The following is a 138,475-nucleotide window of genomic DNA, read 5'->3' as shown; positions in this document are numbered from 1 at the left end:
GCGGGGTTTTGGCGCGGCGACCTCGGTGGCTCTCGCGCCTCCGGGGCTCCGGCCCGTTCCCTGGCTGCTGTGCCGTCCCCTGCCCCGCACGGCTCGTTGGCAGCGGCGCCCGGCCGCTCTCCGCGGGCCTTCGGTAGATGGCACCCGCGCTCCATCCTGGCGGGCCTGACTCGGGGCCCGGGCGGCGGGAGCCCAGGGCGAGGCCTGCGCGCCCGCATCCCGCTCTCCACGCCGCCTTCCGGACGAGTCCAGGACCCGCGGGCTCTAGGAGCGGGGACTTGACAGCCAGAGCAACTGGCCCCGCACCAAGTCCGGCCCCCCTGCCCTCCCGGTGCCTGCTTGAGAGCGGGGCTGTCTTTAGGATCCCGTTCTTCGGACTTGCTTGAGTCGTGCAAGTTGATAGTGGGACCGGCGCAGCTGGAGGAATCTGTGGGAGGGGTAGCCCTGCCTCAGGGTTCCAGGGCAGGAGTACGCGGGCTGGTATGGTCGTGGTGGGTGGGTGCCCGAGTACCCTGGGCACTCCCGGAAACTTCCTGGCTCGAAGGCCAGCTCTCCTGGAGGAGGGCTCCCCTGGTGCAGCGTGGGCTCAGCCTGGCTGGCCTTTCTGGAACAGCCGACCTAGGCACTCACGGCCCAGGCAACACCCACTGCCTGCCTGCAGCTAGCAGTGCCCTTGCCCGCAGGCACCTTGCCCCCAGCGCTGCCTGCTGTTGCCCCTGGCCATGAGGGAACACCGGCCGAGCTCAGAGCTGGTGTGGCCTGGAGTGTGGGCAGATCCTCATTAGCTCGTGGCTCTTTCAAAGGAAGGGTTGGCAACATTCAGCTGCTTCCCTGACTAGTTAACGAGCTGCCTCTGGTTTCCTGGGGAAGCAGGTAGGTGTAGGAAGCCAGCCTCGGTCCGTCACCTGCTCCGTTGGCGCGGTGTCCTTTTCCTTCCCTTGATTTTGAGTCCAGGCCCTGAATGGAGAGGGGACTGTCCCAGGGGCTGCTGCAGGCCTGGCCTGCCCTGAGAGGGCCTGGTGTTTCCGCTGAGCTGGAGGCCAGCCGTCCACCACCGACCGGCTTGCTGACTTGCTTCAGGAGAGGACGGTTCTGCTGGGGGTGGCTGGTCCCCTGGGGCTGGCAAGCCTCCTAAGGGCTGATCTTGGCTGTGTCCTCTGCCAAGTGGCCGGGGGTCCCTGCACAGCTGAGCCTTCTTGGGCCGCAGGCCCTCACCCTTCCCTCCCACTGATCTTTCCTCTCGGGGGGAATTCATTTTGAAAGGGGGAGTCCTCTGTTCACTGCTTCTGAGGTCGAAAGGGCCTGGCTCTGTGGGAGTTCCTGTGATGAGGGGCATCTTCCATGATTTTCAAGCTGCCTTAGCAAGGGAGTGAAGCTCTGCTAACCTGGGGCTGGACCGTTCCCTTCTGCTCGCCTGCTGGGAGCTGACCGGTCCTGCTGTCTTTACGGGCACTGCCGTCCTCCTGAGGCCCCGCGTCTTAAGGTCAAGACGTACGTTTTGGTGAAGAGAAAAGAGTGTTTATCTCTTGGATTTGAAGAATCTGTGTGTGGGGCAGGTCAGCGTATTAGAGACTAGGCTTGCTCTGCGAGTGTGGTGTTTTCCGTGGATGGGTTATTGGAGAGCCCTGCACAGGAACCTCAGCGTTTACTCTGGAGGGGCTAGAGGCTCCTCAGTGTCTCAGTGTTCTTGAAGACGGTGTGGAGACAGGAAGGTGGGACACGGGGCCAGGAGCAGGTACGCGTTCTGGCGGTGCTCAGGGGAAGTCTGAGTGTTTGCACAACCCTCTAGGATTCTTGGAAGTGCCGTTCGTCCACCCTGAAATGTCATGTCCTTGCTTCCCGGGATGGGGCCCACCCTGCAACGTCACGTACTTGCTTTCTGGGATGGAGTGCCCTTTGCTGCATGCCTCTGATGAAAGGCCAGACCTGGAGAGTATCCCTGTCCTCTCTGAGCTGCCCTTCCCGCCCTTTGGGGTCAGGAGCCCCGGGCAGGCGCTGGGAGGGTGGCGGGCCCACCCTGGATGCAGGGGAGACACAGGCCCTTCCCGGCTGGAGGCTGCAGGTTCCAGGCCACTTCCTTCCAGTGGTGTGCTGGCCAGCGGGAGGGAGGGAGGGAGGGAGGGAGGGAGCGAGGCGGGCTGACGGACAATTGTGACTTGTTGTCTGTGGACGAGTGGGAAAGGGCTGTTTAAATAGCCATTTCCTTGAATCAGGTTTTTTCAGAGGTGAAGAATGGGGGACCCAGGGAGCCGTTTTTCCACACTTTGCCTTTTGTGCGGAGATGCGGGTCACCCCGTGGCTAATCCGTCCCCCTCTGGCCAGGCTGTCTCCCACTGTTGGTGAAGATGAATAGGGCTGTGGATGAGAGAGAGGCGTATTGTGGTCCCTAGTTGCAGCCTTGGCTGGGCCGGTCTTTGTGAGAGCGTCCTGCCTGCCGCATCGGGCCTGGCCTGGGCGGCTGGAGGGCTGGTGAGAAAGGCCCCAGTCATGGCCACGGCCACGGCGTGGGGTGTGGGAGCTCAGGGACCAGGGTAGTTCCTTCTGCTGCTCTCCGCTCGGGACACCCTGACCCTCCTCTGGAAAGCCAGAGCCGTCCTTTGCGTTCGGATGCAGCCTGACATGCCCTGTGCTTGTGAACTACAGTCAAGGTGGGGCGGGAGGGGGCAGTCTGGGCAACCGGATTTCAAATACAGCCTCTTAATCGGGGTTGGGGGCAGAGCATCGGCATGGTGGTGCACTGGGAGAGGGCAGAGGAGAGACACCCTTTTCTCTCCCTCATTGCGCTTGGTCTCAGAACACAGCCTTAAGGAAACGGCCAGAATTAGAAAAAATATTTTCCATCTCCCTCTACCAAAGACTTTAAGATATTTTTCTCCAAGCCTTTCAGTTCCTGCACAGCTGACAGCTTTCACGTTGCTGCTGATGGAACAAGAGCAGTAACCACTCCACAGAGAGGCAGGGCGATGGGCCATTTGGCTTTTTCCTGGAGGTGAGGACCTGAGGTCTGTCTGTCTCCTTCACTCCTTTTGGGGGCAGGGGAGCCTGGGAGGTGGTGGGCGTGTTGTCCACAGCCTTCGCGTGTTCCTGTTGAGAACGTGTTTCGGGAGACGAGCGTGTGTGTCTGGCTGCCCTTGCAGTGGACCCGGCCTCGATTCCAGAGGTCCTTTCTGAATCGCCGCTGCTTTCTGAATTGGACAGCTGCTCTGAGGGCCAACCGTTGAGCAAACAGGATTCGACTTTTATTTATTTAGTTAGCTCTTCATTCTGGAAGTGAAGCGGAATTCTGGGACCCGGCGGCTGGGAAGGACCACGCTTAACCACGTACAGTCCCTTCACGGTCTTGTGTTAGCTGTCGTGGCTCTGCGCGCTGGCCGTTAATTGCTGTAGTCGTTACGAGATCAGTAGCTAGCACAGTGTAACTGTGTACTGTGCCTGTCACATCTGTGAGTTTAAGACGTGGACAGGGGTCTTAGGACTGACATAGCGGAGTTCCTGGCACCTTGGAGTCCATCGCAAATGTTTGCTGGATCCAAAGATCATCCCGGTTGTAACACGTATGGGGGTCCCAGGGGCACAAGGGGGCAGGTGTGTGCGGGTCGCCCACTGTGGGTTGGCAAGGGCTGTGGACCCCATGTCAAGCTTCTGAGAATGGGAGCAGTTTGGGGGCCCAGGCTACACCCAGATCATTCTCAGAGGCTGTGATAGCGGAGGAGAGTCGGGGACAGATGCTTGGGGCCTGCGTTCCAGATGCTTCCGGATCGTAGAAACTGTTGCTCTGGGTGATCTTGACATGGACAGACGGGCCACTCCACCCAGACTCGCTTAGCTGAGAAGGACGTTCGCTGATCTCGGGTGGAATCACCGCCAGGGGCTCGAGCCTCGGCCTGGGTCCACACCCCACTCCCTGCCCCTCGGAGATTCGTCCTCCAGCTGACTCAGCCTGGGAGGCCTCGGCTGTGGCCGCCAGCACTTTCTGGGACGCTGGGCCCTGGCTCCAGGGAGTCCTCGGGGAAGGGCAGGGCCCTCCGTCCGTCCCTCCCTACCGAGGGCTCTGACTGCCGGCCCAGCCTGTGCCCTCCCTCTGAGCAGAGTGGCAGGCTCTTCAGAACCATCTCCGCAGAGAGGGCCTCCCAAAAAGAAGGGGGAGCCCAGGACAGCTGGAGGGGTGGGGGACGAGCCCAGCCCCCGCAGGGCCCCTCTGGGACCCATCAGACTGAGGGTCTGGGCCGTGTTCCTGGGGGAGATGGCCCAGAAGAGAGCCAGAAGCGGGCCTGGGCCCTGAGAGCCCGGTGGGCGGGGGTGGCCGGGGCCCCGCCGGGGTTTGGAGTCCACTGACCAGGCTTGACTGAAGCCCTGCCCTCCCTGGCGGAGTTTCCGTCTCCGAGTGGCCCTGGAGAGTCAGGGGCAGGAAGGCTGGGACCTGCCCACTTCCTCTGCGTTACTTAGGCCTGACGGCGGGCTGACTTGTGCCGGTGGTGTGGGGCTGAGATGCTGTCCGCGCGGGTGGCCCTCAGCTGCGGGGAGCGGGGGCTCACCGGGCCTCTGCTGAGGTAGCAGCACAGGGGCTGGCGGTGGAGGGATGCTGCTCTCGGCCGACCCCGTTCCCCAGCCGTGACCCGGGTGGCAAGAAGGACCAGCCCCTTGCTTCCAGGCACTGGTGTGTCTTTGTGTGGGTGAAGGGCTGGGGGGCTGGGCACGGGACCACCCCTCTGGAGGGGGTTGGGCACAAGTTTGCAGGTGGGGAGCACCCCCAGAAAAGCCTGGCTTTGCTGGATCATCCTCTTCCTGCAGTCCACATGGCGGGCGGCTGCTTCTGCCACTGGCTGCCCATGATGCCCAAACGGCCCAGGGCGGAAGCCGGGCCACACGCTTGGTTCCACCATCCGGTGGTGTCTCCGAGGCCGCCCTGCGTGCACCCTGCCACGCCCAGCTGTGTGACCTTGATGGTGTCCACGGTGATTTCCATAAGGTCCTCGATGGGTCACGTCACCGCTTTGTCCAAACACAACTTTTCAGGGAGCGGGAGGGAGGCCTGCCCTGTGCCCCAGCCCCTCTGGCCGCCGGGGGAGCTCGGGGGCACTGCCCAGACCACCTCCATGTTCCCTTTCAGCATGAATGTCCTTGGAGAAAGCAGGTCACAGACTCGGATCACTGCTCTGGGGACCTGAGTGGGGCGTCGTGGCTGAGACCCCAGCCCCGTGGATGGAGTCACACGGCTGTGGCCAGACCAGGCCTTGGGGTGTGGGTGCACCTGGTGGTCCTCACGGCCCACCCTTGGGGGTGGGCAACCCCGGGTCCGGCCTTTCCCGTCCACAGGCCCATGCTTATTCGCTCCCCTTTCTTCCTCCCAGTGGCACGAGCTAGTCTAACTCTCCTGAGAAGGTGGAGCCTGCTCTGCCGGGTGAAAATCCTGCAGGTGTGATGCGACCTTTGGCGTCCAGGCCAAGATGCTCTCGGTGGCTGACACTGGGGCTGGGAGAACCTGGACAGTCTCGGGCCTTCCCAGGGGCGGGACAGGACGGTCAGGGTGGTGCCTCTCCAGCCGCGTGCTGGCCGCCTCGAAGGCACCTGTGACCCAGGGACACTCAAATGGCGCCTTGGGCAGGCTTTAGGGGAGCACAGCGGGTGCTGGAAGGGCCACTGTGGCCTTCACTGCACTGACCTCCGTGGACTTCTGGTCAGTGATGGCTCGGGCCTTGGAGGGCACGGGGTGATCACCCCGAGGGCAGCCCCGGAGGCCTCCATCCATCAGCTCACGGCCCTGGCGGGTACCTCGGGCACCAGCTCCCTAGCTTGGGGGCCATCCGAGGTCTCAGGCAGGGTGGGCGCCATCCTCAACATTGACCGTCAGCCTCTGTGTTCCCCACCCTGCATTGGACTTGGGGTGAGGCCGCAGGGATTGAGCTGTGGCCTCTGGGTGCCAGTGGCAGGTTCTGGGCCCTGGTCTCCTGGTGTGACAGCAGAGTCCCGCAGGGGCCTGAAGCTGGACTTGCCGAGGGCGGCCCCCTCTGCCGCTGGCCCGCAGCCTCCAGAGCCCCTGGTTTGGGCAGGAGGCTGTGTCCTGGAAGGCTCCGGGCTCGGGCAAGCATGCTGCCCTCTGGGACTCTCCCTGAGGACCCTGCCGAAGCCTTAGGCCTAACACACACGTCCGCCCTTGGCCCTGTGCTCTCCCCTGGGATTCTGGAGGAGGGTGTGCAGACTTTAAAACACACACTCTTTTCAAAGTCAGCCTGTGCCTAGAGTAGGTGGATTTTATTAGCCGATTACCTCTCTTCTTCTCTGATTACAGGAGCAGCCAAGCAGCCCCTCCGATGTGCTTCACTGACACAGCAGCCCAGGCCTCGCTGATAAATAGCCGTGCTTTGCAAACCCACACTCTCCTCCTGGGCCCTCCCTCCCCAGGGAGCGCCTGCGCAGCACCGCAGCTCCTGGGGCCGGTTGCCTGGGTGACGGCCTTGCTAGACACGCCCACACAGTGTGGAGCACGTATTGAGCGCCTGCTGTATGCCGGGCACGGGCCGTGCGCTGGGGCTGGCGGGTCCGGTGGGACCATATATGTGACGAGCGGAGCAGAAGCTCCAGTGTGTGCCCTTTGAGAAATGCACAGCTGAGGGGTCGAGTGGTGGCCCCCTCAGGACAGGTCCACCCAGAACCTGTGGACGTGGCCAGATTCAGAAGCAGGGTCTTTGCAGGTGTAGTGAAGGTCAGATTCTCCAGATGAGATTGTCCTGGATCCAGGTCTACCCTCTATCCAAGGACAAGTGTCCTTAGAAGAGATGCAGGGAAAGGCCACGTGAAGATGGAGGCAGAGACAGGTGATGTGGCCACAGGCCCAGGGAGGCTCGCAGCCTCCCAAGGCTGCAGGAAGTGGGCAGAGCCCTCCCCCACAGCCTCCAGAGAGAGCATGACCCTGCCCACACCGTGACCTTGAACCTATGGCTTCCAGGACTTGGGAGAATGAATTTCTGTGGTTTGCGATCATTTTTACGGTGACCACAGGAACCCGACAGGCCACACAGGGGTGATGGAGGGAGCACCGGCCAGGAGGAGCTGAATCACCTGTGCCACCTGTGCCAGGGGTGCGGGGGTCTCACCTCCACCTTGTGTCCCGAGGAGGCCTGGACGGTCAGGTGCTCCATCAGCGTTCTGGCAAAGATACGGTTTCCCACCTGGCACCCGAGCCCACGGGTGTGATGGCCACTGAGTTTCAGGTTGAAGCAGAAGCCGAGTCCCCCCGGCGGTGGGGCTGCGGGGGTGGCCCGGAAGTTCTCAATGCGCCTCCGTCCATAAATCAGCGTTTCCCAAAGCCAGGGCACGTACGTTGTGCATACGAGATGGCTTTATTTGGGCTTGGTGGGCATTTTTCATTTTAATGGTCGTGTGTATATTTTTATGGTTACCTTCTATTTACGGCCGTGGCTCTGCCTTCCCACGTACAGGAGAAGCACAGTTCCTTTCCAGCTGCATAGGGACTTTCTGTGTGGTGGGTCGCGGTGGAAATGCTGAGCTGCCGGGATGCGTGTTTATTAAGCACCTACTGAGTGTCTGCCCCGGTGAACAGGCTGAGGCAAGGAGTGGGGCGCGGGAGGCCGGCGGGCGCGGGTCTGAGGCTGTGCAGGCAGCGGGGCCTCCGGAAAGTTGTGCGGGCGCGTGGGGGTCATCGCAGGCCTGCGCTCCGGGAATTGTGGTCACTTCCTTGATGTCCAGGCCAGCTGAGGACGAAGGGGCCTCCCTCAGATGCGGGACGTGGACTCCACGCTGGACCCTGTAATGGAGAGGTGGGCGGTCAGCTTCCTGGGGCTGCCGTCACAAAGGACCATGACCGGAGGCGGGGTGGGGGGGCTTGAAGAAAGGACGTGTATTGTCTTCTCCTTCTGGAGGCCAGAAGTCCAGGTCAGGACGTTGCAGGGTGGGTTCCTTCCAGGCCTCTTTCCCACTTCTGGTGGCTCCAAACAACCCTGACTTTCCTGGGCTTGTGGCCCCATCACTCCAGTCCCTGCCTGCTGTCACGTGTCGTTCTCCCTGTGTCTCAGATCTTCGTCTCTCTTATCAGGACACTGGTCCTTGGATTTAGGCCCCACCCAGATCCAGATGATCGCATCCTGAGAGCCTTCACTGTATCCGCAAGGACATTTATTCCAGATAAAACCGCGTTCTGAGGTTCTGGGTAGACCCATCTCTGGGGTCCACTGTTCCGCTCACCCCATGGTGGGGTGGAAGAGGATGCGCCCCTGTGCCTGGGCACTAACACCGTCACCAGGGCCAGAGGTCTCGCAGATCTTAGAGCAACAAGCACCAGCTTCCTTCCAGTCTGGGTCTTGCCTGTGTTTGGGGTTCTCCCGGGGGCTGGGGGCCAGTACAGTTTGTAGGAGTGTGGAGTGGAGCAGGGCTTCCTCCCCTCCTGAACCCCGTTGCTCCCTGATGGAAGGGGCAGCCCTGGGAGACCCCTGCGTCCTGCATTTGGAGGTCCTGTTGTCCCACCCACGCTGTGCCTGCCGTCTGCAGGCTGAGCCACCCGCACGGGTCCAGGACGCTGCCTCTGCTCGTGGATGGCACGTGTCCATCTGAAAGTTATTTGTTTTTTTCTTTTCTTTCTCTCTTTTTTTAAAGAAATTTGTGAAAGCCGCTTTGGCATTGGTGCCTGGCCTCCCCCGGGGCACGTTGGCTTCCATTTGGAATAGTCTGTTGCCAACTTAACGGTCACCCAGCACGTTATTAAAAATGTGTTTGTCACGTTTATTCTTTTGATTCCCAAGTCACCCTGATGTGTTGACTCACGTTGGTTGAACCTCGCATATTTCTTTTTCATGAAGTGTGTGGCTTGGCGATGAGAGCGAAATGCAGGATTCTGGGTATTGAGTTAATTTCCCGCTGTGGCTGGGAAGGTGTAGGCAGGAAAGAGGGGGTGCTTTCCCTGAGGAATCTTCTGGAATGGAAGGTGGTTCCTCTTGGGTGGAAAGCACCACGAGAGCCAGAGATTCGGGGAGCAGGAGAGCAGCCCCCGGGCCCCACTGCAGGCTTCCCGTCGGGATCCTGCTTCCCCGGCCTGTCGTGGGAGGGCATCTGATGCGGCCAGCCACCTGGAGGGCGGCCTGTGATGCCTCGAGGTTTGACCGTGGGGGAGGGCGCAGAGGTGTTGGGAGGTCCTGAGGGCGGCCTCACTGTGGACAGAGGCCTCTTGCTGGTTTGGGGAGGAGACAGGGACACGAGAGGTGGCCATGGGGAGGTCCAGGTGAGGGAGGGCCAGCGTGTGCGCAGGCGGTGGAATCAGAAGGTGCGGGACAGACCAAGAGCGCCTGGAGGTGGCCTGCTGGGCCAGGGGCCTCCTTGTGCCCTTGGCGGGCATGGCAGCTCCCACGCCTGTGCTGCAAGGTGAGGGGTCGTCTCCCTGGGTGCTGGACACTTGTCCACTCACATGCGGTTCCCCAGAGGTCAGAGGTGAGGAGGGCGAGGTGGCTGAAGGGGGCGGGGGGCTTGATGAAGCCGTCAGTGGGCGTTGTCCTCCGCAGGCGTGTTTCTCGATGGCCCGGGACGTGCCACCCTCTGTCTCAAAAAGGACATCCTTCCCACGGGAGCGCAGCCGAGCCTCGTGGCCGGTGGCTCCCTTCAGCCGCTGGAGAAGTGACCGGGGGTGTGGTGCAGCACGTGGTCCAGGGATAGGTGGCGTCTGCCTGCACACGTGGCGGGGGGTCCCTGGGAGGTGGGAGTGCTGCCCCGGGAGTCTGTGGGTCTTGAGCCAACGTCCTTCCAGGGACCAGCTCATCCCGTCCCATCAGTCACTGACCCCCTCCCCCCATCCTAGGTGACAGTCCTGGGAGCCCGTGGTCTCTCGGTGCAGTCTGGGCTCACCGTCTGTGACCTTGAGGACTTGTATTCTTCGTGCCTGGACCAGAGGGCGGCGGGGGGCTGGGGACAGTGGTTAGGACAGTAAGACGCCGCTAGAGCATCCCTTGCCTTTCGGACAGCGTGTGTGGGTGAGGCTGCCCTTCCACCCTGCCCGGGCCCGGGGTCCGTGCCTCCCGCCTCCCAGCCGCTGACTTGGGCTGAAGGTTCTCGACACAGCCGTGGGCAGGCGGGCTGGTGTCTGCGCAGCTTCTTCCCGCCTTCCCGTCCTGTCCTCGTGTGGGTGCACTTTGCGTGCCGAACGGCTGGGCTTGGCCCCCCGGGGCTCTGGGGCGTGGGAGCGCCAGTGTCAACAGAATTTCCTGGAGAACTTAGCAGCCGACGCAGCGAAGGGAGCATTTGTGGTGCTCCCCCGACGCCCATATGTTTTCTGGGACTGAACTTGGGAGGTTCCAGAGGAGGCCGTGGGACTCGCTGGGCGGGGCGCCTGGGGCTGATCATGTGTGAAGCCTGGTCCATGTGATGGAGATCCAGCCCTTGACGTCCTGGGCACAGGGGCTTCCTTGGAGCTTGCTGAGTGAGGGAAGGGAGACAGGATGACCGAGTCGCCTGCAGCCGTGGGAGGGGGTGTCCACATGGACCCAGGTAGGAGCCATAGTGGGCCCAAGTGGCTGGTCCCCAGAGCGTTCAAAGCATCACCTGCCGAATTTCCCGGAGTGACTCCGTGTGCACAGGCCGGCCTGGGCCCACACTCGTGTCCCTGGCAGGCCTTGGGGTTTGTTTGTAAAAGGAGACTCAGACTCAGAACTGCTGGAGATGGAGGCGGTGAGAAAGCGTCTGGTGTGACCGCTTCCTTGTACGGGGGCACACTGAGGCCCGGTGGGAGAGGGACTTGCCCAAGGCCGCGTGGGGCTCAGCGAATGACATCGGCAGATGTCAGGAAAGTGGATTTTCGGGTGGGGAGATGGGTCTGGCCGAAGGCTTACAGGGGCCATCCCTCCACAGAGCAGGTGGGAGCTCGGAGCCGAGCAGGCTGGGGGCCTGCGCAGCTGGGCTGGTGGGGCTGATGGCGGGGCCTGGGGCCTGCAGGGCTGAGTCTGGCTAGTTATTTAGTCGAGAGAAACATTCCCTCTGACCCTCTTATCAGCATCTCAAGTGACCATGCGGGACCAACTGCTGGAAACGGCACTTTTATTCCCAGGCCTCCCCCTGCCCGCCGCCTGCACCATCTCCAGGGCGGTGTGCTCTGCGAGCTGGGGGTCTGACCACGGGGCACCGTGGAATCCTCGCCACCAGCCAGCCGGGGCACTGGCCAGCTGTGGCCGTGGCCTTGCCCTCCCGGGCCTCCCCTTCCCAGTCTGTAAAGTTGGGGTGCTCCCGGCCGCCCTGCCCCCGGCTGCGATACGGTGATGAAGGGCCCCCGAGATTGTGGGGAGGGGGCGTGGGCAGCTCATAGCGCGGTGCCCGCACCTCAGAAGCCCTCGGTCCACGAGGCTGTTACTTTTAGCTATTTTTGTTGCTTTTCTTGTTACTCAGGACGTAGCTCTCTTGAAGAGCCATGGTTTCCTAGGAGGCTGATCATGACAAATGCCAGAAAACAGAGGCATCTTACCAACCCCTGTGCGGGGGCCTGCAGACCCTCCAGGCCCTCGAAGCTGTGCTTTCTCCATCCATGGAGTGATGTCTGTATCTCTCGCGGACTCACAGGGACGACCCTGGGGGTCCGAGGGCTGCTTTTGGCCAGCAGAGCTGCCCCAGCCTCAGGGTGCAGCCAGGGCCCGGCCGGGCTTGGGGCCGTGGGTTGCCCAGGAGATGGCAGACGTCTGTGTGTCTGACCCCCTCAAGAGGGCCGCTGGGATGGGCCAGGAGCACCCGAGGGGGCCTTGCGGGCCGTACGCGTGCGGGGAACCTCTTGGTTTGCTGCCAGTGCCGAGCACGTGTCGATCTGAATACACGCCGGTGCCTGGGGTCACGTGGCTCCCTCACAGTAGTCAGGGGCTCCTGTGTGGGTCCCCCATTCCCCTCAGCCACCTGCTGGTGGACAGTGCAGCGTAGATGGCCAGGCAGATGGAACCCTCGGCGTGGAGCTCTGGCCACTGAGACCGTGGAAACGTGCACCAGCTTGTCACCGAGCCTCAGGGTGGAGCTGGCGTGTGGGCCGAGCCCCCTCCTGTGCGCATCTGTGTTCTGCGGAGCCCTTTGGACCCCAGCCTGAGGGCGATCCCTCGTCCATAGGAGAGTCTCGGCTGCAAGACTGTCCGGATTAGCTGCCCCCACGGCCCTGGGCACACAAAGCCACACGTCAGCGAGTCTGGAATTAAGTGTTCCTTGAGCCCCGTGATCCAGTGAGCGGTGAGCCCGAGTCACACTCGGAGTTGGCGCTCCGAGCGTATTTGCAGCTGTGCAACCACGTCTCCGGGCTTCACTGCCCCGACCACAGAGGGGTCCTCCTAACGCCTCCCTGTCTGGGGGGTGTGGTACAACCCTGGGGTCTTGCGAGGAGACTGGCTCCAACTCAGGGGTACTCCCTGTCCCCCAAGAGGTCGCCCCCAGGCTCCTCTGTTTCTCCAGCCCCCAGGGTAGCGGTGGTCACAGTCGTGCCATCAGCTCCATCTGGCATACGCCGGGAGCGAGGGCAGCTGATGGCACGGCGCTGACCGGCCGCACAGAGAAAGCTGGGGACGTGGATGCATTTTGTTCTGAGGATCAAGCGGTCCCCACTGGCAGGAATGAGGTCCTCCAGGGCAGGGGAGCTGGAAGCTGCTCTCCAGGCCAAATCCAGACAAGCAGGGGCCGCAGAGGCCGTGGCAGTGTGTCCTGGGCGAGAGGAGCTGGGCGGGGGGCTCCGCATCGCCGCCATGGACCCTTGGGAGCCCAGCGAGGTCCGCCCCACCCCTTGTTGGTTAATTATTGTCTGCAGGGCCCCTAACAGCGCCAGACACTAATCCTTTAAGAACAGAGACCATCTCCAACAACAGCTGAATTCCAAGCCGAATACATTAAAGCTTCTCCAGCACGCTATCTGTAGCCTTATTAAGTGGCAAGATTATGCCAAAAAAATCGTTAAGTTTGGTAATGCAACTTTCCATGAGGTTCCTACAGAACGTTCGTTATCTCCCATTGGGCTCTATTTAAGCTCGATTGCAGGGGAATTAGTGGTATTACTGTTTAAGTCTTAACTTTTCTGTTAAGAAAGCATCTTGCAAAGCTTTTGAAATGTATCTTGAAAGCAATGCCTAGTTTCCTGGGTTTAACAAGGGAGTGAGTGCAAGGGGTCTCAAAGCCCGCTAATCTGTAGGTATTTTGGTCATGTGCCAGTAGATTTTTTTTCATCTCATTTAAAAAAAAAAAAAAAAAAAAAAGTGTTGTTTTCCTGAAAGTTACTGAGATAAAGTTGTTTCAGAGGCCAGGGGATGTGGAGACGACATGGCCTCAGAGGGCCCAGGCCAGCCTTCCTAGCTGGTCACCGAGGGCCAGGTCTGGCACTGGGCTCTGGGGACATGGCCGGGGAGGAGGGGACAGCAGCCTCGCTGGCTCCCTTCAAAGGCATGTTCCAGATGTGCACGCACAGATGAATGGATAAACGAGGTCTCTAAACGAGGTCCAGCAAGCCTGGTGGCAGTCTTGTCCTTGGGCAGGTGTGCAGGATGCCCTCAGGGCAGGCTAGCAGGTGTCAGGGGTCAGCAGGTGTCAGGACCCAGCAGGGCTCATGGGTCAGCAGGTGTCAGGGGTCAGCAGGTGTCAGGGCCCAGCAGGTGTCAGGGCCCGGCAGGGCTCAGGGGTCAGGGGTCAGCAGGGGTCAGGGCCCGGCAGGGCTCAGGGACAGGTGATCTTGGGCTTCTGGGCACTGCTGAGGACACCCAGCCTGTGGACTGAGAGTTTGATGGCTGGGTGCCCCTTGAAAGCCCAGGAGAGGGGCGTGGTGTGGCGGGCAGCTCTAGACCCTACGCCTGCCAGGATGGCATGCTCAGCAGGTGGTCCCCAGAGGCGTCCGTCTTCCGGAGGAGGGAGCCCCCGCGGCTGCCTGGTGCAGATGCGCTGTGTCTCCTCCTGCTCGGGGCTGGTGTTCTTTCGGGGGCTGTCCTGTCATCGAGGCTGAAAGCCCTAGCCGCGACCCTCAGGGCTGGTGGCAGCCTCTCACCAATCTGCAGGCCTTGCCTGAGGCGCCCTGCTCGCCTCTCCGGGCTAAGAACCTCTGGCTGGGGGTGCGGGAGCCCACGGCCCAGAGCGCAGGTGGGCCGCTCGCCCGCTGGCCATCCAGGCCTTGCTGTCCTGCGGCCCGCGCCTGAGGCTCTCCCTCTGTCGCCTGACCTTCATTTTGGGGTGGCCCTGTTGTGCCCCATTTCTGCTAGAGCTCCAGACTCCAGCTAAGATAAAACAGCAGTGGACACGTGCCCCACCTTGGTAACTATGCGACACCCCTGGGGAATGGGCGGGGGGCCTGGCGAGGGCCGTGTTCGGACAGCCCAGAGCCGGGGGAGCCGGTGGGGTGTGTGTAGGGATGTGGGGCCCCCGGGGAGGTGGCAGCCCAGGGTGGGGTCCCGGCAGGACCAGCAAGTGGGGCCCCGGGCACCCACCACCGAGCTTCAGAGCAGAGGCCACTCGAAGGCTCTGGGAGGTGAAAGGGGCTGTTGGCAGCCGTGTGGCCACGTTTGTCCTGCCCAGCGAGGCACGTCCACTCTTGGTTTTTTAAAGTGCACGTGTGTGTGGGTGCGCGTGTGCATGCATCTCTTTATTATGGTGTGTGTGTGTGTGTGTGTGTGAGCAGGTGATTTACTGGCGTAGGTAGCACCTTTACGTCGCACAGGGTTCGGAGGAAGGGCTGCCAGCCTGTGCCCTCGAGGTGCAAGCGCCTGATGCAGGGTGCACCGCGACGGAAGGCACAGAGCTGACGCATACCAGCTCGCAGGCGTGCCGGCCTCTCTGTTCTCCTGGGTGGGAGGTTTCGTTTCCTAAAAAATAGCTTTTATCACAGTTTTCGTTCTTGGCTCCAGCCTCTCTCGCGGCTCTTCCTGTAGCCGGGCGGCCTGTCTGAGCAGCAGGCGGGACCCGAGGGGCTCGGGGCACGGAGGACCCCGGCTCCACGTCTGGCGTCTCAGGACATGGCGGGGCATGGGGGCGCCCAGGCAGATGGCCGCAGTCCCACCAGCTGTTGCCTCTTCCAACAAGCGATTTTTGCTGTAATGACTCAGCTTCCCAGACGGTCAGCGATGGGCTCGCCTGCCAGGAAGCGGAGCCCTCAGCCATAGTGATGGACGGCCTCCAGATGTCACTTTGGGAGAATGCGTTGTGGGGTGGGATATCTCAAGGCCAGGCCCCTCTGCCTCTGGGCTGCTGGGGTCACAGAAGTCAAGAGGTCACCCAGCTTTGGGGATCCTTGGCTTAGTAGGGGATCTGCTGTCAGTCAGGGTCGTGATACAGTTTGGATGTGCCCAAGGGCATGCCTGGGGTGCACAGGAAAGTCCCGGCACCTTCCATCTGTCTTCTCACTGAAGGCACCGGGACGCTGACCTGCCGTGGCACCTGGTCCCGTAGGTTGAGGCCCTGGGGACTGGGCACCCGTCTGGCACCAACAGCCGTCCACATCCATGTGGTGCCCGCTGGGCGTTCCTCAGTGGCAAGCTGCTCAGTGTTGTCATGGAGACTGCATCTGGAGCTGGAGGAGGATTTGGCTGTGGAGCCTTTGGGCCTGGGCTGGGTGGCTTCCAGGCAGAGGTCCCCTTCTTCTCCCCTCCTGCCCCCCTCTGTGCTGACAGCACCGTGAGCTGGGGCCTGTCCAGCGGAGACACCGTGAGCCCCTGCCCTAGGGTGGCACGTGAGTGAAGGGTGGAGGGAAGGCCGGGTGGGGAAGCGGTACACCTGTGAGGAAACAGGTGGGGCTACAGGCAAGGGTGGAGGTGGGCCATTTGGGGAAGAGAGGGGCGGGGAGCAGAGCCCTGAGGGAGGAGAGGCCGAGTCAGTAAGTGCATGTCTGTGGTGGTGGTGGTGGTGGTGGTGGTGGTGATGATGGCGGAGGTGGTCATTGTGATGACAGTGATGGTGGAGGTGATGGTTGTGGTGGTGATGGTGGTGGGAACCAATCTCTGTGTTTCGGTGTCTTACATCCACCACCTCCTGTAACCCTAACAGCCCTCGTAGGTTGAAGGCAGGTATTACCTCCATTTTACACGTGAGATTTTTGAGACTTTAGAGCTGACCCAACACGAGTGCCCTGGTCGACCTCAGGTGTAAACTCGAGACTGACTGATTCCAGAATCGGGCCCTGCCTTTGTCACTCCAAGGCACACAGTGGAAATAATTACGATCTGTTTGTTGCGTTGGCCTGAGTAGCAAGAGAGGCTGCCGGCGTCTGGAGCCCTGAGGGCTGAGGGGTCAGTATCCAGGCTATGGCTGTCCCGGCCCCTGCCCACAGCTGAAGGTACCCATGGGGTCAGGCCTAGGGAGCCCCGAGTCCCGTATGGCTCGGGTTCTGGGTTCACAGCCCCGGGCGGTGTGACAGGGCGGCCTCCCTCCAAAGGGGGATGCTGGGCTCTGCATATGGAGGACAGGACAAGGTGGTGATTGCGGGGGACTCAGCCCTGTGAGCCCAGCGAGTCTGCACAGGGTCAGACCTTAGGAGGCCTCAGAGCTCTTGTCCTGCTGGGTGACGTCTGGGCGGCCCCAGATCACCCTTTGCAGACTCAGCTGCTGATCCCCGAGCTCAGCTTCTGGGACATGTGTGCCCTCTGGTCTCAAGGGTACTTGCACCCAGAAATCCCACCTCGGGGAATTTGTCCTGGGACACACGGAGAGCTATCCTGGGATCTGACGAAATCGTGTGGGGAGGGACTGGGGAGCTTGTCCCGGGGCAGATGGAGAGGGTCTCCTGGCATCTCCAATGTGGGCAGTACCCCCAGCCACCGAGGTGGGAACATCAGTGATACTTTCAAAGATGAAGAAAAGCAGGCTTACGCTGTACGTAAAAAGCTCCCACGGTTACCCTGGAGTTCTGTGTGTGTGAGCACAGGTGTTTATGTGAGACACACAGAGAGGAAACACCGGGGTGCGCATGTGCTGGAGAGCTCACCTTGGCGGCTTCCCTGGGTGGTGCGATTTTCCGTGAGATGTGTTTTCTCTCTTCTCTGATACTCTTGTTTTTATGTAAAAATCACATTTACTTTTGTGTACAAAAGCACGTCATTACAAAGCACGTTGACTGCTGCTTCTGCTCTGGGGTTGGCCGTCGAGTTCCCAAGGGGAGGGTCACCCCTCCGCCCTGCCTCTTACCTGTGCACCTGAGCGGACGCAGACACGTGGGGGGGCGTGGCGATGGTTTACTGCTCTGGACCGATGCTGGGCTCGTGCATGAGCCCTGGCTGTGACCCAGGCGTCCCCGTGGCCCGAGGCACACACAGTCCCCGCTGGTGGCATCTCCCCAGGCAGAAAGAACCCAGGTCCCGCATCCCTTCTACTGAGGTTGTTTGATGCCACCCCTGTGCCCTGAGGGTGGCCTGATGCGGATGCAAGCTTGGGGAACCACACAGTGGCCCCTCACCCAGGCACGCTGGTCCAGGTGCCCACTGAGGTGGGATGTGGTGTCAGGCGCGGCGCAGGTGGCTATGTCATGGGGGCAGGTGTGCACACGGGGCCTTGGAGGCCAGACCACCTGTTCGGCTGCTGCACTCCATGTCGTGAGCGCCCCAGGGCCAGCTCGGCCCCCGTTGGACAGCTCTGCCTTCCACCCGCCTTCCCCACAGGCTGCCCGCTCCAGTGCCCCAGGCGGGCCGGCGCGTCCTTCCAGATCCCCTGCCGCCCTCCTCTCCTCCCCCTGACCTGGGCTCTGTCATCTCCCGCGGCAAGGACAGCCCCTCCCCAGCCCACCCTTCCTGGCCCTTTTAGATGGAAGGGTCCCTTGAGAGTCTGATGCAGGAGGGCCCCTTCTTCAACACAGTGTGGGCCATCTGTACAGCCCATCATTAGTGGGTCTTAAAACGGGGGGAAATTCTGACACGTGGTTGAGCCTCGAGGACAGCACACTCAGGGAATAAGCCAGACACAGAAGGACAGCCTCTGTGATTCCACTCGTATGAGGTCCCTGGAGCCCTCAGAGCCTCAGGCAGAGGAAGGAGATGGCGTCAGAAAGTAGAAGGGTGGTTGCCAGTGGCTGGCTGGAGGGAGGATGGGAGTCAGTGTTTTATGGGGACAGAGTTTCCGTTTGGGAAGATGAGAAAGTTCTGGTGGTGGTGGTCGCCCGAAAGTGTGAATGGACGCAGTGCTGCTGAGCTGTGCCCTTAAAATGGCTGAGAAAGTGAATTTTGGGCATTTTACCAGAACAAAAACTAACCAACTAGCTGGAGGAGGGGCCTCTTCCCAGAGAGGCACGTCTGTGTGCCCGCAGGGGTCCCCTCAGCCCCCCAAGCCTTTCTCCTGCTAGTGGGGTACAGCAGGCCCCTCTCAGCTTGGGGGGGGCCCTGGGTGGCTGTGGGGTGACCGTGGGTCCTCCCTGTCTGTGAACCCGGAGGCTCCCCGTGGGGTCCGCGTGCCCCTGTGACCCAGCCTCCCCGCACCTCGGTGGGCGCCACCGTGAGGCCCACTGGCCTGAGTCTTAGGTGCTGGCCTGAGATGATGCTGCCTGGACAGCAGGTGCCCTGGGCTGGGGTGAGGGGGCAGAGAGTCCCAGATGCACGCCCAGCCCCAGGGGGGCTGCGTCTCGGGGTCCCGGGGGCGTTAGTTAGTTGTGTTCTTCGCCAGGAGCAGATGCTGGGCAGGAACGTCGTGAGCCTTGTAGTCCGTCGTGATTCACCCGCACCCTGCAGAGAACGAGGCGCGTGCATTTCAGAGCAGAGCTCTCTGGGGGGCCTGTCCGGGGACGGGGGCCCTTTCCTGTGTGTGTGTGTGTGTGTGTGTGTGTGTGTGTGTGTGGAGGGGGCGGTGGCGCTGCTGTGAGTTGTGTGACAAAGCGCAGGGCAGGGCCCCGTCTCCGGAAGCCCTCCAGCCTTTCCATGCTCCTGTGACTCAAGGCGGGACCTCCCTCGGGCAGACGGAAGGCTCCCAGCGCCCAGGGCTCTGGGCCCGACGGCCCAGCTTCCCGCCGTCTGGGTGCGGGGGCCCCGAGCCACAGCTGCGTGAGTATCATGGCCTCTGAGCCTGGCCCTGGTTTCCACGCTCCTCGGAGCAGCGCTGGCAGGCACTTGTCGTCATGGGGAAAGTGGATTCGGATCCCGGGGGATGTTGGGGAGCAGTGGTAAGCCCCCAGCTGCTGTCAGGGTGTCAGTCCCTCTTCTCTTGAAGCAGCACCTACAGAAGCGCGGTGATGGGTACGGGGCTGCAGGCGGCTAATGCCTGCTGAGTGGGAGGTGCCTTCCCGTGCGGAGGCCAAGGCTGTGAGGGTGGACGCTCTGCCCCTCCGCCTCGCAGCACGGGCACCGTGGGAGGGCCCCCTGCAGGGCACGGGTGAATCAGGACGGACTCCAAGGCTCACGACGTTCCTGCCCGGAGCACCCAGGGAACCCAGCAGGGGTGGCCCAGGCCGGGGCATTTCCGGGCTGGACACGGAGGCCCCGCTGGGTCAAGGGAACATGGATACACGTCCTCCCTGGCCCCGCGGTGAGCACAGGTGCCCGCCGCCCATCCCCGCCCTTGGGTGGCAGCAGGTGCGGGTCAGGGCTCCCGGGTGCCTCCCGCCCTCCTGGACTTTGGAGGCCTCCTGGGGCAGCCCCGCATGCCGCTCACCACTGCAGTGGTCACTTCTCTGTCCAGTAAAAGTGCATCTTCTCCAGCAGAAGCCTGAGGTCTTCTTCTCAGACTCTGGGTTTGAGTCATAGATGGATGGCAGGTACCTCCTCCACGGAGACCCTCTCTCGCAGGGGGTGGACCTTTGCACATCTGGTTTCACAGATCGCTGAAGCAGGAACACAGGCGCTAGCAGCACAGAGCTGATCTGGGTTTGGGGCCGGGGTGGGGGGCTTCCTGGTGGAGGTGACGTCCAAGCTGATCCGGAAAGAGGAGCAGAGAACCAGGGGGCCCAGTGCAGTGAGGCCATGAGGCAGAGGGTCTAGCTGACCTCAGGGCAGCGTCACTCCCAAACAGGTGGGCACTGGAGACCTGCTGGGGTTGGGTAGCCCCTTGAGCAGCGAACTTGAGACCGCCCCCCTGCTGCCATCCTTCAGAAAAGAACAAGAAGGTGTCCGGCGGGGGTCCTGGAGGGAGGGGCACTTGTTGATGGCTCGTGTGTGACCCCCAGCACGGACAAGACTTCGAGTGCCGTTATCCGAAAATTATAAGCCCACCACCGGGAATGCGGAAGCGCCCTCAGTAAATCCTGCTGTGTTGAGGGGAGTCAGTTTGATGGGCGTTGGAGGCAAGGGCATCCCTGAAAGGGAGCAGAAGCTGCAGGCCCCCCGCCCGCCCCCCAGGAGCACGGCCGAGGCCGCGAGGGTGGACCCTCCGTGCGGGGCTCCTGAGATAAGAACTGTTGTTTACACCTTGAAATGTTTGAACACACTTAAAGAGAATAGCTCATGAAATTCAAATCACAGCTCGGGGGGCGGGGGGCGAGCACCCCACCTCTGTCTGTGATTTTCTGGGCCACACAGTCTGCCATGAGCGGCTGCCAGGGGGGCCCGTGGCTGCAGAGTCAAGGACCTTTGCCGTCTTTGCTCCAGGAAAGGCCTTCGGGTCCCCAAGCCAAAGTGGTGATGACTCAACGTGTGGAAAGGGCCGTCACTGATAGAAAGACGGCCTCAGCATCCTCACCCACCTCGGAGCTTGGGTTTGCGGAGTCTGGGGAAGGCCGAGTGGCATTCACTCTGTAATGCAGGCGGTCCGTCTGATACCCAAGAGCACAGCTGGCTGCAGCCATGACGAGGCCAGGGGGCCTGGCAGGGGGACGCGGAGCGAGACCAGCTCTGGTCCTGTGCTGATCCGTGACCTTGGCCAGCTGCTCCACCCCTGGGTCCTCCGTGTGGGTCCTTATAAGGGGCTCAGGGAGGTCAGAGAGAAAGTAGGAGGCGTGATGGCAGAGGCAGAGGTCTGAGTTTAGTGGAGAAGGGGGCGGGAGCCTCCGGAAGCCGGGAAGTCGGGCACGACCCCCGGAAGCTGCTCACCCTGGCCTGAGCCCCGCAGGCCCCCGTCAGTGTCTGGGGCTGGGCACTGCTCTCTGCGTTGCTGGAGACCAGCCCGTCGGAGGTGACGTCTGTTGCAGGAGCCACAGGCAGTTCGTAAGAGGCCTGCAGGTGCGCCCGACCTGGGCCCGCACCCGCCCTGCTGGCTCACTGCCATCGCCCCTCAGGCTGAGTGCCCGTTAGAGCAGCTGGGGGATGGCACTGTGCAGCATGGTGGCCCCCCCGACCTCAGAAGGGACGCTGGCGTTCAGGGAACACCCCCCAGGGCGGGCTGCGTGGTCAGAGTCTGCCCCATTCCCTGCTGAGTGTCTGCGGTGCGTGTCCATCGACACTGTAGCTGGGGTCATGCGGGCCTGTGGGAAGGGCACGTCCTGGGCCAGCCCACTCAAGGGGGCGTGCCCTGCCCTGAGCACCTGGTGAGTGAGCACCTCGGCCCAGGTCCCTGTGCAACATGGTCCAGAAAGTCCCAGTTCTTGCTAGGAGTGAGATCGCTGACTCAGGAGATACGGCCTCAGCACCAGCCCGGCTGCACACTGCCCGGGGGGAGCCCTTTGTCTCCTGGGCCCTTTGTCTCCAAGGTCAAAACCCACTTCCCGTGTCTCTGAGCTGCACATACCCAAGTTCCTGAGAGCCGCACCCCGTGGGTGCTATTTCTGCCCATTTCTCAGGTAGGGAAACCGAGGCAGAGCCAGGCTTGGAACCCAGGGAGTCTGGCCTGCGCGCGTAACCTCCAGGCTGCGTGGAAGCAGACGTGGCGGAGGGAGCCCCGGCGTTTCTGACAGGGGCTCAGAGTGGGAGTGGGCTTCCTCTGCCGGCCTCGGCTCTGCCCCCACCACGCGGGCCCAGAGCAGCTTTCCCAGGCCTGAGACGTGCTTTGCGAGCGGGCACCGTGTCCACGCGTGGCGTTCCGTGTCGCGTTCCCGTTCTCACGTCTTCATGTTTACTTCTGCTGCGTCGATTGAATTAGAAAAGGCCATCCGTGCACTTTTGAGACAAGAGGCCTCGTAAATACTTTATTGGAACAAGCTCGGGATTTACTCGCTCATAAAGATACCCTGGACGGCTCTGCCCGGTGCTGGGTAATTGATCGGCTGGCTTAATGATCGTCATTGGCAATCAGGCCGCTCGGGCGCATGGCAGTGTGGGGAGCTGGGCCACGTGGGCTCTGAGGCCCGTCCCCCTGGTTGGCGAGGGGGGCGTCCGGGCCCCTTTGCTCGCGAAGCTCCTTCACACCCGTCCTGTTCCCCTGCCCCTGCCCGTGAGGGCGGTGGGCTTGGAGTTGCCCGATGAGCGGCTCTTGCTGACCTTTGCAGGGCAGAGGAGTGGTGGATGGGATGGACGAACACGTGAGCTGCTTGACTTCCCGAGGCAGTGATCTGCCTTCAGCCTGAGTGTCCTCACTCCCAGTGAGAGCTGGGGCTTTCTGGCCCATGTTCTTCCTAGATCCAGCCCTGGCATAAGCCCTGGGAGCCCTGGACCCTGTGTTGGAGGCACCATCTCTCCCACAGTTGCTGGCCAGGTGCTCCCAGGGGTGCAGGAGCCCTGGACCCTGTGTTGGAGGCACCATCTCTCCCACAGTTGCTGGCCAGGTGCTCCCAGGGGTGCAGGAGCCCTGGACCCTGTGTTGGAGGCACCATCTCTCCCACAGTTGCTGGCCAGGTGCTCCCAGGGGTGCAGGAGCCCTGGACCCTGTGTTGGAGGCACCATCTCTCCCACAGTTGCTGGCCAGGTGCTCCCAGGGGTGCAGGACGCAGCTGGACCCCAGAGTCCTAGGCCCCCCATTCAAGGAGGACTTTGGTGACTTAGGCTGACCCTCACATTACAATTCAGGGACTGATGGTCGCACAGGGACCGGCAGCCCCAGCGTCCACCTGAGTGGTGGCATCAGGACGGAGACACGGCCTCAGCACCAGCCCGGCTGCACACTGCGGGTGGGGGAGCCCTTTGTCTCCGAGGTCAAAACCCACTTCCCGTGTCTCTGAGCTGCACACACCCAAGTCCCAGGCTCTGGGCACTACCACCTGCGTGTTTACGGGGTGCAGAGCTGCAGGCATCTTATTGAAATGCCAATGTCAAATCCAATAGGAAAGGAAGAAAGGAAAGGAAGGGGCGTGAGCCTGAGTTGGGGGTGGTCAGGCTGGAGGATGGAAGGAGAGAAGCTCCCGCCCGTCCCATCCCCGACCGCAGCATTGCTGCCTTGTGCCTGCACCCAGCCCTGGAGACTGGATCTTGTCCCATGACTGATGGCTCAGGCTACCCCAAGAGCCGGACATCTGGGGCCTGAGCCCAGCGCCCAGGTTCCAGAAGGTTCTGTCCAGTGGGTCCAGATCAGCCTCCCGGGCCCTGTCGCAAACTCCCACCCTTGCTTTTCTGAAGTGCCGTCCGGGCCCTGCTGCAGGGAGTCCTCGGCCACCGATGCTGCCCCGGGAGGGGCTGCCCCTCACCCGGCACTGCAGGTGGTCAGTGCACGTAGGTTGGCGGCTCCTCTGACGAGTGCCCACCGTGGACCTTGGGCCCCCTAGGGTGTGGGAGTCGAGGGTGCCAGAAGAAGCACTAGAAAAGATCTGGACCATGGCACCTTCATGCAGTCATTCAACAAACCCTCACCGGCCCTGTGTCCGGAGCTGGGGTGGAGAATCATGGCCTCTGCTGAGGGCAGGGCCTTCCGGGAGGACCTCCCAACCTGCCCATATTGCTTAGCACGTGGAACCCCGCAGCAGGAGCCTGGGTGAGCGGGGTGGGCCTTCTTCTGATTGACTGACGAGCTGTCCAGGGGTCCTGCCTGTGCAGGGCAGGGCTGCGGCCCCCTGGCCACCTGAGCTATGACCGCTGATGGCCACATGGTCCTGGCAGCCTGTAGGTCTTCTCTGAGGAGCAGAGCTGGGTAGTGGGGATGGGGGGCACCCCTGCCCCACGTCCCCCCTTTACTCCCAGACCCCCTGGGCCAAATGCGCCCCCCACCCTTGGTGGCCTCGCAGGGAGCCGGCCCATCCTCTGCCCATACGGCCCCAGGACTCCAGCCCATGACGCTCGTGGGCCCTTGTTATAAAGGGCGAGGAAGTCTTTATTCGGGGTTGTTGTAACAGGTTAGCATGAACTCAGCTCCTGTGCAGTGAGGAGGGAGTGGGAGGGAGTGGGTGGAAACTTACTAAGAGGAACAGTTAGGTACCAGGTGTGGGGAGGAGTCCAGATAAACTGGCTTAGGGGGATTCTTTGCCCAAACTGGGCTCAGCAGGCCAAGACCAAGGTCTGGAGCAGAAGAGGTCTCAGCGGAACCTGACCTAAGTTTGGGCAAGGAAGGAGTCATCGTGTGCTGTGGTGCCTGCAAGGCTGTGGATGCTTGGGGAAGGGTGCAGTCATGGGAGGCTTCCTGGAGGAGGTGGTATGAATGCAGGACAGCTGCTACAAGATGGCTGGGGGTGGGGGGCTCCCACTAGAGCTGTCCCCTTTGACCTTGGCAGAAGCCCTGATGGAGGTGGGCAGGATCTGCACGCTGTTCACTTGCTCCCTCGGGACCTGTCACTCTCACTCAGTCGTGGCGTGTATCTCATGGGTGCCATGCTTTGACCAGAAGGTGCACGAGTCACGTCCCCGGGTAAAGAGAACAAGGTCGTTCTCGCTGAGCGAAAGGCCGACCTCCGAATCCCAGGACTCAGCGTAGTCCTCAGGAAGCCTGGAGACAGGTGTGTGTGTCGGGGGTGGGGACAGAACGGCGAGGCCGGCATGACCCACTTCCCACATCAGATGCTGGCCCGGCCTCGGAGAGCGTCTGAGGGCTCCTCAGCATCCGTGCCACAGGGGCTTCATTTCCCTCGTCATTTCCATAGGTATTTTCATAGACCTCGTTTTTTAAGTATTAGATTTACGGAAGAGTCGTGAAGGTAGCTCAGAAGGTTCCCGTATGTCTCGTGTGCACTTTTCTCTGTTATTAACGTCTTAGGAGAGTTTGGGGCATTTGTTACCGTGAAGGAGCCGCTATCGTATGTGCTCAGACTTCCTTAGTTTTTGCCTCGCGTCCCTTTGCTGTCCAGGACCCCACTTCACAGTTAGACATCCTGTCTCCTTGGGCTCCTCCCAGCTGGCAGTTTCACAGTTTTTGATGATCTCGACAGTTTGGGGGAGCGGGTCACATGCTTTGTAGAAGGCCCTCTGTTAGGTTTTGTCTGACGTTTTCCTCGTGATTGGACTGGGTTGTGGGTTTGGGGGAAGGTGAGGTAACTAACTGTCCTGTCCCATCACCTCAGGGCTCACGCTGTCAGCGTGGCTGATCGCTGTGATGCTGACGTTGGTCGCCTGGTTGAGGCTTCTCCCTCTGGGGTTCCTCGTTTTCCTCCCCGTCTTCCTGTTCTCTTCTGGAGGAAGTCGCTCTGCACAGCCCAGGACTCGGGAGTGGGGAGTCACGCCCACCCTCTTCAGGTCGGGCAGTGCACCTACATTCATTATAGGGGATTCTTCAGCCCTGGAAATGTGCACCTGCTCTCCGTATGTTAACTGACCCTGTCACCTCCGTGTGTCAGCGTGGACTCACAGACTCTCATACCTGGTTTTGCGTCACGTATCTGGTTATTCACCTGTTCAGCTTTGGCCGCTGGGAGCTCTTGTGTGCCTTTGACACCCCCTCCCCAACCAGTGATTTGGTTTGTTTTTTGAGCACTTTTGTCCTTCTTGGCAGTACAAGGTACTCCAGGCTGTATCTTTCCTACCCAATCCTGAAATAAGCCATTTCTCCAAGGAGTCCTGGTTCCTTTAGGGGACAGTGGAGTTAGAGAACAAGATCGGGGTGTTGGGTGCCCCTGTTGCTCCCGGGCCCTCTCCCCTGACAGCCAGGAAACGCCTGTGTGCCCTCACCTGTGTACGTGCACATCTGCAGGTAAACACCTGCCTCTGCCTTAGGCTGAACGTGCCTTCAGCTCTGAGCCGTCACCATCTGGACCACCCCGGCCTCCTCCCCTTGAGGGGCTAACCTCGCTAACCCAAGGCAACACCGAGGACCTGGCTCCATCATCCACTTTCACCTAACCGTCGGTTCAGGGGTAGATGTGTAGCGGGTCAGAGTTGTCCTTCTGTATCCCACGGGAATGACTCCAGCAGCCGGGACAGAGCTATGTGCACCCCTCCTTGTGCCTCTCTTCCCGCAGACTCCAGCATTTCCATGGTGACATAGGGCAGCACCTTCCCCCCACCTCTTCCACTGAGGTGGGGTCACACATTTCCAACAGGTTAGATGCTCCTGATGCCGCCTGAACACCTTCTGGAGGTCCCCCGACCTCCTAGATGACTTGCCTGTGCACGTTAAGGGTGGCTCTGTGTTGTGAAGTGGCGCTGATTTTGAGAAATGCATAATGCTCTGTATTCTTCACAGTGTCACCCAGAAGAGATTTACTGGCCCGAAGTTCCCCTGCGCTCTCCCTCCCTCCCTCCCTCCCTCCCGTCTCCTGCTCTCCTGTCCCCTCCTGTTTCCTGTCCTCTCTTCCCCAAACCCCTGGCAACCACTGATCTTTTTACTGTCTCTGTGGCATTGTCTTTTCCAGAATACTTGGAACCATACAGAAGGTAGCCTTTTCACATTGGGTGTCTTTGCTAGGTAATACGCGTTTAGGGTTCCTCCGTGTCGTTTTGAGCTCAGTAGCTCATTTCTTTCCAGTACCGAGTAATATTCCATAGTCTTGATGGACCACAGTTTGTTTATTTACTCACTGCTAACGGGCATCTTGGTTGCTTCCAGTTTGGGGTGATTATGAGTAAAAAGCTACTGTAAACATTCATGTGTAGTTTGTGTGTGTGTGTGTGTGTGTGTGTGTGTGTGTACATAAGCTTTAAAATAAATAAGGGTAAATACCTGGAAGCATGGTTTCTGGCTCGTAAGAGTATGTTTAGTTTTGTAAGAAACTGACAGTCTTCCAGAGTGGCTGCGCCATCCTGCATCCCTACTTGTAATGGATGAGAGTTCCTGTTGCTCTACATCCTCCCCAGCATTTGGCGATGTTAGTGTCTCAGATTTGGGCCGTTCTAATAGGTGTGCGTGGTATCTCAATGTTGTTTTAATTTGAAATCTCTTGATGAGAAGTGACGTTGGGTATTTTTTCATCTCTTATTCGCCATTTTGGGGGCGGAGTCTATTCAGATCGTTTCCCCATTTTTCAGTTGGGTTGTTTGTTTCCTTAGTGTGGAATTTTCAGTGTTCGTGTACATCTTGGATACAAGTCCTTTGTCAGATGTGTAGTTGGCAAGTATTTTCTCCCATCTGTGGCTTGTGCGTTCACTCCCTCTTTCGAGAATGGAAGTTTTTAGTGTTACCGATGCCAAGTTCATCAATTCTTGTTTTTCCTGGATCGTGCTTTCCGTGTCCAATCTATCTAACAACTCAGGCCCCGTAGATTCTCCTCTTTTCTTCTAGAAGTTTTACATTGCTGTGTTTATTTGGACCCCATTTAAGCTTGTTTTTGTGGAGGGTGGGAAGTCCGAGTCCAGATGCACTTTTCACGTGTGGGATTCCGGTTTTTCCAGCAGTTTCTGTGGGAAGACGATCTTTCCTCCACAGGGTCACCTGTGCTCCTTCGTCGGGGACTGGTTTCCCCCGGGGGCTCCCGTCTGCGTTTTAGGGCGTGGGGCTAAGCTCCTTCGGCGCAGACAGCACCATCCGGCCCTCTGAGGCAGTGACCCCACCAACCCCGTGCTTCCTGCAATCCACAACGATGCACCCTGAAACGGGGAAACAGGACTTTGCAATCAGCACCTTGGCCTGGGCTCCACCGCGCCTGCGTGAAAAAGCGCACCAGAGCCAGTCAGACTGTGGTTGGGCTCTTCCGAACCACCCTGGGTCTCCCGAGCCGGAGGCCTCCCAAGATGGGGCCGTGGGCGGCAGGGCCGTCGGGGCAGCTTCTCCGTCACCCGGTCCTGCGGTGGGCTCATGCCGCGCAGCTGGCAGTCCCAGGCAGAGGCGGCTTCCGTGTGCCCCAGGGCGGGTGAAATGGCCTTTGTCTACCTTTGTCAGCGCGGGCTGGGCCAGGGGCTGCCCTGCGTCCCTGTGGCGCTGCTGACGGTGTCCCCTGACATGGTTAGGACAGCCGGCCCGCTGGGTGTCCCACCCCACGCTCCACGAGCTCACAGAGGTGCCATCTTACCCTCGGGAGTAAGCCGCAGAATCAGAATTCCATCTTTGTTGTCTGAGACCCTCTGCCTGGGCTTATCCCACCTGGGAGGACCACACCCTGGTCCCCAGAGGCCAGCCCTGTCCCACTCTAACTGGCGAGGAGGCTGCAGGTGACGGAGGGGGCGCCTGAGGGCCCCCATGGGGTGCAGGGTAGGGAGGCTGCCCACTGAGCCCAGGCTGGGAAACCGAGGCTCTGAGACGGTGGGTACCTCGGCCAGGCCGGAGCCTGTGGTCCCGGAGGCTGGACTGGGATGGGCACGGGGACAGGAAGTGACTGCCACCTGGCTCGGTCTGGCCTGAAGGTCCTGGCAGGGTCAGAGGGGTCAAGGTCGGCCTGGGAAGTAACACCCAGCTGGGACGTCGGGGAGGGGATACTCATCAGCACAGGTTACCGTGTTCCACTTCACATCCACGCAGGCGAGGATTATCGGGATGCCAGGCAGGGGTGGTCGCTACCCCACCGGGCCCCCGGCTGCTGGGGTGCCAGCGGGGAACCCCCCTCGGCCTCCAGCCCTTTCCCCCACTGCCCACTTGGCCCCCGCCCAGGGACGTCTCCTTGCCCACAGCCACCAAGGCCCTCAGCCTCCTCCAGGTGCCCCAGCCAGGAAGCCGGTCAGCCAGGGAGGGCGGGATGGGGCCTGGTCCCCTCTGCAGCCCCAGGAAACCTCCCCAGGCCTTCTGTCGATACAGGTGAGAGGTCTGTCCCCAGATGTCCCGTCCAAGCTAGACGAGCTGCAGGTGCCAGCCCTGTGTCCTCCCTGGTAGGCGGGCGAAGGGTGTGGGGACAGATACCCCCCGGCTGCCCCCTCTGGAGGGCTGGGCCCACTGGAGGCCAAGCCACTGTCCCCACGCCCTGCCTGGGCCACCTTCTGTCCCCCTGGTGCTGGAGGCCAGGGAAGGCAGAGGGCTCCCCGTGCCCAGCTGACGGCCACACGTGTCCTCGTCCATCGGGGACGCTACCGAGGGGCGCCCTCTCCTGAGATAAGGTGCAGGGGAGCGGCAACTGAGGGTCTGCACAGGACTCCCGGCACCTTGGGAAGGGGGGCTTGTCCCTGCCAGCCTGGCCTGCAGGTGCCCCTCCTGGAAGAGGAAACACTCGGGACTGGTGGCCACGGGGCGTTTACGGGGTCCCCGGCTGGCTCCCCCGACAGTGGCCTCCACCTCAGCTGTCCCTGCCGAGGGCTGAAAGAGGGGCCCAGGCTCTGCCCTGACGCCCTCAGCCTCAGGGCACTCGGCCCCAACCCCGGGACACTGAAGCCTTTGAGTCCCCTCGTGAAGGGAAAGCAGGTTTTCTCCACCATCACTGTCATCCTTCGGGGGTCAATTCCCGCACATCCTGAAAGGCAGCTGGGAGCAGGCCTCTGGCGAGACGGCAGGGAGCAGCCCACCTCTCGGCCCCTCTCGCAGCTCAGGAAGCACGTGGAGCCCGGTGCCGACGGCTGAGGCCCAGCAACTCGGCTCAGCCCCCTGCCCCACCCACTCCTGCCGGCACCCAGCCCCTTGGCCCTGGCTCATCCTGCATCCGCAGGGCCCAGTAATGGTCTGAAAGTCAGATGAACTCCCTTCAGATTGAAATGAGTGTCTTTGAAAAGGCAGGGTCATGGTTTGGTTCCAAGTCGGGTTCTCATCGGTGGTTCTGGCCCCGGGGAATCTGGCTGGTCTTGGAGCCATGTCTGGTCTCCACGTCTCGGGGGAGCCCAGGGGTGGGGGACATCCTTCAGAGCACAGGACCGCCCCCCCCACAAACATCCACCTTGCCCCGGGCAGAAACCCTGGGTTCAAGCCACCCGACGGGAGGAGGCAGACAGCCCTTCGGGGACGTCATGGCCCAAGTGGCCCCTCCTCCCATCGCCTGCCAGGGACGTTTCTGGTCCCCAGGGGTGTCACTGCTAACAGTGATGCCGGGTCACGAGACTGAGAACTGGGCCAGGAGTGTCCCAGACGTGCAGGGCAGGGGTGGCCCCTACTCACAAGGGAAGGTCTGGACTGGCCCCACGTGGACACCATGCCCCATCCAGGAGATGGCCCACCACGACCCGGTGACTCCTCTGGGCTCCAGGAGCCTGGGAGGCCGACCCAGCGTCTCCTCGGTGCTGCTGACACAGCAGGTGCCAGATTCTCCCACAGGGGCTCAGCTGGCAGAATGGCGCTGGGCTCTCTCTCGCTGAGGTAGGCTGCTGCCCAGGGCCCGTCTCCAGGCCGTGGCTCTGAGTAGCACAAGGTGCCGTGCGGGCTGGAGTGGGCGAGGTCTGGGGCGCGTGGGGCCCGGTGGCAAGGGTGTGCCTGTTTTCCGGCATCTCTGGCGCGGGCCAGCCGGGCGCGGAGCAGGGTGAGGCTGGCTGACTTTTATTGACTTCTACTGACTTTTGCGAAGTCGGAAACTGCAGCGCATAATTACCCCGTGCTCACAGAGTTGTGCTAACAGCGTTCCAGTCCGCTCGGGCCGGGCCCCGGGCCGCGGAGAGCCTCCATCCATGCTCACCTCATTCACAGACACTGTCGCGGGGCCGTTGGCAGGGAGCCAGCTGGACAGGCCGGTGCTCTGCGAGGGCCGTTCCGGGAAGGCGCTTGCTGCCTCAGGGAGAACAATAAAAGCGTCCTGTCCGCCTCACTGCCGCTCCATCAACGCCCGCGCGTCAGTGCAGGAGCAGGGCCCTGGGCCCGTGCGAAACCCTGCCCTGAACGTCTCCTGGGGCCCAGTGCCCAGGAAGGGGCAGGAAGTGCCGTCTGCTGGGGAGGGCGCTCTCGGCTCCTTGCTCTTCAGCCTGAAGCCAGACAGCCAGGCCCGAGGGCCCGCCTCCCCCTCGCTGAGAGGTTGAAGCACCGCCGGACGGCAGGCTGTGGGAGGGGTCGGGGAGGACCCTGCGGCGTCCGGGGCCGGTGCTTGGGATACCAAGGGGTCGTGCGCTCGCCGTCAGGGACATCCGGGGAGGGTCTGCACCCCGCTTTGCTCCCCGACAGGGATCCTGAAGGTCAGGTGAGCCCAGCTGCTGTGGACGAGACCTGCCAGGGCGCCGTCGGCCACCTCTGGGGTCTTGGCCCCTCTGCCGCCAGGGCGGGGGTGAAGCTGCAGCCTCAGGTGCCTGGCAGGTGGGCACCCAGCACAGGTGTGTGGCTCCCGGTGGGCAGCAGCATCCCGACACCGGTCCTGCTATGGGCGGGGCTGGCCATCCCCCCACCCCCTGCGTTTCCAGGAGGAAGCTGGCCTGGAAAGGCCGCCCAGGCAGGGAGGGAGCCCTCCAGGACCCAGACGTGGGGTCCCTGTTCCTCTGAGGCCCCCAACAAAGCCCAGAGTGGGGGGCCGTGTGGGCCGTGTTCACTGGCCAGCTGGCCCCGGGCTCCCTCGCCTGACACTATCCTTGCGACCACGCCGGGACCCTGAGCCGTGCAGTCAGACAAAGCCCCGCAGGCCAGAGCCCCTTACGGCCTCGTTACCCAGCCCTGCCCGGCTCCTCGGAGCTGCATCCACCGCACGGTGAATGGACTGGACTCTGTGCGGGGACCCAGGTGACGGTCGCTCTCGCGGGACCCGAGCCTCTTTCCCGCTCCCCCAGTGAGAGGCCCCGGGGAAATCTCACACCTTCAGGCTGTCCCGGCACGTAGCGACGTGTAGAGGGACAGTGGCCGGCGCTCCGAGTCGGGGTGCAGCCTCTCCGCCCCCAGTTCTGTGTGCCATCCCAGGGGCGGCTGCACCTAGGGTGTGTGGTGGAGCCCTCACCTGTGCTGGGTGCTGGCAGAGCCTGGCGAGTTCTCTGGTCAGGAGGGGTCTGGGCACCCGCTGCTGGGGGATCTGCCCTGGCTTGGTGGCCGGTACGGGGTTGGCTGCAGTGGTGAATCTGCTCCCCCCTGTGACCACAGCAGAGAGGACACGGCCTCTGGGATGCTGGCCGTGCAGCTCCAGGCAGAGGTGGGCCTGGGTGGAGTCACCGACGGGGATTCTGGAGGCCTGGGTTCGTTCTGCAGAGCAGGGGAGCCTTGACTGACAAGGCTGGTGACCCCGCCTGGGCCCTGCAGGCTCGCAGGGCAGCACGGGGTGGAGGGCTTGGGGTCTCCCTGGCTCAGCCTGCAGACCAGGGCACAGAGGACGAGGACCTGCCCGAGGCGCCCAGGGTCCCCGACGGCAAGGCCAGGCCGCTGTGGTCCAGGCTCGGATGGTCCTCTCCAGATGGAGAGGTCACAGGGCCTCCCGGGCGGAGCTCTCCAGCCCCGACCCTGCAGGCCTCGCCCCTCTGTGGAGTCTGGGGAGGCAGCGGGACTGCGCTAACTTGGGGGGTGATCCGCGTGGCCACCAGCATCCTCACTGGCCCTGTCCCTCCCAGCTAGAGGAAAAAGACTGAAAGGTGCGGTGGCCCGGTGCACCCCAACAGGTGTCCTTTCAGTGGGGGTCTGAGGGCATGAGTGGGGAGGGGCCCTTGTGGACCTGAGCGGGGGAGGGGGCACAGCCCAGGGTAGCCAGCCTCTGACAGCAGGTACCAGGGAGGACAGGCCAGGGGCCCAGGGATGGCGGGTGATGCCGGGCAGGTGGAGGGGCAGCTCTGGGCCTGTGTGTCCTGAGGAATCTGTCCCCGTCCAGCCTTCTCCAGGGCGAAGCACAGCCCCACAAAGTCACACGCAACCCCAGACCCCTCTGCCCTCTGCAAGCCTGGCCTGGGCCGCCTCTCATGACCCTCCCCTCCCCAGACTGAGGGCCCAGAACCGGCCACAAACAGCTGCTCCTCGCGGGAGGCGTGTGTCTCCCCAGGTGCCGGCGGCAGGGGGTGTTTCAGGGGCTCTTGATCTGTCCCTGCGTTTCCAACTTGAAGCTCAGCTGGCAGCCAGCTCTGAAATCTCACATCTCAAGGACGAGCGTCCCGCCTCTGGGCACTGCCCCGCCCTCCGTGGGTTGATGGCCGTGGCAGTGACAGCAGGGGGAGGTCCCCGACCGCCACGTGGTGGCTTCTGCTAGCTCAGGTCACCTGGCATCTCTGCGGCCCACCCTGCAGCTTTCTCTGTGCAGCCTGGGTGAGCCTGGGGAGGAGGGGAAAGGGGCGCTCGGCCAAGGGGGCGGGACGCTAATTTGATGTTAAGGCTGCAGTGGAGCCGCTGCAGGGAACTTAACTAGAGAGGCTTTGATCTCGGTTCCAAGAGACCCTGGAAAGCCTGCTCCATTGCCGTAATCACAGCCATTATTCTTTTCCTTTTTATCACAGTTCCCTCCACCTGCTCTTATCCAGATGAAAAAGCCAGGCTCTCAGATAGCCCAGACGAGCCTCTCTCGGAAGGGCCTGCTGGGCGGGCGTCTCTAAGCAGAGGCCTCTCGCTGAGCTGGTGGCCACAAGCGGACTCTCTCCTCTCTCCCCCATGCTTTCCTGGAACCCTTCCCACGTCTGCAGACTTACAGGAGGCTGCGGGACGAGCCAGGCAGTGGGCAGGGGCAAGGTTCCAGAGGGGGCGCCCGGCCATGGCAGGGGGCTGCCCCCTGCCCCTCTCCTCCCAGCCCATCCTGCTTCTGGGCTTGGGAGGAGGACGTGGCCCAGGTGGGAGGACGGGACAGCCCAGGGTAGGAGAGGGCGCGGCCATGGACAGGAATGGCAGTGACAGGGCAGGAGCAGGCTGGGACCAGCCAGCTGGATTCTGGGAGGTTTGCATGAGAAGATCTGTGACTTTGCTGGGCAGGCCATACTTCTATTTCACAGTCGTGTCGTTGGGGACAGCCAGGGGCTGACTTACGGAGCAGGGTGCATTCAAAGGCTTGTCTTTAAGTTGAGAGAAGGCGGGTGCCGTGCTCTGAGCCGTGAGGACCATCTATCTGCGAAGGTGACCTGCCCCTCTCGATTATCCCAAGTTCAGCTCCCCTCCCCGGTCCCTCCGGACAGGGCGCCCGTGAAGCATCACCAGGCAGGGTCGCTGTTGGGGGGACCTCGACTCCAGGGACCCAGTCCTACTGCCCGAAAGGTCAGGGACGGCACCACAGCTTAACAGGTCGGGCCACCGCCCCGTCGAGGCCTGAGCCGCAGAGCGGCCTGGGCTGATCCCCTGTGCCGGGCCACGGGAGGGGCCTTCTGTGAGGTGCCGGTTTCCCTTGATTTCTTTGTCTCCCTCACACCCCCAGCCCATGCAGAGGTCATCCTTGGCTGGTCTCCACGCCCTTCCACAGGGACCTGGACTTGGGGACAGGCCACACGTGTTTAAGTGGAAGTTGAACGGCGATCCGGAATGCCACACTCGGCTTTCACCACAAACTGGATTTCAGTGGAACTCAGATATCGAGAGTGTGACGCTCGGTCTGATTGTAAAAGGTGTTCTTTTCTGGTCTCTTTAACCCTCACGCTAATGTCTATCTAGTGGTGGAACTAAACATGGCTCCCTTAGTTTGAGAGTCCAGGGCCCCGGCAGTTAGCTTCAGTTCGAAAGTGGCTCTCGCTTTGTCCAGGAGAGGTGGGCTGTGGATGAGGAGGCCGGGGCTTCTGCTCTCCACGCTGCCTCCTGCTGACGTCGGGGCCCTGGCCCCCCCATCACCCCCGGGCTGAAGACGGAGGGCCGCAGCCTGTGGTTTGGGGGCAGGACTAGTGCGGGTGGGGGCTGGAGCCGGGTTCCAAGGGCAGCAGGAGAGGGGCGTGCTGGGCCGGGTCAGCGGGCGGCTCAGAGTCGCGGCTGGGAGGTGGGGGGCTCGTGGCTGAGGGCAGGTGAAGAAAGCGCTTTGCAAACGGGAGCTGCAGTGCAGCTGCAGCCTTCTCGCAGGGTCCCTGGGGTGTCTGCGCTCAACCTGCCCTGAAGTCCTTCCAAGGAAGTGGGGGCGGGGCTCTGCAGGGGGTGTCCTGAGCACCCCTGCGGGTGTCCTGACCGCAGAGACACAGAGCCGGGCGTGGGGGATCTCCCAGCCCCCCCCCTCCCTCCGAGGCCTTCAGCCTGGGAGCTGCTCCGTCCCCCCCCCCACCGTCCGCCTCCCCTTTACCTTGTCTCTTGGCCTCGGGCCGAACTGGCTGGTGAGTTTAACCCACAGTAAAAGCAGTAGGGATAGTCATCTCCTTGGATGACTCAGAGTCCGCGTGCGCCTTTGCCTGGGTTACCAGAGCTGCCCCGCTCCCTCCTTGAGCTCTGTTTTCGTCCAGTGCTGTTTAAATCTATGGTGACATGTTCCACGTACGCTAGGGAGCATGAGGTGAGGTCCTCCTCCCGCCACCGTCTCCAACCGGCGGCAGTGACAGTGGCATCCACACTGCCGCCCACTCCCCGCCGTCACCAGCCCCCCACCGCCACGTTACCCCTAGTGATTCCTTAACTCTTCCCTCCTCCTGATGGTGCTGATAGTATTTCTCATTCTGCGACACTTTGGCAATGAGCCAGGCACAGATTCGGGGACGTGAGTCCCGAGGATGCCCGTTCGGGGTGACCGTGGACGAAGTGGTGGCCCGAGAACATGGTGAGGCTGCTGCCCCGTGAGCACCGGGAGAGCGCGGCACAGGGGGGCCTGCGTGCAGAATGGAAACGCCGCACCACGGAGGGACGCGTCCCGGGGAGTGAGAGGCCACCCACACCACGATTTCCAGTGGCCAAGGCCACATCCCCGTGTGCCAGGCGGGGCTCTCCGTGTTCTCTGGTTTGTCGCAGAGACACGCGGTGACACGCCGATTGCTGGCATCTTCCTCTCCCGCCTAGGCGGACCCCTACAGGTCCACTCCGAGGGTGAAGGCAGGTGGCATTTTAGGGTCTCGGCGCTGAGCGCCCCTCGCCCCACACAGGTCCCACCGAGGGCTGCGTGCTCCTCGGTCCCTGGCGGGACTGGTGGGACTGGAGAGTCTGGTCCTCACTGGTGTCTGATTTCTCCTGCGAGGAGCTGCCTGCCCCTGGCCTCTCCGGGGGAAGGAGTTGCCCTGCCCGTCTTACAGGGGGAGGCGTCTGCCGAGGTGGGGGTACAGCCCAGGACCAACCCCGCAGCCCTTCTCTGCAGCCCGGGGGGTGTGGGAACTGAAGCTCCCGGCTCAGGAGCACAACAGCTCCATGTCCTATGTGTGTCTGTGAGGTCCAGGGCGTCACCCCGAATCAAAGCAGCAGGCAGGCCCTGCCGGTGGGACCTGGTCCCTCGAGGGAGAGGGTTGGGGAGCAGTCTTGCACCCCGACCTACACCCAACATCCCAGGAAGTCCTGTTGAGGCCAGGGGGGAGAGGTTTGCTGGATGGGTTTAGGTGCCGGCCACTTGGCTCCAGACTTGGGACACTCCGCCACCCCAGCTCCATCCCCCCAGCTGGCAGCCCCCCGTGTACTCAGGACACACGTGGAAAAGGCCATCTGAGACCTTCTTGAGGCCAGTGGGCCACCCCCCAGCCCAGAAAACAAGGGCCCCTGCCTACCCCGGGGGCGATTTGAGGTGTCTACCACGTGGGCCCACTGGACCTCTTGGATGTGTTGCCATCACTGGTGTGGCCTCACCTGCAGGAACAGCAGGGCCAGTCCAGGCTGGACCACGGGGCCACGGGACGAGGAAGAAGCTCCAGGTCATTTAGGCTGGTGGGTTACAATGTCCTGGACCGTAAATCTTGGTTAAAAGCAATTGTTCGCAGCAGCCAGGAACACACAGCTGCTATCCTGTGCTGTGTCCTCCCCGACCAAGTCCTGCGGCCCCCGGGCCCCTGTCCCGAAAGCTGACCGGTGGTGGCTCACAGCCAGGGGTGCAGGAATCAGCAGCGAAGGGCGTGCGGGACTTTCCGGGAGACGGGAGACCCTGCGGGTCGGGGGGAGCGGGTTTGCCTGGGTGGGCGCCTGCACGGCCCGCGCGCACAGCGGGCGCGTTTTACAGCACGTGCGCTGCGCCTGGGACTCAACTTTATCAAGTGCCGTCCTTGGGTTTCACAAGGATCGGCAGGTCCTGACGCGGGATTTCATAACCACGCATCTCACCGCCCTCCGTGCCTCGCAGGACGAAGCCTGCTCCCGTTCAGAGGCGTCCTGGGCGTCCCTAGCTGGGAGCAGCTTGTTCTGGTTCCAGAGGTGACGAGGATGAGGGTTTGATTTAGGGCACGGCTGTTGTCACGCGTTCTCCTTGAGCTTAAGCTGAAACCTGCTTCCCTGTAACCACCAACCATCGCCCGTCTCCCAAAGGGCCCTGTGAGGCCCAGGACACTCAGGGCAAGGCCCTGACCCACGCTGGCCATGGGGCACGTGCAGATGCTAAGATCCCCAGACCCCCCATTCTGTGGGAGACAGAGCGCCTGCAGCCCTTCCGACCAGAGTGCAGGCCCCCCGGTTACAGGTGCGGTGTGGTGCCCCAGGCCCAGCCAGAGACGAGCCAGGGCCCCCGGGTCCTCCCACCACAAACTCCACAGGCCTTGTGGCTCCCACCTCCTGGTCCCCGTGTGGGTCTCCATGTCCGCACCTACGTGGCCTGGACCCTCCCCGAGGGCAGAGCCGCTTTCTCATCTGGGTCTTTTCCCTCCTGTTGGGGACCTGCCCGGGCCCCCATCTTCCTGGTCACGCATGTGCCTGGAGGTGACCCAGCCTGTGGTCAGCTCCGGGCCCCGTGCCGGCCTCAGGCCCTGCTGGCCTCCTGGGCTGCCCAGGTTTTGTTCTCATCCAGGCACAGGGCTGACACTCGTGACCGCTAAATGCCATCCTCTCTGAGTGCCTTTATTCTGTCAGACCTCCTCCCAGATTGATGTCGGCACAGACTGGATTAAAGGGCTGTGGTGCCTTCCCGGGAACGGGGCGGGGGCTGCCTGAGGGCCAGGCCCAGCTGAGTCGCCCCAGGGCCTCTTCCCACCCGGGAGGCCACGGGGCACCGGCTGCCCAGAGCCATCCTTTGGTATTTGAAACCTACACCCAGGTTACAGACCGTTCTCTTCACTGAGAAATGACGCCCGAGCAGGAGTTTGGACCCCCTCAGCCCTTCCCGTGACCTTGCTCAGGGTCTGGCTGGTGGCCGCCCTGGTTTGGGGACCGTGCTGGGGCTGCTGAGGTGCTGGTATCCGGCCATCCTGCCTGGTCCAGCTCAGGGAATAAATGAAACTTGGCAAAGCTTGACTCAGCCAAAACGTAGCAGCAGGGACTATGCCCATGAGTACTCGGGATGCAGCTGCCCTCCGCTCACAGCCTGCGGCGTCCCGGGGACCGGGAGGGTGCGTGTTCCACAGAAACTTTCCACAGGGCCCCTTCCCCGAGCCCCAGGCCCCCAGTCGGGATCTCTTGGGCATGGGAGAAACCTCAGTGAGCTGCTTGTGGAAAATCTGTAGAAACAGGGACGGTAGTGGTACTTGCCTTGATGGGGGAGCGTTGAGGGCGTGGTGTGGCCCCCCACCGAGTCTGGTCCGGCCCCTCAGGGACCAGTGCTGTCGCTGGGGGTAGCTCTGCACTCCTAGCCTCTGGGGCTGCGTGGGTGGTAGGAGCCCCCGGCCCCTGGTCCTGGGGCACATTCAGCGGCCTGGATCACTAAGGCACCGAGGCAGTGAGCCCCTTGGGGGTCCGCTCCCAAGCCAGGCTCCCCTCCGCGGGCTCAGCCACCACCAACTAGGCAGGCGTGGCACGCGCCCTCCCCCGTCCCAGCAGCAGGGACGGGGCCCTGCAGATCCCAGCCCTGTAGGTCACGGTACGTCTGAACCCCCGGCTGGGCAAGGCTGCCTCCTAATGGGTGGCCAGGATGGGGGTGATGGACCTGACCTCTCCTGGGGGGGTGTTTCCTGCTCTCCCGCGGGACCCCCAGCTGCAGGCAGAGGTGACAGCGTCCAGGGGGAGCATGGCCAGCTGTTTACATGCAATGACGTTCCCACGAGTGTCAGGGGACAGAATCAGACCATAGAACCGGGGGTTTGCGTGACCACCCATGCGCACCCTGACCTCCGCCGTCTAGTGAGAAGCTGCAGGCCTGTCTCTGGGGGAAAGTGAGCATCTCTTTCTTTTTTTACACGTCTCTCTACGGCATCTGGCTTTTGTTAAATGCTTATGTTGCTGCCTTTCTCCTAAGAAGACTCCCTGGAGTTTTGTTTCTTTCCGTCTTCACGGCAGCCGCCCATCACCCCTCAGGCACACACGTGTGCATGCATGGACACTCTCCTCCCTGGGCCCCGGCGGGGCCTGTGGGTCCAGGCGCCAGGCTGGGCTGGGGGGGCAGCTGCAGGGAGGCCCGGCCTGTGTCCCCACTGCAGAGGAGGACGTGGTCAGGTGTGGGCCGCGTGCATGGTGGGAGCAGCTGTTGGGGAAGGAATTGTGATTTCTTGTTTGCTTTATTTTTGAAGCATTCTTTTTTCTTTCTGGTTTTAAAAGTAATACAAGTTCTTTGTAACAAAATTACCTGGGGGAAGACAATAAGAATTATAATCCCACCCGCCCCCCGAAGAAAACGCCGACCACGTCTTGTGTGTTGGTGTGCGTGTCTGTGTGTGTGACACAGAGAGCAGAGGTGAGACAAGGGAAGGAGGGAAGGGGGAGGCCAGACTCTAGAATCTTCCTGGCTGCCCTCTCCCAGAGGAGGAGGGCCCACCGGGAGGCGTGTGGGGACTGGCCTGGCCCGTTGCAGGCCTCCCCACTCCTCTCGGAGGCCCGTGTCCCACGTGTGCTGTCCCAGACCCTGGGGGTCCCTGGTTCCTCGAGCTTCAGGAGCGAGGGATGAAGGGCGGGCACGGCGGGACCTGGGGAGGGTCATTCCTGGGGGCAGTAGGCTCCCAGGGGGTCCTGGCCGGCCTTCGGCCAGGTGCATGGGTCAGGCCCTGTGACTGAGATACCCATCGTCACGAAGCCGCTGGCCTGGTCAGAGGACACCGGGGCTGAAGTGCGAGGCAGTGACATTTTCACAACAAACCGGAAATCTGAGTGGAACAGAGAGGTTTCCAAGTGCAGGGTGGGCGCCTGCCTGGAGCTGGCTTGAGAAGACCCCCCCAGAGTGCCACAGGGGGTGTCCAGAACATCAGCCCTGGTTAAGGCGGCCAGTGTGGTCCCCTGGGGGCCCAGGGCCAGCTGGCTGCCTGTCCTCCCGCCTGCCCTGTGCCCCACACTTGGATGCAGCTTGAATGAGGTGCTGTGGGTTCCTGGGCAGCTGGGTGGGGGGGCCTGGGAGCTCCAGGTCAGGTGTGGGCAGACAGGGACGGACCAGCGCCTTGGAGGAGGGCTCCGCTGAGTCCGTGGCGAGTCCGGTGAGTTCCGAGCACGTGATCAAGTTCTAAGTACTGTGAGCGACGAGGTACCACCCGCATGTTAACTGCGCAGCCTGAGTTCACTGTCGACCCCCAGAGCAGAACCGACAGCGTGGGTGGGGCCGGGCAGTCTTCTCCTCGACACCAGGCGACCTCACGGTGCGGGTGGACCACCCCTCTCATGCCTGAACTCCGTGTTCAGCTGTGTGACCCGCGGGGAGAGCCACCTGGTGTCTCGGGACGCTGCCTCTTGCGAGCTCGCCGAGCACCTCTTGAGCCTGTATTCTGAGCCCCTGTGGTGATGTGCTGCCACCCTGTCCCTGTCCCCTTGCCCTTCACCTGGGCTGCTTGCTTCCAGGAGCCCTGGACCTGCCCACGGGAGCCGTTCACGTACTGCTGTTTGCCAACCTTGTCAGGGGTGCCGGGCGCCTGAACTAAGGACAGCGCGGTGGAGCCCGGGGGCAAGGCAGCCGGGGATGGGAGCGTTTATCCATGAGCTCCTCCAGGGGTCGGGGACAACATCCAAGACCCAGCCCAGCCCGGGGAGGATGGTCACGGCACAGGGCGAGGACCACGTGAAGGTCCTGGGATGAAAGCCCGGGAGGAGACCCGAGTCTGCAGACAGCCAACCCCCAACACGGAATTGAGGGCTGGAAACCCCAGAAGGGGAGGCCAGGGCAGCCGAGGAAACGCGGTGTGGAGGGATGGAGAGGGGCCGGGCTGGGCGCCTAGGCTGTGAGCTGGTAATAAATTCATGAACCGGGACCCGTGGTGTCCCGAAGGCATGTGGAGCCATGCGTGGCCTGGGCCCGTGCACCCCGGTGCTGGCTCGTTCCCTGTTGGCTTTTCCACACTCTCAGGCAGAGGCTGGCTTTCTTCCTTTCATAGACTGATGGTGTCCCCAAAAGGTACATTCAGGTCCCAGCCCTGTTACCTGGGACGATGGCCTTACTTGGAAATAGGGGCTTCGCAGCTGCAGTCGAGTTAAGATGAAGCCCCTAAGTGAACCTAGTCAACGTGACCAGTGACCGTGTGAGAAGAGGAGACACCAGGAGGTCTGTGACGATGGGACTGATGGGGCTACAGGGCGAGAAACGGCCACCTGGACCCACGAGAGGCAGGAAGGTCCCCCCTCCACGGCCACCCTGAGAGAGCCGGCCCTGCCGAGGCCTCGATTTCAGACTTGCAGCCACCAGGCTACGGGTGAAACTTCTGGGGGTTAGGCCCCCAGTCTGTGACGCCTCTTTACGGCAGCCCCTGGGCACTGGCTACAGTCCGGGACACCTGCTGTCCGCGGCATATCCACGTGGGTGCACATGCAGAGGGATCGGGGGGCCCTTGGAGGCCTTGTCCTTCCCTACCCCAGCGCCACTGGTCCACGGGGCGTGGTCCAGAATCGTGGCACCTGGAGGGGGATGATGGGATTAGGCGGACGGCTGCCGTGTGAGAGGTGCACTGGACGTAGAGGCCCTCTCAGACCCCCGGCGGGGACCTTGCCCGGCCACCCCCTTACGAACGAGGGTCCAGGCTCCGGAGGCGCGATGTGCCTGGGTCAGGGGTTTCCCATGGCTGGTCGGTCAGTTGCTTTGTTAGTTACTGACCAGGGCTCAGGTTCCGAGGAGATGGGCCTCTGCCGGCCACTGACGTCAACCAGAGGTGTCTGGGGTCAGGGTGGACGGCAGCGAGGACCGAGAGTGCCAGAGCAGCCCCACGGCAGCACGCAGAGCTTAAAATAACAGCCGGGACAGAACCCACGCAGCTGCCCGACCGCACGTCGCAGAGTCGGACCAGCCCACGAGTCTCAGCGTCTTTGCCGTGAGCTCCTGGACCCCCTCAGATGCACGGTTGCTCGTAATCGCGTCTGTCTTTAAGGCTCTAACCACTGTTGTTACCAGAAACGCACACCTCACTATCCAGGACACTCTACCCTCTGCTGCATTTGTTTGTCTACTTTGTTATTTACGCGTCTATTTCTCCTGGTTCTTAGCGCAGTATATAATTTATATAATTTTGCCTGTAATTAGTTAGTGCACGGTCAATCACAGCCAAAGCCTTCAGGGAGGCGGCACTGGGGCGTTGGCCATGGAACAGGCTCTGCTCAGCAAGGGGAGGGGGGTCCCAGCAGGTCGAGGAGGAGGGGCCCGGGGCCCACATCCTTCCTCCCACACCTGTGTGGGTCTCCCGTGAGCTGTCCGTGACGGGCTCTGGGCAGCTGGCTTGGGGTCCCCGTGCACAGCTCCCTTCAGGCCCTGGGCCGGGCATGTCTGGTACCCACTGCAGATACCCCGTTGCCTCTTGGGTCGGTCACACCCAGACGTGGCTTCCCCCGGGTCAGGGTGGCCCGGGCAGCTCTGGGCTGATGGAGCCGGTGTCTGCTCCATGCACTGTATCCTGCCAGCCTGGCCCCAGGCCGCGCTGGGCACCCGGAGGTGACATCAGTGACGAAAAGGCAGTGAGCCGCCGGGAGGACCCGGGGGGCTGCCTGGAGGAGGGGGCCAGGGGTGACAGCAGTGTATGAGGAAGGACACCCAGGGCTGAAAAAACGGCTGCCTGGGAGCCCCAGGGAGCTGCCAGCTTCTCCTCTGTGGGGTGGACACCGCCACCCTCCTCCCCTGCCCGTGGGGACCGTCTCCTGGGTGTCGCCTCCTCGTCGTTCCCTTGTTTGGAGCTGCGGCATGCACCCGCGTCCTCTCTCCCTGCCGACCCCCTGCATAGCGGTGGGCTGGGATCCGTACGGGGCCGTATCCTCGAGCTGGGAGGGGCCTTCAGGGGCAGAGTGCCGCCCGCTTTCTCGCACTGTGGTCCCAGGGCCCAGCGCAGAGGGCGGCTTACAGCGGTGCTTACTGTTTGCGGAGGGAAGGAAAGCGAGGCCGCGAGTGGACGCCCCGGTGGAGGCTGTGGCCGTGTGGCCACACCGAGGGGCCACCCGGTGTCACCAAGAGATCTAGGCTCACAGCTCGGGGATGAACGGGGGTGCACCAGCCAGGCCCGGGGAGGACCTGCAGCTTCCCTGGGGCCAGCGGCCAGGCTTCCCTCGTCAGCACCCGCCGTCCAGCGCCGGCGCTGCCTGTCTGGTCAGTGTGACTCTTCAGAGCATCCTGGTTTACAGGCAGGCGTGTCCCTCTGCTGGGATGCTGGCTCCCTCAGCTCCTCAGAGCAATGGTGCCCTCCCTGGATTTAGGGGTCACGTGGTGGGGTGAGGAAGCCAGTGAAACCCATGGAGTCGTCACCTGCAAATGAGACGGGTCCCTTCTCGGTAGGTTGGGCTGGTCCAGACACAGACCGGGGCCACTCCAGGCCAGCCTGGCCTCCCGTCGCGGAGCCCTGTGCAGCCCAGGTCCTGACTCGTGACCGGGGGCCCTTCCCCTGTGACTCAGCCCTTCATTTCCAGGAGTGGCTGAGATGGGGCACGTTTAACGTCCTGTCGCCCAGGCAAGGCTGCCAAAACCATGCTGTAGAAGCGTGGAGGTCGCTGGCCTGACCCGGTGCGTTGGCTCTTACAGGGTGGGTGTGACGCATCGTCTGGGGGGTTCAGATGTCCCTCTGGGTCCCTCTGCAGGCGGGCGCCAGGTGGGCACTCGGTGTGGTGCCGGGACGGCTGGTCTCCAGGCGCGTCCACTCAGCCCCATCTGTGCCTGTCTTGCAGGTCAGCTGGCCGCCGGCACCTGTGAGATTGTGACGCTGGACCGCGACAGCAGCCAGCCGCGGAGGACGATCGCCCGGCAGACGGCTCGCTGCGCGTGCAGGAAGGGGCAGATCGCGGGCACCACCAGAGCCAGGCCCGCCTGCGTGGACGGTAAGAGCCCCGGCCCGGGCGGCCGTCGGGGGCCACAAGAGGCTGCGTGCCCAGGGTCCACGAGATGCCCCCAGCCCCCAGGACATTCCACCGAGGCGCCCTGCTCGCTGGGCGAGGCCTCGGGCTGCACGGGGCCGCCACCCCCAGCGGTGCCGGTTGTGCACCTGAGGGCTGCCTGCTGGCCGTGGGCGTGGAGGGCAGGCTGGCGGGGAGCCGGGTGCCCACGGGGCCAGAGGGCATTTCTTGGCCAGTCAGGCTTGCTGCGGGCAGAGAGGGTGGAGGCGGTGCCACCAGCGAGATGGCCCTGATGCCCGTGTGGTCTCTGTCTGAGGTGCCAGCGGGGCTCCTCGCCCTGCGGGTCTGGGAGGTGGTGCTCCCCTGGTGCAGGAGACGCCGTGGGTGCTCTGCGGGGGACCTGGGCATCCCAAGGCTGGACGCAGCGGGGCCCAGCAGGGGTCTGGGGCGGGGCCAGCGGGCGAGTCGGGGAGGCGGCGTTGGAGCCGGGCCGGAGCCCTGCCCAGCCCCAGGACTAGAGCAGGGGGGACACCCCTCTTCTGGGCGGCCTGGGGGCTCCCGTGGGCCTGGCTGGCAGCTGCCCGTGTTGTCGTGCAGCGGGGCCGCCACAGGCTCCCAGGACAGCCGACACGATGTGCCCGTTGGGTAGGCTGGTGGCACCACTGAGGCTGAGCCGGCTGGGGGACAAGACACGTCCTGTTAACATTCTTGCTGAGTTGGTACTCAGGCACCTTGTGGGAGGTGGTACCTTTGGGGACCGTCCTCAGAAACAGACCCACAAGCCGTCTTTACAAAGCGGGGAGGAGTCCCTGTGGCTTCCATGAGGGCACCGACGTGGGCGCGTCCCCTGGTGCAGGAGACGCCGTGGGTGCTCTGCGGGGGACCTGGGCATCCCAAGGCTGGACGCAGCGGGGCCCAGCAGGGGTCTGGGGCGGGGCCAGCGGGCGAGTCGGGGAGGCGGCGTTGGAGCCGGGCCGGAGCCCTGCCCAGCCCCAGGACTAGAGCAGGGGGGACACCCCTCTTCTGGGCGGCCTGGGGGCTCCCGTGGGCCTGGCTGGCAGCTGCCCGTGTTGGTCCAGGCTCCTTGGGGTGGATGGCCCCATGCAGGGGTGTGGGGCGGCTGGAGGAGTCGCGGTCACCGTGGTCAAGGTGGAGGGTCCAAGGTATCAGCCGGTCCATCCCGTGGGGGCGGCAGGGATGCACAGGGTCGCCCAGAGCTGGACTTGGACCCTGGCTCTTCTGGTCGGTCCCTCCCCTCCCCTACAGCCTCTGCACGGGCTCTGGGGGCCCAGCTCCCTGGTTCAGTCTGCTGCCTCTGCCAGGGAGTCGCACCGGCTCCCCTGCTCTGACCTAGGACGTGGGGGGAACCACCTTGCCTGCTGCAGGCGGTGCTGGTGAAGGTCACGGGAGACGTGATGGGCGTGCTGAGCACAGGGCCGGGGCATCTGAGCTCCTGACCACTCTGGGAGGCTCACCAGCAGTGCTGGCAGGGCTGCATCAGGAGCGAGGACACATCGTCCCTGAGGGGGAGGCTTTCTGACAAGCCGGGTGGGTCCCAGTGCAGCCCCCAAAGGGAGAAAGGCCCCCAAGGAAGGGGCCCTCGGGGATGGGGCTGATTGAGGGACCCGGGTCAGTGTCACCAGTGAGCCTATCCAGGACTATCCGGGGACCTGGCCGGGGCAGTGAGTCTGCTCGGGGCCCGGGGCCTGGAGCTCTAGCCCCACGTGGCCTCCAGCAGGACAGGGAAGGAGTCGGGGACGGGCCTGGGCTCTTGGCCCGAGGGAGCAGGCCCGGCCCTCACCACTCCAGGCCCCGACGTCCTGTGCACCTTTGGGGCTGAGCTGGCCGCGGGAGCCTCACCCACGGAGCTTGGGGTGCCCAGAAGCACCCTGGAGGTGCACGGGGCTCCAGGACCACCCGGCCGCCCCCGGGACCCGCCTTGCTTCCCTCAGGCCCCTCGGCCACGTGCTACCTGACTTGTGCTGCCAGCCCGGAAGGGCTCCCTGGGAATGTCGGGGGCACCTGGGGGATGGTGGGAAAGGACTGTGCCGTGGGGGGGGCTGGAGGCTAGTGGAAGGATGCTGAGGCAGCTGGTGCCTTTGGAGGATCTGGAGCAAGGAAGCACCCGTGCTGGCGTCAGGTTTGTTTCTAAGAAGCTGTTGTCTGTCCTCGTTAAGAGCGTCTAGCCATCGGCATCCCACGGACGGGGTGTGATTGGACAGCCAGATGTCCATGCGCAGTGCTAACGTCCTTGCCTCTGGGGACCATCCTCAGAAACAATCACGGACAGTCTTTACAGAGAGGAAAGGCCTAGCTACTCCGAGGCCGCTCCACTGACCCTAGACTCTGTCTGCCTAGTGGGTCGCCGGTGGACCGCCTTGACCCCCAGTGAGCTGGGCTAAGCCATCACATCCCTATCTGAAGCTCTTGGAACTAGAAGCGGCCAGAGCGCCTTCTGGGCTGACATTGATGGATTCTTCCCGGCCAGGAGGGGGGGAGGGGGAGGTGCGGGCCCGCTCCCCTCCCCTCTGGTCATTAGCTCTGGGAGTCTTCGGGAGAGTCAGGTCAGAACTGATTACTAATTGAATCTGGGTCTGCTCATCCGAAACCGTGTTCTCACCCCTCTCCTGTGAGCCTCCCCGCGCGTCAGGAGCTGGGTCCCAGAGACCCAAATTAAAACCCGGCCGTTTTCCAGGGAGGCCATACAAGTCAGTTAGCTGGCATTTTTTGCACAGCGGGCATTTCCAGGCTGCCATCTAATTTAATTTTTGCCTTTCTGTTTTCTTGCTCTGTGCACATAATGTTTCCTCAAGTGTGAATCGTGCTGCTGAAGAGGAAACTCGGGTTGCATGGGCTTGCTTGGAATTCCTTAGGAACGGGCCTTGAATTGGGATGGTTTGTGCTGACCCTGTCATGTTTGGTAAATACGTGGGCTTGAAGTACTGAGCCCAGCTGCATCTGTTCACGTGTTTATTCATTTATTTATTAACTTATCGTTCATTCATTTGCCCACTCACTCATTCTTTTGATCAAATAAGGTGTTTGCTCCTGGGTGGAGGAGAGCTGGAAGGGGAGATTGACTCTTAGGGTACCTAGTACCTAGAACATGCAGTGCTGGAGGACTAGGGTCCAGACTGTGGGGCAGGGGCTGGGGGACCCCAGAGTACAGCCGTCACTTCCTGTCCAGGACCTTAGCAAAGTTGCATCTTCAAGGGAGCATTTGAGCAGGGTACCAAAGGATGAATAGGAGCTCACCAAGAAAGTATCTCTTTGTAAAAGGAGGGGGCTGGTGGTGAGAGGGGAGCTCCTGGCCGTGTTTCTGGGTAAACCGCAACCCCCCCCCCCCGCAGCCTGGACCCTAACCCTGACCTGCCTAGGGTCTTTCCAACTCATGGAACCATCAGAGAAAGAGTTTCTCAAACAAGCCCCACTATCCCTGCAAGGCTTCACGTCCTTACACACAAAACACAGAATGGCACCTACCCTCGGGGCTGCCGCTGGTCGTGGACACCTCGGTTAAAAGCCTCCTCTGCTGGCACTGCAGCTCTGGAAGGCTCTGAGGGCCCCTCTCCACCGGTGGAAATGCGTGTGGCCCCGACGCCCCTCTGCAGCACCGCTGAGAGGACCGAGGCCCAGTCCCCAAGCCCCGCCCCGCCCAGTACACAGCAGGTCACCCACAGGCAGCTCCACTCTCCCTGAAGTGGCCTCTTTCTTTAAAAAGGTAGGCTCTTCCTCCCATCAGCTGAATCCTCATGAAACTCTCTTGGAAGAGAACAAAGTAAAGAAAGCAGCGTGGTGCCCAGGGGCCGGGCACGGGCAGTTGGGCGGGAGAAGAGAGGGTTGTTTCTGGAGTAGCGCTGCCCCAGCCATGGTGGGGGGTGGGGTGAGGGCAGGGGTCTTAGGCCGGGCCCGGTAGGGCTCCTGGGAACCATGGGGTGTGGCGGGCAGGCCTGTCGTGAGGGCCGCTGCGGCCCTGAGGAGGGGGTCGCAGCCTAGGCTGGTGCAGTCCCGTCTGGAGAGGGTCCTCCTGTGTATGGCCTGCCAGGCTCTCCGGAGTCCCTGCCAGGACCTCCTGGCTGATGCTGTTGACCCCTGGCACCTGCTGGGAGCTGGCGTGTCTTCTCGCCAACGTGCCTTCGTATTCCTGAGCAGGGAACTAATGCATCCAGGTCGCATCCCTGGACATCAGGGTCAGATCTCGTAATACACCGTTCCTTTCCGGGGAGCCTGGGATGCAGACAGGGCCCAGGGTGTTGGGTGGAAAGCCGTGGCCCCAGGCCTCCTGGGTGCTCACCAGCTGTGCGCACAGATTGGGTAACAGCTGAGCGTCCCCACACTCCTCTTAGAGTGAGAGGAGGTGTGATGCTCAGAGGCTCTCTCTGAACTGATGCTCCAACCTAGGGAACCACCCGTCCCTCATTTACATTCTTCCCAGCCGTGTATGAGACATGCATGTTCCGGACATGGCCTTTGAGGGATTCTGCTGAGGAAGCTGGAGCAGGGATGGCTGTTTGAGAGGGGTCTGTGTGCAGATGGCTGCTGTGGTCTGGGATGAGTCTGGGTCCCTACCAGGGACGAAGTGAAGACCTAGAAGAGGCACCTCATTAGTAGATGCAAGGAGTTGAGGGCGCAGAAATAAACCCTTGCATCGCATCAGCTGATCTTCATCAAGGGCGCCAAGACCAATGGGGAAGCGGTAGTCTTGTCAACAAGTGGCACTGGGACATCTGGATTTCCGTGTGCAAAAGAACGAGGTTGGATCCCTGCCTCATGCCATATATATGCCAGCAGCCTCAACATGGATCAGAGACCTAAATGGTAAGGGCTAAAATGATGAAACTTGTAGCGGAAGACAGGGGTGACTCTTTATGACCTTGGATTTGGCAAAGGATTCTTACATATGACACCAAAAGCACAAGCAACAAGAGAAAAATAGAGAAATGGGACTTCACCGAAATGAAAAACTTCGGTGCCTCAGAAGACACCATCAAGAAAGTGAAAAGACAGCCCACAGAACGGGAGAACATATTTGCAAATTGTGGATCTGATAAGGGACCTTTATCTAGAATATATATAGGACCCCTCCAACTCAGAAATGAGAAGACAATTAACACAATTTTAAAATTGTCAAAGGATCTGAGTAGACATTTCTTCAAAGAAGATAGACGTGAATAACCAGATGCCAGCTCTCACGAGTCAGCAGGAAAATGCAAATTAAGCACACGGTAAGACGCTGCTTCATACCCCAAAGCGTGGCTTAGACTCCAACCGTCAGATGACAACAACTGTTCCCGAGGGTGTGGAAAAATCGGAACCCTCCTACGCTGCTGGTGGGAATGTAAAAGGGAGCAGCTGTTTTGGAAAAATGATCCTGATTAAACAAGAGTTATCCTGGGATCTAACAGTTCCACTCCGAATGGAATCCTAGGTATTCCCCAGGAGAAATGAAAATATACATCCACTCTGTCGACTGAAAAAAAATGGCACAACGTGAGGGTTGGGAGTTGAGTTTTATTTGGGGCACAGTGAGGACTACAACCCAGGAGACAGCCTCTCAGAGAGCTCTGAGGGACTGCTCCAAAGAGGCGGGGGGAAGGTCAGCATAGATGAGATTTTGGTGAAGGGGGGAGTCCATGCAATCAAGCACATATTTTCTGCAGAAGGTTTCTGCAAGTCCCGAGGAGCAGACGTCACCGTGAAGGAGTTGAGTGCTTCCCTACAGAAGAGGAGATGCAAGAATTGGGCTCATAAAATCTCCTGAAAAGATCTATCTGAAGGCCTGTGCTGACAGTTTTTCCCGGAGCACAGAGAGCCTGTTTCCTGATCTCCACCCTGCACTCCTTTCGGGGGGGGGGGGGGTTGAAGGTCAGCAGCTGCACCGGCTCAGGATTTAATCCTCGTAGAGGTAGACGACACGTGCCAGTTTGTAGCTGGCAACTCAGAAACGTGTCCACACACATTCACAGAAGCCCCTGCCCTGCCAGACGGAAGGTGGAAACAGCCCAGACGTCCATCAGTGGACAGATGGGCAAACGGAGCGGAGTGTGTCCGTATAATGGAACGTTACTGAGCTGTACAAAAGAACGAGGATTGACACACGTTCAGCTGGATGAACCTGGAAAGCAGGACGCTCAGGGAAGAAGCCAGACCCAGAGGGCACGTGGTGTGTGATTCTGTTTACGTGGGACAGGCAGATCCGGAGAGACAGAGAGCAGATTAGTGGCTACCAGGGGCTGGGGAGTGATAGGTAGGGGAACGGGCTTTCTTTAGGGGGGATGAAGAGGCCCTAAAACTGACGCGACGGATGCACGGCTCTGGACGCACTGAAACCACTGAATGATGCACTTTTAAGTCGTGAATCGTAAGGTGTCGGGGGCGGGGCCGGCACTCCAGTCACCCCTGAGCAGTGAGGACCAGGGGTCAGGACGCGGGCTGTTCTACAGCCTGGTTGGGTTGGAGCTCAGGTTGGAGAAGGTCTGACAGGGGAGGCGAGTGTAGACCACTGTTCCTTAAACTCTGATGGCAGCGCCCGGCGTCTGCTTTGTAGGATACGGTAAAAATCACATAACTGGGAAACAAAATTTCAGAGAGCGTTTGAGTCGAAGTCTGCTTTGTGTTCGATCCAGCAGAGCCTGGATGGCCCCTCTGTGTCACACTGGCCTCGCGGCATAAGGAGCAGCGTGGGCCGCGGCCTCAGCAGCCCCCCCCCCCAAGGTCCTGTGAAGGGGCAGGGAGGCTGGGACCTGGCTTTGAGGCTCAGAAGCGAAAGGGAAGGAAACGTGAGGCCTTTAGATGCTGGTGGAGAGAACGAGGCAACGGAGAGGAACGGAGAAGCTGGGAGTGGCTGGAAATTCCCAGAAGGGTGTTAGGGGTTAGGGGCCCAGGGCTGCCTCGGGGGACGGGCAGCTCCCCGCTGCGAGGACCGGACGGAACCCAGAGGCCCATGCCTGGGTGGCCCTTAGTTCTCCATCAGGCGGGGGCCTTGGTGTTTCAGCGCCCAGCTCTGCAGCCTCACCTGATCACCCTGCTTCTCCCCAGGGCCATTGCAGCATCGCTAGGGTGGGTGCAGAGGCAGAAGCATGAGATGAGAGGAGGGGGCCGTCACGGGCAGCACAGACCTGATGGGGGCTGAACCGGGCAGATGCGGTAGCAAAAACTCCGGAAGGCTTCCTGGAGGAGCTGAGCCCTGTGTCCCACGGAGGTGGCCATGCCCACCTGCGTTGCCCCGTGGCCCTGCTTGTGCCCTAGAACTCCCAGAGTGTCCTTTAGCAGCAGACTTGAATGAGTGGTCACCCCACCTCCACGTCCAGACCCAAGACTCCGTTCTTTGAGAGGAAAGAGGACAGGATTCAGAGTGGACAGCAGGCCTCCGTCTTTGGGGGCAAAAGCTTTTAGGTGTTTTAATACTTGGAAAAGTGAGTATGCATATTTAGAAACCTGTGTTTGCCCTTTGTGCAGCTGAGTGGCCTCCAGCAGTTCGGCTCAGCTCTGCGAGCTGTGGGTAGAGGAGCAGCAGAGGTGCGAGTGAGGGTCCAGCCCTGCCTGGCCTCCTGCACCACCCTTTATCTGTGTCACCTGCTCTCTGGAGTCTGCTAGACCTGCCCCCCGTGGTGGGCTGAGCAGGCTTGCAGTGACTTGCAAGAGTCGTGTTAAATTTTCAGAAATTTTGTGAGCTAACTGCTATATACAGCCGTTCGTAAGAAGTAAGTTATTTAACCCTTACCTGTACATAAATTATATTAAAAAGAAAGTTATCCACCTTAAGGCTCCAAAAAAAGAACAAGCTAAACCCAAATCAAGTAGAAGGAAGAAAATAACAAAACTTAGAATGGAAATACATAAAACAGAGACTAGAAAAAACAGTGGACATCAACTAAACCAAAAGTTAATTATCTGAAAGATACACAAAAATATCGAAACTTTATTTTTAACTAGACTGATCAGAGAAAGAGAGAGAGAAAAGGCTCAGATTACTAAAGCAGAAACTAAAGGGAGGACCACCCTCTTTATTTTTACTATCCTTCACAGAAACACAAAGGGTGGAGAGGAATACTATAAACCGCTGTGTGCCAACACATTAGGTAACTTGGATGAAAGGGACACCTTCCTAGAAACACACAAATTGACTTAAGAAGAAATAGAAAGTCTGAGTAGACCCATGACGAGTCAAGACAGTGAGTTAATAATCTAATAACATCCTAGCAAGAAAAGCCCGGGACCAGATGGTTCCACTGGTGAATTCTACCAAATCTAGAGAAGAATTAATGTCAATTCTTCTCAAACTCTTCCAAACAAAACACTTCTTGACTCACTCCGTGAGGCTGGGTTTACCCCGATACCAAAAGTATCAGGAAAAGGCATTACAAGGAAACTACAGACCTCATAGATACAGATGCAGAAATCCTCCACAAAGCACTAACGAGCTGAGTCCAGGAGAGTGTGAAAAGGATTGTACGTCACGACCAAGGAGGATTTATCTCAAGGGCGCAAGAGTGGATCAACGTAAGAAAATCAGTAGCTGTGATGTGTGGTATTAACAGAATAAAGATCGGAAGTCACACGATCGCGTTAAGGGCTACAGAAGCAGCATTTAACAAAATCCAACATCCTTCCAAGATAAAAACGCTCAGCGAACTAGAAACAAAAGGGAACGTCTCAGCGTGACAAAGGGCATCTATGAAAAGCCACCGGGCGGCATCGTGCTCAGTGGGAAGACTGGACGCTTTTGCCCCACGATCAGGAACGAGACGAGGATGTCTCCTCTGGCCACTGTTCAGCATTGTCCTGGCAGCATGGCCAGGGCAGCTGGGAGACACGTAACCAGAAGTCATCCTGATGGGAAAGGAAGAAGTAAAGCTATCTATTCACAGATGATGTGATCTTCTGCAGAGAAAATCTGAAGGAATCCCCGTACACGCTTAAAAGTAATAAAGGAGTTTGGCAAGGTCAGTACACAGAACTCAATGGAATTTCTCCACAATGGTAGGGAGCAATCTGAAAATGATCTCAAGAAAATAATTCCACTTGCGGTAGCTTCAGAAAGAATGAAATACTCAGAAATAAATTTAGCGGAAGTGCCAGACTCGTGCACTGAAAGCTATAAAACAGAAAGCTAATAACGTCGCCTCCCTCATCTTACACACTTTAACCAGCATTTGAGGATTATGTGTGTAGAGAAGAAGTATCTGTGCAACATCTCGGAGGAGATTCTCTCCAGGAACCAGGAGCTGATGTGCCCCAGCGTGTGGTGGGAACCCTCGTGCTCTGATGGCAGCCGTTAGCAGGGACGCTTGTGACATTATTCAGAGAAGGGTGCGGGGGGCTCGGCGCTGATCTGCAGACAGGTCTGCAGGCCGCCTGCCTCCCGTCCCGCGCCTGTAGCTCAGGGACATCGCAGACGCTCGTCGTGGCGGGGGCGTGCGTGAGACCCTGTTACACAGGGCTCTGTCCAGGGTCCCCTGCGAGTCCCCAGGCCCTGTCCAGGCCGATGCAGGCAGGTCCCCCTCCCTGAGATTGTTGATCCTCTGTCTCCTTCAGGAAGGAGGGCAGAGGGGGCGCTCAGCTCCGGAGCCCCTGACCCTGGGCGGAGTTTAAATTTGGATTTTTTCAGGACCCCCCAGGCAAAGCTGCAGTTGACGTGGGCGCGTCAGAGCTCTGCGAACAGTTCCTAAAGGCCGGCATGTACAGGTTTACGTGGTCACCAGGGCCTTGCTGAAGGCTTTAAATGAATCACTGGTTTTATTTCCACAGACGCCCATTGAGGGAAGCAGTCTTATCCGCCCCCCTTTAAAGACTGGAGACTGGACCACAAAGGGGATGGAGCTTGCCCCAAGTGGTCAGCTGCAGCCTGGAGGCCCCTGGGTTTCAGTGCCCCCCAGGAAGCCACAGTGCCCTCTGGGAAACACCCAGCAGTGCTGAGAGGCCCAGACCTGGGTGCAGAATGAGAGCAGCCCAGGCTGTTGGCCTCAGCGAGGACCCCGGGGAAGACGGGACAAAAGGTCCTGACTGTGTCCTGAGATGTGTGGGGGAGTGGAGGAAGCACGAGACCCCAGGGGAGGAAACTGTGGACTCAGGCCGCGGCTACCTGGGAAGACTTCCTGCAAGAGATGACACCTGCGCTCATCACTGGGCCATGGCTGCCCGGAGCAGGTGGGCGTCAGCTGGCAGCAAACCAGGGTGCTTGCTGGCTGCTGGGCAGTGGGTACCGTCACGGGCAGAGTCTCTGAGAGCCGTGCCGAGGACACAGTGCCCGTCAGAACCCGTGGTTGAGTCCCCCTTCCTTCCTGGGCTGGCGGCTGCAGAGGAGGGAGGCAGCGGCCCCTCTCTCTCGTCCACACCTTGCTCACGTTCACACGTGCCAGCACAGGGTCACACTGGTGCTCAGCTTGGTGGCAGGGCCGTCCTTGGCCCCAGTCCATTGCCCGGCTCTGGGCCTGCAGAGGGAGATACCCCAGCCGCCGCGGTCTAGCGCCGGGGGGCCCTGCCGGGGGGTCGACCTTGTGGAGGGAGAGAGTGGGTCCAACCCGCCTGCCATGCTGGTCACGTCCACTCCCGAGGGTGGAGGTCACAGGAGCTGGACACCATGGGTCCCGTTGCTCCCAGGGAGTCCAGCCCCTTTTTCAGGGAGTCCAGCTTCTGTAGAGCAGACAGACCCTGGCACCGTTAGTTTCAGGGCAGGCCCAGGAAGTGGGGTGTGGTAGGGACCCCTCTGGGAGGAGGGTGGGGCCCGGCATCCTTTACTAGCCTCTCCTTCCCGCCGAAATTGCCGGCCTCGTTAGGCGAGGCCCCCGCGGCTTTCCTCTGTGCTCTGGAGCGGCTACCCCCACCCGGGGCTGGGAAGGCATCCCTCCCGGGCCTCCTGGCGAGGAGTGGCTTCCCTAGGGGCTGAGTGTGGGCCCTGGGGCTCTGCACCTCCCAAGGAGGCCCTTCTTTGAGGGAAGCTCAGGCTCTTTCATGTGATTTGAAATTTCAAACTCGGTTCAGTAGCGTGGTAAAAACCAAATCAAAACCAGGGAAATTGTCGACAAAACAATTGCATTTGAATCCAGGGAGCCGGCCTGCCCCCATGTCCTGCTGGCTCCGGGCATGGTACACAGGGGCAGCTCTGGTCGCTTTCAGGACCCGCGTGGAGGGAGCGCCTGCGCAGCCTTCCAGGTAGGGCTTGGGGAGGCGGGAGGGGCCGGGTCCTTTGACCAGCTCCTCAGGCCGTGGTGGGGGGCAGGGGCTGATCCCCACCTGCTGGGAGCGCGGGTGGTGTCTGACGGCCTTTTGGAAGATCTCTCAGGGCACTGGGTGCTGGGAGAGGTCAGGCTGGTGATGGAAGCGGCAGTGACGGTGGACGGGCGAGTCAGGAGGCCGGGTGGTGGCACTCACCGTGGGGTTGTTGAGAAACTGGAGGGAGAAGCCCTGAGCCCGGCCCTGGGCGCGGCCTGAGCACGGTGCAGAGAGGTGTCTGTGCCGACCGAGGGGGCCCTGGGCGTGGCCTGAGCGCTGTCCCCCGGCAGGTGTGGCTCACCTGTGGGCCAGGGAGCAGGTACCCAACAGGGGCCTGGAGGCAGGTCCAGGGGCTCCCCTGGGTGGTGTGAAGGGGAGTGAGGTCAGCAGGGAGGAAGCTCAGGACAGGAATACGGCTCCTGGCCAGGCGGCCGGGCTCCAGGCCGCGACCGCCGCTCAGAGCCCAGGCTGGGGGAGGGACGGCAGCGTCCGGCAGGGCGGCGATGTCAGCGTCCCCTTCCTTGCTCTCCAGGGCTGTTGGGGGGGGGGGGGAGGAAGGAGGCCCGCGCAGCAGGGAGCTGCAGAGGTGAATGAAAGTGTCCCTTTAATTTTTCAGATGCCTGGCAGGATCGGCAGAGCCTGCCTGCCTGATGGGCGAGAGGCAGCCGCGTTTGCCGCCGGAGCCCGGGGCCTGGTGGTCGGAGGAGCCCTGGGAGGGGCGTGGGCGCTTCGGGTCAGTGCGACCCCGTGAGGATGGTCCTCTGCATCGGCCGGAAGGGCCCTCCTCGCCTGTGCCTTAGCTGCTTTTGGTTTAGCTTTACTGTCCTCATTTTAAGTGTCCTCGGCTGGTAGCCGAGCAGCTGATCTAACGCAGATTTTACCGGTAACTGGGGGAGGCATGGTGTTCACGACCTGGGTCCACAGCTTCGGGAGCGGGGTGCCGCCCGTGAATGTCAGAGTCAGGGCCCCCATATGGGGGTTAAGTACCCGAGTCCTTGCAGGTCCAGTGCCCAGCTGCCCACATGACCTTGGCCGTCACCTCCACCCTGAGCACCAAGGGTCCCTCCAGGGTGGACGTAAGGGCAAAGGGCAAACTGCAGGACCCTGGACCCAGCGATCCATGTTTCCTAGGTGACTGGGCTGTACAACCTCCTGGGGCAGCAAACCAAAGATGCAGGCGTGTGTTTTTGTTTTTGTTTTTTAACATCTTTATTGGGGTATAATTGCTTTACAGTGGTGTGTTAGTTTCTGCTTTATAACAAAGTGAATCAGCTATACATATACATATGTTCCCGTGTGTTTTTAAAGAGATGCATCATCGCCTTTGAATGCGAATGTGCCTCTGACACCTGAACAGAAGCACCAGGGAGAAGAAAACAAATGCAGCCCTTCCTCACGAAAGGCTTTCCCTCCAGCATCAGGCATCCCTGGTGGCCGTGGGAATCCAAGTCTATACAGTTACAGATTCATAACGATGCCCGTGTAGGCAAGTTCAGAAACGATTTCGTGACCTTGCATAGGATGTGGAAGTCCAAAATAAGCGTTTATTCTTTTACAAAATACTTTAACTGAGATGTAACACACACAGGCTTGCACTACTCGCCCGCCGGAGTCTGGATGCTTCACCCCCCACCCCAGTCCTACCCCCTCCCGTTACTAGTGCCCCGTCTTCTGGAACCTCGCGTTAATGGAATCAGACAGTACACAGACTTCTGTGTCTGGCTTCTCTCACTCACCGTGTCTGTGAGATCAACCTCGATGTGTGAAGCGACATCTTGTTATTTTTATTGCTGTGTGGAATTCAATTGCGTGGCTGTACCGTCATTTATCTGTCTGTCCTAAAGAAGATGGGTGTTTGGGTTATCTTGAATTTTCAGTTATTATGAGTGCCGTGGCTGTGAACATGTGTGTGTGTCATTTCGTAGACATGCACACTCATTAATGGTGGGCGTATGTATACCCAGCAGTGGCACAGGTGCAAATCGGCTATGGTAGGTCCGCCCGAAGCGATTCTCAAAGTGCCTGTACCATTGGAGCCGTCCCCAGCGGTGTATGGCAGTGCCATTTGCTCTGTGTTCTAATCAGCACTCGTTGTCGTTGGTCTTTTTAGTCTAGCCGTCCCGTGGGGGAGTAGTGTGGCAGCTTGTTTGGGTGTTGACGTGCGTCCCTCGTTGAGCGGTTAATAACAAGTGTGATTCCCCAGGCTTCCTGGGCGGGTGGAAAGCATCTCTCGTGAAGCATCTGTCAAAGGACTGGGCGGTTCGTTCCGTGATTCCCAGGAGCGCTTTCTTTATTTTGAGTCTGAGTCCTGCACTGGGGGCTTGTACTGCTAACATCTTCTCCCAGCCTGGTGTGGTCACTGGCTTACTGGTGTGTTTGGATGAACAGAAATTCCCAATTTTAACTAGGTCTAATTTACCGGTCTCTCCTCTTACGTCATGTGTTTTGCTGGTCGGGGGCTGGTCCCTCGTGTCCTCCCACGAGCTCTGTCGTCCACGTCACACATGCGGGTCTGTGATCCAATTCTTATTGATATTTTACGTGGTCTCAGACGGATCTCAGATCTCATTTCCAGCATCACTTTTGAAAAGTTCTAACCTTTCAAGCTCATAACAATTGTAGGTAAAGTTCGGAAGCATGATTTTGAAGCAGAATGGAAGAGCTGGGTCCTTTCCCTGATTATGTTATGCTAATTAGCTAATTATGTCCTACTATCTAATCAGCTGAGAGCTGGGGCTGAGCTCACCGTGGATAGCTATATATACTTACCCCACCCCACCCCCGCCGGGCTGGAACGCTAACAAGGTCATGGAATCTCTGTCTTCCTGTTTCCTTTTCCACCTTCCTGAGCATCTCAGGCTGGAGTTGGCAGGAGGAAGTGACAGCTGATTCTCCCCACATTCCCCCCGATGCCCCCGCTCTGCGTCCACCCAGCCCTGGCCTTGTGGGTCCTCCCACGTGGGTGCAGGGCGGGGCCCCACAGGGTGAGGATGCTGGCCTTGCACTGTTGCCCTGAGGGCAGGACAGACGGACAGGCAGAAGAGGGGTCCGGCCTGCTCCTCCATCCGGAGCTGTCGGCCTGGGGTGGGTCCTTGTGCCCGATGATGGGCCACGCTGCACCCGCAGACGGTGGGGGGATCTCTTCTCTCTGGCGTGGTCCGGCAGCCGGCAGAGGACCCCGCGTCCCGGTTCTCCCAGCTCTGTGCTCTGGGGAGACAGGCCGATCTCTTGTCCTGCTGAAGACTGGGCCACATGTCTTCTTCCACATTGTCTGGCCGGATCGGGTGTTTTTCCTTCGTCTGTTTGATTTTAATTAATAGGCGTTATTTTTAGAGAAGTTTTCGGTTCACAGAAAAACAGAGCAGAAAGTACAGAGTGTTCCCACATGCCCCCCTGTTCCCATTGTTAGCATTAAGGATGGCATTGTTAGTGCATTTGTTACAAGTGAGGGGCCGACAGTGATACGCTGTTATTAGCCAAAGTCCGCCGTTCACATCAGGTTCCATCTCTGTGTTGTGCGGTGTCTGGGTTTTGCCGAATACGTCGTGTCAGGGACCGTGTCGGGGACGGTATCACACAAAATAGTTGCACTGCCCTAGAGCCTGCTGTTGGAGCTAGCTGGCACTCCACAAGGCTCGGGGGCCGTTCTCTGAGACGGGGGGTTCCCTGTGGCAGGTGGGAGGGAGCTGGTACCTGGGGTATGCCTGCCCCTGCGCCCTGGCCGGGCCCCGAGGCCTGGCTCCATGCAGGGCAGCCCCGAGGCCGACATCATGCCCCTGGAGGTCAGCAGGGAGGCCGGAATGCGGCTGCTTCTTCCCCTTCATGCCAGGAAGCCAGTCTGATGGTGAGCTGGGAGGTGAGATGCTGAGCCACGCCTGTGCTCCCAAGGGCAGCCCACCCTCCCAGAGCCCGGCCCCACGGAGGAGCCAGCGCCGGGGGGGCAGCCGTCGTCAGGCGGCCCGTATCTATGCTGTCGCCAGGCCAGAGTCGGTGCAGGACGCCCACGGAAGGGGGACCCAGTTCGTCCAGAGACCTGGCGGAGCACCTGCCAGCCATGGCGGGGGTGGGGTGAGACTGAACCCCGAAGGTGGAGCCTGGGCTTCCTGCTCCCCTCCCCCAGAACACCCACTCTTTCCTGTGCCCACCTCCTGCCCGGCTGGAGAGGCTTCCGTCCACACTGGCAGCCCTGTCTGTCTGGGGAAACCCAGACGAGGACCCTGAGGACTGGGGGGCAGAGGGCAGCAGGGCACGGTCCCTGTTTTGCCAAGAAGAGCTAGTAGGGCTTCTGGAAGGCAGGTGCTGGGTGCCCCGCGAGGAGATTGGAGGAGGGGGCCCAGAGCCGGCACCCCGTGCAGCCAGGCCCAGTGCCCTGGGGCCTAAGAGCGCCAGTCTGGGAGCCAGAATCACCCCTTCCCAGCCTGGTTACCACCGCCGAATGGCGTAATCATCCATCTGCCTCGTGCCTTCCACCCAGGAGATGAGCGCATGCTGCAGTGAGAGGGACCGCGGCCCCCGAGAGTCAGGAGGCAGAAGACAAGGGGAGAGGCTGGAAACCTTCTAATAAAATTGCATTTCCTGAAATAGCCGTGACCGTGATGGTGATGTGCCTGCCGCCATATTGGTTCTGACACGGGTACCACACACACGTTAGCAACGTCTCCACGTTCGTCCTGCACCTGGGTCCCGGGCTGCTCTCTCCTGTTGATGTTTATTTATCTCGCGGGCTTTGGGGAATAGCGAGGCTGCCCAGCGCGCCAGCACTGCATTGTGACCCGCCGCCCACTTAATTCAATTTCTCTTCTGTTCTGACTCTGCTGACAAAAGTAATCGGCGTTTGGCTGCCAGGGCTGCACTTTCCACCGAGAGCTGAGTCTCCAGGTGTCCCCGATGTCCCCGGCCTGAGAGGGCTGCACGCCTCGTTCTTGGGATGGGCAGAGCCCCCAACACCCCCTGCTGCCCTGATTCCCAGCCCAACGGGGCAGAGGAGGTCCCGTCTTCAACTTTAATGGATTAATCGAGATGACAGCAAAAGCCTAAGTGATATAACTGGGCATGGCTTCATCTCCAAAACCCTTAAAAAAGGAGAGTGGGACCCACGGAGACCCATTCAGGCTAAAGGCACCTCTGGGTCCCTGATTCAAGCCTAGTCACTTGCATTCCTCCATCAGGACAAGTCGTGTCGGGAAGGGCAGCGTGCGTCTGTCTTCCTCCAGGTGGACCTTCACGCTGGCGCCACCCCCAGTAGGGGAGGGAGCCCATCCTCAACCTGACCTGGGTCACTAGCTGCCCGTGAGCCTCAGGTCACCTCTGAGGAGTGAGCATGACTGACCTGCCCCAGGCCAGCAGGGATTCCCAAGGCTCCAGGTGGCAGGTTCCTTGGAGAAGAACCTACGAGAAAGGGTCCTTTTAGAGTCCCTCCCAGGAGCAGTTTAGCACCGTGGCCTCTCTTTCTGAACAAGGACAGTTTAAATGGTCCAGAACTGGACACTGTGGGCTGTGGCATCGTTCTGGAGCACCTGCTCTGTGGCAGGTGAAGCACCTGTCCTCGGGCACCTCCCCAGCTCCTGTCCCTCCCGGACTTTGCACAAGGGGAGTCCATGCTCACCAGTGGCCGAATAACAGGACATCACAGAGCTCAGATCCCACAGACCCCCACGCGGGGCTACCTCCTGCCTGAGCTAGCCTCAGTTCAGCTCGTCGGGAATGGAAAATCGGGACCTCCGGCCCCTCCTCCGTCTGGCAATCTGCCCTGGTCAGCTGTCCAAGCCTGTGTGAATCACAGAAAGATGAAGGGTGGACTTTAGGAGCCAGATAACCTGGTCTTGGGTTGTGTGTTTAAATCCTCTCGGAGGGGGTGGCTCTGGGCTGTGAATGCGCCGTGGGGCTGGCGCCTGCGGCCCCCAATCCCATAACTTGCTGCTTCTCGGGATGGCCTCCCTTAATTGTGGCTTTCGTGATAAATAAATGCAGTATCTGTTACCACTCCTTTATGGAGGGCGTTCGTGCCCTGCAGACGTCGCTATGATTTGGCACACGGAGAGGTTTGGAGCTGTCTTTAATGGAGGGTCTCGCTGGAACAAGGCTCTGTGGACAGACCCCTTAGAAGGTGCTGGGAGGCCCATCCAGCGCGCACTCGATAAACGCGCCCCCATGCGCTCTGTTGAACTCACGCGGCCAAGCCTGTGGCCGCTGTCAGCTCAGACCCAGGAGAGCACTGGCTCAGGCCAGCCCCCCACCCTGCCTGACCCTGCAGAGGAGGCTCGAGGGCCGAGGATGGAGGGGGGTCTGCTGGGGGCGGCCTGGGCAGAACGGAGCCCAAGGTCAAAGCTCCCAGCAGGACGGAGCTGATTCGGAGCCACTGGGTAACGACCCTGTAAACTTGCCAGCTCATCAGGCTGTAGGAAATGCGGGGTCGAGGCATTTTGTCCCGGCCCTGATGGCGAGGAGGCACCTCCCGTGTTGGATGAGGGCGATTTTACATGATGGAGACGATGACTAACAGCGGCTTCTCCGCAGCAGGCTTTACGGGCCTCTGGTGACTATATTCTATGTAATAAACATGGCAGGGAAGCACCATCTCGTGGCCGGGGAGGGCCTCCACTCCTGCAGGGAAGTCAGAACATCCAGCCCAACTGAACCGGGAGTGCGAGGCCTTTGGTGTCTCCTGCTAGCCCTGCTGTCGGGGCAGAGCCGTGTCCAAGGGGACCTGCCGTCCGCAGAATGTCCCTGCAGCACACCCCACATGAGCAGGCAGGTTTGTCAGGGGATCGCCCAGGCCCCGCAAGCCCCACGGGCACCCTGGACATGCAGGCAAGACTGCGGCCCCTCCCCCAAAATAGCTGGAGGGAGGCTCACCTGCGACTCAGCCCGGCTCCTGCTGCAGCCCCAGCCAGGCTCGCAGGAAGAGAGAAGCTGCCTGTCTCCAAGACTTGAATGCTGTCCGACACCTGGGGAGTGAGCCCAGGGCGTGGATCTGGTTACTTGGGTTCCAATCATGAGTCTTTCACTGAGTAACGGTGTGTCTTTGAAGAAACCCCCTAGCCTCCCCGAGTCTGCTCTCTCATCTGTAAAATGGGTACAATGCCGGCTTCAAGGACCAGAGCTAACGTGGGTAGGCGGTAGCAATCATTGCGTCACGTTTATCAGTCTCAGCTCTCGTGCCGTCTTTCATCCCGTGAATTTCCCTCTCCTGGACCTTGACTGCAAGCACTCATAGCCTTCCCTTGTATTTCAACACCGGTTATTAGGCTGTAACTGATGAACTCTGGGAGGGTTGGTTTGCGGGAACTTCTGCTGCCTACCTCGGCCCGTGATACAATCGTCCCCTTTGACACTTATCTTTAAAACTAGCCCTGAGTATTAATTATTTGTGGTAGGTGATTTGGACAGGAGGGAAAAGATAATGTAAGAAGAAGATAGAAGTATCTTTTTTTCATAGCTTCTTTGAAAGGACTCATTTTTCTCTTGTGCATCAGGGAACAAAAGCCCACGGGTGGAAGACGTGGCTGAAGGTCAGGTGCACATTTCCTGTGAACACGGTTCGTGCCATGTGATTCCTCGGCTGGGTATAGAATGGCAGCTCACATTCGCTTCCCGTCAGGGCTTTCAAGGCGTCGCTCACATTCACGTGGCCTCTAACGCCCGTGATGGCTGTGTGTCCTGACATCAGTGACCTCCCGTGCCCTGGACACCCTTCTTCCCCTCCCACCCCAGAGCCTTTTGAAATTTTCTTTGGAACGTCCACACTCAGAATCGTCCATGGGTTACAGCCAGGTGTGTTGACATTCGGCGGGCACTTGGGATGGAGACTCCAGGTTTGCTGGGAATGTGTCCATACGATCTCTGATCACCTCCCCCCAACCTGTGTTCTTTCCTGATAGAACAGTTGCTCTCAGTGGGGAGCAGAAGCTGGACACCCAGGCCCGGGGGTGTTGGGGCCCTTCTGTCCTTCCTTCCTCTGTCCCCACAGTCCAGCTTCCAACTCCTGAGAGCTCTACTGCTGTCTCCTTGCTTCCTTCCCTGTCGCCAAAATCCACTCTCGTTTCACACAAGCCGAGTCCAGGTGGCTCTCTGAGGGGACCCTTGAGGTGGGCTGGCCGTGGCGTCTCTGCTGCTCTCTGCGCTGCTCCCAGGGCTGTGGCTTCCCTCCCAGGCCACCCCTGGCTGCTCTGCCTCTTTCTGAAGCAGGACAACTGGGTGACTGAGCAGGTGGGCAGCTTCGGGTCCTCTGTGTCTGCAGCAGCCTCTGTCCTACAGCGGGGAGTAGGACAGGCCTCGGGTACCAGGCTGGGGAGTCAGGGCCCTGTCACTGCCCGGTCAGGGCGACCTCCTCCTTGTCTGTAGCCCCTGAGCCGAAGGGCCGTGCTTGTTTGTGAGACGGCGGGGAAGGGGTGCGGAAAGACGGGCTTGCCGAGGGCCCGCGGTATTTCAGGCTCTGATGACGGCTTTTTGGAATCCTCCACCAGACGTGCCTCCGCCTCCCCAAGCCTGTGTGTGCAGCCCACAGGCCATTTAAGGACACATCTTCCTGGCTTGACCTGGGGCTCACTGTTACGGCGGGTGCCCCGCGGGTACCGGGCACGGGTCGGAGGGCTGGCCACTCTCAAGCGAGTGGGCCGCCATGATGTTCCAGGACAGCGTGGGAAGGTAACTCTCAGCCCCGACGTGGACCTGGGGGCATGGCTTCCTCTGTTCTCGCTTCCCGGGACGCCAGCCCAGCGCTGTGAGCACCAGGGAGCAAATAAAATAGTGCCTCTCGGGTATTTATTTATGGTCGATTGCCTCTCCTGCCCCAGCTGGGATGGAGCGCCCTGCCCACCGCGCTCTCCCCGGCCCGCGGCCGAGGCACATGGGGGCGGATTTCAGGCCCACGTGTGACCTTGCAGTGCATCCTTCCTCAGAGCGTGATTCCAGGTCCCACAAAGGCCGTCGTGGCTTCATGGACTGAAGGGCGTGCCTTGCGCACTGCGCTGGTCGGCATCCGTGTTCGGGCTGATCCAGGTTAATGCAGTTAAGACACTGCATCCCGGGCCTTGATCACGGTCTGCCTGAGAGGGCGCCTGGCCCAGGGTGCGGGAGGACCTGGACACGGGGAAGCGGGGCTGCAGGGAACGGGAGCCGCGATGCTGCCCTCCCCAGGGCCCTGGACCATCCCAGACATGGCCCTCCCACCAGAGCTTCCCTAGAAGCCCAGATGGGGGCCTGACCAAGTGCCTGATGTTGGAAACCTCCCGCCACCCATCATGGGGGGTTTCGTGGGGTGCATGCTCTCGTGCACAGACTGGGGGGGGCAGAGCCAGGACTCCAAGGTTCCTGTGTCACCCGCCAGCTGCAGGCCTCCAGCGCTAGGCCCTGCATCTTTGCCTGCTGTGCATCCCCTGACCTCGCTCCACCCCAACTCCCGGATCAGGGACAGGCTGGGGGTCTCCTGTCAGCTGGCTTCCCTGCAGAGCCCCCCGTGCAGCAGAGAAAGGCTGCAGGAGAAGGGCCTCTGCACCCCTCCTCCCCACGCCTGCTGGGCAGTGGCCCTGAGCCCGAGGGGAGTGTGGCTCAGTGAAGGCCTCTGCCCCGTTCAGAGCAGGCCCGGCTTTGCAGAGTTTCATGGGGTCACCTCCACACCCAGCATCTGGGAGCCATCAGGGCCGCGTTTGGGCCTCAGCTGTGAGACGGCCTGCCCAGCCACAAAGCTGGAAGACTTTCTGGCGTTTTAAGGAAAAGTTTGCTGATGACCGAGCCTGTGATAAAATTTTGTTTCATTCCTATAAAGATCAAAATGGGTCTTTCCCGGGACTTCCCTGGCGGTCCAGCGGTTAAGACTTCACCTTCTAATGCAGAGGGTGTGGGTTCAATCCCTGGTCGTGGAGCTAAGATCCCACATGCCTCGCGGCCAAAAAAAAAAATGAGTCTTTCCCCATTTTGCTGGCCCGGGATCCCCCATGCCTTGCAGGAGCTGCCGTGTAGCTGGGGAGGGCAGGCGCCGTCTGGGCTGGGCCTGGAAGGGGCCTCTCGGCTTCCCTGAGGTCCGCTGGGCGGGCCACCACCTCCTTGCAGGATCCTGGGAAGTTCATTCTAGTTACACGTGCAGAAAAAGGAGGAAATGGGTTTGGGGAACTTTGTCCCAAGCCAGTGGACCCCACAGCCGGGGCATCTCCAAGTGGCGCCATCGGGGGATTGGGGGTGGATTAACCCAGAGCCTTCGGAAGCCCAGGAAGAGTGTAGGGACGATGAGCCGTCCCTTGGGAGGGAATCTGGCCCCTTTTCTCTGACGCTGTTGGGAGCACGGAGCCGGATCGTCCTCCCTGGGCTCTGAGCCGGTGTGTCCTGGGACCCCTGGTCCTGCAGCCTGAGGCCCGACACCTGCCCTCCTCCACCCACACCACCTGCCCTCGGCACAGGCTCGAGGACGTGCAGGTGCCCTGGTCCGCAGATGTCCCTGGAGGGGCAGACCAGTGCCCGGTGGGCTTTCCTCCACGTTCCTGGGACACTGGGGGCAGGAAAGGCATCGCCCACCTGACGTGGTGGGAAGATTGGCCCCGCCTTGAGTTCTGTCTAAACCCAGAAACTTCCCAGACATCCTGCTGACCCTCCCGGCGGCAGTGACCCCAGGCATGGCAGGCTGACCCCATGCCCGCCCTGTGGCCACAGCTTGCTCTTGTCCACGACCGGAAGCTGGTTCTGCCTCTGAACACCGAAGGTGGCTGCCTGACGGGGCAGCGATGGGGCGGGGCGGCGATGGGGCCGCGGAAGCCGGACACATTCTTAGAAGCTTGGCAGTGAGATGCAGGCCAGGAGCATAAACTCGACTCACGGGGCCACGGCAGCCAGGCTCGATGAGCAGGCCCAGTCCTTGCCTGGTGATAGAAGGAAATGGAAAGTTCTGAAAGAGCAGGGAGCCTGGAGCGTCACCCCTCCCCCACACCGGCCTCAGCTCCGGGAGGAGGGAGGGACCTGCCATGCCCCGCGTGTTAGGGGTCGGGGTGCGGGTGACAGGAGAAGATTCAGGGGCTCCGGGGGCGAGGAGGGTGGGCAGCGTGCTGGGGGAGGGGCTGGGTGGCAGCGGTACCTCTGGGGGCTCGCTGGGGACATGGGAGGATGGACTGGAGGTGGCTGGATCCCATCCCTGCTGCCTCTCCCCTGTGGTCACCCCCTCCCAAGGAGCACCCAGAGCCAGCCTTTTCACCACCGTGCATTCTTCTCCAGGGCTGGTTGGGTGACGGTCCAGGAGCCGAGTGCTGGGGCCCTCCAGGTACATCCGCTCCCAGCCGGGGTATGAGTGGACCCCACACGGGGAAGGGCGCTGGACCCGGATGCACAAGCTGGAGTGACTAGAGGAACCCTTGTTCCAGCCTTGGTTTACTGGTGTGGACGCTGCGGCCAGGACTGTGTGTGCCGGTCATCCCTGGGGCTGAGGGACAAACCCGAGCTCCAGGCTTTGTCTTTCCACCCCAGGCTGCTGACCTGGAGGGCGTCAGGGGGCTTCTCTGAGCCAGTGTCATCTTTGGAAGGAGGGGACGCTGCAGCTCCAGCCCCCAGGGCTGTGGAGCAAGAGATGCTTAGACAGAGTGTGTGTGGCCCCCGCCCAGCCTGGGAGGCCTCGGCCACCACTGACAGCTTTGGTCACCAGTGGCGCCTGGGGCGGCACCCGGGGCAGGGCCCCTGGCCAGAGGCTCGCAGGAAGCCCCCATCATCCCCATGGAGGGACGCCCGCCTGGCGCTCAGCCGGAAGGCCCTTCTTAGCATCCGCGCCGCCCGCGGCCGTGTCAACAAACCCATATTAAGACACGTCTGTCCGACTTCTCTCCTGTGTCCTGGACAGAAAGCAGTGGCCGAAGCAATCACGCTGCACTGAATGCTCCCAAGCCTCCAGCGGGAAGGCTGAGGGAGCGAAGGATCTCATTGTCCTGCCGCCAGCCCGGGTCGGGCTCCTTGCGTCACAGCCACCTCAGGACCGAACAGGGGCCGGCACAGATCGTCCTCACGAGGTGGTCCCCGTGCTGGCCTCGGGAGTGCGGTTCTGGAGACGGGCATGCCAGGGCTCACGGGGGCGGCGAGGGTGACCAGGACCACTCGAGCGGGATGGGGATGCTGGCCCACGCAGCAGCGCCGCTGCCGATATTGAGGGGCTGTGCCCAGAGCCCCCATCTCGCTGCTGCTGCCCTGCAGCCCTGTCTGATGGCACAGAGCCCGCACCTCTCGCAGGGCCTGGTCCTGCCCGGCTCCCAGGTGTATGTGTGGTGGGTGACTCAGGGCTAAGGCTACTCCTGCTGCCCCACCGCGGGGGTCCGCCCGCCGGGTGTTTGCTGAACTGCCCGGGTGGGGTGGCAGAGGTGCTGGGCGCCAGGCTGGGCCTCCTCCAGACGCACCAAGCAGGGCAGACGAGGCAGTGACTTGCGATGGCCCAGACCCCGGTCTCCTCCTGTCCCTTCCCCTCCCACTCCCCAGCGATGCCTGCCCACCCTCTGAGCTGCGAGGGCTCCGGGGGCACAGAGCCCTGGTTGGGAAGGACCCTCATGAGGTCTTCCCTCAACTGAAAGACGACGTCCGGGCAGGGGCTTCTCGCGCTTGGCAGCAGGCAGCCTGAGGCCAGCCGGGGGCGCAGTGCTGCCTGTCTCTATCTGTCCCTCCCTCCCTCCCCACTCTAGCGCACATTTCTAGAACCTTCTATGCACAAGATGCTGTGCCGCGTGTACAGCAGGGGATAGAGCAGGCCGGGCCCCACTGTCACGGAGCTGACCTTTTGTGGGGCTCAGACTCCCCAAATCCACGCTCAAATTCATGTGTCACTGGCCTCGTGAAGGGTCAGGGCACCCGAGGGAGACCCTGGGGCCTGTGGTCGGCGGAAGGGGCAGGAGAGAGGCCTCCATCGCGGGGGAGGTCTGGGCCAGGCTTGAGAGGCGTGGAGAAGGGCGTTGGGACAGTGGACCCCCTGCAGCGAGGGCAAGGGTGGGGGAAAGGCTGCAGGCAGGCGGCCAGTGGGCATGGGCAGGGTGGTTTGGTCCACAGTCAGAAAGGGTATCCGGCATGGCCCACAGGACAGAATCCTGTGCTCAGTGACAAGATGCCGGAGACAGATGTCACGACACGGAAGCGACACTAAAGGTTGAATTAGAAAGAAAGAAAAGAAGCAACAGGACAAAAAAACACGTGTAGGTTTACGTAGCTCCGTGTCATGGGGCAGATGGAAAGAGTAGAGGATGCGCCTCACGGGTCAGAGGTTGGTTCTGAACACCTGGCCCCACGCCTGCGCAGTCCCCCAAGGCCTTGGGCTGACTCCCTGGGACCTTGGCCCCCCCTTGTAAGCGGGGAGGACGGCTCTGTCCCCAGGAGTCACGGGGGCCTCAGGGAGCCCAGACAGAGCCCTCTGGCCAGCTCCCAGCCCCGAGCCGGCCTTGCCTCTGTAGCCGGGTTGGTGCCGCCTTTGCCCCAGAGGGAGCCTTGGTGCAGCCGGGCTGTGAATGGGACTTCATTTCTAAAGCTATAGGCCCATGGGCCCCATTCCCCAGACCCCAACCCTGGCTCCAGCCTGTGCTTTTCGTGGAGGCAGAGCTATAAATAACCCCCAATTTGCAGCTCTGCGGACACCAGGCAGGGGAGCCATTCATCCTGCTGCCCAGGTGGCCACCAGCTGTTGCTGGATTCTTGGAACAGAAAAAGGGAGAGATTCAGAGAGAGGGCTTAGCTTCCAGCCCACCACAGCCTGGAGCCTCCCTCCTGTGGCCCTGGGCACTTCCTTCCCTTCAAGCCATGGGCGCCCCAGGGCGGCAGGGTGCCCCCTGCACTGAGTGGGGCCGGGCAGCCCCCGGCAGTGAAGGAAAGCAGCCGGGGAACAGGGAGCACAGGGCACGAGGGGTACAGGTAAGCCGAGGGCTGGTGGCTTTCCCAAACTGCTGGGAGACCCCTGGACTCATCCTGCCGCGCATCCTGCATCCAGCGGCAGCCCCACGAGAGTGACGCGCGGAGACCCCCAGGCACCGGGACTGCGTCAGCCCCACCTCCCAAGTAGGAAGGGCTGGGCATCCCTGGGCGGGGCACCGAGCGCATTTCAGCGTGCCACCTCCAGTGCTTCCAGAAGACTCCAGCCCTTGAACTGAGGGTCTTAGATTCCTGTATCTCCAGTGGGCGTTTCACCCCCCAGGGCCCTTGCTCTCTGATTCAGCAGCTTCTCTCGGGTGGTTGGCAGGTCCTTGCCGTTACCCTGGCACAATCCAGCCTCTGGGGATTTCAGCAGGAAGATAGTGATGCCGGGCAGGGCCCTGTGCTTCGACCGGACCTGAGCTCAGTGTTATGGGGAGACTTGGGGAGGCAGATCAAGGCAGTAACCAAGGAAACCGGATCCGAATGTCCAGGCCCAGTTTGTCCCATTTTGGAGCCTCTCAGAACACGAGGGGCTCAAACCGCCGAGCAAATAAACAGACCGTCAGGAAAGACTTCCTTCCCATTACTCTAAGTCAAGCTTCATAAATCTTACAGCACAGGCGAGAAGCTTCCGTTAGAGACACCTTTCCCAGATTGTAAGATAAAACACGCGCAAAGCTATTTGATTGGGTGGAAGCAGTGTATCCTTCTTGCAAACACGATAGGTTCTGCTGTGGTGTCCAAACGCAGCCTCTCCCTGGTACTTGATCAAACACCCGCGCCCCTCATTTCCCAGGCTCTGTGCTGAGTTCACGCAACCTGCCCACAGTTCAGTCCACTTCCCAGGGGCCAGGGGGACTTGTGCTAGTCAATCCTGAGTATGGGACATGGAACGTGGGATGTGGCCTGCCCCCTGACCTGTACCCTGTTTTCTGTGCCCCAGGGAGGGCGTCTGTGGTGGGTTGGATTCAACAGAGAGATGCGTTGAAGTTCTAATCCATGTGCCTGTGCATGTGGCCTTAGGTGGAAATGTAATCAGATATAATCAGGTTCAGATGAGTTCATCAAGGTGGGCTCTGATCCATTGACTGGGGTCCTTATAGGAGGAGGAAATACCACGTGAAGACAGAGGCACCTGGGGAGCAGGCCATGTGATGATGGAGGTGGAGACTGGAGTGATGTGTCCACCTTCAGCCCCGGGAGGCACCAGCCTCCTCCTGGGCCAGCATCTCCCTATCAATACCTTTCCACAGGCCTCACAACCTCCCTTCCTGCAGGGGTAAGGGGTTGGGGTCTCTGAGGCCATCAGGGCCAACTGGCAGGTGCCCGTGTTGGCGAGGAGAGCGCAGAGCTGCTGGAGGACAGGGAGGTTGGTCTGGAGAACACCCTCCAAGAGCCGCTGGCACCTCTAGTTCCGTGGGCGGAAACTCGATGGTTCCCCACTTACAATGGTGACCCCAAGCCCCCACCTCCACCCGTCTGCCCCACTGTTTACTTCTCGAGAGGTGGTCACAGGTTGCTTCTTTACAGTTCCTCTCTGAGCCAGTCAGGAAGAGCTTGGGCAGAGGCCTTGGAGCCCATGGGCTGTCCCTGGCTTCTTGCATCACTGCTGGCTGACCTTCCCCATGGACGCAGGAGGGGGAGAGGTGGGAAGCCCAGAATTCCTCGTGTTGACTATGCATTGGCCATGCATGCCTCAGGAGTCAGAGGGAGGCAGGGTGGGGTCAACACAGCCACCGATGCCACCCCTTCCCTCCCTCCTCCTTCTGAAGTTTGCTCCAGGGGGAAGGAGGACAGAGGGGTCCCTGAGCAGTGGGTTCCTTGGCCCTTCCCAGTACGCGTGACACTGTGTGATGCTACCAGGCGTCTCTGACTATTGGGGGAAGGAAGTCAAGTTCAGGGTTTTACGAGTGCTCTGAACGCCAAAGGTTTGAGTGGATGGCTGGATGGATGTGTGGATGGATGGATGGATGGATGGATGGATGGATGAGTGGGTGGATGGATGGTTGGATAGATGGATGGATGGATGGATGGATGGGTGCATGGATGGATGGATGGATGGGTGGATGGATGGATGGATGAGTGGATGAGTGGATGGATGGATGGTGGGTGGGGGGATGGATGGATGGATGGATGAGTGGATGAGTGGATGGATGGATGGTGGGTGGGGGGATGGATGGATGGATGGATGAGTGGATGAGTGGATGGATGGATGGTGGGTGGGGGGATGGATGGATGGATGGATGAGTGGATGAGTGGATGGATGGATGGTGGGTGGGGGGATGGATGGATGGATGGATGAGTGGATGAGTGGATGGATGGATGGTGGGTGGGGGGATGGATGGATGGATGGATGAGTGGATGAGTGGATGGATGGATGGTGGGTGGGGGGATGGATGGATGGATGGATGAGTGGATGAGTGGATGGATGGATGGTGGGTGGGGGGATGGATGGATGGATGGATGAGTGGATGAGTGGATGGATGGATGGTGGGTGGGGGGATGGATGGATGGATGGATGAGTGGATGAGTGGATGGATGGATGGTGGGTGGGGGGATGGATGGATGGATGGATGAGTGGATGAGTGGATGGATGGATGGTGGGTGGGGGGATGGATGGATGGATGGATGAGTGGATGAGTGGATGGATGGATGGTGGGTGGGGGGATGGATGGATGGATGGATGAGTGGATGAGTGGATGGATGGATGGTGGGTGGGGGGATGGATGGATGGATGGATGAGTGGATGAGTGGATGGATGGATGGTGGGTGGGGGGATGGATGGATGGATGGATGAGTGGATGAGTGGATGGATGGATGGTGGGTGGGGGGATGGATGGATGGATGGATGAGTGGATGAGTGGATGGATGGATGGTGGGTGGGGGGATGGATGGATGGATGGATGAGTGGATGAGTGGATGGATGGATGGTGGGTGGGGGGATGGATGGATGGATGGATGAGTGGATGAGTGGATGGATGGATGGTGGGTGGGGGGATGGATGGATGGATGGATGAGTGGATGAGTGGATGGATGGATGGTGGGTGGGGGGATGGATGGATGGATGGATGAGTGGATGAGTGGATGGATGGATGGTGGGTGGGGGGATGGATGGATGGATGGATGAGTGGGTGGATGGATGGGTAGTTGGGTGGATGGATAGTTGGGTGGATGGGTAGACAGGTGAATGGAGGGGTGGGTGACTGGATGGATGGGCAGGTGAACAGGAGAAATGAGTGGACAGAGGACGGTTTTCTAAGTATCTCATGCACCTCACAGTGAAACTTTCTGTGAGAGCTTGATAGGTCTGCGTCCTAGTGGGGTCCTGGATTCCCTGAAAGCAGCCAGTGCTCTCAGCCTCAGTGCCCCTCTGTCATGCCCAGCGTCTCCCCCATGCAGGCAAGAGCACGCCCCTGGACCATGGCCCTCATCACTTCCTGGGAGACTGACCCACAACACAGCCCCCGCCCCCATGGGCGCCCGGCTGCCACAAGTGGTCTCCCTAAATGGAAGCGTGTCCCAGCTCTCCACGGAGGGGTGTGCAGGGGCTCCACACAGTGAGGCCGTGACGCTCCCCTGCTGCCCCCAGGAGCCCTGCCACCTCCCGGAAGCAGGGAGGTGCTTTCCTGCCTCAGGTTAAAGTGAAAAGACGGTTGCATCTCCTGTCTACCCTCGCGAGGAGCTTCTGTCAATTCATGGGAATTTGCCCAAGAAAAATGATTGGAGTGTTTTTCTTTTCCCCTCTACTTACATTTCTTAATCCTAGTGAAATACCGAGCCAGGTAGCTCATGACAACTGTGGTTTTTCTCTCTCAATCCAATTTGCTTACCCAAATCTGGAGTGTTTTCCACGGGCGCAGGTTGCTAACCAATCGTACAGGGAAACGTCTCCCTTCTCGAGCTCTGGTGGGGACAGGTCCCCGGCAGCTAATGAATCTCACTAATCAGGGAACCGTCTCAAAAATCAATCCATTCTACTGCAACTATTTAAAGAAAAAATAATTATCGAGACTGTTCTCGCTAAATTATGCTGTCTAGAAGTTGTCGAAAGAAAATTTTGTCTAATTTTAAGATGTCATTTGGGTTTTGCAGAGTTTTCTTTTCTGAGTGATTAAAGGATTCGGCATGAATGGCCGGGAGGAGAATGTGCCTTTTCTTCCCGAATTGTCGGGTCTTGGGTGTGACGTGTGCCAGCCTGGTGGGGCCCCCGGCCTTGGCCTCCATCACAGACCCCGCCCGGGAACGTGCATGGCCTTGGGGCCACTGGACCCCAGGCTTCTCCAGGGAAAGTGGGTCTCCCCACCTGCCCCTTGGTCCTGAGAACAGGCCCACATCCTTGAGCTGGGCGTGCCCCATGGCTTGGGGCGAGTGTAGCCTGAGTGAGTGACCATGGCCCTCTCTGCCCGGGAGGTAGAGGTTGACAGGCCCCTTGAGCTCAGGGGTCCCAGCAGCTGAGCTGTGCCCACTCCCATCCCACTCGCTTCCCTGATGGGTTAATCCCGGTACCAAGGGCGGACGGGGGCCTCCCGCGCTTGGCCCCGGCGTGTTCAGAACATCTGAGAAGACTCCAGAAAACTGACAGCTGCCTTGCCTGCGAAGGAGGAAGGTGTGACTCACAGAGGTTTTGCAGTTTGGGCTGGCTCACTGACGTCTGTCCATCCCAAGTGACCAAGGAGACCAGAGCAGTTCAGGGAGCCCGGAACCAGACCCCTAGGGTGGCCCCCCTCAAAGAGGAGGCGGGCTGCTCCGAAGAAGTCCCCGAGCCTCGGGCTCCCCGGCCAGGTTGGGTACAGAGGCCACTGCTGGACCGCAGAGTCAGGCCCCGGCTGGCTTGGGGGTGGTGCTGGGGTGCGGGGGGCTGCCCCTCGGAGCCCGTCCCTAGTCTGCTGGCTGGGACCCCCCTTCCTGCTCTGGCCTGGTGAGGATGGAATGGGATGGGGTCTTTGGGACCCTGTACTGACGCAGCTCTTCCTGTTGGCGTTCTGGCCTTACTGTCCTGCCCGTCTTGAGTGAGGGTGGGGGTGGGGCAGGGGCGATGACCAAACCAGTGAGGGGGGACAGGTATGTGACCCGCACACGGTGCTGAGCGTCAGGCCCCGTGACCCCAGGAACAGTGGGGGCCATGGTAGTGATAACAAGCCACCCACCCCAGACCAGGAGCAGAAGCCGGGCGGGGTCAGAGAAGGTTCCGGAAAGCCGGGATAGGGAGGGCTCTTCGTCCCTGGCACCCTTCTCCTGGCCCGACGCTCACCTGTGTGTCCAGGACCACCTGCTCCATCCCCCCAGCATCCTCGTGGACCCCCTTTTCCGTGCACTGCCCCTGTGCCGCGGCGCAGCGAGCTTTTAAACCGTCACCTGGACCGGTGCGGACGTAGGGTCAGTGGCCACGTGTGACTGCCCAGGACGCCCTGTTAGGCCTGCGTCTCCTCACACCTTTTCCAGCTGAGCCCACTAAGCCTCACCGACAGGGTCCACAGATGACGGACCCTACGTCCCTCCATCCTGGGGCTGAAGTCCGCCTGTCACCAAGTGGGCCTCAGAGCTGGGAGCTGGAGCAGGTATGTGCACAGGGCCAGCCCTGCATGGGGGCTTCTCTGCACGGAGCCCCTCCCTCCCTCCCCTCTACCCGGGCAGCTCCTTACCAGGACTTCAGGGTCTGTGTTCCTTCTCCCCACGGCCCTGTGCCCGTCCGAGGCTGCTGTGAGAATCCACACCACGCTCTCAGCTGGGACGTCTGGGGCCCCCGGAACACAGGTGGGTAGCCAGGAGCTGCTGTGATTCAAAGCCCCGCTGCCGTCACAGGCCCCCCTTCCTGGCTGTCCGCTGTAATCAGCTATGGCAAAGCCCCAAAGCATATTTTGGGACCGTTGGAGGCCGTTCTATGTACCCAGTTCCTACAAGAGGAGTCGGCACAGCCTGGCACTGGGGGGAGGTTGAGGGAATGAAGCTAACCCTATAAACTGATGAATGCCAGCACAGCCCTCCCTGAAATCGCAGGTAGGGCAGACACGTGCACGCAGCGTACTCTTGATTATTGGGAACCAAGCAAAACGTGTGAGGACGTAGAAGCTCCTAATACACGCGTGAATAGACGTATACCTGTGTTTATGTTAGGAAGCCCTGTGGGGGGCGGCAGGGGGCTGTAGGCGGAGCACAGCCCCTGCGGGTCAGAATGGGAAGCAGCTCCCTGCCCCCGGGCTGCTGACTGCAGACCCAGCCGGTCCCAGGCCAGAGCAGCCCAGAGCTGGCAGCCAGGCCTCTGGAGCCAACTTGGAGGCCCCTCAGGGCTGGGATGCTGCTGGGTGGTCTTGTGGGTCCGGCACGGTGGGAGCCCCAGGACCCCATCCATCCTCTGCCCGCCAGATGCTTCTGGGGACAGAGAGGGGCTGGGACAAGCCACCACCCAGGCCTCCTGGAGTCTCCCGTGGCCGCTGCCGAGACCCCGCCCCTCCTCCAGAGCACCGTGACCCCGGCCTGGGGCGTCTCAGGGACGGAGCAGCTTCTCCAGGGAGGACGGGAAATGCCGTCTCGACCTGCAGCTCTCAGACGCAGGCTTACTGGCCTAACGTGCACAGAATAAATGCCTGTAGGAGAGTTACTCAGGCCCAAGGCCGTCGGAACGCTGCCCTCTGACCCACCTACTGATGGTCACAGAGTCACCTGCAGGGCGGGACCTGGTGCCAGCTCCCCTGGGGACGGATGACTGAGGACGCGTGACTGGCCGTGGTCGGGGTCTGATCCACTTGGCGGGCAGCCTGGCGGGATGCGTCCAGGGCTGTGGAGACGCTCAGACCCTCTGACCCCGTAATTCCTCTCCCGGAAATATGTCCTGAGAAGATAATTCTAAAGAAGACGAAAGGCGTGTTGATAGCAGAGCTGAGCTGGAAAGCGCAAACAGCAGAGATGCCCGTCTCGGGACAGCGTGGTGGACCACAGGAGCCTGAGTTGGTCCCGGGCAGCTGGGGGTGTAGCTGTGGGGCAGCGTGGAGGGCCTAGCGGACCCGGAGATGGAGAAGGACGGGGCAGGCGGCGGCTACACAGGGGCCCTTTAACAGGGTCTGGGGGGTGGGGCTGCCCCAGGGGAGGGTCCCCTCAGGGGCCCTGGCACTGGTCCTCGGTGTGGTTGTGCTGTCCCTTGCTGGCCTCCCGAGTTCAGGATGCTGGGACCGAAGGCCTGTGTCCCGCACCAACTGCAGGACCAGCCACCCGCCTGCGGCAGAGCAGCCTGGTGCCGGGGGACACGCGCATTTCGCACCCCAGCATCCCTTGCGCCGTCCTAGCCCATAATGATGCGGAGAGAATGAACAGCGGTGGGGCGGGGGCTTTCCCTCAGCCGCGGCCATTCCGACTGGCTCTTACATCCGCTCTGTCCTTGCATCAGCCCCCTACCCTGCCCCGACACAGCGGCCTTCATCCCATCCACAGGTGAGAAAACCGAGGCACAGAGAGGGCAGGCGCCTGACCCGAGGGCCCAGCTGTGAGCAGCGGCACACGGGGACTCGGACCCCAAGGGCTGGAGCTCCAAACGCCACCCTGGCCTCCTCTCCTCCCTGGTCGAGCCACGGTTTCTCCTGCCGGCCGGGCCCTGCCTGCTCATCCTCTTGCTGACTCTGGGAGCGCCACGGCCGCGTGGAATCAGGGAGCGTGGGGGACCCTGGTCAGGCTGGCCGGCCTCAGGCCCTCGCATCATCCCCTTCCGGCTGCTGTGTGAACGTGGAAATCTCCTAAGCTCTCTGAGCTTCCTTGTCCCCATGTGTGATGCGAAGATCAGGCGAACTGATTCCTCGTAAGTAACAACCGATAGTCAGTCTATCGATAAAGGAGCACGTGACTCCCTGTGAGGGTTAGCAAGCCAGTCCCCGTGGTTGGCAGCTGCCTGCACGGCCCAGCAGCTTGGTTCAGAGCCCCCAAGAGCCACCTGGCCTGCTCAGTCCCGCCAGGTGTGCTCACCTGGTGCGTTTGGGCATTGACGTTTCAAATGGGAGTTTGTAAAATGCAGAAGCTGCCCCTGGGTGTGTAAGGGCAAAATGGATTTCTCCCGGAATCATGGGGGTGTCCCAGCAGATGCTCCGGTTGTTTGCGTTTTCCCAAGCCCAAGGCCACCGGTCCCCTGGTTGGGTCAGGGGGCGAGCAGAGCCCGCCAGGCAGGGAGGCCCAGGTGTGCCGGGTCATCCCCACACAGCTGCCGGCCCTCCCCAGGCCATGTGGGGCCTCCCTTGGGCTCACCTGTCCTCCCACCATCGCTGTGCCCTCCTTCAGAGCGCTACGCCTCTGATTCCTCCCGTCCCCAGGGCCAGGCTGCCAGGGAGGGACGTCCTGAGAGTGGCTGTTGCCAGGAAGGTCCTCTAAGGATAGCTCGGGGGCTACCCAGGGTACCCTCTGACCTCCCAGCCCCACGGGCCTTCCTGCCTCTGCCGGTAACTGCTCCCGGGAGGGGCCTCAACGTGCCAACCTGAGGAGCACAGAGATGGGGGGCCCAGGGCCCTCCTGGGGTCCTCGGAACGTTCCCTGCAGCAGTAGCATCTGGACTACATCCTCAGGGCCTGTGTCAGCTCTTCCTGCGATAGATTCTTCCAGAACCCTTGATACATCCCAGTTATATTTGACTCCCATGTGTGTGTGTAATTAAAATCTATATGCTTGTATTAAATGTCAGCCGCCCCTCTCCGCATGGGTGTGGATGTCGCCTCACCCCTCTGTCACCAGCAAGATCCGGGGGACTTTGGGGTAAGATATTTCCGGGTTAGATGCTGCCAGAGACAGCGGCCTCCCCGTCTCCAACGGACAAGGTCCACTTATGACCGTATCTGAGAATGTGGCCGGAGATTTCTGGAATCCCACTGGTTTTGTTCTGGACGACTCATTTTTCCAAGCTGTTCAGTAAAGTAAGCAGACTCATGTGTTCATGGAAATGAAGAAACAGTTCATTCCAAAGGGACCCATGCAATTTACGAGCAGCAAAGGGCGCAGGCATTGAGCGGAGCGATATGGTCTCCGCGATCCCCGTCCGTCTGTCCAGACTCAAGCGAGCAGCACGCTGGTCGCTGCCGTTGCTGTCTGAGCAGGCGTGCTGTCCGCCAGACCCCGGATGGCTTCAAGGTCGTCCTGGCTGTCCCATCCTTAGGTTTGGGGGGGTGGGCGAGGGCATCTTGCAGGGGCGTGTTTCTGAGCTTCCACATCTTCGGAGCTTGTTTGTGCTGGTAAACAAAGAGGGGGTCCCGGCGTCATGGGCACCACGGTGGGGAGAGGGGTGTTGCTGGCGGCAGGGTCCCCACATACGTGCAGCTCAGTCACTAGAATAGAATTTCAGACGTCACACAGGGACATATCCACACACAAATACTTGTGTGTGTACACAAACACACACACAGGATCAACAGCTGGGCACACAGGCTCTTGGCCATGGGAGGCTCCCGTGGCTGGTGAGCTGATTGAACTGGGGTCCACTCAGACCCTCTGTACCTCCTCGGGACGCTGATCAGGAAGGTTGCAATGAAGCAAATAGGGGTGCTTAGCCCAGTCGAGGAGAGCACCGGGGAGAAGCCACAGCGCTAAGTGTTCCCTTTGAACAGGGTGAATCTGGACTCTGAGGCCCTCCGGCGTCTGTCTTCCGTCCTGGCCCTTCCCGCGTATTTCCTGCCTCACATGCGTCGTCTTTTTCCCGAGATGGAAAATTCCAGAGCATTGGCCCTGGAGGGTGGACACTGCAGCTCCAGGGCTAGGCCAGCCAGAGGCCCTCGCGGGGCCTGGTGAGGGCAAGGGCTCAGGAAATGTGAGCAGGTAAGAAAAAGAGCTTTGTCTCACGGGCCTTCCAAAGAAAGGTGCTGCTGGTCTCTGCTGTTGGAGACCAGCTCTGAAGGTTTTGCAGGCTCCTGAGAAATTGCATATGTAAAGCACCATTAGCTTTTGGGGGTGTAAATGAGCTCAGCCAAAGGCCCCTCCCTCCGCTGGCTGTCAGATCTGAGTGGATTTAGCCCGGAATCCCTCTGATCCCAGGCGGCTGATTTTCAGAGCGGGGACCACAGGGGCCGGGCTCCTTCTGTCTCTTAAGGAGGAAGGAGCTGGGCCCCCAGGCAGGGCCCCAAGGCAGATGAACTATGTCCCTGTTAGGACCCCTGGTGAGCGCACCTGTCCTGAGGGTCCTCCCTTGGGTTCTTCGTGGGCTGCAGCGCCACCCTGCTCACCTGGGAAGAGCCGTCCTGTCCCTTGAATGCACATCACTCCGTCTCCTCTTGGCTGTGGCCCTTGTCACCCTGAAGCTGCCAGGATGTGTCTTCGACTCCAGGCACAGTTTGCCCCACAGTTTTGGCAAGTTGGCCCTTGAGTCGATTGACCCAGACCCACCTGAAGCAGTCCGGTCGTGTCCAGGACCTGCAGCCCAGCCGGGCCCCCCGCTTCTCAGCCCCCTGGACGCCCTGGGCCCTGCCCTGCTCCCCTCCCAGCCACCAGGCCCCTGCCTGCCTGAGAGCTTGGCCCGTCGCCCTCTGTGCCCCGAGAGGCCTTCTGTTCTGTCCTTCACGAGCAGCTGGGCTGCAGGGGTGGCTTCCTTCTGGGGGGCGGCAGCCAGGAATGAGCCTCTCCGGGCCTGGAATCACCCGGGTGTTCTCGCAAGGGGGAATTCGGAGAGAAGGGACACAGCCTCTCCATCCCAAGGCCCCAGCACTGGCTGCTGGAGAGATGGGGACCCTGCAGGCCGACGTCCACACGTGCACACGGAGGGAGAGGCGTGTGGGCTGGGCCCCAGGGCTTCCGATTCCTCTCAAAGGCTCAAGCTTGCAGACCTGGTCCACACTGGGCCCCAAGGCCCAGGACAGGCACTGGGCGCGTGGCCAGCGGGAGATCCACGCCCCTGGCCTGCACGGGTCGAGGGCCCCGTGGTTGTGACACAGGAGCAAGCTGGACCGCTGTCCACATCCGTCAGCCGCCATCCCTCTGCCCCCTCAGCACCCCCAGCCCTGGGCGACGCCCTCCCCCGCTGGGAGCTGCCACGACGCTGGGGCCAGAGGAGAGGAGGTGGTGACGTGTGGGCACGAAAGGCCCCTTTGTCCCTGGGACGTGGCGGCCCAGCCCTGCGCCTCCGTCCGCCCCCAGCAGGAAGTGGGCCGGGGCTGAGTGAGCCGAGCTCCGGTGGCCAACGAAAGGCACTGAGTGATCAGCCTGGCCGGCCAGTGCCCTCCGCAGGGCCGGCACCCGCACGCCCGGGCCACCGCGCCCGGTGGGGACAGGGCGGGGGCCAGGCAGCAGGTGCCTGTTTGATTTGCAGACACACCCACACGACTGCTGTGCGCCAGGCCAGCCCATGAAGTGGTCCCACAAGTGTGGCAGCGAGCGTGCACATATCTGTGTGTATGTGTGCTGTTTCCCACGTGTGGGTGTGGTGCATGCCTTTGTGGGTGTTTACGTGTGTGCATGTGTCTGCACGTGGGCGTGTGTGACCTCTGCATTCCTGTGCCCGTGCACACGTGTGTACGTGTGCGTGAACGTGTGTGGCCAGGCTCTGTGGCTGCAGCGTGGGCAGGACCTACGCCCCTCCCCCTATTGAAGGCACTTGAGACCCTGCCCCTCAAGCTTTCCTCCCTCTTCCTGACTGACCCTCAAATGTTGTCCGTTATGTTTGTGGGGCTCCCCCCAGGAGAATGGGGGTGCATGTTCCCCCACGGCCGCCACCTCGCCTCTTAGTACCGCGTCTGAGACAGAGCAGAGGGGATGAAGGCTTGGTGACACGCCCTGTGCTTTGGGGAATGGGAACGGGGCCCGTGTCCTTGACCGAGGGCCTAGAGCCCAGCTGAGCTGCAGCCGGGGGGAGGAGCCTCAGGAGACCAGCAGGCATCCCAGCCCCTTGGATGCTTGGAGGCTGGCTCGGTCTCTGCCAGTGTCCGTCTACCGTCTCCAGCCCCACGGTCAGTGGCCAAGAGTGGCTTCTTTCCTCACCTGACCATGAAAGGTGTGTGTTTCACATATGGACTGGCCAATCCCTGGGCCAGGTACTCCACTTGCAGCTTCTCCTCTGTCCCCTTGGTCACCAAGCTTCCCGGGGAGGATGGAGCCCACGGGAAGCACTGCTGGCTCGAGGTCCTCTGCTGACAGCAGTGCAGGATTGAACCCTTCCCTCCTCTGCTGTCTGGTCCTGCAGGCTAGCCAGGGAAGCGTGGGTGTCAGAACCAGGCCTCTGACGTGGCCCATGCTGCCCTGCCCCGCTGGTCTGGGCCAGTGCCCTTCTGGGCTCCAGTCTCTCTGTATGGGGCCTCGCCTCGGCCTCCCTGCCTCCAGAACTGCATTTCCCTCTTGCATCTGAGGGCAGGTCTGTCACCTGAGAAGGCCACGTTCCTGCTCTTGGCTCTGCTCCCTGGGCACAGCTGGGGTCTGGGTCCCCCTGCCCCGCGGTGACAGGCTCAGTACGCTGACAGCATTTCCCTGGGTGCGGCTCAGGAGACAGACAGGAGCACAGGTCCAGATTTTTTTTAGCCGCTCTTGAGCCTCCTCCCACGCCGTCTGTCCTGGATGACCCCAGAGAAACCCTCCCTTCTTTCTTTAATTCGTCACGACCGTCTCTAAGCCACGCACACAGGGTTTCCGGGGATTGGTGGGGTGTGTATTTCAATCCTGTTGCTACCTCATGGGTTTATGGTTTGCATTTGTTGGTGTGCGACGAGGTTTTTGTGTTGTCATTTACTGTCACCAAAATGGTACACCAGGGATGGCGGGGCTGCTCCAGGGACTTCTGCCAGAACGATGAGCGGATGAGGAAAAGAGTCCCGAGGCGATGTGCTGGGGAATGCAGCCACCTGTGGCCCGCGGGTCCTGGCAGGGCCGCGTGGAGCGCGAGGTGCGGCTAGAGCCGGGCCTGCCATGGCCTAGAGACGTTTCTGGGCAGTGAGACAGCCCGTCCCCCACGCCTGCCGTGAGAGCAGAGCCGCGTCTCCTCTTTCGTGGGAACCACGCTGATGCTCAGCTGGAGTGTTTTTCCGCTCTGACTTCAGTTGGCTGCGGGGCATTTCCGCGCTGTGAGGTCTCCCGGGCCGTCTTAGCTCAGGCTGCAGTCACAAAGCACCATAGGCTGTAGGTCTTGAACGGCAGAAATTCATTTTCTCGAAGTCCAGAGGCGAGGAGGCTGTGATGCAGGTGCGGCTGACTGGTGGGGACCCCCTCCTGGCTCACAGATGGCTGCCTGCACTGTGTCCCACGTGGGAGAGGCTGAGCTCTCTGAGGTCAGTTCCTATAAGGGCACCAATGCTGTGGGATGAGGCCCCACCCTTATGACCTCATTTAACCTCAGGTACTTCTGTAAAGGCCCTGTTTCCAAGTCCAGCCACTCTGGGGTCAGGACTTCATCCTGTGACTGCAGGGGGCGGGGGTCACAGCTCCGTCCGTAGCTCGGCCTGGAAAGGAGCCGGTCTCAGGATGACCAGCTGGCTGTGGGTAGAGAGATGCTTGGTGTGGGTCCAGGTGAGTAGCACGCTACCCACAGGGCCCTCTGCCTGCCAGTCGATCCCAGGACACTCCCGCTATGCTCAGGCAGCTCCTGCTTGTTTGTCAGAATTGGCATCAAGGGGTCACCTGGGATGCCATCCTTGTCTGTTTTCCAGCCCACCTCCCAGCCCACCCTTTGTTAAGACTCACCGAGTCACCCTCCCCTGCAGGGGCCCCAAGGCCCAGGCCCCCATGGGGTGAGGCCCCTCTCAGGTCCCCTATCGCCTTTGTAGGGACAGTCACTGCCTGCAGGACTGGTGGCGTGATTGGCGGCCCGCATGCAAAGTGGAAATGCTGGGATCCTTTAAAAGTTATTAAGAATTTCAAGATGCAGGAAGAGCAGGGTGGGGCCATGGGGGCCGCTGCAGCCACCAAAGCAGTGGAACCTGCTTTAAAAAGGACGCACATCACTCTGTCCTAATTCAAAACAACCCGTAGTTCCCAGGTTCCTTGAACAGTTCCATGCATACACTCGGTGTTCTCTCTATCACAGAGTCCCTCCTTCCAGGGTCTCTGTCACATATGGGTTCCCAGGCCCTCCCGCCACTGCCACAGAAAGGTGGTGGGTTTACCAGGAAGAGAGAGACGCAGCCCCCTTCTGCCTGGAAGCGTGGGTTTGGAGTCATCAGTTCTTAGCGGCCACGGGGTCTACCTTCCCCACCCCACCTGACAGTGACAAGGACTCGAGTCCTGATGTCACCAGTCCTGGGACGTCCTCGCGGGGGGGGGGGTCCCCTTTGTGGATGAGGCCCTTGGAGGGCCGTGGCCTCCGTACGATCTGCCAGGAGTCCCCACCCTCCCCCTGCGCACCTCCCTCCCTCCCAGCACCCACCCAGGCCCCAGGATTGCGGCCTGCAGTGGGGCAGTCCCCACTGCATCTGAGGGGGGGAGGTCCTAACCGGGAGACCTACCCCCACCGCCGCCCACTGCTGTCTTTCCTGGCTCCCGCGCAGATTCCAGACAAAGGAGAGAAGTACATTGTTGCCTCCGGGAAGGGAGGTTCTTGAAACTGTCCCCAGCGCCCTCAGTCACTACTTACTGAGTGGCCAGTGGCAGAGCTGGTGGTTGGCAGTGAGCGATTGACTGCAAGGCCAGGGAGGGGGCAGCAGTCTGGCCAGGCCACCTGATTGACACCAGGCGCTGCCCACTGGACCATCCCATCCCTGAATCCCGGTTCCGGGAATCGGGCTGCGTAGGTACGGCTCAAGCCCCAGGCCAGCGCTGACAGCTCTCTCTTCTCTCCGCAGCACGAATCATCAAAACAAAGCAGTGGTGTGACATGCTCCCTTGTCTGGAGGGGGAAGGCTGTGACTTGTTGATCAACCGGTCAGGCTGGACGTGCACGCAGCCCGGCGGGCGGATAAAGACCACCACGGTAGGTGCGCGGCGCCGGCTGTGCGGGGGGTGCGGGAGCCTTAGGCAGCAGAGTGCACTGGGGCGGGGTGCACCCCACACCCGCGATGACAGGACGGACACACAGGCTGCCAGCCCCGCCTCCTCCAGAACCACCCTGCTCTGTGGCCGGATCAGTCTGTCCCCGGGCTGCTCAGACCCATCACACGGTCACTGAGTGTCCAGCGGCCCGAGAGGCTGGACAGAACCCCCTCCAGGCCGGTCAGCCCACACGACGTTGCTGGTGAAGTTGTCCTGTTTCTGGGCGATGTACTCCCAGCTCCAGGCTGGGAGGAAGGTTAGAACCCACAGAAGGGCCTCGGAACGAAGGGCCTTTAAAGAAAAAGGATTGGGGAGGGGCCGTGGGCCTCATCCAGGCCATCCCCTCGCCCCCCAGGCAGGCATGGTGACTGTTTGGAGCACAGACCCCGAGAGCCCCTGAGGGTGCCTCTGTCCCTCCTGGATCCCACCGGGAGGGACAGTTGTGGACTCTGGGCTCCCCAGGCTGGTCTCCCGCAGGCTGGGAGGCAGAGGGCGGCAAAGTGGCTCTGGGGCTGTTTGCTCTGAGATTCCTTTCCCAAAGGAAAACTCATTAAGCACAGGCTGGGATGGTGTGGGCCAGGGGAGCGGGGCTGCCCGGCCGGGGCCACGGGGACGGCTCTGGGGCTCCGTATGCTGGGCCCGCACAGTGTTGGACTCCGCCAGCCAATTTTCACCCCTCATCCGGGCTCTTCCTCGTGACATTGACGTAGACAGCTGAGGACTGGGGTGGGCTATGGCTCCTGGCCAAAATTCCCGCCTCGATGCTGGGAGACGTTATGTCAGGGAGGTCTGGGGTCTCGTGGAAGGATCTGGAAGTTCTCCCCTGGCATCCATGGCAGAGAAGCGGGGGCCACGGCCCCTCAGGAATTAGTCTAGAGGAAAACCCACCCCTTCCTGCCCTTGCAGCCTCCGCTGGAGAAGTCGGATGGGCTGTTTCAGCAGCGTCCTTAAGAGGCCAATTAGGTGTAGCTGCTCCGAGATGAGACACAGACGCCCTGGTCCCATCGCCGGCAGGGAGGTCGGGTGGGGACAAGCCAGGCCTCCGGGGGCACATTCTGAGGACGGGGCTGTCAAGTGGACACGCGGGCCCCCGGCTGCACCCAGGCAGCCCATCAGAGGTCTCGGAGGCCTCTTGTGTTGGCGGGAGTTCAGGCAGGGGGGCCCTGCCTGCAGCCTCCCCTTGCAGGCGTGGGGGCCCGTCCCGAGCAGGGCCGCCCACGAGGGGCGTTGGGCTGGGCTGCAGCGGGCGCCCCCGGGTCTCCAGTCGTTGAAGCCGCAGCCATGCGCTTGTCTGAGCGTCGGCTGTGCTTGTTCATGCACGTGCAGCACGGAAGCGAGGGATCCGTCGTCACACCTGGCAAGTGTGCAGGTGTGCCAGCTCATCACCTGCCACCTGCCTCACTGCTCCGGGAGCGGAAGGGCCCCTGAGGTGGGGCTGCTGCCTCCCCGACCGTCTAGGAAGCAGCTGACCTTTCCAGGTTTCCCGGAAGGTGGAGACTGGGGGACAAGCAGACCCCTGGACCCCCGGGGCCACCGACCCCAGATCCGTGGGGCCTGGGGTCAGCGTGTGGATGTGCAGGGAGCCCGGGCCAGCCCTGGTGCGGGAGGCGCTGCGTCGGGGGTCTTTTGAATGAACACCCACAGGAGGTGAGGCTTGGAGGGGGCTCCGGGCCACCCGCCCTCCGTGGCGGGCCTGGCTGTGCGTGGCTGCGGGGTCAGGCCTGCCCTCCAGGTCGCGTGGCCCCAGGCAGCACCCCTCAGTCTCCTCACGGTGAATCAGGGCGTCTCCTCCCATCAAGCCCCCGAGCCCGTCCCGGCTCCCGGCGCCCTGCGCCCCCGCCCCTCGGAAGTTCTGGGGGGCCTCTACGTGCAAAGGGCGCTTCTTCGGCAGCTCTAGCACCCTATCCCTGCAAGCGCAGCCTCAGGTCCTTAAGTTGCTCTAAGACCTTTGCTGAGAAGGTGAAGACAGTCGTTCCCTTCGGGCTCACAGGTCTCGGAGCTCACCTCAGGTTTCCAGCCGTGAAAACTGCAGTTGGGGTGGCTGAGGGAGGCCACGGCCGGGGGTCAGTGAGCCGTGGAGGTGGGTCTGCCCAACTCAGACGGGGCCTTGGTGCTGCAGAAGGCCCACGCGTCTTCCAGGTGAGAAGACAGTCTCTGATGTGCGCATCCTGGGATCAGCCCGCCCTGGAGAGCGCCTCGTGCTGGAACAGGTGTATCAGGAGAAGCCCACGGTCCAGGCAGGAAGGCCCCGCCACACCTGGGGCAGGTCAGGGAGGGGTGCACCCGCTCAGGGCCCCTTCACTCCCCCGGCGGGAGGCGCTCACGCTCGGAGACACGGCCGAGTGGCCGGACGCGTTCCGTGACAGTGACCTCCCGCCTATGTGCCGGCCCGCAGGGTCGCATCCCCACCGGGGAAGTGGGCCCCGCGTGCTTGGGTTGGCAGATCCTGCTGAGCGATGGGACCAGCGAGCTCTGTCATCGTCCCAAGTGTCTGCAGAGGTGACCCTGGCCTGCGTGCAGAGACCTGTTTTCAAAGCTTGTTCTTAAAAGCTTACTTGAGCTCTTGACCAAACACCTTATAATTGGAGCACGCAATCCCCTTCCACGATTGCATCTCGGGCCGCTTACAGACGGCAGATTAGCACCGTGGGGTTTCACATTTTAGCATAAATTGGTTTTCCGCGAGGGGGGCTGTAAGACACCTCAGGATTGCTTGGCCACGTAACTGCTAATTCATCCCAGGCGCCAGGGTCTCAGCCCAGCGCCCCTGCAGCCAGGGCCACGTCCGGAAGTGGCTGTCACCTCCCCCAACCACTGCCTGGTCACGCCCCACCCCCTCCTCTGCATGGGCCGTAGCTCTCCCTTCTCTGTGTCCCCAGCAAACCATGAGCTGCCTGAGGGCAGGCGCAGGCCTTGTTGTCCCGCCAGCCCCGGTCCCTCTTTCGGGGCTCCCGTACATCCATGTGATAAATTGATTAATGGATTAGCAGAGCCCAGACCCCAGGCACATGCTGACGTTTGCATCTCCTGGATCACCTCTTTTCAAAGTGCAGGTCGTCACCCCGTTAGTGGGTCGTGAAATTAATTTAGTGGCTCACGATCAGCGTTTAAAAGAAAGAGGAAGAAACAGAATAAAAACATTTGGACGCTCTGGGTCTTGAGGGCGAAAGCTGCTTCGTGAAGTGCACACAGGGTCACAGGTGAGGTCACGCAGGTACCAGGACAGGTTGCAGTGAAGAGCTGGGGACCCGGCATCCAGGAGGTACTCAGGGCGGCGGGGGGGACCTGGCGTCTGTGGTTCCCACGATCCCTGTTCTGAGGGCTGCCTGTGACGTTGGTCGGCACCGGGCAAGTTGAGCAGGTGGACATCACAGGCCCTCCCCAAGGTCGCAAACAGCATCCCCTCCTTGGCCCTCTCGCGGCCCCTTAGAGCAGAGCTGACCGGGCAGGCAGAGGGGAAGGAAAAGGCCAGGCCCCAGGTAGGCGTGAGGCCCCCGCGAGTGCAGTGCCGTCCTGCCCACCCTCGGCTTCTGTCCAGATGTGAGCAGCTGGGGCGGCGCCCGGGCTTTAGTGGCACTCAGGACAGTCGGATACGTGCTCCATCTGCCACGTACGGTGCTTCTGTGTTAAAGACGCTCCACAGTAGCTGCTATAACGAATACCTCCTAGACCAGAACAAACCACCTGGTTGAATCCATCTCTCAGATGAGCAGTTAAGTCCTACGTTTTAATTCTGTGCTGCGTGGACACACCACCGTGGGGGGCAAGGGGTATTCTGGGGGGTGTCTGTACAATCTACTCCAGGACCTTGGATGTCATGGAAATTCATGACAAGAGAAGCGCTTTCCCAGGAGCTGCCTCTGATCACCTTTGCCCCAGGAAGTCCAAATTCTGCCCAGGCCCAGGTGTCCTGGACCTGGGAGTGCACAGCAGCGAGGTGCGGATGGGCCCCCGGGGGGCTCCCTTAGGCCCCGGAGGGACGGAGGAGTGCCCAGCTCTGCCTGAAGCCTGGAGGCCTGCGGCTCACCACCCCTGCCTCCCTCATCTTGTCGTGAACTGGCCGTGCTTGGGCCGGGCAGCCCAGCACTTAGGCCAGCGTGCACTGCGCCCACTGACCCACTGACCCACATCCAGGCCCAGGCGGCTCTCACTGTCGCTCCTCCATGCCGAGTGTCCATCCTCCACGTGGCTGGTCCAGGATTGAAGAGCCAGCCCGGTACAGGGCAGGGGGTGAGGAGGGAGCAGTGCCCCTTCTGGTTGTCGGTCCTCACCGTCCCAGGGCCGGCCGGCCTCATCCGGGCTGCCCCCGCAGACCCAGTGTCGCCTCACCCAGGAAGCTTGGAGCTTCCGGAGGGAGGAGTCCTAGGTCCGACCTGGAGGTCTCTGCGTTCCCGGATTCAAAATGTACTACCCGAGGGCCTCGTGTGTGTCCAGTGTGGGCCCCTCCCACCGAGATTCCTGAGAAAGGCTGTCCGGGGCCTTCTGTCCAAGGAGCTCACCCAGCACGTGGCCCAGGCCTCCACGCTTCAGCCAGGGTCCTTGTGCCAGGTGCCCACCCAGGGCTGGACACACAGAAGGAGGAGCCTCGGGGGCCCCGAGCACTGGACCCCTCACGCTGGGGCTCACGTTCTCGAAGGGCAGTCAGGGGGCACTTCACAGGTGCTTGTACCAGGCTCCCAGGTGTAAAGAACAGAATACACGCTTCCCACTTCTGCCCGCTGGACACCCCTGGATGTGGTGGGGACGTGCGGGGAGTGAACGGAAGAGGAGGCAACAGCAAAGCCAAATGGGAGAGGCAGCTGCACTCGGCAGGTCACGGGGAGCTGAACCCCAGAGGAGCGGCAGGGTCACGCTCAGAACCCAGGACTCAGGAGTCGGGGCGCAGGCCCCCTGCATGTGGAGTGGAGGTGGAGCTGACAGGGGGCCGGTGGCAAGGCTGCAGGAGGGCTCCCAGGTCCTCCCTACCTGGACCGTGGCTGGGGCCCCCTGTGTGCCCCGCAGGAGCCCGGAGGCCCCAGAGGCTCACGCCGGGGAGGAATCACACCTTCACAGCTCTGGACCCCATAAGGCCAACGCCAAGTGTAGGGGAACTTCCTGAAAACCCGGAGATGGAGAGAGACCGAAGTCCCGAGATGTGAGACCCACCCACTCCCAGAAGGTGCAGTCAGGACATGGGGGGTTCTTTACCGAGAAACTTAGGCTCTGAGCTTCCCACGGCTGCTGTAGCAAGTGACCACACACTGGGTGACTTCCAGGAACAAAAATCACCCCCTCGCAGTGTGGAGGCCAGAGGTCCAGAGGGGTCAGTGTGGCCGTGCTCCCTCTGCATCCTCGGGGAGGGTCCTTCCTGACTCTTCCAGCCTCTGGGGTTTGCCTGCCGTCCTGGGGCCTCCTGGACTGTGGCCACGTCCCACCAGGCTCGGCCTCCGGCTTCCTCCCCGGGCATCTGAACTTCCCTCTTTCCCTTTACAGAGATGCCAGCATCTCATTTAGGGCCCGCCCTACATGAGGGATGATTTCATCTCAAGGTCCTTAACTAATTGCATCTTCAAAGATCCAATTCTGAAGAAGGTCATATTCTGAGGTTTCGGGTGGACAAGAGTTTGGGGGGAGGGTATCCTGCTAGCCTACCAACCAAGCCTGATGCAGAACCTGGGCGCTGTGAACTGGGGTCTGAGGCCCCTCTGTGAAGCCCCCCATCCCCCCGCCGGGCTTCTAGCATCAGGATCCTTGTCTGGTGGGAAGAGAGAGATGACAAACAAACACAAACCTAAGGAAAGGGGTTAGGAACTTAGAGGGGACAGACAGCAGAGGCAGCAGAGAGGAGGTGGTGCAGACACGGAGATGCACGGCGAGCCCGCCAGGCTCGCTGCCCAAGGTCACCTTCACCCCCAGCTCCCACCCAGAGTCGGGGCTGCTTGTCTCAAGGCAGTAGCTTCCTTGAAGGAAGACTTATTTCAAGAGTTGTAAGAAGACAAGAAAGCGCTTCTGGAAATTACACACGTGTACACACACGTGATGTGTGTATATGTCTTCGCAGACTTAATATGTACCTGTATGAGTGCGTGTGTGTGTGTGACAGAATTTGCTAAAACTCCAGCAAACGTTTGGGATATAAATTGAGGAAATCTCAAAAAGCCAGGAGCAGAACTTAAAAAAAGAAGTAGGAAGAGTAGGAAAGGAAAAGAAAAAACAGATTAGAAGACCGATTCAGGAGGTCTAAAGAATATAAGATCCAAAAATAGAGACCAATGAAGAAGGAATTATCAAAGACATATTTTCTAAAGAAATTCCCAGGACTCAAAGCCCGGGTTTCCTGTGTGCAAGGACTCACCACGGGCCAGAAATGAATGAAGAAAGACCCATCCTGAGGCGTATCAGCATGAAATTTCAGGCCACTGGAGATGAAAACAACATTGTAAAAACTCAGAGGGAAGAAATAGGTCACATACAAAGCCTCAGACATCAGAGTATATCTGGCTTCTCAGCTGAAGCTCCAAGCCAGAAAGCAGCCGAGTTGGGATGCGTTGGAATTCCACACCACGGCCCAACAGTCCATGGGGGCAGGGGTCCTCCAGCCTAAAGTCAGTAACTGAGACGGTCCTCCCGGGTTCAGGCAGCCGTGGCCCTGCTCCCCACTCTGGGCGCCCCATCCTCAGGAGGCTGTGCGTGCAGTGGTCCAGCCCCCGGCACAGCCCCCGCTGGCAGGACGGGCTCCTCGAGGGAGGGGCACTTGATGGATATGCTCCCCGAAAGTTGTGGGCAACCCCCAAATGCAGAGGAGTCAGGCAGTGGGATGCCCTGAAGCTTCCCCAGGAACACAAAAAGGGAAATCATCCCAGGATGCTACAGGGAATGTCTGGGAGCCTTGGGTCTGATGCAGCCCTGTGGGTGTATCGAGATCTCACGCCCTGTCACCTGTCGGGCACTGCGGCTGCCCTCAGGGAGGTCTGGTCCCTCGCGCGATGGACACACACGCTTCCTCGCAGAGCTCACGTGGGTCATCGGCACCACTTCCCAGGGAGCTGACCTAGCCGGAAGTCAGGACCTGTCTACGGCCAGCTCCCCAGGCGCCGGCCCTTGCGAGTTCAGGGGACCAGGCATCACCAGCAGCGTGTGAGGCGGGACCCAGGGGCCGTACGAGGTGTGAGTCCATCCTGAGCGGCTTCTGAGGGACTCTCGAGGCACTGGGATGGGCTTGGGCGTGGAGTTCAGGTCACTCTCTGAGGCCGGGTGGGGCGGCAGGTGAGATGCTGAGGTCTCGGCAGGAGCGGTGGGACCCTGACGTGCCTGCGGTACCAGGGAGGGGACACAGCTGCACACGGTGGGTGCAGGGGGGTGAGGAGAGGCGGGGGTCAGGACGACTGGTGACCCCGGCCTGACCCCTCCTGGCCCACACGCAGCAGGCCAGGGCCGCACCCAGGTCGGAAGGGCCAGGACTCGCTGAGGACAAAGGGGGGCCACGTGGCGGTCCCCCAGCAGGGGGGGTAGGGGCTGTGGTCCTGGAGGGGAGTTCAGAGGTGTCCTGGCGGGTGAGATCCGCTGTTGGGTGGCCGACGCCGCGTGGCCGATGAGGGGAGGAGGCGGCTTAGGTCTGGCGGGGCCCACTGTGCACCCTTTGCCCCCTTCCCAGCCTCACCAGGGAGCCCGTGCTTTGTCTTTCTCCCAGAGCTTGGCCCGGCCGGCTCTACGTTCCCCTCGGCTTCGCAGGGTGTCCCCTGACCCTGCCAGGCTCCCTCCCAGGCCTGCGGCCATCCAGGAGCTCCTGCAGCCTTTCTGAAGCTCTGCGGTGTCTGGGGTGCCACGCCCCCACTTTGCTGTCCCTCGTGGGAGTCCTGTGTTTCTCTGGGAATGTGGGTCCTTCCATGGCCAAGGTGGCAGGGCCTCCTCCCCCAGGGCCAGGACTTCGGGAAGCCTTTGGTGCGGTTGTCACTCCCCCTGACCGGTGTCCTCCAGGCCTCACTCCCGTCACAGCCGAAGGCCTTCTCTCCTCCACCGTCTGGCCGTCCGTCCACTTTGGGCTCAGACCAGACCCCCCCTGGGCCCCGGGAACTGTGGGCTCCGTCCCCCGTGTGGAGGAACACACACTCAGTCCATTTCATGACCCAGGGCTTCGGGGGTCCCCAGCCTCCCTGCCGGGTGTGAGTTCCCAGATAGGACTATCGCAACACCAGGTGTGGGGAAGGCCAGGGTTGCCTGGGGACACTTGGGGGGTGCTTGGTTCCTCTCTGCTCCCAAACGAATGAGGCATCCTGGCAAGCAGAAAGGTTTATTACAGACCCTTACCACTTCCTGCTCTGAAAACCAACAGAAGAAAACTGATCCTGAGCCGGGATGAGGTGGTGTGTGCCCTTCGGATCCGAGGCCACGGTTGGCCGCCTTCCGCCCGGTCTCTCCTGTTTCCTTTGGGAGGAGGAGATGGTCAGTCCTGAGGATCTGCTGGGATCTCCCACCCTGAGAGGGCCCACGGGGTCCGTGCTTCTGGCCCCTGCCCAGGCCCTTTCCCCTCCTACAGGTGATGACCAGTGGGACCCTGGCCAGGAGGCTGCAGGAATGGCGCAGGGTGAGGCCACAGCCTCCTGTCATCTGCGAAGCTCTCCGCTCGGCGGGGAGCAACAGGGCCTCAGCCCAGTCCGTCTCTCCAGAAGACTCCTTGACCTATGTGGTCCCTCCCGGTTCTGGATGCCGGCTCTGCGCTGGGTATCGGGCTCGGGGCCACGTCTGCCCCTTGAGGGGATGGGAGGGACAGAGGAGGAGCTGGCCGAACCGTGAGGTCTGGGGCTGAGTCGCCCCCCAGGCAGAGCTGGGAGGCTGCAGTCTGTCTTCTGGAATCCGATCGGATGGTGTTTATGGCGGGTTTTGCTGGAGCCCACACGGTGCTCAGAGCTTGAACTGGGGGCAGAGAGCAGGGCCCTGGGGCCTAGGGGTGAGCTCGGCAGGAGGGCTGGGGAGAGGAAAAGCCTGGAAGGAGCACTGTGGGTGGGAGGACCGCCCCCTCTCACCACTGAGGGGGCTGAGATGGGTGGGCCCCAGCCAAGCCAGCCCCTCCGTCTGTCTTCCAAGGACCACCCGGGACGGATCTGGATGCTCTGTGCCCACGTCGTGCTCCCAAGGGCGAGAAGCTTTTGTGCAGGAGGTTCCAGGATAAACGTGGAGGAACCAGCGGACGGTGGGTCCTCCTCCAGGAGAACCTCGGTACCTGCCACTCACCAGTTCTCCCTTCCTCACAAGCAATGAAAAATACCCTGTCGTGACTCTGATCCCTGTCTGCAATCCATATTGTGTGCTTTTGAATCGCTGCTATTCATCACGGCAATAAGAGCTGGACATTTTAATAGATTCTGTGTGTAAACACAGACGTAGATGGTCTGGTACCAACGCATCGCGAGCACTGACATTCTTCATTTTCTCGGCAGAAGCGAGCCCGGAAACAAAAGATGGGTCTGACCAAACCCACACTATTTCCGTTGGCACTTTCGGCCAGTTTCGTTACAGGAGGCGTGACACGCGGCTAGCTCTTTACAGTAGTTGTGGTACATGAGTCTCGATTTTTCTTAAAACAGTTGTTCTTTGAATCATTTTAAATCCGTAAATGGCAAGGGTTGAAACAGGAGGAAAGGGGTCCAGTGGAGAAAGCCAGTGGGCACTGGACGGGCCACCACGGTGGGGTCGGGTGTTCCTGACACCGCAGAGGTGACAGGCAGCCTACCAAGAGGACCAGGTCAGGGTCAGGGTCAGGGTCAGCAGAATTCTGACCTGCTTTTCCGTACCTAGGGGTGGCCTTCCCCTTGGCCCTGCACGGGCAGCTGGGTCACGTGATCAGTACATCAGTACTGCCAGCTCCCCCTTCCCTCCGCTCCCCCCTGCCCCCCCGTCCTCCATCCTTTTTGGCCCCATGTGGGATGCTGGGATGCACGGATGAAGCACTCATGGCCTCCAGATCTGAGGGAGGCAGCAGGCACGCCTTAAGAATCCCTGGAGGGGCTGCTTTGGGGACTGCAAGGATGGCTATTACTTAACACATGAGGTCAGGTAGTTGCTGACCAGATGGAAGAGAATGCTTTCTGCAGGACCTTGGTGAGAGGGGGATGCTGGCCAGGTACCCAAGTCCTACAGCTCAGCCTGATGGGGGTGCCTGGGATCCAAGTATTCCAAATAGTCCCAGATCTCAGCAGTCCTAAGGGAAGCCTGGGGCCCCACCTTCGATGGGGTATGTGTCCCCATAGGGGGACCCTCAGAGAACAGCGCTGTTGATCAGGACAGCCGTTCTAGAGAGAGCAGACATTGCTACCACCGTGCTGTCCATTTCAGCCAGCCCGCCACGCCGGCCAGGGCTATGCGGGGCCTGCCACCTCCCCCCCGGCCCTGTGCCACGGCCGGGAGCGCCCCTGTGGTCCTGCAGGCATGCAGTGTGTTCTCAGCGTGTCAACGTGAGCCTTCGATAAGGATGCGCGAAGTTCAGAGTCATCCCCGGTTTCCAGCAGAGCTGTTGGAGTTGGTATCTTTGTTGATTCCACGTCTCATGAACTAATTGGGCAGAACGACAGGCAAAGCTGCTGAGAACACGGTTTTGTCCTGTTGGTTTACTACGTCCTTGTAATCTTACACGTGACATTTCATTACCTAGTGATTTATTTTTCCATGAAAGACAAAGGTAAATCTGATGCTTCTTTACTGTGAAAGGCAGATCGTATATTTGAGATGGAAGTTAAGTCAGCACGAGCGCGGCAGAACTCGCCAGGGCAGTGATGTGCTTCCTAACCCAGCGCGGCTCTGGCTCTGATTCAGAACAACGGGCCCCTGGCATCTGCTCCACCCACCCCAGCCTGCCCCTCACGCCCCAGGGTCTGGACACCCAAACCACTTTCTGTGGTTGTGTCTTGCGTTCGGCCCTCTCGCTGCGGTCCGGGTGTGACCCACGGTCCCCAGCCCAGCCCCTCCACCCACAGAGCAGCTCTGATGGCTTCTGGGCGCTGCAGAGGGTGTGAAATACGGCATTTGGCGTAGACATTTGTTAAAGATCAGTCTTGAAAAATGAAATAGAGGGATTTGTGTCTCAATCTAAATCACTTTAAATGTCAACTCCCCATTAAACTGAGATATACCCGGTGATGTAAGTGCCGGGATGGTACCAAGGCCGGCATTGTCGTCTCTGCAGTTCTGCCCCTGGGTCCCCTCCTCCCCCAACCAGAACGTCGTCTCAGGCTCACCTGGACCCGTATGGGATCGCACCTCCCCACACTGCCCTGTTGTGTCAAGCCCTGTTCTCTGGGCCCCCGGACAGGGCCGCCCCCTGCCCCGCCCCTGCCGCCTGCAGGCTTGACAGGTGTAATGCACACTTGGGAGGCTGGCCTTGAGGGAGTCACCTTCACCTCTCAGAGCCCCAGTTTCCTCATCTGTGGAAGGGGTAAGCGTGACCCCAGGCTGACGTCACAGGTCCTTGGGGTTTGGGGAAAGGGAAATAGTGGATGAGAAGCATTTCTAAACCCCAAGGGAGTCTCTGTAGGTGAAAGGTTGGTGACTTTCCTCCTGTGGCACCTTCCAGAATATGTGCTCATGTTCCCAATGGCTGCATCCGAATGAAGCCACACCCTCGTTCCATCCCGAAACCCTTCGGTGCCTTGTAGCAGGGACGCCCAGGCCCCGGGGGTGTCTCTCCACTCTGTGTGTCCGGGCTGCACCTGGCCTTGTGCGGTCACGGCCGTGAGGCTTCAGGGTTTCATAGGGCAGATGGGCGTGTGATGGGCAAGGAACAGACAAGTGGAGACCTGCATTTTCCCTCTTCCCCATGACCTTTGCCTTCCACGCCGCGAGGATGGCACGCTCCCCGGACCTTTGGAGGAGAGAGGAAGAGTCTGGTCCTCGTGCCAGGTCTGTGGAGACGTGGCCGTGGCTTTCTGGATTACTAGGGTGACAGACTCATCGCACTGGCTGAACAGCCTCTGCCCAACTTCCAGTTTCAAAAGATTTTGAAAATAAGGACAACTGGCAATAACATGACTTGGAGAGAAGATGCACTGAGGTCAGGTAAGACCCCGCTGGGTGCTTTGCCAGGGTGGACGGTAGAAAGCTTAGGATGCCCCTGCTTTTTTAATCCTCTGAGCCGCTGCTCTAAGACCTCCTGTGATGCACAAAGAGCCCAGGGCCTCCTCCTGGTGCCTGGACCTGATCTTCGGACCTAGAGACCCCTGCAGTGGTCAGAAAGCAATCAGGCAGCGGTGGAGCCTCCCTGCACCGCGGTTCCCCCTTCCCTCTGTGAATACACGGCTCTAGCGGGACCAGGAAAAGATGCCAGCGCAGAGGTGAGCTCCACTGGAAGGGGCAGAGTTAGCAGGAAGAGCCTCTCACCTGGGGCAGGAGAAGCCAGATGACGGGCTCACCAAGGCCATGTTGTCCCCCCTCAGTCTTCCGTTCTCAAAACTCTGCAGCTCAGACAGAAAACCTGACCTCCCTGGTGGGATCAGACCCCACTGAGAGCTGCCCATAAAGATCGAGGGTCTCTGCACATCACCCCAAACCTCTGAGTCAGGCGGAGCCTCCCACAGCCCCTGGAACTGAGAGGAAGGGTGCAGACTCCCTCCCCCTGAGCCTGCTGGCTCGTGCCTGGCCGGAATTGGCCTCTGCCTGTTTAAAAGGGAATAAAAAAAGCATCACAGCCAAAATATAAGCAGGAGCCTCTGAAAGAATGCACACTGTCTATGGAAAGGAGCACTTTCTGAAGACCGAAAGGCAGGGTTAGCTCTGGAAATAACCCCTGCAGTAAACGTGAGGCTTCTGGTCAGTGTCTGCTTGTGGGCATCAAAGAGATAAAAGAGGCTGTGACCTCTGTGACCCCAGAGCAAGAAGCCTGAAGGAAGGGCAGCCTGGGATGAAATGCAGGCAAACGTCCAAAGGTTTGCAGGGCCAAACAGAGGCTGAACTCAATGGGACCCAAAACATCAGAGTGGATTGAGATGTGTACAGAAGCTGCAGGTAATGGACATGTCACTGCAGAGAATCAACACAGGGATGTGAACCAACCTTAAACTGAAAGGCAGTTCATAGGAGACCCAGAAAATGAAGCCAAAGAGAGAGATGTTATAAGTACAGAAGACAGAGGACAGAAATCCAACCTGGGAAAGTGGATGCCACTGCGGGGAGCCACGTGGCGAGAACAAAGAATAACCATGTTAAGGTGAAAAGAGAGAGTTGCCAAGAAGCTTTCCTGAGCCGGGGGAAACCCCCAATTAAAGTAGCATGAAAGCACCCGGGACCCAAGCATCCATGGCAGTATCTGTGAATCGGAAGAGTGAAGGAAAACTCACTGATCATCCAGGTTGTATTGGAGAAAACAATTAAGGCAGGAGGACAAGTCCATAGACCTCTGAAGGCACAGACAAGCCACCTCTGAACCCAGGAGAACCAGAACCAGAGTGAAGGACAGACCATCTCCAGGGATTTGTCAAAAAATACTTTTACTTGTAAGTTCAGTCCTATTTCTGGTTGTTGTTTTGGACACAGGGAGTAAACAGGATGGCTTTAAATTTGCAAGGATTTAGAAAGTGTACCACCCACATACCTTTCCTGAAAGAGTCAATGAAAGATGCCCTGGAGCCAATCAAAGAAATACGAATGAGTGGCTGATGATCTCGGAAAGGTCATAGGTCATATGTAAGAAGATCAGTAGTGACTAGATACCGATTAACTACCCGGAGCTTAGATATAAATTATTCCTGTAACTGTGGTTATGCAGTTGGACGCAAAATTGGCGACACTGTTATTTAATGTACTCTGTATGTCGTGAAGACTATTTTTGTATAATCTGATTTGTAACTTCTGGTTAAATTGACAACAGCTGCAGGGGGGCAGCTGCAGACGAAGAAAAGAGTCACTTAATGTCTCTTCATGGAAAGAAAGAACTTACATCACTAGGGAAATGGCTTAATCATTAAAAGTTCATTTGATTAACATAAAGGCCACCACTAATAGAAACAAGAACATGATTTCTCCTAAACTACAGTGGAAGAAAAAGCGAGTAACATTGTGTGTAAGGAAATGAACCGTGAAAGGAGCAGAACCAGAAATCAGTGTGGAACATGTTGATCAGTACAGAAATGCAGCCTCAGTGGTGACAATAAATGTAAGTGGGTTAGCCTTCTCCTCTAAAAGGCAGAGACTATCCAATCAGGTCTTTTAAATAGTCAAATATGTGTTGCCTTCTAAGGGCACACCTACAAACAAACCAAGAAGTTTAAAAGCAAATAATAAACAAAGTTACCAGGCAAATGAAATGGAAAGGAACTCAGTAGGTAAAGTGATTAAATTGGAACAATATGGTGGCATGTACTGATACATTTAGGATGTGTATATAGTTATTGACACATATGATCCATGACAGTTCAAACTAGTAGAAGTATCACAGAAACCTTTATGTACTGATTAACATAAGTTTACAGGAAGCAAACCCAAGTACAGATAAACAAAGTGATCATAAACACAGTTTTTAGTTGGAATGTCAACAGCTCTTAAATCTGTGTTAAGGTCAAGTAAACACCACTGATGACAACAATAAAAAGAACCAGGGCATAGATCTTTTGAAAACTGAAATTACCAAGGTTGAATTTGCAACAACATAGTGAATATTATAGCATAAAAATAGGCTGCTTCTAACTTTCTATTATTTATGAAATTTACCAAAATATCCATAATCCAGGTTACTAACTAACCTAGGAGGAGGTATGTGCCAACGTTCTTTTCCAACCACAATGCGATATATTTAAAGCTATACCCAAAACAGTAACCTTAACCCCAGCAACCAGAACCGTCCTGTAATTTGTTGGTTGAAGGATGAAATAAAACATGCAGACCGACCCACGAGTCACGTGCAGGTGTGAGGTCAGTCTTTCCAGCTCCGCTCCCGAGCAAAACAATTGTGATCTGCTTAACTCAGAACACGTGACCTTGCCCTCTGTGCCTCCATCTCCACATCTATAAAATGGGCAGAATGCTATTCCCCGCTTCCTAGGGCTGCTGTAAGGTTGACGGAGTTAGAACGTTAACACCCTCACGCGGGCCAGCGCTTACCGGACGATACGGTGTACGCATCTGACTGACCGTTAAATCTCATTTAAAATGGGACGAGAATAAGAGTGCACCTGTGGGTACAGGGAAGGATGGACTTGTCGGTATACTTGTGTCTTAAATAACTTTATTTTTAACTCCGAAAGAACGCAAATGAAGAAACCAAGCTATGGAAAAAGCCACCTTCAAAAAGATTGGAGAAAACCTGTAAAGATGAAAAAGAAATATCAATGATTTTTTTAAAGGCATGGAATTAATCATTGCATCGCTGGCAAAACTATAAAAATGCATTTTTACTTCTGTCGTGTGTAGATTTCTTGTTGTTAGAAAATAGTCCTGAAAGGAAGAAGGGAAAATCAGCCTGCGTTGGGGCCTCAAATTATTCAAGAGTACATGCATAGCTAACCCACTGATCACTACATATGGAAATTTGATTTAAGATATGATTTTCTGGGGAAGGAGGATTACCAAAAATAAAGGCATAGAAAAATGTTAATATTCTCCAGTAAAAGTTCCAGACAGAGATGTTTTAACTGGCATGTTCTTGAAAGCATTCAGTGTACAGGTGTCTCTTCCCCGCCAACTGGGAAATGTGGAAAATTACCCAGTTCATTTTAGGAACTAGTGAAACCCTGATGCTGGAAAGGTCCCCTAAATTAGAAAAATACCCAGAAAGTCATTTTGTTCAATAAAGACTTTTGAGTCTGTGCTGTGGGCTGGGAGCCCTGCCAGGCACGGAAATCCTTCAGCAAAGCACCCCGAGGCCTTCCAGGACCTGGCATTGTTTTCAGGATGCTGCCCCCTGGTGGGAGTAGTGATTGGGACATAGGTCACCCGCACCTGCATAAAATGACAGCAGACTGATTTCTGCAGTCCTTTGAAAGAACCAAAAAAAAGACCACCACACAGTAGCTTTATATAAGAAATGTAAATATACTTTAATATTTCAGAATCAGGTAGAACGAAAAGCCCTATACGGAGATCAAATAAAATGTGTGTTCTGATTCAGAAGATGCAGAAAAAGGCACCAGACAGACCCTGTATTTATTCCTCAGAAAAATATCAAAAGAACGATGGTCACAGACCTCCAGGCTAACCTGGAAGAGAAGGTGGGCTCTCCCTGGAACCCAGTGATCCCCCCGAAGCCAAAGCTGCCATTGCACTGAAGATGGACCCCGCCCCGTCCATACCGGGGCTGAGGCCCAGGCTGACTCTCGTGAGGCTAGCCTGCAGTCACCCGGGAACTTGTTACTTTCTGGAAGTTCTGGCAGATGAACTCACACAACTATTTGATATGAGAAAATGCAATCATTATTACTTACAGAAGGTAAATAAACAGGTATTTCCAAAACTCTGGAGAATCACCTGAAATGCCTTGAAAACTAATTAGAGAATTTATTAAATTAGACCAGTTATGAACATAGAAGTTTCTCTACTTGTGTTCAACTGTAAGCCTTCATAGACACAAACAAGCTCTGGTCTAGATCAGAGGTCGGACGACTACCGCCTGCTCGCCAAATCTGGCCCCCCACCGATTTTTTAAATAAAGTTTTATTGGCACACAGCCTTGCTTATTCACTCACATATTGTCTAGGCATGCGTTCACGCTGCAATGGCAGAGTTGAGTCTTTGCAGAAAGACTTTTATGGCCCACAAAGCTGAAAATATACACTACCCGGCCCTTGGTAGCACAAGTTTGCCAACCCCAGACTAGATTAATAAAGGCTTTCAACCCTGAGGGCCAGGGCACGGAGTCAGCAGTAGCTTGAACACAAGTGTCATTTAGGAGGTGAAAACGGGAGGTGAAATTTGTAGGCAGCTTTAAGGAAGAAACATGCCCGCTGGTACATGAAAGAGAGACTGGACAAAAGCCTGTGTGTTCTCACCTCCAAGCAAGTATGTGTAATGATTTGATGACAATAAATAAGTGAAATAAAAGTAAGAAAGAGAGAGGGGAGAGCTCTGTTAGTAGCAGAAGAAAACATAAAATAACTCGGAATAACTTTGGTAAGGCACCTATGAAGATAATGGCAAAACCTCCCCATGGGAGACTTAAAAAGACTTGAATAAATGAATAGAAAGACGTCACATACTTGGATAAGGTGAGGGATTGTCTGAATGTTATGAGGTGGTCTCTTCTTTCAAATTTGTTGCTTAGATTTAATACAGGTTCAATCAAATCTCCGGTGAGTTTTTTCTGGAACATTACAAAATGATTTCTCATTTTATATTGGGTGGGACTCATCCACGGTGTGTGGGAAGGCTTTGGGACATGCCCCAGTGTCCACCTCCTGCTGGGGACGGACAAGGGGGTAAGGGAGCTTTGTGAGCAGCTCAGCCCTGGGCGATGCAGCCACTGCTTGGTTCTGCCCCTCACCCGCCTCCTGAGTTAACAGCGGACCCTGTCTGGCCAAGTGCCCAGGATACAATTAAAACCCGAGAAGACGTTGGCTCTTCTGCTGCTCTTTCTGACCCATGAACCAGACTACGTGGTCCTGAGATGAACCTGGGTGTTGGTGAGCACGGACCGGGGGTACAGTGTGGAAGGGGCAGCCCCCAACAGCAGATGCTGGGAAAACCGGCTTCATACTTGGGAGAAATTCAACTTGCATCCTTACCTCACACCATGTTCCAAATTAAATTCCCTAGGGATTACAGACTAAAATACGACACATGAAACCATGAGATGGTTAAGGACAAGTCCAGGTGGACATCTGAGTTCAGGGGGAGGAAGGATGCTGAAACGGTCCATGAGCCTGAAAAGAGTAAGAATCGGTGACGATCGCAGACACTCGTCTATGCTGTTCTGAGCGCGTGCACAGGCCGACGTGCTCAGGCTGACGGCCACCGTGGGCCGTGCTCTGTTACCACCCCATTTTACAGATGAGAGCACTGAGGCCTTCTGCAGGCCACCCACTGACCGAGAGACCCACGCTAGGCCCGCCTTCAAGGGGCAGCCCTGCCTCGCCTGGATATCCCAAACTTCTGAAAGTCCAGCTCACCTTCCGAGAACAGAGGCAGATGGCAAGGTGGGCGTCGGGGGACCCGCCCGGCAGGAGCTGGGGGCAGCAGGCAGACGAAAAGGCACACAGCCCAGGGGTGGAAAGTTCCTGAAACATGAAGGGGGGACAAGGTGTGGCGAGAGATTCTCCGTCGGGGGTCAGCAGCTGAAACACGAATGGGCGCCGCTCCCCGGGCCTCGCCGTGGTTGGTGTTCATTTCTTTACCTTCATGTTGAGGCCTCGTGAAGGATGCTGGTTATAAGCATGTGAATTTGCCAGTCGTTCTGGGACGTGCTGGGCAGTGCGTCATCAAGAGAATCCGAAATGCATGTTTCAGAGCCTTTGGAAAACAGTCTGGCATTTGCTCAAAAAGTGAGACACGGAGCTACCGCGTGACTCAGGATCCCTCTCCTGGGGGAATTCCCGGGGTGGGATGGGGGCGTCACTCCTGACGAGTGTAGTTTGGGGGGATAGAAGTGTTCTAAGTTGACTGTGGTGATGGTTGCACAGCTCTGAATAGAGCAAAACCACTGACTTGACCCTGTAGCAGGGCACGTGATCTGGGCTGCGAGCTATCCCTCCGTGAAGCTGCTATTAGCAGATGGATGTGGATGGATATTTGAACAAGAAAGGGTTTGTCCTCGGCCCGGTCTTGGGACTCCTCTGACTGACAGGGGCCTGGCGGGGCCACCGCCCCCTCTGCCGACGTGTGGCACTGCGAAGAGCCTGCCTGGGCCCAGCAGGTGACCTGCCCAGCCCCTGAAAGTGGACACAGGAGGCAGCGCAGGGAAGGGGCTTGACCCTGAGCTTCCCGGGCACGCGGGGCCTCCCTCACCGCTGTGGACGGCCAGGTGTCGGGGAGAGCGTGTCTGATGACACCTCCACCCACCCCAGCCCCACCCCGTCATCGCCAGGCATCGCCTGTGAACTTGGGACGGTGGGTCGGCCGCGAGCTGCGGTGGCCGAGGCCGTCATCCTGCGATGCTGGCCGGGCTCTAGCTGCTGGGGTCGGCGGAGCGGGTGGATGGGACGTCAGAGGCTGACTGTGCCGGGAGACAAAGCAGACAGGGATCCGAGGCCGGCCCGCACCGCCCACACTCCCTTTAGAAAAGCCGCCTGGCGAGCTGGCCGTTCCCAGGGCAGTTGAGCCCGTGGGGAGGTCGAGGGCAGCCCCCTGCAGAGCTGGAGGGGGCCTGGGCTGAGGCTGGCCCGCCGGGGAGACGTGACCCTGGCAGCGTCAAGGTCATGAGTGGAGCTGGACTGGACCAAGTGTGGCCCGTGAGGGGCACGGGCTGGTCTCAGCCTGGGGGCCCCGTGCAGTGGAGGCACCTCCACGCGGGAGCCGGGCAGCACCTGGAGAGGATGCTGCAGGGATGCCGGCCTCCCGTGGGCCGAGTGGGGCTCTCAGCCACTTCCCTCACCCAGGACTCAGGCACCCACCCGCCTTCAGGGTAGAGGGAGCTGGAGGCCCCAGTGTGGGGCTGGGGCCCGGGAGCCTGGCTCGGGGTGGATGAATTTTTTGTGCTGCTGTGCATTGGTGACGGAGAGCCTTTGCCATCTCACAGCTCAGCAGTCAGACATCCAGCGCTGCGTGGCCGGGGTCTCGGCCCAGGTCCCACAGGGCAGAAACCCAGGTGTGGGCCAGGCTGCGTCTCACCTGAGGCTCCAGGAAAGAGCCTCGCCCAGGTTCACTCGGTTGATGGCAGAATTCAGGTCCCTGGGGCTATAGGACTGAGGCCCGTTTCCTTTCGGCTGTCCCTAGAGGTCACCTCACTCCTCGCCAGGCCGTGCCCTGACCCTGGGAGGCGGGTGGGTTCTAAGGGTGGCCTGTGGCCTCCGTCCCCGGTGTCACCTCGTGGCTGTGTTGCATTTCATTAGCGTGGCTCCCCTGGTGGGGTCCCCCCTGACATTCTTGCATTGGCACCACCTCTGTGTTCTGCTTTCATTTTTAGAAAGTGGAGTAAGAACTTATAGGTACTTAGGAGATGGCGTGAATGCAGAGTCCTTCCAGGTCTGGAGAGTCGTCTGTCTCTGCATCCTTTATCTCATCTTACTTGCCCGTCCTCACATGGCGTGTGGTTTATTTCCATAATCTTACTAGCTGCCCTGTGCGGTGTGGGCATGCTACTCGGCCAGGGGACAAACCCACGGCTTCTCGAGGGGGGCCCTGGGCTGTGTAGGGGTGTTTTCCTGAGAGAAGGCGGCCTGGGCTGCAGCGGGGCTTTGCAATACCTAATGGATGTCCTCAGTAAACCTCCATTCTCGGTGGAATCCTATTACGAGCACCATCACTTTATTTAGGATGAGGAGACGTATCCCTTTATTTGTTCAGAGGCCGTATAAACCCAGAGGAGCCTAGACAAAGCACCGTCAGGCCCCAGTTCCGCAGACATGCGGGCGCCATGCAGAAAAAGATGCAGTGGTCCCGGGTGAGGCTGTCGGACGGCAGCCGTGCTCTCTCACAGCCTCTACTCCTGTGAAAAGGGGGAAAATGTGCCCCTGGGTGCTCCCGTTTCAGGCTCCCATTTAGTGGATGTGGAAACTGAGGCTGTGGCAGCCAAGCCCCTTTCCTGAGGCCACAGGACAGGAAGAGCCCAGCTGAGATTCAAACCCAGACCTGTCTCAATGGGGTCCTTCCTAAGACCCCAGATCTCACCAGTGACAGACCCCAGGCTGTAGGGAGGGGGCAATGGTGGGGCAGGAAACGCACACTGGGGTGGCCCCAGGGAGGCAGCTGCCGCCAGGGTCCTGGACCACAGCCCTCCGCCCCCTCTGAGACCTGAGTCAGAACGACCCCCCACAGGCCTCCAGGGCCGGGCAGGGAGTTGTCCGGCAGGTACACACGTGCACACACATGTACACATGCTCACACACAATTCCACACGCTGCACACACACCGACATAACTGCACATCCACTCACATGCACACATCTCCACACACGCGCACACACTTGCATCGACGTTCGTTTTCAAATGCCCGTGGAGGCTGTTGTCAGTTTTGTTGGGACCCTTGTATCACTGGGCATTTAATCAACCCCCGGCATCTCTGAGGCCTTTGTAACTCTTTTTTTCAATATGGCTTCTCATCACAGAAAAGCGGGGAACGAGGCCCTCGGAGATGGTAAAGCCCCTGATGAAGGGTGTGCTGGGCGGTCACTCACCACAGGACCATCCAGTAAACAGAGTCTGGATCGTTGCCTTAATGGCTACTTGGTGATCACCCTTCAGAGCCAAGGGTGAATATTTCATCACAGGGACAGCCCAGCTTGGCCCCTGATCTGCCCCTGTTCGGAATTCGAGGCTCAGGGGTGATTTTGCTTTGGTGGCATGAATTCTCAGTCACCCCTCCTCCTTTTACAGGGGCCTTATAACCGGAGCCACCCCTTGTATCAGGATTGGACCTGGACCCTAGCGTTCCTGATCCCAAACCAGAGGCTCCAGAATGCTTTCTTCCCTGCCGGAGGAGGAAACAACACAGCTTGTCCATAATGAGGCAGCTCAACAGAAATAGAAACTGTGGTCCACCAGGACCCAGCCCCCCTCAGAACCGCACCACGCTGGGACGCAGCCTGGTGCAGACTTTCTAGAAACTTCTCTCAGAAGACAGACTCCAAGAACGAGTCATGAGCCAAAGAAAATAAATAAATGGCTGTAAAGATAGACATAATTTTCCCACATCAGAATCAAGAAATAGTATTTTTTTTTAGAAAGAGAAGCTAGACCATTTAGCTACACAATAAATCTGTATTATTACAGCTATCAGCTTGCCTAAAGTAAGGACACTCCAGTCTGCTTGTCTATAAAAGCTAAATAGAACAGCACAAACCTTCCCCCAGAGGGCCCCGGCAGCTCCCGCCCATCCTCCCACAGCTCTCTGCCTCATGGCACAGAAGGGCTGCACTGTCTGTGCCGTCCCACATCACTTGATGCCCTGGTTCGAGCAGTCTGCTGCCTGGCCCCCGGTCCCTCACGTCCAGGTGCTGCATCCTAGTGGTGACTGAGTGGCGAATGCTTTCATGGTGAGGGGAGGCGAGATGCCTGGAGCAGCCCGGCTGCACCCAGAGCTGGTATCTCATCTTCGGGCTCCCTGCTCAGACCCAGAAAGGCTAAGAAGCAGCTTACGACAGGTGCGGGGTGCAGGGCCTGTGGTGGTTCTGGCCATCCCCGGGTTTATCCTAAGCTCTTGCTCTCAGGTCTTCTCCCTCTCGTTCTGCTGGGACCCCCATGTCAGCGCTGAGCCCCTGTCTGGCACTTGCTGTGCCCTTGTCTCTTTATCCCCTGAGGCTCAGTCACCCTATGATTTGTGGCAGCAGCCTCGCCCCGGGTGAGCGGGCACTGAATCCGCTCCTGTCCTCCCACCCGCAGGGCCCGCTTTGCGAGGGGGAGGTCAGTGAGCACCCAGACATGCCGACCCTTTACAGTTCGCTCCAGACGGCCCTCCCAGCCTTTGCTGGCTCTCCGTCAGCCCAGCGAGGGCTGCGGTCTGTCTCCTCAGGCCCTGGGAGATGAGTGGCTTCAGGTGATCGAAGCCAGGTGGAGGCTTTGTTAGCCAGGGACCCCGGGAGAGACCCACTCCGGCCGGTGCTGAGGCTGCGGGGCAGATGTGGTCACCTGAACCCTCACCGAGGGCTGCGGTGTGAGGATGGAAGGAGGGGGCTCCCGGGGTCAGACCCCACGCATCCCCGTTGGCTGTGCCGCCCTGGGGCTTCCAGACTCGGGCCCTGGCGGGGCCGCGAAGATAACGGTACACAGAGGCGCCCGTCTGCTCTGCCTGGTGCAGGGCCGGGGCCGCCACGTCACGCTGCTTCCTAAGCACAAGGGGACGTGTCCTGAGGCCACAGGGCAGGGACGGAACTGCCCCTCCGGCTGAGAGGGCCCTCAGCACCCCACCCAGGCTTCCCCTGTCCACGTGCCCCGCTCCATCCCCTCCCCAGCTTCTCTCCTACGTGGCACCGTCGTGGCCTGGCCCTTCAGAACTGGCTCAGCAAGGTCCCACCAGGCACTGTCCCCAGCCCTCAGCCCTGCAGATTCCCCAGAGCGTCATGGGCCGGGCATGTTCCATATCATCAGGGCTGTGCTCCCTGTTTGGGGGCAGTTCACGTGACCTTGCTGTGCTGTGGGCTCCAGGAGACGAGACCCTCCACTCCTCGCCTACTGAGGACCCCTAAATATCAGGAGGTGGCATAGTTGTCATTCTTCTTGGCGTTTAGCAGCCCCTCGATGGGGGCAGAGGAGTGATGGAGATAGGGTGGGGGGCAGAGGTCCTTAGAAGCAGCCGCAGTGACAAGACACAGGTGCGTCTGGGGCAGCTGGGCTGGTGCTCGAGGGGCGGGGGAGGGACTGGGGCCCTGCTCTCTCACGCTGGGCCTCCTCAGACCAGGCCTTGGCCCTCGTGCTGCCCGCCCCCACTTTGTCCCCGCCGTTCGAGGTGCCGCATCTCTCTGTCCCGTCTCCCCGCCGGTGCGCTAGACGCCAGTGCGAGTTTTCACAGGGCCTTGGGTCTCCAGGTGGCCGGTCATCTCCTCCCTCACAGCAGGGCAGAGAAGGACGTGTCTGAGCAGCCAGGGCACCTCTGCGGACGATCGTGTGCCCTCCCTCCTCGGGCGTCTGGGACATGTCATTTAACCACACTCCTCGGGCGTGAGCTGGCCGGATAAGGTCAGGAAATGGTCCCAGAAACTCAATCACGTGGCTGGGCTGGATGGGATGGTGCACAGCCTTTCCAGAAGCTTCTCCCCAGGTTGTTTTTACTCTCTCCGCGGTAGCCGCCTTCATGGTCAAGCTCTCTCGCGCAGGCCACGGTCATCTCACTGCCCCGCAGTTTCTACGTCTCCGCTGTCCGTTAGAACCTTTTGTTTGGGGCTTTCAGCTCAGAACATTGTGCTCTTTAAACAGAAGACTCAGCCTGACCCCAAAGGCAAATGGAAACTTTTAGAGGAAGAGGGAATATCTCTCAGGGGACTCACAGGGCTGGAAGGTTTCCTTTTATTTTATAAACGATGCTTTATAGCGTCCAAATACCAAGAAAAACCTCCTCGTCACCTCCTTGGCCGGCGGGAAGGACTGCCCTGGACGGGAACCCCGGCCGTGTCCACAGCTCAGTCCTCAGACCAAACACTCCCTGGGCTCTCGCCACAGACCGAGAGGCTCTGTCCACTGAGCCCGGTGACCGCAGGGGACGCGGGCAGTGCTGGGCTGGCTCCTGTGTCGGTTTGTCCAGCGTGCAAGGCAAGGTGACCCTGAGACCAGCTCTGTCCACCTCGGGGGCGGAGTCCCAGAGAAATAGCCGCAGACCCCGAGGATGCAGCCCATGACCTTGGGGTGTCGGACGGCCATGCGCAGAGCTGGAGCCGGCTGAGTGCCGGCTGCTTTCCAGGCCCAGGGACACCAGGGTGTCACACAGAGGCTGCAACCCCAGGACACTCTGGATCTCCGCACACCAGGAGAGCAGCGGCACTGACCACCGGGATTCAGGAAGCTGGGTGCAGCTCCCAGAAAGCCCCTCGGTGGGGAGAGCAGAGTTGAGGACAGCTCCCTGGCGGCAAAAGTGGGGTGTTGGAGCCTTGTCAGTCACCTGGGACCGGCCGCTTTGCCTCCCTGGGCCTCTGCTCCCACTGGGGTAGGAGGTCCTAAAGCCATGCGGTCAAAGGGTGTCTGGGCGATGTTGCATACGAAGCCATGGCCAGCAGGACAGGGGCTCAGAGAGGGTGTCACTGCCTAGTTCAGAGGGGAGGGAGGTGACCCCGGCCCTGAAGGAACCCACGGGGGTTTGGGGAGACCCCCAGTGCAGTGACGGGTCTGACCCATGAGAAATGTATAACCAGGACGAGCAGGTACCCTCCGGGAGGCCAGCTCTGGCAAAGCTCAGGGCCCTCCAAGGAGCCGGGGCCCACGTCAAGTTTCTTGACCAAGCTCAGCTCGGGGTTGGAGTCGCAGGGCTGCTTAGTGGGACTGTCCAGGGGGCCAGTGGAGCAGGGAAACCCCTACACGGGAGCCTTCACCAGGGAGGGGGAGGACGCGGCCACAAGGATGCCACCTGCTGACCTGGGGCGGCGTCCTGGGCCCCCAGAAGCACAGATGGAGAGGGGACCCCAGGTTGGATGCCCTCTCCAGAGACAGGGATCCAGCAGGACCCTCACGACACAGCCCAAGCAACCGGCCAGGTGGCTGTCATGGTCCCACCAGGCCCGGGGTCCTTGTCACTGGCCCTGCGTGTCCCTGAGCAGGTGGGAGGCAAGGGCCACGTGGATGAGACATGACTCACTTCTCATGGGTCATCCCTGGGGCTCAGGATCCCAGGCGGGGTGGGGGGCAGCCTGCAGGAGAGCAGGGGCTGCTTCCTGGGTGTCCCCGGGGTCTGGCCGATTGTCTTGAGAAGAAGCTGCCTGGGGAAGGGCGCCGGAGGCCAGTGGGCCGCTTCCTAGCACGGGAATGTCCTGCCGCCTGCAGGGACCAGCCCAGCGCTGGTTTTCCAGTGAGCTGTGAGGGCCAGCACAGGGCCCTGAGCGGGGACCCCTGTGAGGCCCGACATGGGCCTCGGCCGTGTGCTTCCCCAGCTTGAAACGCTTCTCTGAGGCCAGAAGGGCTCTGCTGGCTTCTGCAAAGCCTGTGTGGCTCTGCCGGAGCTCGTCCTGGCCATTCTGACCACTTTTCTGGGCTGCAAACCCGACTTCCAGGCCTCTTCTCTGGTCCCGAAGCCTGGGGACGAGCTGGCAGCCAGCACTCGGCTATTGGCTGGGTCGAGACTTGGGTCCCATCCGAGCACAGCCGCTGCGGACATCAGGCTGCCTCCTGTCTGTTCCTGAAGGCCAGGCAGGTGCCGGGGGTCTGACAACAGAGGCCTCAGAGAGTGTCTGAGCTCTGGCCGGGGGGGTCCGGTGACAGCCCACCCTCTCCAGGCAGCTCTGGGCCTGCCTCCCTCCCCACTTAGCCTGGGCCTGGTAGGAGAAGGCAGCAGACATCCAGGGCTCAGAAGTTAGCTGGACGGGCCTCTGTGTCCCTCCAGACCCGCTGGGCTCAGGGGTTCTGTCTCTAGGCTGGCCTGACTGGGGGAACTGGCCAGAGCAGACAGGGGCCTGTATCCAGCCCTCCCCACCCACCCACCTGGGGCAGGAAGCGCCAGAGGCCAGGGTGCGTGCAGGAAAGTGGAGACCCCCCCTCCCCCAGGATGGGGGACCTACGGGGGCAAACACCTGTGACTGTAAGAAATCACTGGGACGTATGTAGTGACTGCATTGCTTCAAGCCGCGAGGGCTTCCTAACGGAACATCAGCCGTGCTTACTCCCCCCAGACGAAAACCTCCGTGTGTGTGATACACCGTGAATGAAAGCTAAGGGTGGACCAGGCTGGGAGGCAGGCCTACAGTAAACGTGCCCAGGACCCTCCCTGGCCTGTGCATGGGCGCAGCTGAGACTATACACGCAATCTTGTGCGTCTCAGTAAGAAATACAAGACCTGAGCAGATGAACTGACAAGACGGGCCGGTGCGAGTGGCCGGGGACCACGTTGGCAAGATTATTCTACTCCTCTGGTCGTCAGGAGAAGTGAAGATGAGCCCTCAAATCCTGCTTCTCTTCTGTCGAATTTAGGCGGACGTGAAGCCTCTGTCATCTCCGCTCGCAGACGACGAGAAGCAGCCCCCCCAGGCGGGGAGCGGGGGGCACTGAGACAGCCCGGGTCCCTGGGAGTCCATCCAGTGGGGGCCCCGCGAGCACGCGTGCAGCCCAGGAATTGCTGATCGCACAGACCAGGCTGCCGACCTGCTCTCGCAGACAGTGCAGACGTTCACGCGGAGCCCAGCCCTCATCGTACACGTGGATATGTTCTAAAGGGTGTGAAGGAAATACACGAAATTTATCCAAATATCTTCTGATATGGAAACGTGGATGGATTTTTCTTTTCTTTTTATACTCATGTGTTTCCCCGTTTCTCTACAAATAAGAATTTATACAATTTTGTAGGTAGAAAAAGTAGAATCAGTGCATCCTTTCTTGGTTAACCCCTCAGGTGCTGGTGAGTGACTGTGCTGGACGGTCTCCGTCGTGGACGTGGCTAGACAGGTCGGGGAGGGGACGGCTGCCACGTGCTATGGTCAGCAGGGCGATGGACCTGGACGGGCGGGCCTGCAAGGTCTGAGTGAGGCGGGGGTCACCACCACTCCTGGACTCCTGGGTCAAGCATGTCGTGCAAGGAGGCCTTTGCCATGCTTGGGAAGGCGGGGGCTGGAGGCGTCCACTGGGGTCAGGGTCAGGGTTCCTGGACCGAGATCAGCAGCTGGCCAGATGTGGAGAGAGCTCTGCAGCTAGCACCCTACGGCGGTCGGAACGGTGACCCCCCCCTCGTGCCCTGGCTCTGCTCCCCGTGCCCTCCCGCTTCTGGGCTGGGCTTCAGGCAGCGGAGACAGAGCGAGGGCTGAGCCCACGCGCACCCACAACTGCACGTGGAGGTTCTCTCGGGCCCCTGTCACTTCCGGACGTGTGCCCTGCTTCCACAGCCCCGTGGGGACCCTAGTCCTGCCGAGAGGGTGGGCGCCTGCCAACCTGGAGCCTCAGGCAGCCTTGAGTCCCTTGGGGCTGGGGGCAGAGAGCTCTGACCCTCCCTGGACACCCTCAGCTCTGGTCCAGCTCTGCCATCAACCTGCTAGGTGTCCTTGGGCCTGAAACACCTAAATCCAGTTAACACCCCCTCACCACTGATGCGTTCGGGGCGCCCGCGTGTGCGGGCTCCACACAGAGCTGGGGAGGAGACGGCACGGTCTGGCGGGGGCCTCAGGGAAACCTGAGGTTCTCAAAGCTGCTCCTTTGAACCCTGTGCCGGCCTCGGGGTTCCAGGGCCACGGGCTTGGAGGAGGGGGGCTAAGCTGAGTCCTGTCTGGCAGGTGCCCTTCCTCCTGGCTCCTGGCTGCTGTCTGGGGGCTGCAGGTGGAGAGCAGGGTCCCTGCAGGGGCTCTGAGTGCAGTGTCGAGGCGCTGTCAGAGCTGGGGCGGGACGTGCAGCCCAGCCATCTGGGGAGGGGCCTTGTCCGTCCTGGAGGACGGCAGGCCGCAGGCAGTCAGTCCACATTCCCCCCGAGCCGGCCACTGAGGGAAGACAGTGAAGATGTGAGCAGCGCTTGCCCGGCTCACGGCCCCCGGCGGCTAACTGCAGCGCAGGATAGGACGGACGGGCAGCGTGAGGCCCTCAAGGCGGGGCCCGGGGAGCGGCCCGTGTGAGCCGGACAGCCTGCGCACAGCCCAGCGGCTGAGGACTCAGGAGGAGCCGGGAGGCCGTGGTGTGGTCCTCGTGACAGGGACAGGGGCCTGCGACGTGGGCGGGGCCTGGTGGGAGCGTGACCGGGGCCGCAGGCAGGTGGCAAAGGGCCGGGGCTCAGGCTGGATGGGGTAGACGCGGGACCAGCCCGGAGGCGGACAAGCAGCTGCAGGGAGAGGGGAGGGGCTTTCTGGGGGAGGTCTCCCCCAGCACATCTGGAGAGGCCCCACCCGGGCCATCACACCCGTTGCGTCCCATTCCCACGGCGTGTGTGGGACCCCCAGAACACCGTCCACTCCCTGCAGAGCTGGGCCTGCTGGGAGTCGGTACAGGGAGGTCAGCCCCATGCGCCTGACCCAGGTCCAGGGTCCTAAAAGGCAGTGGCCACCAGGATACTGTCTGTGGGACCCCAGGCCTCAAATTGGGGCCGCCCTAGGGGACGAGGGAGCCAGTGGTCCAGCGGGGACGTGGGACGGGAGGCTGCTGGACACAGGTCCCACCACCCGAGGCTGTGATGCTCTGTGGATACCACACTCCCTGCTTTCCTGCCTCCGTCACTCTACAGGTGATATCTCCGCTGCCCCAGAGCAGAGGCTGGAACCCTCACGTCACTTCACGGCTGTGAGCTGGCCTGTCGTGTCGCATCTCCTGGGACTCTGGGGTGCTGGGTGTGGGTGCTTGGGGCCTCGTCAGCCAGCACGAACACCCCAGCTCTGCAGCCTCCCGGGGGCTCTGTAGGGGTGAGACATACGTGTTTCCATCGCTCTGCTCTGTGCAGTTATGCAGTACCTGCTGTGTACAGGGCACAGTGCAAGACACGGTTAGGGAAACAGTTGGATGCAGCTCAGACCCGAGGCCCTGGCCAGCACGGGGCGGAGGACACGCAGCTCACGCTGGCCGCTGATGGAGCTCCAGTGCGTGCCCCCATCATGGCCAAGGGCGGGGTCCCACCCAGAGCCCAGAGGAAGGGGGTGCCCCCGGGCTGCCCTCTGTGACAGGCGTAGGGTTCTCCTCCAGCACTGGGGCCCGAGATCTAGTTTTTGTCCTCGAGGAAGGCTGCTGGCATCTTTCAAGTGTGCTGGCCGGGCGAGGCCAGCCTCGTGGACGATCTCTGGGTTCCCGCCATGCCCGACGGGAACCCTTGGTGTCTGCGGAGGCTGACGGCTCTCTTCTCTGCCCCTCAGGTCTCCTGACAAACGCAGCCCCACAGGGGCCCCAGGAGTGACTCTGGCTCCCTGGAGAGGCCACAATCCTCAGTCGGCCGTGGATGCCACCCACCCTCTGCCACCCGCCCACCCTCCGCTTCTCTAGCCTGTCAAGGACAGCCTGCTTCCTCGGCCGCCTGAGCTGAGTCCGTCCGGCCTCCCCGAGGAGTCAGTCCTGGGACATACAGCAGGGCTGCGCCACCGGGCGTCCCTGGAACCTGGCCCGGCCACCCTCCCGGACGCAGACCAGGGGTCGGAGGCAGCTGCAGCCCAGCCAGCCCGAGAGAGGAGGACAGCGCCGGGCCCGGGGAGGACTGAGTCTCGGGCGCAGAAGTGGCCTCTCCTCGTGCCCCAGACTGTCTGAATCGCTTTTATTTTCTTATCCTTTCAGTATATTCAATAGACCAAAGAGCAAAATCTATTTTAACGCGGACTCGTACTTACCATCAGAGTCCCTGGGTTCGACTGGGGGGCACGGGGGCAGAGACACGCTGGAGAGGCACGGCCCACGAACGCTGCGGGGCCCCCGAGCAGCCGGAGGATGCGGCCGGAGGACACACGGCCGGCGATGTCCCCACGTGGACCCCGCGGGTGCGCCTGGCCGGGAGCACAGCTCGCTGTGCGTACCTGCTCCTCTGTACTTAGATGGACTTCCTCGTACTAAAATCACTTTCGGTTTTAACCAGTTAAACACGCCTCTCTGCAGCTCCATTCTGATAGTGGGATAATCCAGGATTCGCCAAGAGCATGTCGGGCCTCCCATGACTGCTGTCTCATCCGATCACCATTTAGCTCCAGAAAGCAAATTAAAGAAAGCGAAAGTAACACTTGTTTGAAAGAGATCATTAAATGTATTTTGCAAAGCCGAAAGTTATATATTTAACAGTTTTTATATGTTGTATATTTGTAGAAAATCCTATTTAACAATTCACGTGGTAGCCCCGGCTGTCGTGAAACGTGGGCCGGGGCTGGGGGTTCCCGAAGTCTCTGGGGAGGGCGGGCCGGGGGACCGGCATCCCCGGACGTAGGGGCGCCCGGCACCGCCGAGGGGCAGGATTCTGCGGGCAGCGAGCTGAGGACCAGGTCTGGGGTGGCACAGGCATGCTGGCCGGTGCCAGCGGAGAGGCCCGTTGCCTTTTGCTGGGTTTGGGTTGGGTGGTCCCTGCCCCCTGGGGCTCTGTTGTGGGAGTGGCCAGTCCTTTGATCACGCTTCTTCCAATGGATTTTGTTTCCCTTTTTCTTGCCCCTCTCCCGTTCATGCAACTTGAAGGCAGTTTGCGGCCGGCCTCGTCTTCTCAAGCGGACACCCTTATCTTTCTCAGTCTTCATGCCAGAGGGTGGAGACAGCGGGGGATGGGGGAGCCCCCATCTTCCCACTTCCCTCCTGCAAGGCGGGGTCACCAGGCCCCACGAATAAGGGACAGTTACGGTTTACCTTCCCCTGTCCACCCTGTGCCAGGTCCCTTTATTTTCCTGAGTTTCAGCTTAAGTATGCTACCTAAGAGTTCAATTAATGGGAGTATTATGCTAGGTCTATGCTACTAAAGAAAAAAAAGGATAAGGAAAAAAAAACTATATAGAAGCTGCTCCAGCCACCCATAAACTAAAGACAGGAGAGAAAATCCATTTGTTTAAGACCCATTTCAATGTCCACGAGTATATAATTTACCTTCGGTCACCACAAATTCATGGGTACGTGTATCCTGGGGTAAAAGGACTGGCCGAGGTTGGGGTTTGTCATCACAGAGGAGGCAGCCTATGCAGCGTGCTGTCCCGAGCTGGCCAGCCCCAAGCTCCGCGGCCTGGGCTTACCCCGGGGGCAGCGAGGGAGGCCCCGGGAGGGTCGCCCGGCACAGCCGCCAGCGTCCCCACCACCACCCCCCTCGCCTGTTTCTTTTGACAGTGGGTGTAGACACCTTCCGAGGGCAGAGGTTGGGAGGTTTGATATGTTACAGCATTTTTTCCCTTGTTTTACAGTATTCAGTTTTGTGTCGATTCAGCTAAATTATGAAAATAAAGAAAAACTCCTTTGATAAGCATGGCTTTTGTTCGCTGGCCGCGGTGTCCTGGGACAGGGCTGTCGCCGGCGTGGCTAGTGGAGACAGAGCCCTGGGCACAGGTGGTGACAGGGCCTCTTCCCGGGAGGCAGGCCCACCGTGATGGTGAAGTCAGGAGCCCTCCAGGCTTTCCTGGACCCCCAAGGATACTCCCTGAAGCCCAGCCCCCGGCGCGTAGACAGCGTCTGGCCCGTAACTATATCCCCTGGGAAGCCGTGTGCTCTTGGCCAAGCCAGTGGGAAGTTGACAGACACGTCCATTCAGCCCTCCCCCAGGGTCAGTGAGCCAGGCCCTTCCCGCACCTGCCCCCAGTTCCAGGAGCAGAACCCCACTCAAGGGCTCCAGAAGGGGACCCTCGTCTAAAGGACCCCCTTCCCCGGGAAATCCGCTCGGACCTCCAGAGAGCACTGTTTGGCATGTTCAGGATCCATCACCTACAGGCATGTGTGCATTGGGGGAGGCCTTGCCTGTCTGCTTCCAACTGCTCTTGATAAAACGTCAACCCTGGGACCTGCGGCCTGGGGGGCGGGCCGCGGGCCATTCGAGTTCTGTGCTTGATTTAAGGAGACCTCACTGGCCTTTGGAGCTGTTACAGGGAGTAAGGAGAGCCCCGCCCTCTGGCACAGAGCCGGGTTTGTCCTGGGAGGTAGGGAAAGGACAGAATGCAGACCTAGCTGCTGCCACAGGGACCCCCAGGTGGGCCCTTCCCCTCTCGAGGGGGCCTGGGTGCCCTTGCCAGAAAGGGCCTTCCCCGGGGGGTGTACCTCAGGGAGCGGCTCGGGGGCTTTGCCATGGAGCCCAAACAGGGCAGGGCAGCTTGATGGGGAGAGGGGCCCACCCTCGCCTCCGCCCTCTGTCCACGCGGAGAAACGAGCTGGAAGGGGCCGGGGTTCACGTGCAGGAGGTGAAGCAGCCCACCGGAGAGCCGCACGCACAGCCGCTACTCCGGAGACTTCTGGGCAAAGCGGGGGGGAAAACAAAATCGTGAAGCTAGGGGAAAAAAAAAGAGCGTCTGGGCCACCAGGGCTCGTAAAAGCGGACACGGGTCTCCAACCGGATCCAAGGGTGTGTACCGGTCAGGATGGGTTGGGTGGCGCTGCAGGAACAAACAGTCCGCCTGTCCAAGTCCAACGTTCCCCTAAGCAGGGCTCTCCCCTCCTGCCCCAAGCCCGTGTGCCTGCTGGGGACGTCTCCGTGATCGGGGGACACGCAAGCACCCAGAGCCGCCTGTAGAGGCTTCTGCGGGAAGCAGCGTCTGCCTGCAGCTCCTCTGCTCCCAGCCACGCCAGACGTCCCAAGTCTGGGGAGAGTCTGGCTCTGCCATGGCAGCTGCGCGTCTGCTGTTCGCTGATCTGAGCTGCTGGCCTCAGTCTCCTGACCCACCAAATTCGAGAGGCATCGTTCCGCAGGCTGGGGAAAAGACGTGAGGTCCACCTCCCCGTGTGGGGGATGGATGGTCACGCACTCCCTCCACGGGCCCGTCCCAGCCCTGCTGTGATCTGAGGCTGAGACAGACGCGGTCGCTGCCCCCAGGAAGGGGAGGATTCAGACCGTCCTCCCCGACTGCCGGCTGGCCACTCCCGCAGCCCCTACAGGACAGCCTTGCTCAAGGGCAGCGTTCCTTCGGCATACGGCCTGGCCATGGGGGTGGCCGCCCCGCTGTGTGATGGGAAGGGCGGGAATCTGGCGTCAGTCCTGTCTGAGCTGCCAGCAGAGCTGAGATGCGCCTATTCTCTGGGCCTCAGCTTCCCCGTTGGCGGAACAGAGGGAATTGGGCCAAGTTCACCAGGTTTCCTGACAATCAAGGAAGACGTTCTCATGTGGCACGAGACTCTCCTGGCGCGCAGGGCGGCGTCCTTAGAGAACGGGAGGCGTGTTTATTTAGGGGCGGCTCTGTGATTAGGGCCACCGGAGCACTGCTCCATCTCTCAGAACCCGGTCCTGAGGCCACCTTTAACGGCTCGTCTCCATGGCCACCTGTTGGCCTGCATCCTGGCTCTGCCTCTTCGAGGGTGTTAGTGTGAGCCCAGGCTGCAGGCGCTGGCTGTGGGGCTGGAGCAGCTCCGGGTCAGGGTCCGAGCAGGGCTTCCTCGTGGGTCCCACTGTCACCGTCGCCACAGTGATCAGGGGAAGCCGCCGTGGTCAGCTCCGGGACTGGCCCGCCAGGATGCGTGTACAAGCCTGTGTAGGTAGCGTGTGCATGTGTGCGTACACGCGCCTGTCTTTTCACGGTCACCTTCATGTTCTGTGCACTTTCTAAGTCAGGGGTCCGAGGAGGAGCCTCCAGGAGCCCCAGGTCATGCCCAGAGGCGTCGTGTCGGTCCAGAGGGCACCTGGGGTGGGTCGACCCCAGTGGACGCTGCAGCCCCGATGTGGCCGAGGCCTCTCCTGCTGAAGTCCCACGTGCCACAGTAACTTGTCACGTTGGCCTTTGGGAGGGGACCCCTTTGCCATCCTTGTCCCGAGCTGACCATCGCCCAGAGAGGCTGGCGCCCACAGAAAGTGTGCTTCTCTGGAAACCCCCTCGTGGAACGTGAGGACCGGAAGGTTCCCGAAGATTCCCAGGGTGCTGGGCTCTGCGAGGAGTGCCCGGCCTGCCCGGCCTGCTGATCTGACTGATGGTGGGCACCGTGCCCCCAGCAGAACCAGTGACAGTGTCCTGGGTGTGTGGAGAGGACCCACTTCAGGGCTGAGAAAGGCTCCCGGCACGCTGGCCCTGCCCAGGGAAAGACCATAGTGGGGTGCAGGAGGGGCCCCTGTCTGCTTCTCCAGCGGGTGGGGCAGGTGAGCCCCGGGGGAAGGGCTACAGAAGGCAGATGGGGAGGGGGGGAGGAAGTGGGCTCAGAGGCCCAGGGCGGGGGCGATGAGTGGGGCTGGACGGGCGTCTGGGCTGCTCAGTGCAGGTGCAGGACCTCAGGACAGCTGGGGACAGCAGCCGCCCCCAGCAGACGCGTGCCCGCCTGTGCCCACCCGAACCTGCTGGCCGTCCCCACACGCGCTAAGATGAAGGCTCACAGGTGCCCACTCCCCGGGGGTTGCTCACGCCCTCCACCCTGCCCCCGGGGGCCACTGCCCCGTGGACACGGGGCTCAGCTGCTCCCAGACAAGGGACGGCGTGCAGGCCTTTGCGGGAGCTGCGGTGATGGCGGTGAATGAGCGCTGCCCCCCGTGCTCCCCGCTGCTCCCGGCGGGTGAGTGATCAGAGCCCCTGGTCTGTTTCCAGAGGTCTGTGTGTCTTTCTGTCTCTCAGCCGCACCCCAGGCCTCAAAGGCAGGGCCTGATCGCCCAGCACACGAGCCGCCACCTCTCCACTCTGGCTGGGGTCCCAGCCTGGGGCATTGGGTGTCCCTGCTGAACATGGGGGTGGTCTCCCCAGTCTTGCTGCCCCGAAGGGCGCGTGTGCCGCCTTTCCGGCTGGCTGTCTAGGTTCCTGGTCATATGTATTTTTTCCATTTAGTCGTTGGCATCTTTAGGGGCCATGCTGCATCTGAAATACCTTTTATTTCTTCCTTCTGTGCCCTGGGTCATGGGATTGCTTTAAAATAATATTAATTTTCTGCTTTTACAGATGTCACCTCATTTATTCCTTCCGCCAGGGCTGCAGGGATGAAATCTGTCCCTTTCCTTGGTGGGGTGGCGGGCAGGGGGCCCTTGCAGCTGGGGCAGCACCCAACGGACCTGCACGTGACATCGCCCTTCGTCCCTGGGGCAATAGGAGCCTGAAAGTCGCCCATCTCGGCCAGCTGCGCCATCCAGTCCCGTCGTAAAGGTGGGAAGTGAGCGTGGGAAGCGGCACAGGTGCCGTCCGAGGACGTGTCCCCACCGTACAGTCCACCAGCTCTGCAGAGGGTGAGCATTAAGGAAAAGTTACTCTGACACGTAGGAAAACGGTCAGCAAGATTTCACGGAGGACCGGGGCAACGGGGGAGGTCAGGCTCCCCTCCCAACGCAGCAGACAGCCGGGGATTTACAGCCAAGGAGCAGAGTGGACGGGAGACCAGGACCGGGGACGCCGGGCGCAGGGGGTTCTTCCTGTAGGCACGTCGGCGAAGGTGGGGGTCCCTCTAGACTGACTCGGTAGGACTCTAGCTAAGATGGGGCCTGTCGAGAATGCACTGAGACTCACGCTGAGCCCGTGCTCACCGCCAGGGTTCTGACGCTCCGTGGAGAGGGGAGAGGAGTCATTTGCGGAGGCTCCTTTGGGGGCTTGGTCTCACGCTGCCCAGGCTTCGGCAGGGTCAGCCCTCAGTCAGAGGTTGGCCATAAACCCTGGAACAGAGCCCTCCCCTCCCTGGCCGGGGAGCACAGCTGCACTGCCCTGAGTGACGCTCTGCGGCCCAGCGGACATGTCCAGGCCCAGGCCCTCGTATTCCAAGGATGGGCCCTGCTGCCTCTGCAGTTCTGGGGCCCCATTGCCGGGGCTCCCCAGGACCTTTCCCGAGGGATGAGGCCTCACCAAGCCGGGCAGACAGGCGGCCTGGACTCCCTCCCGAGAGAGGTGGACGGGCTTTCCGTGTCCACGTGCGGAGTCCTGGACCCACGTGCCCGCCCAGTCACGCCCCAGCACGCTCAGGCACACGGCCCACTGGGAGACAGTCTGACGGGGCCGAGGAGGGAGGGGCCACGTCGGGGCCGAAAGCCCAGGGCCCGGGGCTCCTGCTGACACAGGCAGTGGCGGGAGCCCCGTCAGCCCTTTGCGGCCTCCCTTCAGCCCCATGGCCGGAGGCAGGAGGCAGAGCAGCCTCAGGGCTTAGGAGTCGGGAGCATGAAGGCGGGACACAAGTCCCCCAGAATCCACGTGGTCCGGGAGTAGCTTCCATCTGCGGTACGCATTGGGAAGATGCTGGTGTCCCTGCAGGGAAAGTCCCCTGATGCTCAGGGGCCCCGCGACTCACCCTCCCTGAGCAGGTGCCCTGGGTCCTCCAGATGCCTCCACGGTCTCTGGGCCCCTGCACGCAGGAGGACGAGAGCAAGCCCAGGGGACCCAGGGGCAGAGGGCGGACGCCGCGGGGAGAGCTGGTCCCGGCAGCAGGATCGTTAACGTGCGTGGCTGCCAGCTCGATGGACTCTCCCCCTGCCCAGTGTCTCAAGGGCTGCTGTCAGTCCCTGGTGCCGGGCTCCCGTCATGAACTGCGACGACGACAGGTCCATTGATGAAATCGATTCGGCCACGTTATCAGTTTAATGCCTAAATCGGAGCCCGATCTCACCCCCAAGGCTGGAGGCCGACTGTCATAAGTCGCCCGGAGAGAATGAGCTTCTGACTTTCGAATAATTAAACTTAGGTTTCTGCTTGGGGTTCATAAAATTCCCCTTAATTGTGACTGTGAGAGCCCCTCAGTCATGGGGGGGGGGCGGTGAGTTGAGGCCGGAGGTGGCCCATCCCTTCGGGGAAATAGCCTGTGTAATGCGTGTGGGAGGGTTCGTGGGTGGGCGCGGGGGGGCGGCGTGCGGTGTCAGCCAGGCTCAGATGCCCTGAGACGCCACCACGTGGGGATGGTGTGGGGGCCTGAGCGAAGCTCCCAGAGCCGGGCAGCGGGGCCTCTCCTCCCTTTGCCGGTCAGTGCTGTTCTCCAGGCCCTTCCAGTGAGGCTCCAGGGAAACACCTGCTGGGGGAGCAATACAAATGCGAATGCGCCGGCGTAGTGAGCGAACACTGTGTTCAGACACTAAATTGGGGGGTGTGTTAGCAGGGTCCTACTCTGTCAGGTTGTCAGGGAAATTTTTGTTTTCAAAATTAGCTTTCCAGTGGTTGGTTGATCCTCGGAGGTGTCTGCGTGTGTCTGTGCGTGTGTGAACGTCTGCGTGTGTGTGTGTGTCTGTGGCAGTGTCCATGATGTGTGTCATTATCCTGGTGTCTGTGTCAGGCCCCATCTGTTGTCCACAGGAGGGGGGGTCCTGGGCCCAGACCCTGAGCTTGGCCTGTCTTCGGGGAGGAGGGGTTCCCTGGGGGCTCAGTGACATAAAAGTGCTCCTGGCCTGGCACGGTGGGTGCCAGAGACAAGCCCAGCTTCCCTCTGCTGGGACACACCTTCCACTCGGCCACTCAGGGCCCTCCTGAGATGTGTCCCCCAAACATGAGTCCCATGGACCAGAGGCGAAGAGAGGGGCACCCAGGAGCCCGGACCCCAGAAACGTCGGGCAGCAGAATCAGCCCCAGAGCACGGACGGCAGCGTCCGACGTGGACTTCCAGAGAAACTGCGGTTTTTCAAAAAAGGAAAAGAAAATGTGAGAAGGGGGAAAGATGCTGTAGGGAACAGGCACAGGGGAGCCAAACGCAGTGGCCATCGCTCCCCAAGGGGCCATCCCTGCTCCCAGACGCTCCCCTGGGTGCCGCCTCTGGTGGCCTTCTCACCAGCATCCCCCGCACTCCCCTCCCCATGACAGGAATCCCTCACTCACCGCTCACCTGCGCTTTCACGGCAGCCCACCCAGCGTGGCTGAGCCCTGGCGCTGGGGGATGGCGGGGAACAGAGCAGATGAAATGTCGGCCCTGCTGGGTCCAGACTCTGCTGCAGGGTCGGGGGAGGCCCGGGGAAGGCAGCCCCCCACCAAGCAGATGGGTAAATGTCGTCTCCATCAGGGTCAGCGCGGGGAGGGGAGGGGGGCCTGCTGCTCGATGTGGGGGTCAGGGCCCATCACGACGTAAGTTGTCCTCATCTGATTGAGACAAAGCCTCGAACCCAGAGTAGCCTTCTTTTGGGATTGGTTGAAATTCGAAGTTTGGGTCTCTGCTTTGCTTTCCTTCCCACTCAAGCTTTTTGAGAAGCCGGTCTAGACCTGCCCTCTGCTTCTCTGAGGCTCACGGCACGGCCTCCAGACCGGGCCCTGAGAGGTGCCCTGTCCGATGGTGACGTGCCAGGTGGCACTGGATGTAACTCCTTTGGGGCACGGACCCTGGTCGCTTCCCCACCCCCGCAGAGCACAGACAGGACACGTGGTGGACCTTCCATGGCCACAGCCCCAGGATCACCACCACGCCCTGTGCTGTATACACCCAGCATGATCTGGCAGAAACAAGATGCCCGTTCAAAGCACCGTCTCCTGGGCTCTGTTCAACCCTTTCCTTCTTAATGAAGTGAATGGCAACCTGCCTGCACGAGGAATTCTAAGAGAAGACCATCCTCCCAGCCACCAAGAGACGGGCCCAAGCAGGTCACCAGCTGGGTGGTGGGCCAGTGAGCATCAGGGTGGCCACAGAACCCCCCGAGCACCCAGGGCCGAGGACCCACTCCCTGGTGCAGGCATGCAGAGCACAGAGACTCTGTGGGTCAACCTGCATCCTGTGGGTTCAAAGCCACACCGGAACATCTGGACAAGAAGAAGGAGAGGCGTGGAGACAGCATCAAGGCCAGGACACGGCCTCAGCCGAGCCTCAGGACACGAAGCCCCCGTGAAGGGAAGCTGCCTACAGCCCCACATGTGTCAGCTTCCTTCCCGCTTCCCCTCACGTGCCTCAGATTGACGCCCTCTTTAAACTCTGCCTTTGCTCTCCTGGTCAGATTCCACTTTGGGCTTTTCAGGGAATAAGATTCTTCCCATCTTGAAACGTGGACTCCCCAACCGCCCTCTGCCCAGCCCAAGGGTCACGTGCGTCTCCCCAGTCTCCTGGACATAAAGACCCACGGGAAGGGGCTGCATCTTTTCTTGCATCTCCAGAGCCTGGTGACCGTCAACTCTCACCACACCTGCTAAGTGAATGTTCAAATGTTTGTGGAATAAACTGAGTGTCTGCACGCAGGGCCTTGGGGGCTCTCAGTGTGAATGTGAGGGTGGCCTGCTGGGATGTTTCTGAAGGTTCTATTTGAAAGAGGAGGAGACAGCCAGCTGAGGCTCCAAGGGAGGGTACAGCAGTCCCTGGCCAGGCCCTGGGTGAAGGAGAGGTAGCCCTGTGAGCAACGTGGATTGACTCCTCTGTACTTAAGTTTCCCAGCCAGCTTGTGGGTTCTGGAAGGTTCCATGGCACATGCATCACAGCCGTTAGCATCAAGAGTGGAGCCGTACAGCAAGCCCTGCCCTGGACACATGCAGATGCACCATCAACCAGGCACACTAGGGGACAGAGAGTGACCCCGGACCATGAGCTGGAGCCCTGAAGGAAGGAGACTTTGGGGATGGGAATCATGGGGCCACCATGGTGGATCGTTGCCATGACAGCCACTGTGGCTCACACACTGATGCTGAGCTTGGTCATGTGACACCCTTCGGCCAATCAAACAACAGCAAATGTGATGCAGGCAAACGTTTAAAAGGCACCGGCTTCTTAGAATTTTCCCGCTCTTGATGCTGTCACATCCTATTACCATGTGACCCAGTCTAGGTGATGCCACAGGAGGATGAAATAACACATGAGGCCATCCAAGCCCAGCTGACAACCATTGTGAGCCCGGCCGAGATCAGCAGAGGAAACATCAGACAAACCATGTGCTGGACACACGAGGGCCATGGATAAACAAGACTGTGTAAACCAGACAGCAGTGGGTTACTTTGGAAGTTCTGGGGGAGAAAAGTCAACCATTCCAACTCAAAATTCTACGTCTAGCAGAGGTACGCTTTGAAAACCATGGCAAAATAAAGATACTTGAAGAAAAATTAAAACTGAGAGAATGCACTGCTAAAAGACTCTTACTCCAGGAAATACTAAAGGATGAGACAGGAAAGAAAGTACCCCAGGTGGAAGCTCGGAGGTTCAGGAAGGAACAAGGACTGCGGGAGGTGGGATGCTGGTAATGGGAGGATGGTGAGGTTCGGCAACTCTTCCCAAGAAAACAGCTACACAACCCGAATTCAGTTCCCCAGCACAGCCCTTTGAAAGCACTGAATAAAGGCAGGAAGAAATGACGAAGAATTTACTTTTGAAAGAACGCTGCTGATCAGGTAAGAGCTGCATTTTTGTGGCTTTCTTCCTGGGGCTGCTCCCAAAACCCCAGGTTTGGTGATAGAAAACACAGCTTTGACGCGTGAGGCAGCAGGTGACGTAGCTCGGGGCAGCAGGGCAGCAGGGAATGTAAGGAGGACCTTTGCGAGCAAAGGGCACCAATGGGTCCAGATCCAAAGCTGAGCGTCAGGTTTGCCCGAGCCCCTGGCTGACCACGAAGCAGCACGGGACCGTGGGGCAGAAACTGGAGACATTATTTGTGATGATGTGTCTAGGAAGGCCATGACTTTGACCGAGGACATTCCCCAACCTGCACGGTCCAGGCCACCGAGAGAGGAGCGTCTCCGGCTTGAGATGTCAGAAGAAAGAACACGGGGTGGTCGAGGAAGACGGACACCAGAGACCCAGAAAGTGGGCTAGCCCCCAAACCTGAGAATGAACTCTGCCCAAATCCTCAGGTGAGCACTAGACCACATGGGTGTAGGATGTACACATGGAGTCAGGAGAAAATAAGCACAGCTGGAAACCAGAACAACACAAAACAAAGCCCTAAGCAGAAACATCAGCTGCTCCACACTTCGGGGAAGACAGATTTCTCAGTTTCTGAGGGCAGGCAAAGTAATTGCCAACTGTAACGAAAACCGACAACCCTCAGAAAAACAGCAGACATTTCAGAGTGCCCACAACATACTACTTACAACGAGCTTTCCGCCAAGATTTATCAGGCATGCAAAGGAGCAGGGATGCGTGATGTGTACTCAGGAAAGAATTCAGACGTAGAAACCAATCGGAGCCAGCCCTGCCGTTGGATTTAGCAAGACTTCCAAGTAGCTCTTATAAAGGTGCCCAAATAATTAAAAGACAATGTGGTATTCATGAGTAAATAGATAGAGAATTTCAGCAAAGAAATTAAGACAACAGAAGAGCAGTTCTACAGGAGGAAAGTACAATATCAGGACATAAATTGAAAAATTGACCAGATGGGCTCAACAGAAGACCGCAGCCAGCAGAGGAGAAAGCTGGTGAGTCTGAAGAGAGACCAGTAAAAGGACTCAACCCTCAGGAAAACAGCAGACAGGAAGCGTCAGAAATGATGGACAGAAAAACGGACAGAAATGCTGGAAGAAAGTTGTAAAAGCTTCAGAGACCTTTGGGGACAATATGAACCTGCCCAGTATCGGTGGAAATTAGGTCCCTGGAATGAGAGAAGAGAAAATGTGGAGTAGAAACAGCATTTGTAGGAACAATGGCCAAGGCTCCCCAAATCTGGTGAAAACATTAACATACAGATCCATCAGATCAACAACCCAAAGTGGAATAAACACAAGAAACTACAACAAGGCATATGGTAGTGAAACCTCTGAAAGACAAAGACAAAGAGACATCCTTGAAAACAGTAAGAGAAAATGACACATTTCATGGAGGGTACAGTGATGGGACTTATGGCTGACGTCCCAACAGAAACCAGTGAGGCCATCGACAGAGGAGTGGATAAAGGAATTGTGGTACATATATACAATGGAATACTACTCAGCCATGAAAAAGAATGAAATAACGCCATTTGTGACATCATGGATGGACCTAGAGATGATCACACTAAGTGAAGTAAGTCAGACACAGACAAATATCGTAGGCTATCGCTTATAGGTGCAGTATAAAAAGTGATACAAATGAACTTATTTACAAAACAGAAATAGATCCACAGACATAGAAAACAAACTTATGCTTACCAGAGGGAAAGGGGCGGAGGAATAAATTAGGAGTTTGGGATTAATATATACACACTACTATATATAAAGTAGATAACCTACGAGGACCTACTGTACAGCACAGGGAACTATACTCAATATTTTATAATAACCTATAAGGGAAAAGAATCTGAAAAACTCCCCCTCCGTGTATATATATATATATATACACACACACAATTGACTCAATTTGCTGTATACTTGAAACTAACACAACATTGTAAATCAACTATACTTCAATTAAAAAAAATAAAAAAACAGAGATATCAGACACTGCAGAGACAATCTGAAGTGTCCAAGGGAAAAAATGTCTGCCAACTAAAGATTCTATTTCCAGAAAAACTATTCCTCAAAATAGAATGTGAAATAAAGACATTTCCAGTAAAACAAAGCTGAGAAAATTCCCTGCCAGTAGCAGTACTGCAGTGCAAGAAATGCTAAAGTATTCTATAAATAAAAACAAATATGCATGTGTACACAATCTCATCATTTCTTTAGAATACATATTATTGGGTTTAAAATGTACAGAGGTTTTATTTATCTCTGTATAAAGGTATATAGCCCAAAGATTGTGGTACAAACAGAAAATGTGACGAGGTTCCTATATTTTTTTTCAGAAGTCACTTAATATTAACCTTAAATTGAGTGTGATAACATAATATAATCCATAGTGAGACCTCTAGAAAATAATGCAGTTTTACCTAGAAAGCTGAAAGTGGAATTGAAGTGGTATGCTAAAAATATGTGATGACCCCAGAGTAGGCAGGAAAGAGGGGCTATAGAAACAAACATGAGATTAGAGCATGGAAAAGAAAGAGCGAGGTGGCCTCAAAATCCAAGCACCTCAACAGTTATATTAAATACAAATAGAAGAAACTCCAATCAAAAGCCAAGAGTTGGCAGATGGGATAAAATAACAAGAACAAAATATGTGCTTTACCCAGACAAACCCTAACACAAAGACACACACAGTAAAAGAATGGACAACATATACCATGCAGACAATAGGCATGAGAAATTGAGAGGGGATGTGTTGCTAATAATAGTCGAGATGGACTTTCCGACAAGTAATAGTACCACAAAAAGGAACATTTAATAATAACAAAGTGTCAATATAGCAGGAAAATATAGCACTATAGAAGGAAAATAAAAGAATAATAGATGTATATGTGCCTGAAAATAAATGCAAAGTACATGAAACAAAATGGACAGCACTGAAAGGAAAATCAGAGACCATAACCATTAAGAATGAAGATTCCATTACTCTGCCATCAGTAACTGAAAAAACAGAGACAAAATCAGTAAGTCCATGGAGGACCCAGACAAGATCAGCCAATACCTAATTACATTTCTAGAATATTCCACTAACAAAGAGTGGACCCCTAGTAGTGCTGGAACCCATGGTAGAGCTGCATGCTTATATTTTCTTAAATTGCTCAACTCTATTTAAAAGTGGCCATACCTACCTGATCAGTCTTTATTAATTTTAGCCATACTATAGAATTAATTTTGCACCCACTCTTTTCAAGACATATGGAAGATGAACCAAGACAGACCAAGTGCTGGACAAAAAGCAAAACTCAAAAAGTTTCAAGGAATGAAAATCATATAATATACGTTCTCTGACCACAACTGAATTAAATTAGAAATCAACCAGAAAATGATATCTGGAAAATTCCCAAACATTTGCAAATACCTTCTAAACAATCCATGAGGCAAGAAGAAAAGAAAAAAAAAAAGAAATTTAAATTTTAAAGATTTAATTAAATTAACTTAAATATTTTGACTTGAATGAGAAAACACATTATGGTGAAAATCTCTTCAATGTAGCTAGTGCAGTGCTTTAGAAGCTTATATTGGAAGGGAAAACGGTCTGAAGTGATTGATCTAAGCTTCCTCCTTAAGACACTAGAAAAAGGAGCTGAGTAAACTTAATGTAAATAGGTGGAAGGAAATAACACATATAAGAGCAGATATCAGTGAAGTAAGAAGTGAATAAGTAATAAAAGCAATGAAACCAAGAGCTTGATTTTTAAAAAGCGGCTTTACAGAATTACGATTGAGGTGTAATTAACTGCACATATTTAAAGCACACTATTGTCAAACACATCAGAATTCTGCCATGTACACACACCCTTGAAACCATCACCACTGTCAGTCTGCTCTGGCTGCTGTAACAACATACCACGGACAGAGTGGCTTTGATAAGGGGGATTTATTTCTCACAGTCCTGGAGGCTGGAAAGTCCAAGATCAAGATGCTGGTTGATTGGGTTCCTGGGGAGGGCTCTCCTCTGGGGTTACAGGTGGTCGCCTGCCCCTCACTGTGAACTCACGGGGTGGGGAGAGGGAAGGAGGGAGCGAGGGAAGGAAAGAGGGAGAGACAGGTAGAGAGAGACAGGGAGACAGGGAAAGAGCACTCTGGTGTCTCTTCCTAAGGGCGCCAATCCCAGAGGACAAGGGCCCCACCCTCATGACCTCATCCAACCCTAAATACCTCCCAAAGTACCATCGCATTGGAGGTTGGGGCTTCAACATAGGAATTTTGAGGGGGCACAATTCAGCTCCTAATACCCACAGTCAAGATAAAGAAGATGCCCACCAGCCCCAAAGCAGCCTCTGGTCCCTCCTTGCCTTCCCAGTCTGTTTTCTGCTCCATTGATCTGTGCTCTTGTCTTTCTCATTTTCTTCCTCCTGCTCTGGGCTTACTCTCCTCCTGTTCTCTGCCTTACTAACATGAAAGTCTGCATGTCTCATTTTAGGTTTTCTTCTTTTCTAACATACACATTTAAAGCCGTAAATCTCCCTCCAGGTGTTGGTTCTGCCGCATCGCACACACCTGGGTCTGTTGTATTTTCATTATCGTCCTGTTCAAAGTATTTCTCTAATTTGCTTGGTTATTTCTTTTCGATCCATGGATTGTTCAGAAATGTGTTATTTAACTTCTAAATATTTGGGGATTTTCTAGATATTTTAGTGTTACTGATGTCTAAGTTAGTTGCATTGTGGCCAAAGAAAGTATTCTGTATGATTTCAACCCTTTTAAATTTATTAAGCCTTGTTTTATGGCCCATTGTATGATCTATCATGGTGAATGTACTATATGAATTCGAATAAATGTGTATCTGGTAAATGTTGCATTTGTGTCTTGTAAATATCAACTGTTTATAAATACCACATATCTAAACATATACATTTTAATTTCAGTTGTCTAGCTCTACCAAAAATCTTATTAGAATTTTGATGAGATGTGAACTGAATTTATGGAATAATGTGGGAAAATGGACATTTTTCAGGTATTGAGACTACGTAAATGAACATAACAGATCTCTTCATTTATTTAGATCTTCTGATTGTCTTTTACTATCATTGCATTATTTTCCGCTTGACAGATTTTATGTATTAAGGCTTCATTCCTTTTGTTTTTACACTTATTATTTTGAATAATATGTCTGTTGATAACACAAAATTGGCAATAGTGTCAAATTTTTCCTTTTTAATCTTTATATCTTTTACTATTTATCTTGTCTTACTCTGCCAAATCAAAGTATCCTTAACTTGTCCCAGATTTTAAAGAGAGTGTGTCCGGAAGCTTTATACTGAGGTATGATGTTTGTGGTAATTTTTCATAGATAACCTATATCAACTTAAGAAAGTACTCTCCTATTCATAGTTTTTTAAGAGCTTTTATCAATAATGGAGTTAAATTTTTTTAAATGCACTTTCTTGCCTCTATTCGAATAATTCTATGTTTTTTAAGTGGTGAATTATACATGCGGTATTAATGCATCCTTTTACTTCTAAGAAAACCCAATTTGATCATGAATAATTTTTAATGGATTACTGCCTTTGAATTGTTAATATTTTTGATGGATTTTTAGATCTATGCTCATGAATTATATTGACCTACCCTTTTCTTTTCTTATAGTGTCCTTGACTGGCTTGGGATCAAGATTATACTCATCTCATAAAATAAGTCTTTTCATTTTTTATTGTGTGGAAAATTTTTATGAAATTGGAATGATCTGTTCATTGACTATTTGGTAGAAGTCAGCCATAAAACTATCCGTACCTCTTTTAAAATTGAAAATATAGCATGGGTGGCCTTTATAATGCTGATCCAGTAGGTCTATTTAGGCTTGCTATTTCTTTTGGGGTCATTTTTTTGGAAGTTATGCTTTTCCAGGCACTTTTCAAATTTACTTAAATTTGCACATTTATCAGGACAAATTTGTTTATAGAGTTCTCTCATCTTTGATGTCTTTACTATGAAATGCATCGTGCAGTCAATGATGCGTGTGAACAGTTCCAAGAATAGTAACACACGAAACACACACCCTTCCAGCATCTCTGTGACGAGGCAGAGCCTCACCAGCCCTGTTGAAGCCCTCACAGCTTCACCCTCTACCACCCTCTCCCCAGAATAATCATCTACTTGACTTTGTGAAAATCATCTTCTCACATTTTTAAGGTTGATAATCTAAGAATGCATCCTTACGTTCTATCATTGGGTTTACAGTGGGAGTAATAGACACAAAACAAGCTACGTGAGGTCAGAGCACTGTGGCCACCACCTAGGGAAGGCACCCACAGAAAACAAGCTCAAGAGAGTGTGTGGGGAAGCCTGGTTTCAGCATCTTGGAGAGTTTACAGGAGCCTCCTGCAGAATTCCCTGAGGAGGTCATGCGTGAGGCGGGGACCCAAGGGCTCACCCTGGCTGGGGCCCCTTCAGGGACTGTCGTGCGGACCGGGAGCTGGGCTGCTCTCTCTGCACGTCCTCCTCCAGTTCCTGGGATTACAGCAGCTCCATCTGTGCGGTGGGATGCACGCCCTCAGCCGGCCCAGGATCCCGGCATGGAGAGGAGCACACAGCCAAGGTAAGGCACAGAGAAGAACCCTGGCCAGCACCCCAGGTGCACAGAGCTTGGGTCAAACAGCTGATGCAGTGGGGGTGAGGCCCCGGGTTAACCTCCACATGCATCGGTGGGGATGCACTCCAATCTGGGCGGGGTAACCTCTGTGTCCTGTGGACGGCTGTCCACAGAGGGGCCTCCACCAGCCTCCTGAGGGTGACGGTCCTGCCCCCTGTATCACATCTCCAGTGTCCTGAGCCCCTTTTGTGGGCCCCTGCTCTCAGCTGGGTGGGCACAGCCTCCCGAGCTTCTTGAGAAGGAGTTCAAGGGAAGCAGTGTTTTTGGACCCTGCCTATCCAAAGTGGTTTCTATTTTATTCTACCTATTTTACTTTGTTGTTGAATATTAAAACATATCGAAGGGTTTGGCTGGGTAAAGAATTTTGGTTGGAAACCATTTTCCTTCTGACTTGAAGGAAGCACATCACTGTGTTCTGGATTCCTCTGTTGCTACTGAGAAACCCGAAGCCTTGCTGATTCTCCATCCTTTTAGCCAAATTTTTCTACAAGCAAGATTCCAGCGTAGTCTCTATTCTGTTGTGCAGTTTCACAATGAGGAACCTTGGTGTGCATCTATTTTCATTCCTGTTCTAGATGTTTACAGGGCTTTTTTAACCCATCAGCCCTTTATTTCTGAGAAATTTTCTTGATTTTTTTGATGATTTAATCTCTTCTATTTATTTAATTTTTTTTTAGTTCTGTTTATGCGACACCTATTATTTGGGTGTTGGACCTTCTGAACTGGTCTTCTAATTTTATTTCTCTGTTTTTCATCACTTCACCTTTAGCTCTGCTAACTTTTTGTAAGATTGTCTCACTATGAGATTGTTTCAATTTTATCTTGCAGACTTTCTATAGAGTTTTTCATTTTGATCGCCATGTTTTTAATTTCCAGTCGCTACTTTGTTATTGTTCTCTGAATTTCCTGTTGTGTTATAGGTAACATCTTGTTCTTTTTTATGATTGCAATATTTTCCTTATTTCTCTGGGGTATTCAATGACTTTTTGGAAAGTTTCTGCTCTCTGAAAAGCCCTTGTTCCCTCCAAGTGGCACTGCTCTGTTTGTAGCTCTGGCCTCTATCTCCCCCGTTGGAAACTGTCCCTATACTTGACAGTCCTGAGCCAATGGCTCACGGTGGAATATGTTTGCAAGCCTTATATGGGTCCACTCACTTTGAATTTTGCTATGAGGACATTTGGATGGGTCCTTTTGTGGGAACTCCTCACCTTGGAGACACAAGGTGTCTTTAGGTGTTTTCTTTTTGGTTGGCCCGATTCCCCAGAAAACGACTTGTTTCTCGCCTAAAAGGTGAGGTTTGCCTGCCAGGTTATGTCTTAGTCTTTTGCATGTGGTACCCACATCTCAGTTTTGCCAAATGTAGAAAATACATCTCCAGAATCCAGCAGGGGTAGAGGAGGGGATGTGAGGTCAGGGAGAAAAGCTAGAAACACACTCACTCTCCAACAGCAGTTGAAGCTGTTGCTGTCAGGTCCTGGGCATCTTTCTTCTCTCCCTCCCTCCTTCCCTCCTCCCCACCTTCCCTCCCTCCGTCCCTCCTTTCCTCCCTCCCTCCCTCATTCCTTTTGAATTCTCTAGGATAAATCAGTTTTGTTCTCCATATTCCTGCTTGCTGCTTGGAATTCAGATTTCTCAGACTCACTCTATTAGCTATTTTTCATTGGTTTGTTTCTCAGCTTCAAAATTTTTATTCCTCCCCCCTCCCATCATTTTAGAACTTCTGAAAAGATTTTCAGGTTAAAAAAAAATTCTCTCTTTTATTAATGGAGTTTTGGGGGAACTTGCAAAATCTTAATCTAGAAATTGTCTTATCTTTGGAGATAATATGACCATGATAGATTTATAGTTACAGCCTCTTTTACATTCCTAATATTGGTTTATTTGTCCTCGAAGTGCAATGAACTTTTAGTTTTTGGAAGTTTTTTCTAGACAAATTTCTTGGAGGTTGTCAATTTTAATCATTTTTATTTCCCCACCAAAGTCTAACTTTTAGTTTTGGGGGTATTCACTAGTTTTAGTTTGGTTTCAATTTTATTAATTTCTACTCTTTTCTTTTTATTACCTTCATTCTAATCTTTTGGTACTTACATTATTGTTTTTGTCTTTCTTATTTTTCCTAACTTCTTAAGTTACCTGCCAAGCCCTTTATTTTCAGTCATTCTTCTTCCCAAATGAAAGTATTTAAGGATGTAAACTTTTCTCTAGCTTTGCATCAGCTGTGTCCAACATGTTTTGATGCATAGAATTTTTTTTATTATTTAGAAATAACTGTAGTATAGTTAAGATTACTATTTATTCTTTAAACCCCAACTAATTTTAAAGTTTTTTTTAATATACAGGTTTTCTAATTGAAAGTTTTGTTGAGATAATTGGAGATTCACATGCAGGTATAAAGAAATAATATAGAGAGAATCCCATGCACATTTCACCCTGTTTCCCCCGATTCAAACATCACATAAAATTATAGTACGGTATTACACGGAAGTGGCACAATTCAGCGATCTTATTCAGATTGCCCCGTTTTTACTTGGACTCGTGTGTGTGTGTGTGTGTGTGTGTGTGTGTGTGTGTGTGTGTGGTGAGGCAGGTGTATGTATGTTTCTGTGCGTGCATTAAGCTCTGTACAATGCTATCCCCATGAACCCAACAGCAGTTACGCTACCAAACAGTTCCCACACCCGTCACCCTCTCACCTCCCCACCCCCACCCTCTGGCAAACACTAATCCATCTTCCATTCCTAAAACTTTGTCATTTAAACATGTTATGTAAGGAGAATCACTCACCATGTAGCCTTGGGCATGGTGTCTCTGCCCCACATAATTCCCTGAACTGCATATACAGGGGCACAGTTAGTTTACCTCATTGCTGACTCCTATCCCATGGTGTGGGTGGGCCAGTTTGCTTAACCATTCTAAAGGTATGGGTTTTTAAGTTATTTACTTGTCATTGATTTGCAATATAATTATGTTCACAAAGTATATTTTGTTTCGTGGTAAAACTGGTTTTGGTGTCGAAGCGCATTGAGATTTGACTTCTAGTCTAATCCAGGTCAATTTCCATAAGTCTTCTGCATATACTCAGAGAGTCGATTCTGCAGTTTTGAGGTGTAGACTTCTACAGTCTGTATTTTCATGTGATCTATTTGTTAATTGTGCTGTTTCAATCTTGCATATACTTATAAATAGTTTTGCTTTCTTGATTCCCTTTGAAAGCTCTATTACAATCTTCCGGATTGGTGGTGGATTTGTCTGTTTCTGCTTGCGGTTTTATTAACTTTGGCATGCTTAGATTTGGAGCTGTGCTATGTGCATACGTATTTGGACTTTTGAATGTTCCCCTGATGAATTTGGCTTTTCATCGTCTAGTCACCCTCCTTGTCTCCAGTAACTCATACTCCACGTTTAACATTAGCTGCTCCAAGACGCTGTCGTTTCATCTGCTTCCAAGGCTTCGTCCCTTCCTTTGCTTGCAAAGTGTCTCCTTATGTTGTAGGCATGTCTCTTGTGTTTGTCATATGACTGCTTTTCTTAAATCCTTCATTTCCTATACTTAATTATATTGGAATATTTTCACGTGTGTACAGCTTGGTGGTGTGCTGCTTTTTCTTCCTTATCTGAATTTATTTACTTTTTTTCCCTCTCTTTTCTTTCTCCTGAAAGCAGGCTGTGGGTGTACCTTTCATGTAGGAAGAGTCAGCTCTACACCCCAAGGCACCAGGAGAAGGAGAGTTTGCCGGAATGTGGAAGGAGTTTCCTGGAATGTGGGTAATGCCGGCCACGGGGAGGGAACATTGACCTTCTGTCAAAGGACACAGCAGCTCCAAGGGACCTGGGGGAGCACACGGAGGAAGAAAACCCCTGAGTCCATTCTCCTCGCTCTCTTGTTGAGTCTCCCTATTGACCAAATTCAACTTCAAGCCAGCGGACTTGGGAGCTGGACGGGCAAGGTAAGTTAGCAACACTTCTGGCTTCACAAGTATTCTTATTTATTTTGGTAGTCAACTTTAATAGAATCATACTTCAATTATTTGATTTAGGAGCGTTAAACCACGTCTGCTGACCGGTACTGAGAAGGATAAGATCCTTGTTTACCCAACACCTGGCATACTTCCCCGCCCACCTGCTCTTTAGTTCGTTATGTCATTATTTCCACAGTGTTATAGTCTATAATATTTATTGCTGGCTCCATAACCATCATTTCTACCCTTGGTTCAGCCTGAGTATTAAATTTATGAGGTTCCATAATGAGCTCCCTGCCAGTTCACTTGTTACAGCTTTTTTATTAAGCTCGGATCTGACTGGCTTTCGTCCTCTAGGAAATTCTTCAAGAAGGTGACGGGTGTTCTCACATACGAGGAAAGATCTGTCTTTTTGTTTTGTACTCAAGTTTACCTGGGTATAAAACTACTGAGTGGCATTTTCTTCCCGTGAATCTTCATGAACATCACTCTACGCTCTTCCGACATTGAACGTTCCGACAGAAAATTCCTGAGATGGACCAACATCTCCCCCTAATATTTGAGTAAGTTTGGGGGGAAGAGGTGGATTCTCACAATATTATTTCTTTATCTTTCAAGTCCAGGAATTTCACCTCCTCTCCTTTAGAGCAAACAATCATATACATGCAGAAATCTTTTTCTTTTATGGCTGTCACATTCTTTCTTGTATTTGAAAACTTAACCAAATGTTTCATTCTGTTCAAAGTTTCCACGTGCCCCCACCCCCGCCTATGGCTGTCCGTCCTCATGGTGCTTCCAATGGGGACTTTTCTGTGACAGCCTCGTTGCCCTCTGTCATTCCCTTCCAAGTCTAGCAATTTATTTTCATCTCTTTTTTTCTGTTTTATCATTGCCTCGTGGTTCTCTTGTGTCTTGGCTCTAAGCTCCTGGTTCACTAAAGCTTATTCTAAATGCGGACCTTTAGGTCTGTGAGATATTATTTTCTCCTGGATACTATTTTTTTATTAACGGCTCCCTGGTCAAGTTTTTCTGTTGTATATTTTTAATCTCCTCCTCTACATCATTCTGATATTTTCCTCTTACGATTATTTTTATTTCAATGAGAAGGGCTCATTCCCGATCAGGTATTGGTAGAGAGACAATGTGAGGAATGCACTTATGTGCCCCTGGCTGGTACCTCATCTTCTCCCTCTGACTCAGAGTTAAGCTCTGTGCGATGCAGGCTGTGTGTGCGCGTCCGTGCGCATGCAGGTATGCATGTGGCCTATTGTCTGACGTTGGTCTACACTAAGCTTCCACCCAGGAGGTCGGTGGTCCCAAAGCTGCTCCTCATGGGCAGGTTTCCTTTCTTCAATCATGTGTTGGACTAACCGTCTCCTGCAAAGATGGCAGACTGTGCTTTTCCTGGTTCGCCCCAATTGTTTGACCCTTTGCGGTGTCAGGAGTTTTAAGGACGCCTGTGTAACCAGCCCAGGCACATCTTCGTCCCACGTCAGGGGGGGGCAGGTGTCCCGCAGAGAGTGCTTGGGCAAAGGTGTGCGCTGTGTGGCTTCCCCTAGGTCTGCAGAAGTGGGAGGGCCTGGCCTGGCTTGCTATGCCTCCCGGAGATTAGATTTTATAGAGTGATGAAAGCAGGAGTTCCCACTTCTACCCCTCCTCCTTGTTTTCATCTGCATCATGCGAGAAGTCAGCCCATTGTTATGGTGACTCACAGCCAGGTGGTTTTGTGTCTCAGGGGACTGGCCCTGAGCAGAACCTCCCAGAACTTGCCCGAGAGGTGAGAGCTCAGCGCTGCTCTGTCCACCGTATCCTCAGCTCCGAGGAAGCAGCCCGATTGCAGGGACTGGAGCCCACTCCCCACTGAGGCTGACATTTCTGTCAGGTGGCAAAGGCGTGTGGGGACCAGAGCAGATGAGGGGGTGGGGAGGGCCTCCCGGGGGAGGTGAGGGTGTTTATGCAAAGACCTGAGGGGCTTGGGAAGGAGACCTGGGAGATACAGGGTGAGAAGCGCAGACACGACATGGAGGCCTCCGTGAGGGGGAGCCCTCTGTGCCACAAAGTACAGCCGGGGCTGGAATGGAGGGATGTGGGGATCATGGGATGCAGGGGTCGAGGCCAGGGAGCCACAGAGCTGCATCCCAAAAGCATCTGGCTTTTCCTCCAAATCAGGGCAGGGCTCTCAGCAGAGAAGCAGCAGCTCTGACTTGGGGTCCACAGGCCCACTGGCCGCTGTGGGACGTCAGATGTGGGGAGACCAGGGCAGAAGCAGGGCACTGGGTCCAGGGTGGGACGGCACAGCCGAGCAGGGGAGCGGGGACCGATGCACATGTGGGGAAGGCCCCGAAGACTGTTCCCTGTTCCCTGAGCCAGGCCCTTGCCCTCACTGACCCGTGACCCGACACCAGCCCCCACCAGCGATGAAGGGCCCAGGAAAGGCAAAGGACAGGGAGCTGGTCTCCAAGGCAGGACAGCGTGGATGCATCTGTCTCTCTGGCGAGGTGCCCACTTACCATGTGGTGGAGGCTGATGTAAAGTCATAAAATGGGCCACTTGCCTTTGTTTTCTTGTAACCTTGGACATTGCAAAACCCTCTGAGCAACTTTCTTGAAATTTACCTGAACATCAGCCTCAGTGACGCTCCTGCCCCACTGGGTCTCCCTCCTCTCACCCCGGAGCCGTTGCCACTGGGCGGGCAGGGTGTGCACCCCGACACAAGCTGATGCAGGGCATCCCGGGCTTCCCTCCTTACCCACGAGATGCCAGAGGGGGCCGGTCTCACCGGAGGAGAGGGAGAGAGGAAGGGGTGGAGGAAGGGCAGTGGCCGCTGTGGGCGGTGTGGCCGACTGGACCCTCATCTTGTTTAATCCGAGTAACAGCCTCCCAGGCAGCTCCCTGTTTGCATAGGAGACAAAGAGAGAGCTGCCGACCCATGAAGGCCGTGCAGCTGGCTGGGCACCATGGGTGTCACCCGGTCAGGGGACTGTGGGGAGGTTCCAGCAGAGGCTGGAACCCATGCCTTCCCCTCCTGGCAAAACTCTACCTGGGCCTCTCTGGGTATATCAGTCAGGAGTCATCAGAGGAACAGAACCAATGGGATACAGAGCAATAACAGAAGAGGATATTTATTGTAGGAATCAGCTCCCATGGTGATGGAGGCTGAGAGGCCCTGAGAGGTACCTCTTGCAGGCTGGGGCCCCAGGACGGCCAGTGGGCAGCTCCCGCCCTAGTCTGAAGGCCTGAGAATGGGAGGGTTAGTCCCAGTGTGAATCTCAAAGCCCTAGAAGCAGGACCTCTGATGTCCCCGATGTCTCTGGGCAGGAGAAGATGGATGTCTCAGCTCGCAGAGAGAGAGTTTGCCCCTCCTCTCCTTTCTGTGCTATCCCGGCCTCAAGGGAATGGATGACACCC

The 138,475-nt window shown here is 58.5% G+C and overlaps 1 protein-coding gene across 1 annotated transcript; it reads left to right on the top strand.

The window, feature by feature from the left end:
• The first annotated feature begins 43,159 nt into the window (after positions 1 to 43,159).
• TAFA5 (TAFA chemokine like family member 5) lies at positions 43,160 to 114,364 on the top strand. The gene is made up of 4 exons (XM_024737396.1): positions 43,160 to 43,358; positions 43,843 to 43,992; positions 83,793 to 83,920; positions 113,474 to 114,364. The coding sequence occupies exons 1-4, from the start codon at positions 43,160 to 43,162 to the stop codon at positions 113,480 to 113,482; spliced, it is 486 nt and encodes a 161-aa protein (XP_024593164.1). The 3' UTR covers positions 113,483 to 114,364.
• The last annotated feature ends 24,111 nt before the right edge of the window (positions 114,365 to 138,475 follow it).

The sequence above is a fragment of the Neophocaena asiaeorientalis genome, unplaced genomic scaffold (genome assembly GCF_003031525.2).
Source record: "Neophocaena asiaeorientalis asiaeorientalis breed wild unplaced genomic scaffold, Neophocaena_asiaeorientalis_V1.1 scaffold242, whole genome shotgun sequence".
Taxonomy (NCBI): domain Eukaryota; kingdom Metazoa; phylum Chordata; class Mammalia; order Artiodactyla; family Phocoenidae; genus Neophocaena; species Neophocaena asiaeorientalis.
Note: the sequence above shows the minus strand (reverse complement) of the source record. Positions and strands in the feature narration are given on the sequence as shown.

What these genes read in the sequence shown, in the direction of transcription:
- TAFA5 (XM_024737396.1), top strand. Translation starts at nt 43,160, where the DNA reads ATGAACGGGGGTGCACCAGCCAGGCCCGGGGAGGACCTGCAGCTTCCC. An exon ending in CTCAGCTCCTCAGAGCAATG is followed by an intron (nt 43,359 to 43,842) that starts GTGCCCTCCCTG and finishes CCTGTCTTGCAG; the next exon opens with GTCAGCTGGCCGCCGGCACC. An exon ending in CAGGCCCGCCTGCGTGGACG is followed by an intron (nt 43,993 to 83,792) that starts GTAAGAGCCCCG and finishes TTCTCTCCGCAG; the next exon opens with CACGAATCATCAAAACAAAG.